This window comes from Neoarius graeffei, chromosome 20 (assembly GCF_027579695.1).
Source record: "Neoarius graeffei isolate fNeoGra1 chromosome 20, fNeoGra1.pri, whole genome shotgun sequence".
NCBI classification, from domain to species: domain Eukaryota; kingdom Metazoa; phylum Chordata; class Actinopteri; order Siluriformes; family Ariidae; genus Neoarius; species Neoarius graeffei.
In genome coordinates this window covers 63626026-63731705 of record NC_083588.1, presented here as the reverse complement: position 1 = coordinate 63731705, position 105680 = coordinate 63626026, and the positions used below count along the sequence as shown (strand labels likewise).

The window sequence follows — 105680 nt, the reverse complement described above, 5'->3', positions numbered from 1 at the left end:
ATGCAAACTCCGCACAGAAAGGCCCTCGCCGGCCACGGGGCTCGAACCCGGACCTTCTTGCTGTGAGACGACAGTGATAACCACTACACCACTGTTCAGAATTGCGGTGCCAGGTCTTAATTATTTTGACCTTTAAAAGTAGTAAACAGGCACCCTTGTCAGACATAGTGGCTCCCAACTCGTTAGTTGTCAGGGCATGTTACAACACGCCAACTTCAGACACCCTGGCGCCACTGTCCATCACACGCCAACTTCAGACACCCTGGCGCCACTGTCCATCACACGCCAACTTCAGACACCCTGGCGCCACTGTCCATCACACTGTGCTGCGTGGACTATATAAGATGCGCACAAACATAGAAGAAAACACAGCACACATCAGACGGGGACTCCATGCAACACCTGCTTCTCATCAGTGAATATTTGGATCCGTTTCTCTCTTTCTCTCTGTTTCATTTCTTTCTTGCTTTCTATCTTTCTATCGCGGACGTGTCAGGATCCAACGTCCATCATTTGTGCCGTGTGAGCATTCCGTGCGTCCTTGAATGTAAGTTGTTTATTGTTGCGTAGCTACTGTGTTATGTGTGTACTCGCTATCTGTAACTGTTACATGTGGCGGTAAGGCTAGCAAGTATTTCTTCTCTTTTTCTCTCATCCTGTGTCTGTCTATTTTCTTACGTGTTTGTTCTGTTCTGTTCAGTAGCCATGTAATGATAGCGCTTGTTTTCTCGACCACGGTTTGTTAAGGGAGCACATTTCATTATTAGCCATTGCCGTGTTGGGAGTGTAGTGGTGGTATGTACAGTTCATAACCGCGCCACATATTCTAACCTTCTATGCGCAATACAGCGCGGGGCAGCGCTTAAAGGAGCTACGCTCCCCTTCATTCAGCCGACACACTCTGTGTCTTCATGCGGGTGTGACTCGCTGTAAGCAGTTGCACCACGCACCTTGGTAATGATAGCTGCTGTAGGCAGCTATCCTCATCCTCCGTGTACGTTGTACACATTGTACATATTGGGTACATATCGTGTATATAGTCAGTATCTAGTGTGTTGTGTTATTTATTACGGGGTGTAAGTAGCATTCATTGGGCTTTACATTGTTTTACTTATATAGTATTCATTTGTGTGTTTTACATTTGTATTACATTGTATATAATTATTATTCATTTGCGTTAATATATATTTAATGCGATGTGTATTTGTATTTATATCATTGTTATTATTTACATTATTGCTTGTGTGTATATTATTGCTCATGTCTTGTTGTATTTGTATTTTATTCTGTTTTCTAGTAAAACCAGGGTTTACACTGTTGCTCATGAGTGGACATCCATTAATTCCTGTTCTAACCGGACAGCCTGTGTAGCTTGCTGTATACCTGATCCAGTGTCCCTCTTATACAGTCCTTTACCCTGTCCATCACCGGACACCCATTTTTATATGGTCCTTCGAGCCGGATACAGCATTCTACACAGTCAGGATGTCCACTCATGATGGCAGTGGCCGTCCTCGCCGTGAGCACCACCACCCCAGGCACCTGGATGACTACGTGGTGACCCAGGCTCAGCGACGGCTGCCACAGGACGGCGCACACACCCAGGATGATTCTTCCCACGTGGGAGACAGCAGGCCCCGGGAGACATCACACACTCCCCCTGCTGGGCAGACTCCCCTGGACACGTCAGCAGCTATCCTCCTCGCCCTTCAGCAGATACGGGAGGACAATCGGCAGCTGCAGCGGGATGTGCAGTACCTGTTGCAACAACACTATGCATCACCTCCACGCACTCCAGTGAGGGACATCCAGGTTCCAGCCGTCACGCCTGGAACCCCCCCAGCAGTCTTATCATCACCACTGCAGCATGACAGAACATACAGCCCTGCTGACTCAACCAGTGGACATCGCCGCGCCCCGGTGGCAGAGCAGTCGTCACCTCTACCTCGGCCACACATCGCAGGAGCTGAGGCAGCGACGTCCACACCGCCACACGGAGGAGCTCCCCATCTGCCAACACCACTGACGGCAGAGCTGACAGAGCACCTGAGGAGCATGAATCTGCCACGGGGTCACTCATTCACGTCATCCTCACCCTCTCCTGCCACCCCACAGTACTCAGCGCCATTCAGCCCACGGCGCCCTTCGTCTGCTCAGAGACAGCGGACGTCATCACCGGTGTCGGCCGGTCAGAGGGCAGTGGCACCAGATCATCACAGGCTGTCACCTGTCCCACAGCGACTGACATCTCTTCCCCCTCAGGAGCTGACCTACCGCGGGCCCAAGATGAGAATCCCAGCGTTCACCGAGGACAACCCACGGCAGTTCAACAGGCTGCAGCTGGCGCTCGACAACGTCCTACCACCCGACGCGACAGAGCGCTTCAAATATCAGATCCTGCTGGACCACCTGAAGCTAGAGGATGCTGTCCTGGTAGCGGATGCTTACTGCCACAGCAGCTATCCCTACAGTGATACGATGGCAGCCCTCACGAAGCTCTTTGGGCAGCCCCGCAAACTGGCACTCAGGCAGATCAACCAGGTCTTGGCTGAGCCCCCTGTCAGGAGCGGTGACCAGAGAGGCTTCAGGAACTTCGCCCTGAAGGTGCAGTCCTTGGTGGGGATGCTGGATAAGATGGGGACCCAGGAACAGCTTGAGCTACGGTGTGGTTCGCATGTGTCTCGGTTGCTGCCCAAGCTGCCTCACGAGCTGTGTACTGCCTTCAGGCGGTACATCGACCCAGACCGTGTGCCTGTCCCCACACTCCTGGACTTCGCCGCATGGTTACAGCACGAGGTTGGTGTGCAGCTGGACGAGACCAACGACCCGCCAAAGGCAACAGCGAGCCAGGCAGAGCGGCAGCGGAGCACCAGAGGCAAGCAGCCGGCAGCCACACGCTCCACCACGGTCCTGCTGGTAGACCCCCCAGCCAAGTCAGCTCAGCAGCCATCAAAGTCAGCTCCACGCACACCCGCCAAGGTGGAGCCTCCAAAGAAGTACTGCCCCTTCTGCAACAGCACGGAGCACTACTTCAACCAGTGCACTGCGTTCAAGAGTATGTCACTGGAACCGAGGCTCCAGTGGATCAAGACCGGGAAGAAGTGCTGGAGGTGTGGACGCGACCATCAAGCAGCTCAGTGCTACCTCAAGGCACGGTGCCCGAAGTGCAATCGCCGGCACCTCGAGGTACTGCATGAGGTGAATGCACAAAGCAGGCCGGAGACTGTGACACTGTCTTCACCCAGCCAGCCATCCACCTACTACCTCGACCCAGCACGGAGAGGTAGTTGTGTGCTGCTGAAGATGGTGAAGGTGCTCCTTCATCACGGGGGCAAGAAGATGGAGACCTACGCCATCCTCGATGACGGGTCAGAGCGCACCATGCTCCTCCCCCAAGCAGCGCAGCAGCTTGGCCTCAAAGGACAGAGTGAGAATCTGGCCCTCCGCACCATCCGTCATGACATCAGAACGGTGCCGGGGAGGTCAGTGTCCTTCTCTGTGTCATCCCTCAGTCAACCGCAGCAGCGGTACAAGATACAGCGGGCCTTCACATCACCCGAACTGGGACTGTCCCCTCATTCACACCCAGTTGAGGCTCTCCAAAGGACCTACCGCCACCTCAGAGGGCTGCCTCTTCACTCCTTTACTCAGGCCCGTCCGCTGCTCCTCATTGGGTCTGACTACCCAGACCTCCTCATCCCCATCGAGCCTGTGCACATAGGCCCACCAGGTGGACCCATTGCCCTGAAGACACGCCTTGGGTGGACACTTCAAGGCCCCGCCAAGGCTGTCAAGCATCGGTCTTCCACCTCAGCGTGCCTGTTCATCAGTGCACCGTCACCATCAGCGGAGCTGCTGCAGAACGTCACCAGGCTGTGGCAGATGGATGTGGTGCCGTACCGAAACGAGAAGATCATCACCCGGTCCAAGCAGGATGCTGCAGCTGTCAAGTTGCTGGAGGAGAAGACCGTCAGAGTGACAGTCGACGGTGTTCAGCGATACGCCACTCCTCTGCTGTGGAAAGCAGGGAGCCCACAGCTCAACGCACCGCTTGAGGCTGTACTGGGCCATCTACGCGGCACAGAGAAGCGGCTGTCACAAGACCCCCTCAAGGCCAAGTCGTACAGCCGTGAGGTGAAGAAGCTGGTGGACGCCGGCTATGTGAGCAGAATCACTCCTGAGGTGGTCCAGGCGGGAGACAGTGCGTGGTACATCCCTCACCACATGGTCACGCACAACGAGAAGGACCGCATCGTGTTCAACTGCTCTTACACATACCAGGGTGGCAACCTGAATGAGCAGCTCCATCCTGGGCCCACACTCGGATCCTCTCTGCTGGGTGTGCTACTCCGCTTCAGGCAACACCCGGTAGCAGTGTCAAGTGACATAAAGGGGATGTTCCACCAAGTCCGTCTCCTACCTGAGGACAAGCCCTTCCTCCGCTTCATCTGGAGAGACCTGGACTATAGCAGTGCCCCGACTGTCTACGAATGGCAAGTGCTGCCGTTCGGCACAACGTGCAGTCCCTGCTGCGCCACGTTCGCCCTCCAGAAGCACGTCCTGGATCACAGCAGCACAGAAGACACCCGGTACTCCATCGAGCACTGCTTCTATGTGGACAATCTGCTGCAAAGTTTCCCCTCCACATTAGAAGCCAGGCAGCTGATCAGTAACTTGCAGCATCTTCTCCCCTCTGGCGGGTTCGAGCTACGCCAGTGGGCCACCAACGTGCCACCACTCATTCGGCACATGCCACCTGACATGCGGTCCGAGAGCTGTGAACTCTGGCTCTCCCATGACACAGCTGACCCCCAGGAACGGGCTCTTGGCCTGTTGTGGCACTGCATGTCAGACAGTCTCAGCTACCGTCTTCGCTCCACAGACCATGCTGAGCCCACCATGCGGAGCATCTACCGAGTCCTTGCACGTCAGTATGACCCTCTAGGATTGCTCATCCCATACACCACTCGGGCCAAGATTCTTGTCCAGCGCCTGTGGGACAAGAAGAGGGACTGGGATGATCCACAGCTTCCAGAGGACATTCTACGGTCCTGGCGTGCCTGGGAGAGTGAACTCCAGCACCTCCCCTTCATCACCCTGCCACGATGCTACACCAGACCAGGGACACGGCCCACAACACAGACCATTCACGTGTTCTCAGACGCATCAGAGAGCGCGTATGGATCTGTGGCCTACCTGCGAACAGTGGACGAGTCTGGCGACATCCAAGTGGCCTTCTTGGCAGCCAGATCCCGGGCGGCCCCTGTCAGACAGCAGTCCATCCCCCGACTGGAACTCTGCGCCGCTCATACAGGTGCCCAGTTGGGCTCTGTCCTGCAAAGGGAACTGTCCCTGCCCATCACCAGCATCATCTACTGGACTGATTCATCCACAGTCCTAGATTGGCTTCAGTCCCAGTCCTGCCGCTACAAGGTGTTCATCGGGACCAGGATCGCGGACATCCAGGAGCTGACGGAGGACAGCACTTGGCGATACGTCCACTCATCAGACAACCCAGCTGATGATATCACCAAGGGGCTGACTCTGTCACAGCTCGTCCAGGAGCATCGCTGGAGTCGCGGACCTCCCTTCCTGTGGCAGGACGAGACAGCATGGCCGACTGGTCCAGGCCCCTCACCCACTATCGCTGCTGACGCCACCGAGCTGCGGAAGTCCCAGTTCTGCGGCCACATCACCGTGACCTCTGACCCTGCGTTGCCTGATGCAGGGACCTTCAGTCAATATCCAGAGCTGCTGGAGGCCACAGTCAGAGCGCGTCACGGGGCGGCCACATCCGCCATCACAGCTGAGGACTACAGGCAAGCGGAGATGGCACTCCTCAGGAAGGCACAGAGTGACTCCTTCCCCGAAGACCTCACCCTGCTCTCAGCGGGGAAGCCAGTCTCCACTGACAGCAGGATTCTCACATTGTCCCCGGAGTACGACGCTGAGACACAGCTGATCCGGGTCGGAGGTCGTCTGCGCAGGTGTGACACGGTTGAGGAGGAGACTCTACACCCCATCCTGCTTGACCCTCAGCACCCCATCACACAGCTCATCATCCGAGACTTCGACAGCCACCTGGCGCACCCAGGACCAGAGCGAGTGTTTGCTGAGCTGCGCCGGCGGTACTGGATCGTGCGTGGGAGAGCGGCTGTCAAGAAACATCAGCACAGCTGTCCAGAGTGTCAGAAGTGGCGAGGCGCACCAGTGATCCCCAGAATGGCTGACTTGCCACCATCAAGTTTGCGCTTGCACAAGCCAGCCTTCTATTCCACTGGAATGGATTGTTTCGGGCCGTACCTCATCAAGATCGGCCGACGCACTGAGAAACGGTGGGGCATCGTTTTCAAGTGCCTGACAATCCATGCAGTGCATCTAGACCTCCTCACCAGCATGGACACTGATGCTTTCTTGATGGCCCTGCGGCGCTTCATCGCACGCCGAGGGAAGCCACATGAGCTGCTCTCCGACCAAGGCACCAATTTCAGAGGGGGTCAGTCTGAACTGCAGGAGACGTTCAAAGCCCTCAGCCCAGAGCTACAGTCCCACTTAGCCAGTCAACAGATTGACTTCAAGTTCAATCCTCCACATGCTCCGCACTTCGGTGGTTCCTGGGAACGGGAGATCCGTTCCATCAAAGTTGCCCTACACACTACACTCGATGCACAGACAGTCACTGAGGAGGTGTTGAGGACAGTGCTGATCGAGGTGGAAAGCATCATCAACTCCAAGCCCTTGGGTTACACCTCGTCAGACATCGCAGATCCAGATCCCATCACTCCAAACATGCTGCTGATGGGGCGGCATGACCCCTCCATACCACAAGTGGTCTACACCGACTCCGACATCCTGAGCAGGCGCAGGTGGAGACAGTGCCAGGCCCTTGTGGACCAATTCTGGGCTAAGTTCATCAGGAACTACCTGCCCTCTCTTCAAACCCGCTCCAAGTGGCAACGAGACCGGGAGGACCTCATCGTTGACAGCATCGTGATGATTGTCGACCCTCAGCTCCCACGTGCCCTGTGGCCTGTGGGCAAGGTCACTGCTGTCACCCCTGGAGCAGATGGCAGGGTACGTACTGCACAGGTGCAGGTCAAGGACCGGACCTACACACGCCCAGTCTCACGCCTGGTGAGACTCCCTTCACTCCCTCAGGACACCTCTGCCTGACATCATGGACACAACTTTGTTCTACAAAGTTGGGGGCGGCTGTTCAGAATTGCGGTGCCAGGTCTTAATTATTTTGACCTTTAAAAGTAGTAAACAGGCACCCTTGTCAGACATAGTGGCTCCCAACTCGTTAGTTGTCAGGGCATGTTACAACACGCCAACTTCAGACACCCTGGCGCCACTGTCCATCACACGCCAACTTCAGACACCCTGGCGCCACTGTCCATCACACTGTGCTGCGTGGACTATATAAGATGCGCACAAACATAGAAGAAAACACAGCACACATCAGACGGGGACTCCATGCAACACCTGCTTCTCATCAGTGAATATTTGGATCCGTTTCTCTCTTTCTCTCTGTTTCATTTCTTTCTTGCTTTCTATCTTTCTATCGCGGACGTGTCAGGATCCAACGTCCATCATTTGTGCCGTGTGAGCATTCCGTGCATCCTTGAATGTAAGTTGTTTATTGTTGCGTAGCTACTGTGTTATGTGTGTACTCGCTATCTGTAACTGTTACATGTGGCGGTAAGGCTAGCAAGTATTTCTTCTCTTTTTCTCTCATCCTGTGTCTGTCTATTTTCTTACGTGTTTGTTCTGTTCTGTTCAGTAGCCATGTAATGATAGCGCTTGTTTTCTCGACCACGGTTTGTTAAGGGAGCACATTTCATTATTAGCCATTGCCGTGTTGGGAGTGTAGTGGTGGTATGTACAGTTCATAACCGCGCCACATATTCTAACCTTCTATGCGCAATACAGCGCGGGGCAGCGCTTAAAGGAGCCACGCTCCCCTTCATTCAGCCGACACACTCTGTGTCTTCATGCGGGTGTGACTCGCTGTAAGCAGTTGCACCACGCACCTTGGTAATGATAGCTGCTGTAGGCAGCTATCCTCATCCTCCGTGTACGTTGTACACATTGTACATATTGGGTACATATCGTGTATATAGTCAGTATCTAGTGTGTTGTGTTATTTATTACGGGGTGTAAGTAGCATTCATTGGGCTTTACATTGTTTTACTTATATAGTATTCATTTGTGTGTTTTACATTTGTATTACATTGTATATAATTATTATTCATTTGCGTTAATATATATTTAATGCGATGTGTATTTGTATTTATATCATTGTTATTATTTACATTATTGCTTGTGTGTATATTATTGCTCATGTCTTGTTGTATTTGTATTTTATTCTGTTTTCTAGTAAAACCAGGGTTTACACTGTTGCTCATGAGTGGACATCCATTAATTCCTGTTCTAACCGGACAGCCTGTGTAGCTTGCTGTATACCTGATCCAGTGTCCCTCTTATACAGTCCTTTACCCTGTCCATCACCGGACACCCATTTTTATAACCACCATGCCGCCCCAGTTTGCATTCAGGTATTTAAAATTAGTTTACCTCTTAAGAGGAAATTGTTTGTTGGAGCAGCATGCCCTGAAGAAGGCTGTCTGTGCCGCTACGCGTGGATTGCTGCTCAGCTCATATTTTCTGGATGAAATAGCCATGTAAAATAAAGGCTTTTTAAACAGTTGGATACGAAGAGTGCCTTGGATTCCTTCTTTTTTCATATATTAAACCATGCTTGTGCAGAATACAAAGTGATGCCAATACTGACAGGGCATGCCTACCTGGCAGAACCAGAACCCAATCTGGAGTCACAAATGGACAGGCATGACAATGGAATAATTGCCAATTGACCTAATGAGTTGCAATTTGGTCCTCCAGCTGTTCCTTTTTTGTACCTTTAACTTTTCCAGCCTCTTATTGCCCCTGTCCCAACTTTTTTGAGATGTGTTGCTGTCATGAAATTTCAACTGAGCCAATATTTGGCATGAAATTTCAAAATGTCTCATTTTTGACATTTGATATGTTGTCTATGTTCTATTGTGAATACAATATCAGTTTTTGAGATTTGTAAATTATTGCATTCCGTTTTTATTTACAATTTGTACTTTGTCCCAAATTTTTTGGAATTGGGGTTGTAATATCCTCTCTGAACTTACCCACAGTGATGGGAATGGAGCTGCTCCTGGATGATATGGAGTTACTTTCCCTGTATGAGTAGTCACAGGTGTACTGACCCTGATGTGAGGCATCTACAGTCAGCGAAAATGTTGCTGTGGACTCTGCAGTTTGCTTCTTTATTAATGTCCCTGTTTTATATAAACTGAAGTCTACAGAGATGCGCATTGGGCTGGGTGTGGTACATCTGAACTGAAGGACTTCTCCAGGTGAGACCACAGAGTTTGGGGAGATCCGAGTCAATGTGGGAGCCTGCAAGTCTGATCATAAAGAAATATATTAAACCATAAGATGAGAAAAAAATCCAAAGTGCTCAGGAATTGATGAAAAAAGAAATTATTTCAAGCTCTTATGAACTTAACCTAAGGGGTATTGCCATCTAGTGGCTTTTTCTTGAACTGCATACCTGTGAATTCATTACCAGTTTGCATTCATTCTCATCTCATTATCTGTAGCCGCTTTATCCTGTTCTACAGGGTCGCAGGCGAGCTGGAGCCTATCCCAGCTGACTACGGGCGAAAGGCGGGGTTCACCCTGGACAAGTCGCAGGTCATCACAGGGCTGACACATAGACACAGACAACCATTCACACTCACATTCACACCTACGCTCAATTTAGAGTCACCAGTTAACCTAACCTGCATGTCTTTGGACTGTGGGGGAAACCGGAGCACCCGGAGGAAACCCACGCGGACACGGGGAGAACATGCAAACTCCGCACAGAAAGGCCCTCGCCGGCCACGGGGCTCGAACCCGGACCTTCTTGCTGTGAGACGACAGTGATAACCACTACACCGCCATGTCGCCCCAGTTTGCATTCAGGTATTTAAAATTAGTTGACCTCTTAAGAGGAAATTGTTTGTTGGAGCAGCATGCCCTGAAGAAGGCTCTCTGTGCCGCTACGCGTGGATTGCTGCTCAGCTCATATTTTCTGGATGAAATAGCCATGTAAAATAAAGGCTTTTTATACAGTTGGATACGAAGAGTGCCTTGGATTCCTTCTTTTTTCATATATTAAACCATGCTTGTGCAGAATATGAAGTGATACAATACTGACAGGGCATGCCTACCTGGCAGAACCAGAACCCAATCTGGAGTCACAAATGGACAGGGATGACAATGGAATAAAGCCAGAGTAAAAGGAAAGTGCTTGGATGACTTAGATATGGCAAAACAGGAAGCTATGATACTAAAGCAGAAGCCACAGACAGAATAATCCCATGACTGCTGGAGGACAAGGAAGCTGTAGTGGCTGCATATGGAAGGCTCTTTAGGTTCAACAGGGAATTGTCAACTGAGTCACAGTCATCATCCACATCTCTGCCAAAAACCACAAGCAAAAAATCTCTAAATAAACTATATTATTAATATAAGCACAGGGCACTTTGTCCATGGAATAAAACATGTATTCTGTTCCCTTCTAGTGGATTTATTGATAGCATGCAATATTGTTAGCATATCGCTTATCCTCCATGTATTACTCCACTCTACCCAATGGCGAATGAGCGTGCAATATTCTTACATTACTGCACGTTGTCAAGACAACACGACGTCACACATCGGAGACGTACAACTTCTGCATTAGCGAGTGGCAGTGACGATTTGTAAACAAACATGGCCACCAGGTTGGCTTTGTTAAAAAGGAAAGATTTTGAGAGAATTTTGGTTGCCAGGTCACTCTGTTGTGTGTAGCTGTCAATGTTGATTTTAAAAGTAATTAAATAAATTACACAGGGAAAATAATAATAATAATAATAATAATAATAATAATAATAATCAGCTTGACTGTGCTAGCTTTGGCCTACACTACACTGGCTGGAAGGTAACTGGACTGCCACACTAACAGCACCAAGTCGCGGGTCAGCTAGCGTTAGCCTTCGAGAATGCTGATATGAAGAGAGTGTGAATGTATTATAATAATAATAATAATAATAATAATAATAATGGCTTTTTTCTAGGTCTATGAGATATATTCCATTCAGCTACTCGTCTTTGACTTGTTCAATATCATGCTAGCTGAATGGAATATATCTGATATACCACTCAATACCAGCCAATATTATTAAAATAGCTAATCTAAAGATGGCAGTAACCCATACAAATCAATGTCAGCTAGCTGGCCAGGTAGCTGATGAGCAATACAGTCAGTACCAGTCAAAAGTTTGGACACACCTTCTAATTCAATGCTTTTTCTTTATTTTTATTAATTTAAAGTCACGTCATGTCTTAAAGTAATGATGGATGTCACTTCTCTTTACTTAGATGAGCGGTTCGTGACATAATATGGATTACTACAGTTGTGTTATAGGGTGATTTATCTATGATTTACTGTTTGATCTTAAATGCATTAAGAAGGCAAGAAACTCGTCTACGAATTACCCATTGACGAGACACACCTGTTAACTGAAATGCATTCCAGGTGACTCCCTTATGAAGCTGGTTAAGAGAATGCCAATAATGTGCAAAGCATTATCAAGGTAAATGCTGGATACGGGGCGGCACGGTGGTGTAGTGGTTAGCACTGTCACCTCACAGCAAGAAGGTCCGGGTTCGAGCCCCGTGCCCGGCGAGGGCCTTTCTGTGCTGAGTTTGCATGTTCTCCCTGTGCCCGCGTGGGTTTCCTCCGGGTGCTCCGGTTTCCCCCACAGTCCAAAGATATGCAGGTTAGGTTAACTGGTGACTCTAAATTGAGCGTAGGTGTGAATGTGAGTGTGAATGGTTGTCTGTGTCTATGTGTCAGCCCTGTGATGACCTGGCGACTTGTCCAGGGTGAACCCCGCCTTTCGCCCGTAGTCAGCTGGGATAGGATCCAGCTTGCCTGCGACCATGTAGAACAGGATAAAGCGGCTACAGATAATGAGATGAGATGAGAGATGCTGGATACGCTGAAGAATCTAAAATAAACATTTTCAAACACTTTTTTTTGTTTACCACATAATTCCATCCATGTTCCAGATGTTATTTCATTGTTTTGATGTTTTCAGTTTTGTTCTACAATGAAGAAAATACAAAATACAGAAAAACCTATGAATGAGGAGGGGTGCCAAAACATTTGACTAGTACTGGAGGCACAGGTAGTTTATCTGATTGGCCTGCTTGGGCCATAAAAGAGCTACCTAGCTGATGTATGGTATTCTCTCTCTCTCTCTCTTTCTTTTCCAGCTTCCACTGTACGTTGTTCTTTGTTCTCTCACCCTTCCACTTACCCTGATGTTATTTCATCTCTGTGAGCACTCTTCTCATCTCATCTCATTATCTCTAGCCGCTTTATCCTTCTACAGGGTCGCAGGCAAGCTGGAGCCCATCCCATCTGACTACGGGCGAAAGGTGGGGTTCACCCTGGACAAGTCGCCAGGTCATCACAGGGCCGGCACATAGACACAGACAACCATCCACACTCACATTCACACCTACGCTCAATTTAGAGTCACCAGTTAACCTAACCTGCATGTCTTTGGACTGTGGGGGAAACCGGAGCACCCGGAGGAAACCCACGCGGACACGGGAAGAACATGCAAACTCCACACAGAAAGGCCCTCGCCGGCCCCGGGGCTCGAACCCAGGACCTTCTTGCTGTGAGGCGACAGCGCTAACCACTACACCACCGTGCCGCCCTGTGAGCACTCTTATTTCCTAAAAAAAAAATTAGTTTCTTGAAAGATGTCTATGCATGGTCTCCTGTTCATGTTGTCTCACCAAGCAAGCCTTGTGGGTGTAACAGTAGTCAATGGCAATTATTTGAACAGCATGAATAAATAATTAATGACTTAATGCTATTCAGTATAATATCCTCTCTGAACTTACCCACAGTGATGGGAATGGAGCTGCTCCTGGATGATATGGAGTTACTTTCCCTGTATGAGTAGTCACAGGTGTACTGACCCTGATGTGAGGCATCTACAGTCAGCGAAAATGTTGCTGCAGTTTGCTTCTTTATTAATGTCCCATTTTTATATAAACTGAAGTCTACAGAGGTGCACGTTGGGCTGGGTGTGGTACATCTGAACTGAAGGACTTCTCCAGGTGAGACCACAGAGTTTGGGGAGATCCGAGTCAATGTGGGAGCCTGCAAGTCTGATCATAAAGAAATATATTTCATAATTTTGCAGTTGTGTTCATTGTAAACAGGATACGGTTCCCAAAACAGTAACAACTTACTTGAGCATACGACTCCAGCATCTTCCCCATGTCCACAGTTTTCGTTTCCAAATCCACGGTGTGAGCAGTGATCTATGTAGCTCTCAGTTCCAGTACACTGAACATCATCCAGCCAGGTCGGTTCACTCCCCTGACCAAAGCGTGCACCATGAGGAGCGCTGATGGCTTTACCACATCCAAGCTGTCTACACACCACCTCTGCATCCTTTAAGTCCCAGTCATCATCACACACTGTTCCCCAAAGCCTACTGTGCTGGATCTCCACTCGACCACAACAGTTACTCGGTCCATTCGCCAACCTGATTGGATTACCTCCTGATTTGTTATACAAAAAGGTAGAAGGTTTTACTAATGATGTACTATCAGCCACTAATAATGACTGATCTTTTTTCTATCAATTTTACTCAGGAGCCATAAAAAGAAATAATATAAAAAAAAACACTTGAGGCTGAAGAAAAGCTTGAACTTTGAATTCTGAGAATTCTCAATTTGTTTTGACACCGAAAAGTCCATTTCATATCTGAAACACAAGAATCTCAGATGAACAAATATCAGAGTATTGAAATTTTACCCATTTTTCCTCAAAAAGATTGCCGTCAAATAAAGAGAAATAATATTAGAAATAAAATCAGTTGAGAAAACTTTGAAATACCCCGTTTTCAATCCTTATATGCTGAACAATATTGAATTTGTCCAGTCTTGTAAATAACCAATTTTTTTTTTTAAATCCAAACTATATTCAAAACTTTATATTTTGCATGCTTTTTTCCCCTTAAAATGATTGTGGTTAATACAAAATATTTAAGCTTGATACAGTAAATTCAGGCCACAAAAGGATTGATGGAAAAATGGCAGTTCATTTTGCCTTGACTAAAGGGTACATGCACAATGAGGCATTTACATTCATGAAATGAACAGACATTAATCTGAACAATCTGCTACCATCCATTGGATTAAACAGCAGCTCATCGGAAAAGACTAAAATATAGTAATGTGTCTGTTCTAATGTGATCATTTCTATAGTTGTGAACAACACCTGGACCGTTAGCAATGTGCCAAACAAACTGCACGATGGTGATGGAACCACTGTGTAAAGCTACTATAACATATAGCATGATAACAGAAGCTAATTTCACAGACATTTCACAACATTAAATAAATGCCACTATAAATAGATGAAATGTATGAGGTGTTTTTCTTTAATTAATCAAAAAATAATAATTGCGACTCTAAATTGAGCGTAGGTGTGAATGTGAGTGTGAATGGTTGTCTGTGTCTATGTGTCAGCCCTGTGATGACCTGGCGACTTGTCCAGGGTGAACCCCGCCTTTCGCCCGTAGTCAGCTGGGATAGGCTCCAGCTTGCCTGCGACACTGTAGAAGGATAAAGCGGCTAGAGATAATGAGATGAGATAATAATTGCTGCCAAATCATTATAGTAGAAAACAGGCCTGGCGCATTAAGGAGGCAAGAGAAGGGTTTTAGTTGAAGGACCTCAGTTGTTTTTTCTTCCCACCCCGACCCATTTAAGTTTTATGCAACCTTTAGAAAAAACAACAAAAATATTACCCGAGATGCAAGTAACCGTAATGAAACGCTGAGGAAAGATAAAACTGAATTTAGCTGGTTCTTTTACTTAATGATCCTGACATTGTTGCCTATTATTTTGTTGATTTTATGAGTCATGTCTCAGTGGTTAGAATCGTCCCCAAATTCTATTATTTTGCATCATGTAGACCTACATTCCAAGATGTCTGATTCTCTAAATTGTGCGAGAACGCTAAGGTTTAAAGCTAGACAGCCTTTCGATTTCATAAAATCGGTGAAATTTAGTTCCCTCTGAAATGTGGTCATTGTGATATGTCTCATCTCATCTCATCTCATTATCTGTAGCCGCTTTATCCTGTTCTACAGGGTCGCAGGCGAGCTGGAGCCTATCCCAGCTGACTACGGGCGAAAGGCGGGGTACACCCTGGACAAGTCGCCAGGTCATCACAGGGCTGACACATAGACACAGACAACCATTCACACTCACATTCACACCTACGCTCAATTTAGAGTCACCAGTTAACCTAACCTGCATGTCTTTGGACTGTGGGGGAAACCGGAGCACCCGGAGGAAACCCACGCGGACACGGGGAGAACATGCAAACTCCACACAGAAAGGCCCTCGCCGGTCATGGGGCTCGAACCCGGACCTTCTTGCTGTGAGACGACAGTGATAACCACTACACCACCATGCCGCCCCAGTTTGCATTCAGGTATTTAAAATTAGTTTACCTCTTAAGAGGAAATTGTTTGTTGGAGCAGCATGCCCTGAAGAAGGCTGTCTGTGCCGCTACGTGTGGATTGCTGCTCAGCTCATGTTTTCTGGATGAAATAGCCATGTAAAATAAAGGCTTTTTATACAGTTGGATACGAAGAGTGCCTTGGATTCCTTCTTTTTTCATATATTAAACCATGCTTGTGCAGAATACAAAGTGATGCCAATACTGACAGGGCATGCCTACCTGGCAGAACCAGAACCCAATCTGGAGTCACAAATGGACAGGGATGACAATGGAATAATTCCCAATTGACCTAATGAGTTGCAATTTGGTCCTCCAGCTGTTCCTTTTTTGTACCTTTAACTTTTCCAGCCTCTTATTGCCCCTGTCCCAACTTTTTTGAGATGTGTTGCTGTCATGAAATTTCAAATGAGCCAATATTTGGCATGAAATTTCAAAATGTCTCACTTTTGACATTTGATATGTTGTCTATGTTCTATTGTGAATACAATATCAGTTTTTGAGATTTGTAAATTATTGCATTCCGTTTTTATTTACAATTTGTACTTTGTCCCAACTTTTTTGGAATCAGGGTTGTAATATCCTCTCTGAACTTACCCACAGTGATGGGAATGGAGCTGCTCCTGGATGATATGGAGTTACTTTCCCTGTATGAGTAGTCACAGGTGTACTGACCCTGATGTGAGGCATCTACAGTCAGCGAAAATGTTGCTGTGGACTCTGCAGTTTGGTTCTTTATTAATGTCCCATTTTTATATAAACTGAAGTCTACAGAGATGCGCATTGGGCTGGGTGTGGTACATCTGAACTGAAGGACTTCTCCAGGTGAGACCACAGAGTTTGGGGAGATCCGAGTCAATGTGGGAGCCTGCAAGTCTGATCATAAAGAAATATATTAAACCATAAGATGAGAAAAAAAAATCCAAAGTGCTCAGGAATTGATGAAAAAATAAATTATTTCAAGCTCTTATGAACTTAACCTAAGGGGTATTGCCATCTAGTGGTTTTTTCTTGAACTGCATACCTGTGAATTCATTACCAGTTTGCATTCATTCTCATCTCATTATCTGTAGCCGCTTTATCCTGTTCTACAGGGTCGCAGGCGAGCTGGAGCCTATCCCAGCTGACTACGGGCGAAAGGCGGGGTTCACCCTGGACAAGTCGCCAGGTCATCACAGGGCTGACACATAGACACAGACAACCATTCACACTCACATTCACACCTACGCTCAATTTAGAGTCACCAGTTAACCTAACCTGCATGTCTTTGGACTGTGGGGGAAACCGGAGCACCCGGAGGAAACCCACGCGGACACGGGGAGAACATGCAAACTCCGCACAGAAAGGCCCTCGCCAGCCACGGGGCTCGAACCTGGACCTTCTTGCTGTGAGACGACAGTGATAACCACTACACCACCGTGCCGCCCCAGTTTGCATTCAGGTATTTAAAATTAGTTTACCTCTTAAGAGGAAATTGTTTCTTGGAGCAGCATGCCCTGAAGAAGGCTGTCTGTGCCGCTACGCGTGGATTGCTGCTCAGCTCATATTTTCTGGATGAAATAGCCATGTAAAATAAAGGCTTTTTATACAGTTGGATACGAAGAGTGCCTTAGATTCCTTCTTTTTTCATATATTAAACCATGCTTGTGCGGAATATAAAGTGATGCCAATACTGACAGGGCATGCCTACCTGGCAGAACCAGAACCCAATCTGGAGTCACAAATGGACAGGGATGACAATGGAATAAAGCCAGAGTAAAAGGAAAGTGCTTGGATGACTTAGATATGGCAAAACAGGAAGCTATGATACTAAAGCAGAAGCCACAGACAGAATAATCCCATGACTGCTGGAGGACAAGGAAGCTGTAGTGGCTGCATATGGAAGGATCTTTAGGTTCAACAGGGAATTGTCAACTGAGTCACAGTCATCATCCACATCTCTGCCAAAAACCACAAGCAAAAAATCTCTAAATAAACTATATTATTAATATAAGCACAGGGCACTTTGTCCATGGAATAAAACATGTATTCTGTTCCCTTCTAGTGGATTTATTGATAGCATGCAATATTGTTAGCATATCGCTTATCCTCCATGTATTACTCCACTCTACCCAATGGCGAATGAGCATGCAATATTCTTACATTACTGCACGTTGTCAAGACAACACGACGTCACACATCGGAGACGTACAACTTCTGCATTAGCGAGTGGCAGTGACAATTTGTAAACAAACATGGCCGCCAGGTTTGCTTTGTTAAAAAGGAAAGATTTTGAGAGAATTTTGGTTGCCAGGTCACTCTGTTGTGTGTAGCTGTCAATGTTGATTTTAAAAGTAATTAAATAAATTACACAGGGAAAATAATAATAATAATAATAATAATAATAATAATAATAATAATAATCTTGACTGTGCTAGCTTTGGCCTACACTACACTGGCTGGAAGGTAACTGGACTGCCACACTAACAGCACCAAGTCGCAGGTCAGCTAGCGTTAGCCTTCGAGAATGCTGATATGAAGAGAGTGTGAATGTATAATAATAATAATAATAATGGCTTTTTTCTAGGTCTATGAGATATATTCCATTCAGCTACTCGTCTTTGACTTGTTCAATGTCATGCTAGCTGAATGGAATATATCTGATATACCACTCAATACCAGCCAATATTATTCAATATTATTAAAATAGCTAATCTAAAGATGGCAGTAACCCATACAAATCAATGTCAGCTAGCTGGCCAGGTAGCTGATGAGCAATACAGTCAGTACCAGTCAAAAGTTTGGACACACCTTCTAATTCAATGCTTTTTCTTTATTTTTATTAATTTAAAGTCACGTCATGTCTTAAAGTAATGATGGATGTCATTTCTCTTTACTTAGCTGAGCGGTTCTTGACATAATATGGATTACTACAGTTGTGTTATAGGGTTATTTATCTATGATTTACTGTTTGATCTTAAAGGCATTAAGAAGGCAAGAAACTCGTCTACGAATTACCCGTTGACGAGACAAACCTGTTAACTGAAATGCATTCCAGGTGAGTCCCTCATGAAGCTGGTTAAGAGAATGCCAATAATGTGCAAAGCATTATCAAGGTAAATGCTGGATACGGGGCGGCACGGTGGTGTAGTGGTTAGCACTGTCACCTCACAGCAAGAAGGTCCGGGTTCGAGCCCCGTGGCCGGCGAGGGCCTTTCTGTGTGGAGTTTGCATGTTCTCCCTGTGTCCACGTGGGTTTCCTCCGGGTGCTCCGGTTTCCCCCACAGTCCAAAGACATGCAGGTTAGGTTAACTGGTGACTCTAAATTGAGCGTAGGTGTGAATGTGAGTGTGAATGGTTGTCTGTGTCTATGTGTCGGCCCTGTGATGACCTGGCGACTTGTCCAGGGTGAACCCCGCCTTTCACCCGTAGTCAGCTGGGATAGGCTCCAGCTCGCCTGCGACCCTGTAGAAGGATAAAGCGGCTAGAGATAATGAGATGAGATGAGAGATGCTGGATACGCTGAAGAATCTAAAATAAACATTTTCAAACACTTTTTTTTGTTTACCACATAATTCCATCCATGTTCCAGATGTTATTTCATTGTTTTGATGTTTTCAGTTTTGTTCTACAATGAAGAAAATACAAAATACAGAAAAACCTATGAATGAGTAGGGGTGCCAAAACGTTTGACTAGTACTGGAGGCACAGGTAGTTTATCTGATTGGCCTGCTTGGGCCATAAAAGAGCTACCTAGCTGATGTATGGTATTCTCTCTCTCTCTCTCTTTCTTTTCCAGCTTGCACTGTAAGTTGTTCTTTGTTCTCTCACCCTTCCACTTACCCTGATGTTATTTCATCTCTGTGAGCACTCTTCTCATCTCATCTCATTATTTCTAGCCGCTTTATCCTTCGACAGGGTCGCAGGCAAGCTGGAGCCTATCCCAGCTGACTACGGGCGAAAGGCGGGGTACACCCTGGACCAGTCGCCAGGTCATCACAGGGCTGACACATAGACACAGACAACCATTCACACCTACGGTCAATTTAGAGTCACCAGTTAACCTAACCTGCATGTCTTTGGACTGTGGGGGAAACCGGAGCACCCGGAGGAAACCCACGCGGACAACATGCAAACTCCACACAGAAAGGCCCTCGCCGGCCCCGGGGCTCAAACCCAGGACCTTCTTGCTGTGAGGCGACAGCGCTAACCACTACACCACCGTGCCGCCCTGTGAGCACTCTCATTTCCTAAAAAAAAAATTAGTTTCTTGAAAGATGTCTATGCATGGTCTCCTGTTCATGTTGTCTCACCAAGCAAGCCTTGTGGGTGTAACAGTAGTCAATGGCAATTATTTGAACAGCATGAATAAATAATTAATGACTTAATGCTATTCAGTATAATATCCTCTCTGAACTTACCCACAGTGATGGGAATGGAGCTGCTCCTGGGTGATATGGAGTTACTTTCCCTGTATGAGTAGTCACAGGTGTACTGACCCTGATGTGAGGCATCTACAGTCAGCGAAAATGTTGCTGTGGACTCTGCAGTTTGCTTCTTTATTAATGTCCCATTTTTATATAAACTGAAGTCTACAGAGGTGCACGTTGGGCTGGGTGTGGTACATCTGAACTGAAGGACTTCTCCAGGTGAGACCACAGAGTTTGGGGAGATCCGAGTCAATGTGGGAGCCTGCAAGTCTGATCATAAAGAAATATATTTCATAATTTTGCAGTTGTGTTCATTGTAAACAGGATATGGTTCCAAAAACAGTAACAACTTACTTGAGCATACGACTCCAGCATCTTCCCCATGTCCACAGTTCTCCTTTCCAAATCCACGGTGTGAGCAGCGATCTATGTAGCTCTCAGTTCCAGTACACTGAACATCATCCAGCCAGGTCGGTTCACTTCCCTGACCAAAGCGTGCACCATGAGGAGCGCTGACGGCTTTACCACATCCAAGCTGTCTACACACCACCTCTGCATCCTTTAAGTCCCAGTAATCATCACACACTGTTCCCCAAAGCCTACTGTGCTGGATCTCCACTCGACCACAACAGTTACTCGATCCATTCGCCAGCCTGATTGGATTACCTCCTGATTTGTTATACAAAAAGGTAGAAGGTTTTACTAATGATGTACTATCAGCCACTAATAATGACTGATCTTTTTTCTATCAATTTTACTCAGGAGCCATAAAAAGAAATAATATAAAAAAAAACACTTGAGGCTGAAGAAAAGCTTGAACTTTGAATACTGAGAATTCTCAATTTGTTTTGACACCGAAAAGTCCATTTCATATCTGAACCACAGAATCTCAGATGAACAAATATCAGAGTATTGAAGTTTTGCCCATTTTTCCTCAAAAAGATTGCTGTCAAATAAAGAGAAATAATATTAGAAATAAAATCAGTTGAGAAAACTTTGAAATACCCCGTTTTCAATCCTTATATGCTGAACAATATTGAATTTGTCCAGTCTTGTAAATAACCAATTTTTTTTTTAAATCCAAACTATATTCAAAACTTTATATTTTGCATGCTTTTTTCCCCTTAAAATGATTGTGGTTAATACAAAATATTTAAGCTTGATACAGTAAATGCAGGCCACAAAAGGATTGATGGAAAAATGGCAGTTCATTTTGCCTTGACTAAAGGGTACATGCACAATGAGGCATTTACATTCATGAAATGAACAGACATTAATCTGAACAATCTGCTACCATCCATTGGATTAAACAGCAGCTCATCGGAAAAGACTAAAATATAGTAATGTGTCTGTTCTAATGTGATCATTTCTATAGTTGTGAACAACACCTGGACCGTTAGCAATGTGCCAAACAAACTGCACGATGGTGATGGAACCACTGTGTAAAGCTACTATAACATATAGCATGATAACAGAAGCTAATTTCACAGACATTTCACAACATTAAATAAATGCCACTATAAATAGATGAAATGTATGAGGTGTTTTTCTTTAATTAATAAAAAAATAATAATTGCGACTCTAAATTGAGCGTAGGTATGAATGTGAGTGTGAATGGTTGTCTGTGTCTATGTGTCAGCCCTGTGATGACCTGGCGACTTGTCCAGGGTGAACCCCGCCTTTCGCCCGTAGTCAGCTGGGATAGGATCCAGCTCGCCTGCGACCCTGTAGAACAGGATAAAGCGGCTAGAGATAATGAGATGAGATAATAATTGCTGCCAAATCATTATAGTAGAAAACAGGCCTGGCGCATTAAGGAGGCAAGAGAAGGGTTTTAGTTGAAGGACCTCAGTTGTTTTTTCTTCCCACCCCGACCCATTTAAGTTTTATGCAACCTTTAGAAAAAACAACAAAAATATTACCCGAGATGCAAGTAACCGTAATGAAACGCTGAGGAAAGATAAAACTGAATTTAGCTGGTTCTTTTACTTAATGATCCTGACATTGTTGCCTATTATTTTGTTGATTTTATGAGTCATGTCTCAGTGGTTAGAATCGTCCCCAAATTCTATTATTTTGCATCATGTAGACCTACATTCCAAGATTTCTGATTCTCTAAATTGTGCGAGAACGCTAAGGTTTAAAGCTAGACAGCCTTTCGATTTCATAAAATCGGTGAAATTTAGTTCCCTCTGAAATGTGGTCATTGTGATATGTACTCATCTCATCTCATCTCATTATCTCTAGCCGCTTTATCCTGTTCTACAGGGTCGCAGGCGAGCTGGAGCCTATCCCAGCTGACTACGGGCGAAAGGCGGGGTACACCCTGGACAAGTCGCCAGGTCATCACAGGGCTTACACATAGACACAGACAACCATTCACACTCACATTCACACCTACGCTCAATTTAGAGTCACCAGTTAACCTAACCTGCATGTCTTTGGACTGTGGGGGAAACCGGAGCACCCGGAGGAAACCCACGCGGACACGGGGAGAACATGCAAACTCCACACAGAAAGGCCCTCGCCGGCCACGGGGCTCGAACCCGGACCTTCTTGCTGTGAGAGGACAGTGATAACCACTACACCGCCATGTCGCCCCAGTTTGCATTCAGGTATTTAAAATTAGTTTACCTCTTAAGAGGAAATTGTTTGTTGGAGCAGCATGCCCTGAAGAAGGCTGTCTGTGCCGCTACGCGTGGATTGCTGCTCAGCTCATGTTTTCTGGATGAAATAGCCATGTAAAATAAAGGCTTTTTATACAGTTGGATATGAAGAGTGCCTTGGATTCCTTCTTTTTTCATATATTAAACCATGCTTGTGCAGAATACAAAGTGATGCCAATACTGACAGGGCATGCCTACCTGGCAGAACCAGAACCCAATCTGGAGTCACAAATGGACAGGCATGACAATGGAATAATTGCCAGTTGACCTAATGAGTTGCAATTTGGTCCTCCAGCTGTTCCTTTTTTGTACCTTTAACTTTTCCAGCCTCTTATTGCCCCTGTCCCAACTTTTTTGAGATGTGTTGCTGTCATGAAATTTCAAATGAGCCAATATTTGGCATGAAATTTCAAAATGTCTCACTTTCGACATTTGATATGTTGTCTATGTTCTATTGTGAATACAATATCAGTTTTTGAGATTTGTAAATTATTGCATTCCGTTTTTATTTACAATTTGTACTTTGTCCCAACTTTTTTGGAATCAGGGTTGTAATATCCTCTCTGAACTTACCCACAGTGATGGGAATGGAGCTGCTCCTGGATGATATGGAGTTACTTTCCCTGTATGAGTAGTCACAGGTGTACTGACCCTGATGTGAGGCATCTACAGTCAGCGAAAATGTTACTGTGGACTCTGCAGTTTGGTTCTTTATTAATGTCCCATTTTTATATAAACTGAAGTCTACAGAGATGCGCATTGGGCTGGGTGTGGTACATCTGAACTGAAGGACTTCTCCAGGTGAGACCACAGAGTTTGGGGAGATCCGAGTCAATGTGGGAGCCTGCAAGTCTGATCATAAAGAAATATATTAAACCATAAGATGAGAAAAAAAAATCCAAAGTGCTCAGGAATTGATGAAAAAAGAAATTATTTCAAGCTCTTATGAACTTAACCTAAGGGGTATTGCCATCTAGTGGTTTTTTCTTGAACTGCATACCTGTGAATTCATTACCAGTTTGCATTCATTCTCATCTCATTATCTGTAGCCGCTTTATCCTGTTCTACAGGGTCGCAGGCAAGCTGGAGCCTATCCCAGCTGACTATGGGCGAAAGGCAGGGTTCACCCTGGACAAGTCGCCAGGTCATCACAGGGCTGACACATAGACACAGACAACCATTCACACTCACATTCACACCTACGGTCAATTTAGAGTCACCAGTTAACCTAACCTGCATGTCTTTGGACTGTGGGGGAAACCGGAGCACCCGGAGGAAACCCACGCGGACACGGGGAGAACATGCAAACTCCGCACAGAAAGGCCCTCGCCGGGCACGGGGCTCGAACCTGGACCTTCTTGCTGTGAGACGACAGTGATAACCACTACACCACCATGCCGCCCCAGTTTGCATTCAGGTATTTAAAATTAGTTTACCTCTTAAGAGGAAATTGTTTCTTGGAGCAGCATGCCCTGAAGAAGGCTGTCTGTGCCGCTACGCGTGGATTGCTGCTCAGCTCATATTTTCTGGATGAAATAGCCATGTAAAATAAAGGCTTTTTATACAGTTGGATACGAAGAGTGCCTTGGATTCCTTCTTTTTTCATATATTAAACCATGCTTGTGCGGAATATAAAGTGATGCCAATACTGACAGGGCATGCCTACCTGGCAGAACCAGAACCCAATCTGGAGTCACAAATGGACAGGGATGACAATGGAATAAAGCCAGAGTAAAAGGAAAGTGCTTGGATGACTTAGATATGGCAAAACAGGAAGCTATGATACTAAAGCAGAAGCCACAGACAGAATAATCCCATGACTGCTGGAGGACAAGGAAGCTGTAGTGGCTGCATATGGAAGGCTCTTTAGGTTCAACAGGGAATTGTCAATTGAGTCACAGTCATCATCCACATCTCTGCCAAAAACCACAAGCAAAAAATCTCTAAATAAACTATATTATTAATATAAGCACAGGGCACTTTGTCCATGGAATAAAACATGTATTCTGTTCCCTTCTAGTGGATTTATTGATAGCATGCAATATTGTTAGCATATCGCTTATCCTCCATGTATTACTCCACTCTACCCAATGGCGAATGAGCGTGCAATATTCTTACATTACTGCACGTTGTCAAGACAACACAACGTCACACATCGGAGACGTACAACTTCTGCATTAGCGAGTGGCAGTGACAATTTGTAAACAAACATGGCCGCCAGGTTTGCTTTGTTAAAAAGGAAACATTTTGAGAGAATTTTGGTTGCCAGGTCACTCTGTTGTGTGTAGCTGTCAATGTTGATTTTAAAAGTAATTAAATAAATTACACAGGGAAAATAATAATAATAATAATAATAATAATAATAATAATCAGCTTGACTGTGCTAGCTTTGGCCTACACTACACTGGCTGGAAGGTAACTGGACTGCCACACTAACAGCACCAAGTCGCGGGTCAGCTAGCGTTAGCCTTCGAGAATGCTGATATGAAGAGAGTGTGAATGTATTATAATAATAATAATAATAATAATAATAGCTTTTTTCTAGGTCTATGAGATATATTCCATTCAGCTACTCGTCTTTGACTTGTTCAATATCACAGTCAGGTACAGTCACACAGGTATATGTCCTCATCTCATCTCATCTCATTATCTCTAGCCGCTTTATCCTGTTCTACAGGGTCGCAGGCGAGCTGGAGCCTATCCCAGCTGACTACGGGCGAAAGGCGGGGTACACCCTGGACAAGTCGCCAGGTCATCACAGGGCTGACACATAGACACAGACAACCATTCACACTCACATTCACACCTACGGTCAATTTAGAGTCACCAGTTAACCTAACCTGCATGTCTTTGGACTGTGGGGGAAACTGGATCACCCGGAGGAAACCCACACGGACACGGGGAGAACATGCAAACTCCACACAGAAAGGCCCTTGCTGGCCACGGGGCTCGAACCCGGACCTTCTTGCTGTGAGGCGACAGTGATAACCACTACATCACCGTGCCGCCCCTGTGATATGTTTATTTCTGGAATATCTAAAAAAAAAATAGACTATTCTGTGGCTGGGAAGTTATTTAATTTGAGGGGATTAAAGCAAATAACGTGCATGAAATCACTCGCTTTGTGCAGTCAAGCAGACAGAGGAAGTCCGTGTGCGCATGCGCAGGTTTACCTTCTTCTTTTGGGTTTTACTGCAGCTGGCATCCACAGTGTTGCATTACTGCCATCTACAGGTTTCCCTTTGAGCGTGCACTGACAGTTCCATCATTCTGTCGCTAAACGAACAGCTGATCACACCGAGGTGCTCACTGAGCACCGATATTTATTAGTTTGTTCCTGTGTTTCCTTTCCTTTGTATATAACTGTGGCAGCGGGGGCGTGGTCAAGCGTCGGTCTGTGACCAGAGGGCGGAGTCAGGGAAGGTAAGTGGCAGAATCACTGCACCTGAGGTCAATTAATGTGTTTGTGTGTCTTCTCCAGTGACCGCGCCCTATTTAAGGAGAGACAGCGAGAGCAGAGGGAGCTCTCTCCCCCACCAGACGACTGGAGTGCGTGCGTGTGTGCGGCTGAGAGAGTGAAAGTTTACTGAAAAGTAATAATAAAAGTGTTTGTGAATCAGTTCTGGCCTGCCGTCCTTCTGGGCTCCACCCCCCCATACGAACTGCTCCAGTGGTGCCGAAACCTGGGACTTGGAGCGCAGGAGCCAAACAGCCCCATGGAGTCCTCCCCGTTCGCTGACCTGGTCCACGCCCTCGCCATGGCCCAGCAAAGCCAGCACCAGGCACTAGTTGCCCTCCGTAAGGAACAGGAACAGCGGTTTGAGGCCCTGGTGCTGGCTCAGCAGGAAGAGCAACAGGCGTTCCGGCACCTCCTCGCGTTGGTGGGGTCCACCGCCGCGGGCCCGTCCCCCTTCACCCTGACAAAGATGGGCCTGCAGGACGACCCCGAGGCCTTCCTCACACTCTTTGAGCAGTTAGCAGAGACCTCGGGGTGGCCGGTGGAACAGCGCGTGGCGCACCTCCTCCCCCTGCTAACAGGAGAGGTGCAGCTGGCCGCGCAACAGCTCCCCGCCGACTGCCGGCTGGCCTACGCGGACCTTTGCCAGGCCATCCTCCAGCGTGTGGGGTGCACTCCCAAGAAACAATGGCAGCGCTTCTGCCCTTTGCACTTGGAGGAAGTCGGCCGACCATTCGCGTTTGGCCAGCAACTCCGGGACACCTGCGGGCGGTGGTTGAGGGCCAACAACCGCGACGCCGAGGGGATCATCGACCAGGTGGTACTGGAGCAGTTCATCGCGTGCCTGCCAGCCGGAACTGCAAAGTGGGTCTAGTGCCACCGTCCGGTGTCACTGGATCAGGCAATCGAGCTGGCGGAGGACCATTTGGTGGCTGTCCCGACAGCAGGACAGCAGACAACCTCTTCTCTCCTCTCCTGTCTCCCTCTCTCTCCCTCTCCTCCTGTGTCTCATCCTCGCCCCGTTCCCCCACCACGGAGGCAGGGGCCGCCCCCCCCCCCTCAGGTGAGTGAGCATCAGAGCACCAGTGCGGAGAGGAAGCCCGGGCCGGTTTGCTGGCGCTGCGGGGAGCCGGGCCACCTCCAACAGCAGTGCTCAGTGATGGAGATGGGCATGCCAGGAGCCGCCCTCGATCGGGCCAGAGTGTATCGCATACCGGTGAGTGTCCAAGGGGATACATATCAGGCATTGGTGGATTCTGGTAGTAATCAGACCTCAATCCACCAAAACCTGGTGCAAGACGAGGCATTGGGGGGAGTACAATTGGTGAAGGTGTTGTGTGTGCACGGGGATGTTCACAACTACCCTTTAGTGTCAGTCCACATTTTTTTTGAGGGGAAAAATTTATAGTGAAGTCGGCGGTTAATCCTTGCCTTACCCACTCGATAATTTGGGGGATGGATTGGCCAGGATTTGGGGAATTAATGAGTCACCTAGTGAAGAGTGGGTCCTGCCGTAGTTTAATAAGGGGAGGTCCTGGGGTCGCGCTGGCGGGAGCAGCTGTCACAGAGCCGTCTATGTCATCTCCGCATCAGAGTGAGGAGCCGCCGGCTCCTCCTCTCTCTATTGGGGAATCCCTCGCGGATTTTCCATTAGAGCAGTCACGAGACGAGACTCTGCGGCATACATTTGACCAAGTGAGAGTAATCGATGGTCAAACGCTCCAGCCAAATGCCACCCCGTCCTTCCTCTACTTCGCAGTTATGAAGGATAGATTATACCGAGTGATGCAGGGCACTCAGACTAAAGAGCAAGTCACGCAGCTTTTGATTCCGAAGAGCTGCCGGGAATTGGTATTTCAGGCGGCTCACTTTAACCCCATGGCTGGACACTTAGGGCAGGATAAGACACTAGCCAGAATAATGGCCCGGTTCTATTGGCCAGGGATTCGCTGCGATGTCCGTAGGTGGTGTACGGCGTGCCGCGAATGCCAGTTAGTAAATCCAGCGGCCATTCCAAAAGCGCCTTTGAGCCCTCTCCCATTAATCGAGACCCTGTTCGAGAGAATTGGGATGGATCTCGTCGGGCCATTAGACCGGTCAACACGAGGGTACCGCTTTATTTTAGTTCTGGTGGACTATGCAACGCGATACCCGGAAGCAGTGCCTCTTCGCGATATCTCAGCACGCAGTATTGCGGAAGCACTCTTCTGCATTATCTCCCGAGTTGGAATCCTGAAAGAGATTCTGACTGACCAAGGCACCTTGTTTATGTCACGTACACTAAATGAACTGTATGGGTTGTTGGGTATTAAGCCGATCCGCACCAGTGTGTATCACCCACAAACCGACGGTTTAGTTGAACGGTTTAATCGCACCCTCAAGAATATAATTAAACAATTCGTAAGTGAGGACGCACATAATTGGGATAAATGGCTCGAACCATTGTTATTTCCAGTGCGAGAGGTCCCCCAAGCCTCCACGGGGTTCTCCCCGTTTGAATTATTATATGGGCGTAAGCCGTGCGGCATTCTAGATGTGCTGCAGGAAAATTGGGAGGAGGGACCTTCACCAAGTAAAAATGAAATCCAATACGTTATTGGCCTGCGTACAAAACTCCACACACTCACCCACCTAACCCAGAAGAATTTGCGGCAGGCCCAAGAACGACAAGCCCGCCTGTACGACAAGGGTACACGCCTCAGGGAGTTCGCACCGGGAGATAAAGTACTTGTACTGTTGCCCACATCGAGCTCCAAATTAGTCGGCAAGTGGCAAGGACCCTTTGAGGTCACATGGCGAGTCGGGGACATTGACTATGAGGCGAGGCGAGCGGACAGGGGTGGGGTGCTACAGATTTACCACCTCAATCTGCTCAAACTCTGGAACGAGGAGGTCCCTGTGGCATTGGTGGTTCCGGAGAAGGCGGAGCTGGGGCCGGAGGTTCAAAAGGGAACATTGGCATCACGTACCTCTCCGGTCCCCTGTGGAGACCACCTCTCCCCGACCCAAGTCGCGGAGGTTGCCCAGTTGCAGACCAAGTTTTCGGACGTGTTCTCGCCCCTACTCGGCCGCACCAACCTCACAGAGCAGCACATTGAGACGCCCCCAGGGGTGGTAGTGCGTAGCCGCCCTTACAGGCTACCTGAACACAAGAAAAAAGTGGTTCGGGAAGAACTCGAGGCCATGCTCGAAATGGGCATTGTTGAGGAATCCCACAGTGACTGGAGCAGCCCAGTCTTGGTGGTCTTGGTACCCAAGGCCGACGGGTCGGTCCAGTTCTGTGTAGACTATAGAAAAGTCAACGCGGTGTCTAAATCCGACGCGTACCCAATGCCTCGTATTGATGAGTTGCTCGATCAACTAGGCATGGCTCGCTTTTACTCGACACTGGATTTAACAAAGGGTTATTGGCAGATCCCCTTGACTCCATTATCCCGAGAAAAAACGGCCTTTTCCACACCGTTCGGCTTACACCAGTTTGTCACTGTAAGACTCCCTACGTGTGGGTGGAGCACTGAGGACGGCAGGACAGAGATCAGGTTTGGGAAAGGCTTTATTGCCACACTTTTCAGTGAACAATGGTATTTTGGCTAGACAGACACACACACACAGCCAGCGTCTAGTCCGGAGCTGATCTCCTCTGCTCTCACTCTCCCTCCTTAAATAGGGCGCGGTCACTGGGAAGACACACACAAACACAGGTTAATTGTTCTCAGGTGTCGTGATTCTGCCACTTACCTTCCCTGACTCCGCCCTCCTGTCACAGACCGGCGCTTGACCACGCCCCCGCTGCCACATACCCCCACCGCCCGACTCAGGCCGGGCGGCCGTCCGGCCTGCAGCCGACTCCCCCCCCCTTGACGGGAGAGGAAGTCCGCCACGACCATCTGCGCCCCCGGCCTGTGGACCACCTTGAAATTAAAGGGTTGGAGCGCCAGATACCAATGGGTGATCCGCGCGTTGGCATCTTTCATGCGGTGGAGCCACTGGAGGGGCGCGTGGTCCGAACAGAGGGTGAAAGGGCGCCCCAGTAGGTAGTACCGGAGGGCGAGAACCGCCCACTTGATGGCCAGACACTCTTTCTCGATGGTGCTGTAGCGCCCCTCACGCACCGACAGCTTCCTGCTGATATACAGGACAGGGCGGTCCTCCCCCTACACCTCCTGGGACAAAACCGCCCCCAGCCCCCTGTCCGACGCATCGGTCTGCAACATAAAGGGGAGAGAAAAGTCAGGGGAGTGTAGAAGTGGCCCCCCACACAGTGCAGCCTTTACCTCTGAGAAAGCCTGCTGGCACTGTTCTGTCCACTGGACCGGATCTGGTGCCCCCTTTTTAGTGAGATCAGTCAGCGGGCTGGTGACATCCGAATAATTAGGTATAAACCTACGATAATAGCCAGCCAGCCCCAGGAACTGTCTCACCCCCTTTTTGGTCTTGGGCCTCGGGCAGGCCGCAATTGCTGCCGTCTTATTAATTTGGGGACGCACCAGCCCGTTGCCCAAGTGGAAGCCCAGGTACCGTACTTCCACCCGCCCAATCGCACACTTCTTTGGGTTGGCTGTGAGCCCCGCTCGCCTCAGCGACCTAAGGACGGCCCTCAGATGTTCGAGGTGCCGCTGCCAGTCATTGCTATAGATGATGATGTCATCTAGATATGCTGCCGTATACATGGCGTGAGGGCGGAGGACTCTGTCCATCAGCCGCTGAAACGTCGCGGGCGCCCCAAACAGCCCAAATGGAAGGGTGACGAATTGGTGTAAACCAAACGGTGTGGAAAAGGCCGTTTTTTCTCGGGATAGTGGAGTCAAGGGGATCTGCCAATATCCCTTCGTCAAATCCAGTGTCGAATAAAATCGAGCAGTGCCGAGTCGATCGAGCAGCTCATCAATACGAGGCATTGGGTATGCGTCGAATTTAGACACCGCGTTGACTTTTCTATAGTACACACAGAACCGGACCGACCCGTCAGCCTTGGGGACCAAGACCACCGGGCTGCTCCAGTCACTGTGGGACTCCTCGACGATGCCCATTTCGAGCATGGTCTGAAGTTCTTCCCGAACCACCTTTTTTTTGTGTTCGGGTAGCCTGTAAGGGCGGCTACGCACTACCACCCCCGGGGGTGTCTCTATGTGGTGCTCTATGAGATTAGTGCGACCGGGCAGGGGCGAGAACACATCCGAAAACTCGATCTGCAACTGGGCGACCTCCGTGAGTTGGGTCGGGGAGAGGTGGTCTCCACAGGGGACCGGAGAGGTACGTGATGCCAATGTTCCTTTTTGAACCTACGGCCCCAGCTCCGCCTTCTCCGGAACTACCGACACCAACGCCACGGGGACCTCCTCGTTCCAGAGTTTAAGCAGATTGAGGTGGTAAATCTGTAGCGCCCCACCCCTGTCCGTTCGCCTCACCTCATAGTCGACATCCCCGACTCGCCGTGTGACCTCAAAGGGTCCTTGCCACTTGGCGATCAATTTGGAGCTCGACGTGGGCAACAGTACGAGTACCTTATCTCCCGGAGTGAACTCTCTAAGGCGCGTACCCTTGTTGTACAGGCGGCCTTGCCGTTCCTGGGCCTGCGGCAAATTCTCCTGAGTTAGGTGGGTGAGCGTGTGGAGTTTTGCGCGCAGGTCCATAACGTACTGAATTTCATTCTTACTTTGTGAAGGTCCCTCCTCCCAATTTTCCCGCAGCACGTCCAGGATGCCGCGCGGCTTACGCCCATATAATAATTCGAACGGGGAGAACCCCGTGGAGGCTTGGGGGACCTCTCGCACTGAGAACAGCAAGGGTTCGAGCCACTTATCCCAATTACGTGCGTCCTCACTTACGAATTTTTTAATAATATTTTTGAGGGTGCGGTTGAATCGTTCTACCAAACCGTCCGTTTGTGGGTGATACACGCTGGTGTGGATCGGCTTAATCCCCAATAACCCATACAGTTCGCGCAGTGTTCGTGACATAAACGTAGTGCCTTGATCAGTCAGAATCTCTTTCGGGATTCCAACTCGGGAGATGACGTGGAAGAGGGCCTCTGCAATACTGCGTGCTGAGATATTGCGCAGAGGCACGGCTTCCGGGTATCGCGTTGCATAGTCCACCAGAACTAATATAAAGCGGTACCCTCGTGCTGACCGATCTAATGGCCCGACGAGATCCATCCCGATTCTCTCAAACGGGGTCTCGATTAACGGTAGAGGGCGCAAAGGCGCTTTTGGAATGGCCGCTGGATTTACTTACTGGCATTCGCAGCATGCCGTACACCACCTACGGACATCGCCGCGAATCCCCGGCCAATAGAATCGGGCCATTATTCGGGCTAGTGTCTTATCCTGCCCCAAGTGTCCAGCCATGGGATTAAAGTGAGCCGCCTGGAATACCAATTCCCGGCGGCTTTTTGGAATTAAAAGCTGCGTGACTCGCTCTTTAGTTTGAGTGTCCTGCGTCACTCGGTATAATCTATCCTTCATAATCGCGAAGTAGGGGAAGGACGGGGTGGCGTTCGGCTGGAGCATTTGACCATCGATTACTCTCACTTGGTCAAACGCATGCCGCAGAGTCTCGTCTCGCGACTGCTCTAATGGGAAATCCATGATGGATTCCCCAATAGAGAGAGGAGGAGCCGGCGGCTCCTCACTCTGACGCGGAGATGACGTAGACGGCTCTGTGACAGCTGCTCCCGCCAAAGCGACACCGGGACCTCCCCCTGTCAAATGGCAGGACCCACTCTCGACTAGGCGTGTCATTAAACCCCAAAATCCCGGCCAATCAGTCCCCAAAATTAACGAGTGGGTAAGGCGAGGATTAACCGCCGCCTTCACTATAAATTTTTCCCCTCTGAAAATAATGTGGACCGACACCAAAGGGTAGCTGTGAACATCCCCGTGCACACACAACACCTTCACCCCTTGTGCTCCCCCCAATGCCTCGTTTTGAACCAGGCTTTGGCGAATTGAGGTCTGATTACAACCAGAATCCACCAACGCCTGATATGTAGCCCCTTGGATACTCACCGGTATGCGATATGCTCCGGCCCGATCGAGGGCGGCCTCTGGCGCGTCGGGGATCCGAACCACCACGCCCACTTCCATTGCTGTGCACTGCTGATGAAGGTGGCCCGGCTCCCCGCAGCGGCAGCAAACCGGCCCGGGCTTTCCCTCTGCACTGGTGATCTGGGGCTCACTCACCTGAGGTGGGGGAGAGACAGACACAGAAGGGAGAAACGGGAGGGCACCGCGGGTGTGGCGGGCCGGCTGGGGTGGAGCCGGCCCCCGCCTCCGCGGTGGGGGAATGGGGCGAGGACAGGACACAGGAGGAGAGGGAGAGAGAGAGAGAGAAGAGGAGAGAAGAGACGATGCCATCTGCTGTCCTGCCGCCGGGACAGCCGCCAGATGATCCTCCGCCAGCTCGACTGCCTGATCCAGCGACGCCGGGCGGTGGCACTGGACCCACTCCGTGGTTCCGGCTGGTAAGCGGGCGACGAACTGTTCCAGTACCACCTGGTCGACGATTCCCTCGGCGTCGCGATTGTTGGCCCTCAGCCACCACCAGCAGGCGTCCCGGAGCTGCTGGCCGAACGTGAACGGCCGGCCGACTTCCTCCAGTCGCAGCGCGCGGAAGCGCTGGCGCTGTTGCTCCGGTGTGCGCCCCACGCGCTGGAGGACGGCCCGGCGGAGGTCCGCGTAGGCCAGCCGGCGGTCGGCGGGGAGCTGTAGCGCGGCCAGCTGTGCCTCTCCCATGAGCAGGGGGAGGAGGCGCGCCGCACGCTGCTCGATCGGCCACTCCGAGGCTTCGGCGACCTGTTCGAACAACGTGATGAATGCCTCGGGGTCGTCCTGCGGGCCCATCTTGGTGACAATGAGGGGAGACGGGCCCGCGGCCGGAGCGCTGGTGGACCCCGCCGACGCAAGGAGATGCCGGAACGCCTCGCGATCTTCCTGCTGGGCCAGCACCAGGGCTTCGAAGCGCTGCTCCTGCTCCTTTCGGAGCGTGACGAGTGCCTGGTGCTGGCTTTGCTGAGCCGTGGCGAGGGCGTGGACCAGATCGGCGAACGGGGAGGATTCCATGGGGCTGCTGGTTTGGTGCTCCACTCCCGGGTTTCGGCACCACTGTAACACTCCCTACGTGTGGGTGGAGCACTTAGGACGGCAGGACAGAGATCAGGTTTGGGAAAGGCTTTATTGCCACACTTTTCAGTGAACAATGGTATTTTGGCTAGACAGACACACACACACAGCCAGCGTCTAGTCCGGAGCTGATCTCCTCTGCTCTCACTCTCCCTCCTTAAATAGGGCGCGGTCACTGGGAAGACACACACAAACACAGGTTAATTGTTCTCAGGTGTCGTGATTCTGCCACTTACCTTCCCTGACTCCGCCCTCCTGTCACAGACCGGCGCTTGACCACGCCCCCGCTGCCACAGTCACACTTCCTTTTGGGCTGCTTGGGGCGCCCGCTACGTTTCAGCGGCTGATAGATAGGGTCCTCCGCCCCCATGCCACCTATGCGGCCGCCTACCTCGACGACATCATTATCTATAGTAATGACTGGCCGAGGCACCTCCAACATCTGAGGGCCGTCCTTAGGTCGCTGAGGCGAGCGGGTCTCACAGCCAACCCGAAGAAGTGTGCGATTGGGCAGGTGGAAGTACGGTATCTGGGCTTCCACTTGGGCAATGGGCAGGTGCGTCCCCAAATTAACAAGACAGCAGCAATTGCGGCCTGCCCGAGGCCCAAGACCAAAAAGGGGGTGAGACAGTTCCTGGGGCTGGCTGGCTATTATCGTAGGTTTATACCTACAGTAATTATTCAGACGTCACCAGCCCGCTAACTGATCTGACTAAAAAGGGGGCACCAGATCCGGTCCAGTGGACGGAGCCATGCCAGCGGGCTTTTTCTGAGGTAAAGGCTGCACTGTGTGGGGGGCCACTTTTACACTCCCCTGACTTTTCTCTCCCCTTTATGTTACAGACGGATGCGTCGGACAGAGGGCTGGGGGCTGTTTTGTCCCAGGAGGTGGAGGGGGAGGACCGCCCAGTGTTGTATTGAGGTATTTCACCTGACGTCACAGGATGACGTGACACCCCGGTGTCCACCATTTTGGACGGCAAGCTAGCTAATGTCAACAACAGTAGCTAGTATGTTACTGTAGCAATATTTACGTTCAGTCATTTGGATGACTGTTAAAACCTTTCAGTCTCAAGTTTTTCCTTTACTGGATTTACTAGTTTACTGAGCTAGCGCGCGATGGCTCCCGGCTTGGCCGGCGAGCGCGCGATGGCTCCCGGCTTGGCCGGCGAGCGCGCGATGGCTCCCGGCTTGGCCGGCGAGCGCGCGATGGCTCCCGGCTTGGCCGGCGAGCGCGCGATGGCTCCCGGCATGGCCGGCGAGCGCGCGATGGCTCCCGGCATGGCCGGCGAGCGCGCGATGGCTCCCGGCATGGCCGGCGAGCGCGCGATGGCTCCCGGCATGGCCGGCGAGCGCGCGATGGCTCCCGGCATGGCCGGCGAGCGCGCGATGGCTCCCGGCTTGGCCGGCGAGCGCGCGATGGCTCCCGGCTTGCCCGAGCGCGCGATGGCTCCCCGCTTGCCCGAGCGCGCTAGCTCAGTAAACTAGTAAATCCAGTAAAGGAAAAACTTGAGACTGAAAGGTTTTAACAGTCATCCAAATGACTGAACGTAAACATTGCTACAGTAACATACCAGCTATGATGTTGTTGACATTAGCTAGTGCTAACAGCTAGTTGCTAATACACTGCTACAACTACACCGACCCTAATAATACAGTTCATGGTCATTGCCTGGTAACAGCAAATTTATAACGGGCCATGTCTCAACAGACTAAGAAGTTATTTCAATGACACTTAACATTTTGTTTATCCTGAGGATCGAAAGTAAATAAAAATGTGAACAAACCTTAGCTGTTGGCGACCACCGGCTCCAGGGACGACCCGCTGATGTAGGCATGTTACCCAGCCTGACACAAAATATTTGTAGGCATCCAAACTCTTATACGCTTTCAGATCAATACCTGTGTATGGCGATGGGTTTTTAACGACATAGGTATACAGATCATGTGGGCCGAAGTCAGGTAAAGACGAGGGCTTCGTGTACTTCCGTACGTCAGTGAACAATCCTGGTGGAAGCAGGTAAACGTCGTCCTCTAAGCCTGCTAACCTCAATTTCTGCAAATACCTCTCCCTCTGCTCGCCCTGTAAATGCCCTACGTCGCTGGATAGTGAAGGTGTTTTCTGCATCTCGCTCCTTTTTCTTTTATGTTTTTCGTTTGTCGCCTTCCTCGCATTCAAACTGATTCGAGCCATGCCGTCCAAAATGGCAGCATCACATGACTTGGTCACGTGAGTGAAATACCTCAATATCAGTAAGAAGCTGTCGGTGCATGAGGGGCGCTACAGCACCATCGAAAAGGAGTGCCTAGCGATCAAGTGGGCAGTCCTTGCCCTCCGTTACTACCTGCTGGGACGCCTTTTCACCCTCTGTTCGGATCACGCGCCCCTCCAGTGGCTCCACCACATGAAAGATGCCAACGTGCGGATCACCAGTTGGTATCTGGCACTCCAACCCTTCAACTTCAAGGTGATCCACAGGCCGGGGGCGCAGATGGTCGTGGCAGACTTCCTCTCCCGTCGGGGGGAGGGGGGTCAGCTGCAGGCCGGACGGCCGCCCGGCCTGAGTCGGGCGATGGGGGTATGTGGCAGCGGGGGCGTGGTCAAGCGTCGGTCTGTGACCGGAGGGCGGAGTCAGGGAAGGTAAGTGGCAGAATCACTGCACCTGAGGTTAATTAATGTTTGTGTGTCTTCCCCAGTGACCGCGCCCTATTTAAGGAGAGAGAGAGCAAGAGCAGAGGGAGCTCTCTCCCCAACCAGATGACTGGAGTGTGTGCATGCGTGTGTGTCTGAGAGAGTGAAAGTTTACTGAAAAGTAAAAATAAAAGCGTTCGTGAACTCAGTTCTGGCCTGCCGTCCTTCTGTGCTCCACCACCCCTCCATATGAACTGCTACAATAACAAAACATCTTTTCTTCTTGCTTTCTTTCTGTTACTGTAGTCGGTCTTTCATGTTTCATTCACACGCTCACATCCTCCATTTTTCTCTCCTGTTTCAAATTTGTATCCCACAATGCCATGCGTGAACGGGGAAAGCCCAAAATGTGATGCATGTCGTAGTATCTTGAATTGGGTCATGGTGAAGCAGGAAAGCATAGCGGAGAATTTATGACCATGTGGAGATAAATTCATTAATTGTTCTGTTTAAAAAAAAACCTAACAAAATTAGAAGTCTGTGATTCGAATTCAGTAGCTTTCGGTCACTAAACAAAAATAATTGGGTGTTGGGAAAATTCTTTTTATGACCTACACTTGAAAAATCTTAAAGGCAATACAGCTTTAATATCGGCTTCACCACTGCTGTGAAATAAATGTACAGTGTATTTTATTTTGAAACAGTTGTCTTGTGTTATTGTTACTGAGCCTTTCAGAGGCTACTGCATGGTTAAATCAATTAATTTTATTAAACCTACAACCAGAACAATTGTAAGTGTTGACCTGGCAAACTGCCCCAAATATTCTTATTTCAGATTATAGGCATGGTGCATAAATGAATTGAAAGGGAATTGTTCGCATCTTGTCAAAATGCTGCTATATTGCTGCCCACAGGATGAAAAAAAAAGCAGAAATAGGTATCGAAGGATGACAACGTACTGTTTTACTATGTAAAAAGATTCACCCTTCACATTTTCAACTGCCCAGTCAGTCACTTTATCCTGTTGCCTATCTACAGAGGTTGGCAAGCAAAACAAACCAGTGGGGTTTTTTTTTGGCATAACATATAAAATATATTAGCTCACGTAATCTATCCAGATGCCAAAATGATAGCCAGCGACTTCAACATGGTGGAATTTGTAGCTCTTGTTCCCCAGTTCTGAAACTCTGTATCCACTTAAGTTGATTGACATTTATTAAACTCTCTAAGGTGTCAACAGAATAATTGCACTAGACTTCTAAGGGTTTTTGTTTGTTTGTTTGTTTGTTTGTTTTACTAAGTGATAAAAGTTAATCAGTGCAAAAAGAAATATAATTCATAACACATTCATGACAAGGTGATGAGTTTTTCTGTACCTGAGCAAGTAACACCAGCATCTTCACCATGGCCACAGTTGTGTGATCCGAATCCATTATGAGGGCACTGTGTGATGCTGCTTTCACTTCCAGAACACTGAACATTATCCAGCCATATTGGGCCACTTCCCTGACCAAAGTGTGCACTTTGATGAGCAGTGACGGCATCACCACATCCAAACTGTCGACACACCACCCGTGCATCATTCATGTCCCAGTCGTCATCACACACTGTTCCCCACTGGCTATTATAATATACTTCCACTCTACCAGAGCAGGAGTGACTGCCACCAGCGAGTCGTGTGTTAGCGCCATCTAAGACAAACAACAAAACACGTTAGTGTTAATTAATCATGATGAATCTCATTACTATATTACAGCACTTGAACTACTATGTGTTAAGCTAACATTTCTGTCTTTCCTAATCGTTTCTAAAAAAAAAAAGTCAGGTCTTTTACAGAATGAACTAGAAAGGCACTCGGTAGAGTTCATACCTCCACCAAGCCACATATTTGGATTTGCATCAAAATCTGATCAATTGTTCCTTGGCCCATGGCTCACCTTTCTTCAAAATTTCATCAAAATCTGTTCACTACTTTGAGTTACATTGGGAAATGACAAACAAAACAGAGGCGAAAACGTAATCTCATCCAACAAAGTTGCCGTTGATAATAATGACTATTATTTGAATTAAGTAATTAAATGTTATACTGCATGTTAACACATTTTAAATCCAATTTCTTACTATTTTTAACCCACCACCTCCAGATTTGGATCAGGATTTTCTTAGCAATATATTATAAAAAAATTCATTTTTATGGACAATTAAAGCTACTTGAAAGAGGGAAAAGGAAAGTAAAGGGAGAGAAAGAAAGAAAAATATACAGATTAGAAAATTAATAAAAATTGCATTCAAAATAAAATACAAAAGAGAACTAAATAACAGCACAAATAAAAACAAAACAAAACAGGACAAAACATGAGAGACAAAAACTAAGAGGAGGAAGAATGGAATGAAATGAAAAGAATTAAAAACATTTTCAAAGAACAAAAACAAATCAGAAAACAGGTAAATCAGTGAATACAGTATAAACCTACCATTAAAGCAAAATGCAAAGTAAAATAAAAATTTCCAGCAGATTTTTACAAAAATATTTAGCTGCCTGTAAAGTTGATTTCATCTAGTCTGAAATATTACATTGAATATTCCAGCTTTTTATAACCTTTTTAAAAATTATTTTAGCTTCTGCTCACTCTTTTTTTCTACAGCTGGATGAGTCGACATCCCCATAGAGGAGATGAGTGAATAAATTAAATCAATAAGATTAGTCTATGCAAGACTTAAAGGTAGACTGCCTTTAAGATTTTAAGTGTGGGTCATAAAAATAATTTTCCCGACACCCAATTATTTTTGTTTAGTGGACTGAAAGTTCCTGAATTTGAATCACAGACTTCCAATTTTATTAGTTTTTTTTTAAACAGAACAATTAATGAATTTATCTCCACGTGGCCCTAAATTATCCACTATTTTTCCTGCTTCACCATGACCCAATTCAAGATACTACATCATGCATCACGTGGTGGGCTTTCCCCGTTCATGCAAGGCATTGTGGGATACAAATTTGAAACAGGAGAGAAAAATGGAGGACGTGAGTGTGCGAATGAAACGTGAAAGAGCAACTACAGTAACGGAAAGTGAGAAGAAAAGATGTTATATATGAAGGAAAGGAAACGCAGGACCAAACTAATAAATATGGGCGCTCAGCGAGCACCTCGGTGTGATCAGCTGTTCGTTTAGCGACAGAATGATGGAACTGTCAGTGCACGCTCAAAGGGAAACCTGTAGATGGCAGTAATGCAACACTGTGGATGCCAGCTGCTGTAAAACCCAAAAGAAGAAGAAGGTAAACCTGCGCATGTGCACACGGACTTCCTCTGTCTGCTTGACTGCGTGAAGCGAGCGATTTCATGCACATTATTTGCTTTAATCCCCTCAAATTAAATAACTTCCCAGCCACAGAATGGCCTGATATTTTTTTTAGATATTCCATAAATAAACATCTCACAATGACCACATTTCAGAGAGAACTAAATTTCACTGATTTTATGAAATCGAAAGGCCGCCTAGCTTTAATATGCATAAAAAATATAAAGTTGTAAAAAAAATATCAGTAAGCTGTTCCCCAAAGTATTGTAACCCCATTTAAAGAGTTCAGACAGTCAGGGTCTGTCACTAGTTGTAGATAAACTGTATATAAACAGACAGCTCTTTAAATATTCCAGCATTACTTCATGGCTTTTTGAAAGGGAAATTCAGCAGAGATGGATCAACTTGAATGAAATCCATGTCCATGTTTATGCCCAAGCCAATGCCAAGGTCAGAGTCTAAGTCAGAGTACAAACCCACATCCATGCCTGAGTCCATGCCCATGCTCAAGCCCATGTCTAGGCCTGAGTCCATGTCTGAGTCTATGCCTGAGCCCATGTTTAATGCCACACTCAAGCCCATATCTATGTCAGAGTCCACGCTCATGTCTATGCCTGAGCCCCTAGCCATCCTCTTGTCCATTTCCAAATTCAAGCCTGAAGCAAAGCCTCTACCTGTGTCCATGCTCCCATTCAAAGCCCGATCAGAACCCAAGCCTTCACCTAAGCCCAGTTTCCGGTGCCTCGTCCATCCCGAGCTAGAGTGGAGCTCTGAGGGAACCTCGTCCAGCACCAGGTCCTCATTCCCAGGGCCAACCAAGGACGATTTTAACTCTGGGAGGAAGCTCCTTGGGGGGAGGTTCTGTCACATCCACGTGCATTTGTGGTCTGAACTTGCAGAGTGCGCCTCAAGGACTAATTACTATGCACCTGTTCCTGATCAGAGCACAATCACAGCGTGCACTTATAAGGACTCTCTAAGCACACAGACTTTGTGAAGTATATGTGTTGTAACCGGCATCTCTTGGTTACCAAGCCTTGTATTGTTTTTACTTCTCTGGCTATCAGCTCTATTTTCCCTTTACCTCGAATCTGATTTATGATTGCCTCCATTACTCTGTTTGCACCTCAAAGGACCCTTGCTTGCTTCACAACCCTGCCCTTTTCTTATGGCTTTGTATTGTTTGCATGCCTATAAATAAACTCTTCTTCCACTTACATCTGTCTAACCACACCATTACTGACCAAAAAAAAACTCTTATGAATGAGTAGGTGTGATCAAACTTTTGACTGGTACTGTATACGCATCACTGAATTCAGATTATATTTCATTCTCTTCTTCACTGTGTAAAGATTTTCGAGCCATAACTGGTCACAGTTTTGGGATCTGCTGCATTCTACAGGTTTATACCACTTGTACTCCAGGCCTGGAGGATTACAAACGAAGATGATGACGATGATAGTGGTGAAGAACAGTCAGTCAATCTATTTGATATTTTTGTATTACTGTATTGCACAACATTTGTGTCTTGCTTTTTATTATACCATGTGCTTGCACAGTGTGTCAAAGTTAAAAATAGTTTTATCATAAAAGAAGATCTGAAAATGTCTTACTACAGTGTGATGTGCTTTGAGTACAGGAACTCATCTGTTTCCTGAAGGGAAGACCATTTATACACACTTTCATTCTGACTATTCTATTTGTATTCTCTAAACCAGGAGGTGTCTCCATCTGGTAAGAAGAGTTGAGACAAAGTGTGTCCAGATTTTCACTCTTTTCATGGGTTAAGAATTTTTTTTTCCTTGAATGAGGAGACATGGCCAAAACTATTGGTTCCCTTTCATTTTAAGTATTTGAAAAACATTTGAAATTATTCTGAAATGCTTTTCCATCCAAATAAAAAACTTGAATCAGTAGGGAAGAAGTTAGATGCTGCCCCTTACAGTAACCTCCTTCCTTTGGAGCCATGAAGCTGAACACTCCAGTAAGGTTTGTGTAGTTCAATATTTTATTCAACCAAAACTTGTATTTTCTCCTTCGCCTCCACCTCCATTTTATGGTGTAATGTACGCTGGGGAATTGGCGATTTGTTAGGAATTAAAGTCTGTAGGCTCAAGTTACCATATTGAATTATTTATTCAAATTAAATTCTGAAGAAAAAACATTTAAGGATTTTTTTTTTCCAAAATGTCCAGATGGGGAGAGTTGGGACAGTTCATCATGTTCTGGGTTTTTTCTTACGGTTTACAAATATAAAATAGTTTTAAAATGTTTGTTAAAAATGTGGGTGTGTCCCTGCATGAGGATGAATCTTCTTGAGGATGGAACTGTTTTGTGGAGTCAGGTTTCGGGTAAACTGACATTTTCTATTGCTGTACCAGCATTGTGTGTTCATACAGTTCATACGGGACAAGTTTACAAGATAATAAATAAAAATTAAACATGTAGAATCAAGCTAGGTATTTTATTTTTGTCCCATGTCTCCCCTCAATGTCTCAAAAATAATGAGAGAAAAAAATGAAGCCTGAAGGCCAATATATGTGACACTCTGAGAAACTATCTTGTGGTAAGAGGGTAGAGTAAATCCTGTCTAATGCAATATGAATGTGATGCAACCTGCAAAGAATTTCGCACAATCTACAAAAGCTGAAAACTCATCCCAAGTCTCCTCACCTGCCCTATAATAAATGTTAATCATTCCAGTGTACTGTTGAATAATTTCTCTATACAAATTCCTTTTCCTGGATTCATCCTATTTTAATTTCTTAATTTAAGCCTTGGTCATTGGTGTCAATTAACAGGATAAATAATAATACTTTAAAAAATTAAAGCTAGTCATGTTGAAGTAGCCGTTTAAGCCTTAGCCTAAGCACAAGTGTATTATATGGCTGAGAAAATCCATGTGTTATGGTCCAGAATGTCTGTTTGTGTTTACATGGAGCTCCTATCCGTCATTTAATACTTCCCAAAATCCCATTATCTGCCTGACAATAAAAACAACATGGCTGAATCCGGTAAGTGCCCAGCACAGCGAGATAATTCTCCTGTGAGCCAAAAACATAATGATAAGAAATGCAGTCAAGCTAGAATAAACAATGGCAGTGCCTTTCCAAGATGGAGTACTTTACTCCCTCCCGGTGAAGGAGATGAAGCTGGAAGTAGAACGAACAACATTTACAGATACATCCGTAAACACAATCTACGGTATATGAAGCTCTGAAGTGTTCAAATGACTTGCTTTACACATAGAATCAAGTAAATATGTTTTTATACCTTAGAGAGCCAGGTGAGACAATGCTTCATATGAACTACCTTCAATGACATGTATGTAATGCTACCTAACTCACATGCAGCTAATAATGTTCACACATAAGCATAAAAACACATTAGAGATCATTACAAAGAAAAACAACACAGCAGTGGCATTCTGATAAATCAGTATAAGATGAATTTATTGTATTTATAGTGTTGTAACGTGGTTTTTAAGCAGTTGCATGGCCAAGCGTACTTAATAAGGATGTCATGACTGGGATTGTTAATGCTAACTGTAGTTGAACTATGGAGGTTCTGGAGGTGTGGCTTTGCATGCACTTGCTTAAGGAGTGGAAAAAAAAAAGCATTTAAATGTTGCTGGACCCAACGACTTTACTGTTAGAGACCTAATCCTGAATAATTTTGAAGAATTTATTCAAATGCAAAAAAAAAAAAGAAAGAAAATGCACTTACCAGCCAGCAGTGAAGCGCTAAGAAGACTGACTATGGAGAGAAAACAAAGAGGAGGAATTTGATTAAACCAGTGATGCAAAATCTCAAAGCCGTCTTAAACTGAAATATAAATAAACCTCAGCTATATTTGAATATAATATATAGATTTAGGCACTGCCTAAAAGCAGAGCTCCCATCTGTTTCTGGGTTGTAGAATTTTCTTATATCATAGCCAGCCTCTTTTGTTTTATTTTTCTACCGTTATAGTTACTATACTGTTTCCTTATGTTGCACAAAATGTCGGGCGACAACAGTGACAAGTTACTCACTACTATACTGCCCCGACTACTACTCTACTTCACTAGTTGTTGGGTTTCCTGGGGTGGCAGGCACACACACACACACACACACACACACAGGACCGAAGCCATCAAAACACAACTCGATGGGTTACTCACTACTCAGCTGTTGGGTTTCCTGGGGTGGCAGGCGCACAGCCTCTTTTGTTTTATTTTTCTACCGTTATAGTTACTATACTGTTTCCTTATGTTGCACAAAATGTCGGGCGACAACAGTGACAAGTTACTCACTACTATACTGCCCTGACTACTACTCTACTTCACTAGTTGTTGGGTTTCCTGGGGTGGCAGGCACACACACACACACACACACACACACACACACACACACACACACAGGACCGAAACCATCAAAACACAACTCGATGGGTTACTCACTACTCAGCTGTTGGGTTTCCTGGGGTGGCAGGAGCACACACACACACACACACACAGGACCGAAACCATCAGAACACAACTCGATGGGTCAGTGCTTACAATAAGTCGCGGCCGATCGGCTCCGGCCACCATATCGGCCGCGACACCATATTGTCAGGGCCTTATAATCGGCCGTGACGATTTCAATGTCCAATTTTCAGAAAATCGGCAAGAATTTTAATATAAATAACTATCTATTTGGTGAAAAGGGCCATCATAACTATTTTCGTTCAATTCCGTATGTAATTTTATGAGTGATGATGTCATTTCCTCTGCCGGGCTAACCGGTGGTGCTCAAAAAAGAAAAACGACCGGCAGTTCGAGGTGCGCATTGATTTTGGGTAGATTTTGCGCAATTTCACGGGGTTTACGTATGTGTGATTCATCCTAAGACTGATACATTCCCCAAGAAGCATAAATCGAACAAAAGTTTGGAAATTCAGGAACAGTCGACCAGCAAATAGCCGGTCATTTTTTCTAGGCACCACTTGTACATAGCAGAAATGAAATCTCAGGTAACGAAAATGAAACTAAAATAAACATGTCCAAATTCGACAGTTCAAAGACAAGCACGCTCCCTACATTCAAAAAGTTCACGTTTTCTGACAACTTTGATGTTGATACGAGGGAAGTTGACGGCAAAGTGCTTCTGGAGAGAGTTTCCTGCAAGTTATGCAAGGCACATGCCGATTTTACGAAGAAATCTTTGCCAAGTGGAAAGGTGAAAGAGTCAGCAATGAGGTTCATAGATGGCATTACAGGAAGCATTAGCAAGCACCACAAGTTAGGACAGGGGCAATAAGAGGCTGGAAAAGTTAAAGGTACAAAAAAGGAACAGCTGGAGGACCAAATTGCAACTCATTAGGTCAATTGGCAATAGGTCATTAACATGACTGGGTATAAAAAGAGCATCTTGGAGTGGCAGCGGCTCTCAGAAGTAAAGATGGGAAGAGGATCACCAATCCCCCTAATTCTGCGCCGACAAATAGTGGAGCAATATCAGAAAGGAGTTCGACAGTGTAAAATTGCAAAGAGTTTGAACATATCATCATCTACAGTGCATAATATCATCAAAAGATTCAGAGAATCTGGAAGAATCTCTGTGCGTAAGGGTCAAGGCCGGAAAACCATACTGGGTGCCCGTGATCTTCGGGCCCTTAGACGGCACTACATCACATACAGGCATGCTTCTGTATTGGAAATCACAAAATGGGCTCAGGAATATTTCCAGAGAACATTATCTGGGAACACAATTCACCGTGCCATCCGCCGTTGCCAGCTAAAACTCTATAGTGATGCTTCACTCATTCCTAGACTGTAAAAGTAAGAAAAAGATGAGAATGGTTTCTTTTGTTTTAACTTCTTGAGCATGTTCTTCATGAAAATGTGGGGCTACCACTTCCTTTCAAGGGAGTCCAAAGTTTGAATGTTGGTGGAAAACTAACATGTATACATATCATGCATATTGTGTATATATTGAAGCCAATTATTTTGACTTATTCACTGAAGTGCTCAGGATGCATGAATTTCAACTTTTGATTACTCCAAAACAAAAAAGAATACATCTCCAATTTTTGGATATATTGTAGGTAACTTACTAGGGTACAAAATCAACCTTGTCTGGCCCGCTTGTCACGTGACCTTTTTTGTCAATTTCAAGGTCAAAATATAGGTCAAAGGGTCATCACCCCTAAAATGCTCCAAATGTTGCAAATAAGGGCATATTTGGATTCCTTTGGCTCTCAGCTTTCCAATGATACCTCATTTGTCTCAATCGGGCTGCTAGTTCAGGAGTTATGACCCCTGTTATTTTGGCAGCCACGCCCTTTTTTCGCAAAAATCGCGAAAAAACGGCGCCCCCTATCTCCAAAACCGTTGGTCGCATGGACCTAAAATTTTACATGTGGACTTTATGGGTCAAACCCGACATGTACCCCAAATTTCATGTAAATCTAGAGACTTGGGGTTTAGGTCATTGGGTGATTTGAAGCAGATTGACCCAACTTTGGTTGCCAACAATAAGGTTTTCTTCTCTAATCCAAAATAGTGCAAAAGTTACCAAACAAATTTTCCACATCTTAAAGAACACAAAAATACAATTCTAAATAACACTACTTCAAGTACACAGAACAGACTTTTATTTTGTTTTGTCTGTTGTGCAAAAGTGTCACTGACTAATTGAACAATATATTTTTAAGAGAGAAGCACTTACAGTACACTTAGCATCTTTTCAGTAAAAAACAACAATAACAAAAAGCAGCATATTTCAAATTAAAATCACAAGCTGCAACACTGAACTTTAGTGTTTACTCCAGTTCACTTGCTTCCCAAGTTCCCAAACTCTTTTATAGGTTGTTAGCCAGAAACACAAGCTTGTCCACAGTCTCTGGCTTTAATGCAGACCAGTGGCATGTGACAATGTTGCCACCAGTGCTAAATGCCCTCTCTGAAGGGGCACTGGTGGCAGGAATGCAAAGATATTTTTTGCGAGGTTTGCCACCCTTGGGAAATTAGCCTGGTGCAGCTTCCACCACTCTAGTGGGTTAGCTTCTCCGTCAACTTCCACTGACTGCAGGTAGCTTTTTATCTCCACTTCAATGGCATCTCTATCAGAGAGAGCAGCTGGGCCAGGCTGAGTGGATGCTTTTTTGAAAAAAACTGCCCAGACTTCGTTTCACCTTCTTTGCCTCTCTCTCCACAGCTCCACCAGCACCTCCACCAGTGCTTGTTTGTGGGGGTGACTCTGTGGCAGGTATAGCTTCAGCTTGCTTCTCAAGCAGTGCTTGAATTTCTGCTGCTGCTCTGGTCTTGATGTAGTGCTTTCTGTCATCAGCTATGTAGGAGTCTTTAAAGCGTGGATCAGCAAAGGACGCCATGTCCAACAGGACATTGGTAGCAGGGTCAGAGTATTTATCATTAAGATACTGGAGGATGGCCGTCTTCATTTGTTTTGTCAGGTCTGTGTCATCATCAGAGTGAGGAAGAACTGTATTGTTCAGTAGATGGAGCACAGGTTTGAGGTATGACACACTGACATACTCCTTCCCAGACAGTGCATCGGTGAACTCCATTAGAGGGCTGAGGGTCTTGTTCACAGATTCCCAAACATCAATGTCCTGCCAAGTAGGTACCAGATGTCTGGTCTTTTTATCTGTTTTCAGGACCTGTGATATGGCCTTCTCCTGTTCAAGAACCCGCTCTATCATTTGTTCTTGTGACCCCCACCTTGTTGGTGTTCCGGTGATGAGCCTGTGAGGAGGCAGGTGTAGGTCAGCCTGGGCAGCAGCCAATTCTCTCTTCCTTTTCCATGTATATGAAAAAGCACTCACGATCTTTTTACACACGCCAACAGCTCGCTCCACACGAGGATCTTTCACACTTTTCTCTGTTAACAAAGATAAAGGTTATTCATTTAGTTTCACCTACAGAGCATCAGACATCTCTTCAACAAAACATAAAAATACTATACAGTTATCTAATAACAGATTAAATTAATGAATCTGAATAATTTTACACCATGGAGGTGTGAAACTTAAAATTATCTTTATCAGTGTCCACATTGTGAATCACCGTAGGAGGCTGACTGACACACACACACACACACACACACACACACACACACACACACTATTGAAAATTGGAAATGCAAATTATAGTATATAATGTTACACTTTAACCTACCAATGGCGAGATGCAGCCTGTGGCCGAAGCATTGCAGTCTTCTCCAGTCATTTAGCGTCACTACCTTCACCACATTTGCGCCGTTGTCGGTGGTAATACAGACTTGGGATTCTTCCCTGAGGCCCCATGACTCCTCCAGCGCATCCTTTAATCCTTCTGCTATTGCCTCACCCGTATGGTCATTAGGGAAATACGAAGACTGCAAGCACCTGCTGGCCAGTTTCCACTCATCTGTTATGTAATGAATCGTGAGGCTGATATAAGGCTCCATTGTGCGACTCGACCACAGGTCGACAAAAGGTCTTTTGTCCTCATTGCTTGGGCCAGATCAAACCATTAAACAAGCTTAAATTATTCTTACTCTTGCCACATACAGGATTTTTTTTCAAAACTGACGATATTCAGTTCAAACACCATTAAAAGTAATTTCAGGAATAGATCTCTTGTGTGATGTGTAATTCACCCTCTCATTTAAATATGGCGGAAATGTTTCGGCGAGTGCTTTGCGCATCACGGACCTCGGTGATTTTAAAATGCTGCTCCGGCCCTGATCATCTCTGCCCTTTTTCCCCTGAGCAGCAGGGTTTGAAACTCCAGCTATATGCCACCACATAGTGCACTTGTCAGTCGTCAGCAACTTTGTTGCTTCGTTCATTAACCGCAGGTTACCGTATCACTGATTTTATCTGAGACGTTAAGGAACGTTCTAAACAATTCTAACATGTTGTCAGAATGTTTATGCAGGTGCTCATGGGAGTTGTAGGCGCGTAATATTACATTGAAATTAGGGCTGTGCGATATGGGAAAAAATGAACATCCCGATACATTTTCTCCATTTCACGATATACGATTGTGGCAGTGGGGGTGTGGTCAAGCGCCGGTCTGTGACAGGAGGGCGGAGTCAGGGAAGGTAAGTGGCAGAATCACTACACCTGAGAGCAATTAACCGTGGTGTTTGTGTGTCTTCCCAGTGACCGCGCCCGATTTAAAGAGGGAGAGCTGAGAGCAGAGGAGAGCTGATCCCTGAACGAGACGCTAGTGCGTGTGTGTCTCTCTGTGTATTGAAAGTATACAGATTGTTAGACTGAAAAGTTTGGCAATAAAGCCGCTATTTACCCCTGATCTCTGTCCTGCCGTCCTCTGTGCTCCACCCACACGTAGGGAACGTTACAGTGGTGCCGAAACCCGGGAACCAGAGTGGAGCACCAACCAACCAGCCCCATGGAATCCTCCCCGTTCGCCGACCTGGTCCACGCCCTCGCCACGGCCCAGCAAAGCCAGCACCAGGCGCTCGTCACACTCCGGAAGGAACAAGAGCGGCACTTCGAAGCCCTGGTGCTGGCCCAGCAGGAAGACCGCGAGGCGTTCCAGCACCTCCGCGCGTCGGCGGGGTCCACCAGCGCTCCGGCCGCGGGCCCGTCTCCCCTCACCATCACCAAGATGGGCCCGCAGGACGACCCCGAGGCGTTCATCACGCTGTTTAAACAGATTGCGGAAGCCTCGGGGTGGCCGATGGAGCAGCGCGTGGCGCGCCTCCTCCCCCTCCTACTGGGAGAGGCACAGCTGGCCGCGCTACAGCTCCCCGCCGACCGCCGGCTGGCCTACGCAGACCTCCGCCGGGCCGTCCTCCAGCGCGTGGGGTGCACGCCGGAGCAACAGCGCCAGCGTTTCCGCGCTCTACGATTGGAGGAAGTCGGCCGGCTGTTCGCGTTCGGCCAGCAGCTCCGGGACGCCTGCTGGCGGTGGTTGAGGGCCAACGACCGTAACGCCGAGGGGATCATCGACCAGGTGGTGCTGGAACAATTCATCACCCGCTTACCAGCAGGAACCACAGAGTGGGTCCAGTGCCACCGCCCGGCGTCGCTGGATCAGGCAGTCGAGCTGGCGGAGGATCATTTTGCGGCTGTTCCGGTGGCAGGACAGCAGACGACGTCGACCTTTCTCTCCTCTTCTCTCTCTCTCTCTCCCTCTCCTCCTGTGTCCCGTCCTCGCCCCATTCCCCCACCGCAGAGACGGGGGCCGGCTCCACCCCAGCCGGCCCGCCGCATCCGCAGTGCCCTCCCGTTTCTCCCTTCTGTGTCTGTCTCTCCCCCCCCTCAGGTGAGTGAGCCCCAGAACACCGGTGCAGAAGGAAAGCCCGGGCCGGTTTGCTGGCATTGCGGGGAGCCGGGCTACCTTCAACAACAGTGCATGGCAATGGAAGTGGGCGCGGTGGTTCGGATCCCCGACGCGCCAGAGGCCGCCCTCGATCGGGCCGGAGCGTATCGCATACCGGTGAGTATCCAAGAGGCTACATATCAGGTGTTGGTGGATTCGGGTTGTAATCAGACCTCAATTCGCCAAAGCCTGGTGCAAAACGAGGCATTGGGGGAAGCACAGGGGGTGAAGGTGTTGTGTGTGCACAGGGATGTTCACAGCTACCCTTTGGTGTCAGTCCACATTTTCTTCAGAGGGGAAAAATTTATAGTGAAGGCAGTGGTTAATCCTTGCCTTACCCACTCTTTGATTTTGGACTGATTGGCCGGGATTTCGGGGGTTAATGACCCGCTTAGTAAAGAGTGGGTCTTGCCATTTGACAGGGGGAGGTCCGGGGGTCGCTTTGGCGGGAGCAGCTGTCACAGAGCCGTCTATGTCATCTCCGCATCAGAGTGAGGAGCCGCTGGCTCCTCCTCTCTCTATTGGGGAATCCCTCGCGGATTTCCCATTAGAACAATCGCAAGACGAGACTCTGCAACATGCGTTTGACCAAGTGAGAGTAATCGATGGTCAAAGGCTCCCGCCGAATGCCACCCCGTCCTTCCCCTATTTCTCTATTATGAAGGATAGATTATACCGAGTGACGCAGGACACTCAGACGAAAGAGCGAGTCACACAGCTTTTAATTCCAAAAAGCCGCCGGGAATTGGTATTCCAGGCGGCTCACTTTAATCCCATGGCTGGACACCTAGGGCAGGATAAGACACTAGCCTGAATAATGGCCCGATTCTATTGGCCGGGGATTCGTGGCGATGTCCATAGGTGGTGTACGGCGTGCCGCGAATGCCAATTAGTAAATCCAGCGGCCATTCCAAAAGCGCCTTTGCGCCCTCTACCTTTAATCGAGACCCCGTTCGAAAGAATTGGGATGGTTCTCGTCGGGCCATTAGATCGGTCAGCACGAGGGTACCGCTTTATATTAGTCCTGGTGGACTATGCAACGCGATACCCGGAAGCAGTGCCTCTGCGCAATATCTCAGCACGCAGTATTGCCGAGGCACTCTTCCGCATCATCTCCCGAGTCGGAATCCTGAAAGAGATTCTGACTGATCAAGGCACTACATTTATGTCACGGACACTGCGCGAACTGTATGTGTTATTTGGAATTAAGCCGATCCGCACCAGCGTGTATCACCCACAAATGGATGGTTTAGTAGAACGGTTCAATCGCACCCTCAAAAATATCATTAAAAAATTCGTAAGTGAGGACGCACGTAATTGGGATAAGTGGCTCGAGCCCTTGTTGTTCTCAGTGCGAGAGGTCCCCCAAGCCTCCACGGGGTTCTCCCCGTTCGAATTATTGTATGGTCGTAAGCCGCGCGGCATTCTAGACGTGCTGCGGGAAAATTGGGAGGAGGGACCTTCACAAAGTAAGAACGAAATTCAATACATTATGGACCTGCGCGCAAAACTCCACACGCTCACCCACTTAACCCAGGAGAATTTGCGGCAGGCCCAAGAACGGCAAGCCCGCCTGTACAACAAGGGTACTCGCCTTAGGGAGTTCACACCGGGAGATAAGGTACTCGTACTGTTGCCCACGTCGAGCTCTAAATTGATCGCCAAGTGGCAAGGACCCTTTGAGGTCACACAGCGAGTCGGGGATGTCGACTATGAGGTGAGGCGAACGGACAGGGGTGGGGCGCTACAGATTTACCACCTCAACCTGCTTAAACTCTGGAATGAGGAGGTCCCCATGGCGTTGGTGTCAGTGGTTCCGGAGAAGGCGGAGCTGGGGCCAGAGGTTCAAAAAGGGACATTGGCATCACGTACCTCTCCGGTCCCCTGTGGAGACCACCTCTCCCCGACCCAACTCACAGAGGTCGCCCAGTTGCAGACCGAGTTTTCAGATGTGTTCTCGCCCCTGCCTGGTTGCACTAACCTCATAGAGCACCACATAGAGACGCCCCCGGGGGTGGTAGTGCGTAGCCACCCTTACAGGCTACCTGAACACAAAAAAAAGGTGGTTCGAGAAGAACTTCAGACCATGCTCGAAATGGGCATCGTCGAGGAGTCCCACAGTGACTGGAGCAGCCCGGTGGTCTTGGTACCCAAGGCCGACGGGTCGGTCTGGTTCTGTGTGGACTATAGAAAAGTCAACGTGGTGTCTAAATTCGACGCGTACCCAATGCCTCGTATTGATGAGTTGCTCGATCGACTAGGCACGGCTCGCTTTTATTCGACACTGGATTTGACGAAGGGATATTGGCAGATCCCCTTGACTCCACTATCCCGAGAAAAAAACGGCCTTTTCCACACCGTTTGGGTTACACCAATTCGTCACACTTCCGTTTGGGCTGTTTGGGGCGCCCGCTATGTTTCAGCGGCTGATGGACAGGGTCCTCCACCCCCACGCCACCTATGCGGCCGCCTATCTCAATGACATAATTATCTATAGTAATGACTGGCCGAGGCACCTTGAACACCTAAGGGCCGTCCTTAGGTCGCTGAGGCGAGCGGGGCTCACAGCCAACCCAAAGAAGTGTGCGATTGGGCGGGTGGAAGTACGGTATCTGGGCTTCCACTTGGGCAATGGGCAGGTGCGTCCCCAAATTAACAAGACCACAGCAATTGCGGCCTGCCCGAGGCCCAAGACCAAAAAGGGGGTGAGACAGTTCCTGGGGCTGGCTGGCTATTATTGTAGGTTTATACCTAATTATTCGGATGTCACCAGCCCGCTGACTGATCTCACTAAAAAGGGGGCACCAGATCCGATCCAGTGGACAGAGCAATGCCAGCGGGCTTTTTCTGAGGTAAAGGCTGCACTGTGTGGGGGGCCACTTCTACACTCCCCTGACTTTTCTCTCCCCTTTATATTGCAGACCGATGCGTTGGACAGAGGGCTGGGGGCTGTTTTGTCCCAGGAGGTGGAGGGGGAGGACCGCCCTGTCCTGTACATCAGCAGGAAGCTGTCGGTGCATGAGGGGCGCTACAGCACCATACAGAAAGAGTGTCTGGCCATCAAGTGGGCGGTCCTCGCCCCTCCGGTACTACCTGCTGGGGCGCCCTTTCACCCTCTGTTCGGACCACGCGCCCCTCCAGTGGCTCCACCGCATGAAAGATGCCAACGCGCAGATCACCCGTTGGTATCTGGCGCTCCAACCCTTTAATTTCAAGGTGGTCCACAGGCCGGGGGTGCAGATGGTCGTGGCGGACTTCCTCTCCCGTCAAGGGCGGGGGGGGGGGGGAGTCGGCTGCAGGCCGGATGGCCGCCCAGCCTGAGTCGGGCGGTGGGGGTATGTGGCAGCGGGGGCGTGGTCAAGCGCCGGTCTGTGACAGGAGGGCGGAGTCAGGGAAGGTAAGTGGCAGAATCACTACACCTGAGAGCAATTAACCTGTGTTTGTGTGTCTTCCCAGTGACCGCGCCCGATTTAAAGAGGGAGAGCTGAGAGCAGAGGAGAGCTGATCCCTGAACGAGACGCTAGTGCGTGTGTCTCTCTGTGTATTGAAAGTATACAGATTGTTAGACTGAAAAGTTTGGCAATAAAGCCGCTATTTACCCCTGATCTCTGTCCTGCCGCCCTCTGTGCTCCACCCACACATAGGGAACGTTACAACCATATATATCTCGATATATTGAAATCTCCTCTAAAGGACCCCATGAAATCTAACTTTTACTCTCTACTGTTTTCACTACAATCCCTGCAGATTAAATAACATTCTTGGTTAACTTTACAGGTGGTTTTCAACAACACATTTTAAATTTTCATGTTCGTGATTAATCACAATTGAATTGAAATAAGACTATTTTTATTCAACAAAGATGTGGCACAAACTGAAAAAACAATCTTGAAAATTGCAACAAAGGGGCAACACAATACAGAGCCGCTCAGAGCTCAAATCAATAAAGTGCAAGCTCAACACTGAGAAAGACATTTAGCCTAAATAAGAAAAGTGCTCATTCATTAAATTATTTTTAAAAAATAGATCTCCAAGCTATTAACCTGACTACTGAGAACCACTGGAACATTCACAATAGAGAGAGAGATTGAGAGAGAGAAGAGAGAGATCTGCAAAACATCATTTTTCTCTTTGCACACTTTTGAACTGAATGTTTTCTGGCTCTGCCTCTCAGATGTGTGTAATTCCGGTATTGCCTTCTCTGTAAAATGTCTGCGACCAGGCAACTCATATTTGGGATCGAGTGTGTTTAGTAATTTTTGGAAGCCTGGTTTTTCCACTATACTAATTGGGATCATGTCTTCGGCAATGACGTTAGTGATTGCATCCGTTATAGCTCTCCATCTCTGACTCGTTTTCTCAGATGGGGGGGCTTTGGAGAACGAGGCTGCTATGGTCATTTGTTTAGCTCGTGGGCAAATAGTTTGGAGTTTAAGAGACTCTGCATACTGTACTGGGTGAGTTTTCAGGTGATGGAACATATTTGTAGTGCTGCTGCCTTTCGTGATGACAGGTTTTTTTTGCACACTTTACAAATTGGAATTTGCTGTTCCACGTCCTCCTCACGATATCCAAAAAAAACGCCAGATGACTGACCCCTTACTAGTTCTTTTAGGAACCAATTCGTCCTCTTCCATTTTTAATTTGTTGCTGAAATTGACAGAGCGTACACGGTAGCCTATGCAACACCAGCGATTACACAGAGTCAGCGCTGTAAACCGAAACTAGAAAATCTTCCCGCAAGTTCCTTTCAGCACCGAGACGTTGCCTGGGATTGGTTGGCGAGTGCGTGACGTTATTGTTTTTTTACCCTTAGGCAGCCTCTCACGTTACTGCCTGAGGGACAGGGAGAAAACCACCAGAAAAGGTTTTAAACAAACGCAACAAACACGAAACAAACGCAAATCGGAAGATGACCATAAAATACTCGATAGTTACGATATAATAGTTTTATATATCTCACACAGAATTTTCGGAGATATATCGAGTATATTCGATATATCCCACAGCCCTAATTGCAATGCGTTTATTATATCAGATGCCTTCAGTGAAAACTACAATTAAAATATATTGTCATACCACAGAATAAACCACCCGCCAAAGTGGCTAGTGAGATTAAAGTTATTACCCACCAAAGCTGAATTTTACCCACATTTGGCGGGTGGGCGGGTACTAATGTAAAGCCCTGGTTCTCACACACACACAGGACCGAAACCATCAGAACACGACTCGATGGGTTTCTTTATGTCTCCCCACTCTGTGCCTATGGGGCTCCACTAATATGGAGATTTAAACTGTAATGACAGGCAGGAGTGTGGTTCAGTTAAAGGTTAAACTGGTTTCCGTGGTGAGTAAATACTGATAGAGCTAGCTTTGGTGTGGGGATGTTCTAAAGCAGCCTGCAAAGCAGCTCATCTAGAATGATGAATCCGCACGACTTGCAGTTGCTGCTCTGTAACAGCTCCAATACAGCGAGTCAGCCGTTTGGCCCAGAACACGACACATTGGGAGTTTGTCATTTTCATCTTCGGCTCTGCGGCCATCTTAGAAACTCACTGCGCTCGCGGGATCATTTGCTCTCTGACGTCATTTCCAGGGCTTAATTTGAGCTGGAACATGACGGAACAAGATCCGGAACCTCCGTCGTTGGATCCGGCAGCTATTTTCATTTCATTCGGTGTTCCGGCAGCTATTTAAATGGATCAGATCACCTCCGTGACCATCACAAAGGGAAAAAAAATCAAACAATAAATTAAATAAATAAGTAAATAAAAATTTGTTTAGTGTTCGGTTTTGATTTTGATATCTGTTGTTGATTTCTCTCCTATGACATCCACAAAATCTATGCGAAAGGGGAAGGGGGGGGGACATGGGGTATATACTTCCGCTCAATAGAACACCGGGTTTTTTGTAGCTGTTAGCTTGTGCTGTGGAAAAACTGGCAAAAAAACAAGAAAGCTTACTAAAATTTTTCAAAGTCCCAGGACAGCCGGATCCTAAACGACCTAAAATGGACGACGTTGGACACAGTGACACTGCACCAGCACCTGCTGCAAGTGTACCAGACCACACACGCACACCAACGACAGCTCCGGTGCATCCTGAACCTGCCGACCACCTGCAAACAATCCCAGTTACATAACAAATCCTTGACTATAAGGGTGTAGGCGGATCGCTGCCCTGAAGAAAAAAAAAAAAAACGTTACATGTCAACTCGTTATTACTTAAGAAAAGAATTAACCGTGTTACTTGAAAAAGAAAAAATGGTTCACGTCACTTTTTAAAAACCCGTTATTACTGACCCATTACTTGAATCGATTGCACTTATGGCTGCTACTTGAATCCTTGGAATATAGTAAAACCTGAATCCTTAAAATGAATTCTCCAACTTGTTTTGTAAACCCTTTATTTCTTAACTATTACTTGAATTGATTGCGCTTATGTTTGCTGGCACTGCTTTTAAACTTGAAATATGCTTGAAATCCGAGGCTATGCTTTAAATACCCTACTAAAATCCTTAAAATGAGTCATTTAACTCATGTCTTGTGTGATCTGATCTCCAATGGTGAAATAAACCGGTTGTGATATGAGTACAGTTTGTTATTTTAGAAGATACATTTAATATATAATTTAATCTCATCTCATCTCTCATTATCTCAAGCCGCTTTATCCTTCTACAGGGTCGCAGGCGAGCTGGAGCCTATCCCAGCTGACTACGGGCGAAAGGCGGGGTACACCCTGGACAAGTCGCCAGGTCATCACAGGGCTGACACATAGACACAGACAACCATTCATGCTCACTTTCACACCTACGCTCAATTTAGAGTCACCAGTTAACCTAACCTGCATGTCTTTGGACTGTGGGGGAAACCGGAGCACCCGGAGGAAACCCACGCGGACACGGGGAGAACATGCAAACTCCACACAGAAAGGCCCTCGCCGGCCCCGGGGCTCGAAACCAGGACCTTCTTGCTGTGAGGCGACAGCGCTAACCACTACACCACCGTGCCGCCATATAATTTAATATATAGCCTAATAAAAAATAATATTTTATAACATAATATCACAACATATTACTGTCTGTAACTGTTCGTCACTAAAGCGTTTTCTAAGATCATAATGTCTGATATTATTTTTTTTTTTTGCCAAGCAGGGCCACTGCCGGGTCAGTCGACACGTGGTAGGTCTATTGTTCAAATGCGTTCTACGGTCTATGGAGCTGCGTTGTGGGTGCAAGTGCCAGGACCATTTTATTTATTTACTTTCTTTATAATCTCAGTCAGACACACAAGCAAGACTAAGTCTTTACTCTGCTGTGTTTTATTATGGCCATCAATATATTGTAACCTGTGTTTCATTTGTTAATTGTTGATCCAGTTGTTGCCTTAACCCAGGGGTCTGCAATGGCTCGGGAGCCAGATGTGGCTCTTTTGGTAACTGCATCTGGCTGGAAGATTAATCAACTCACATTGAGATCAAGAAGTACACCTCCATTTAATGAAAAAGTCAGTTAGCTGTCCGCAAAGCAAAGCCTTTTGACAAAGAACATGGCGAAAAGGGAAAAAAGGTGACTGGTAGGCTACCGTACATTTCAACAGGAATGGACAGAGGAATTCGCCTTTGTGGGGTGAGAGGGTTCTGCTTTGTGTCCAATAGGCCTATACAATGACAAGATTGCATTGATGAAACAATGAAATAAAGCGGCACTTCGAAACACGCCAAGCTATGTTTGCGTCAAAATATTCAGCGGGGGACAGGAGGAAGACGGCATGTCAAGAGCCTCTTCATTATGAAAAAGAATATATTACACTCAAATTGTTGGTCATACGTAAAAATGCATTTTAGTTGTATTCAGCGTCACTTTTTATATATGGCTCTCACGAAAATGTATTTGAAAATATGTAGCTTTCATGGCTCTCTCAGCCAAAAAGGTTCCCGACCCCTGCCTTAACGTATGTGTGGAGAGCGAGAGTGAACTTGAGTGCCTGTTTGGAGAACATTCTGAGCGTTGTCCATTGTTGTCCAGGATTTGATAACTGGTGCTGTTGCAATACATGTCATGCAATAGGCATGTGTGCGTAAAGTTATAGTAAACCGCCCCCCCACCTTTTTTTTTTTTTTTGAGTCGCTGGACCCACCCACCTTCTGCGTTCCGGGACCTCCCACTTCACAAATTAAGCACTGGTCATTTCCGTGGATTGAGCGGGACAGAAACCGCCCCTCCCCCACCCAGTGTTTTCCTCTGCTCTACACCAAAATCATAGGGGACATACTTTCTTATTTTTAACACAGAATGGCAAATTTGGCTGAAAAGTGAGGGAAATATATAAAGTTTTCCAGGTGTTTGGTTGAAATGTTTCCCCTCGTGGGCCAAGCTGCAACAGGAGCCAAACCGTGCAGGCGATATTAAAGCTAAGCTAACGGAGCATGCGCAGTGGCAGGCAGCCTTTTGCCACCACTTTACCATCAGCTGCCCTGTTGCTAGTGTATTGCTGTTTGCTTTCCTTGTCCAGACTGTTTGAATTGATCAGTAGAACTGCTTTCATAAGCCATGCTCGGCATTAATCACTGTTTGCCATCACTTCATCTTCATGCATTTAACTGTGCTGTGGGGAGAGCGGGGAAAGGCCTACGGTAGCATTAACTGTGCTGTGGGGAGAGCGGGGAAAGGCCCAGCGCCATTTTTGGATCCCAAATGTTTGTCATGTCTCATTCAAAATGCTCATTTCATGCTCATTGTCATTTACATCTCTCATGTGCGTTCACTTTGGCTAATATCAAGAAATGCAAATGTACACACGGGCTGTGAAAAACACTCTCATTCATTGGGTAAAACTTTGTGATGACATTTCCGTATTCACTTTACTCACCGGCATTCAAACTCCGCTACTTCCAGGTTTAGGGGGAACCGAGGGACTGAACCACTTGGGTCAGATAGAGGGGTTTCGTGGGTTGAACCATTTTGACAGGGGTGGGATTTATAGCAAAATGTTTTGAAAACAAAAGACAGAGGATTCATGAAAACACTGAGTGGATTCAGGTCACCGTGTCAGATCCCCAAGGATTTCTCAGTGATTTCAAAATCAACATCACTATTTAGAATTAAATTCCTACAACTCATCATTTCTATTCATTAATTTTTTACTCGTTTTCTTTCTCTTTCAGTTTGTGGCTTTTCTTGTGAAAGATTTCTTCGCCTTTCTCTCACTCTTTCACCGCTTCTTTCCTTTTCTTCCTCTGTCAGAACTCTCTCTTCCTGGTTTTGACTTCATGTTTCTCTCCTTGGTTCACTTGTTCTGACATCTTTTTAAAGTTTGTAAAAATGATTGTGGGGCGGCACGGTGGTGTAGTGGTTAGCGCTGTCGCCTCACAGCAAGAAGGTCCGGGTTCGAGCCCCGTGGCCGGCGAGGGCCTTTCTGTGCGGAGTTTGCATGTTCTCCCCGTGTCCGCGTGGGTTTCCTCCGGGTGCTCCGGTTTCCCCCACAGTCCAAAGACATGCAGGTTAGGTTAACTGGTGACTCTAAATTGAGCGTAGGTGTGAATGTGAGTGTGAATGGTTGTCTGTGTCTATGTGTCAGCCCTGTGATGACCTGGCGACAGAGGTGGAAAAACTGGATTGACAAAGTAAAAGTCCTGCTTAGGTTTTCCTTCTGCCTGTGCTCTCAACACAGGTGATTTCACCAGTTAGCTCATCAACCTGGCTTAGGGGATGTGGTAATTAGGATCAGCTGGTTCATTGAATTGGCTGGAGCAAAAATGTGGCAGGGTTTTTACTTTCTGCACCCGGGTTTTTCCACCTCTGCCTGGTGACTTGTCCAGGGTGTACCCCGCCTTTCGCCCGTAGTCAGCTGGGATAGACTCTAGCTCGCCTGTGACCCTGTAGAACAGGATAAAGCGGCTACAGATGATGGATGGATGGATAGATTATTATGTTGTTGCACTGTTTGAGTTGTTCTCGGTGGAAAAACCTGATAAATATGAAATTACCTGCAGACAAAAATAAGTTATGTAGCTGCGCTCGCGCTTCTAGTTCCCGCCAAAATCAAACAGCTGATGAGAATCACGGGGACAGACGGGCAGACACGGCTGGCATCTCTGTGTGTCCATGAAAAATCAATTTGATGGGTTACCAGATTTTCTTAAGTATGGAGCTCCCCGCACACAAATTGCGCAAAGTGGAACCCTATGCTTAAGCTGATTTTTGATGGCTTTTGACCGAACGACAAACGTGTCTCACCACAAGGAACCCGATCCTAAGTGCAAAGCAACATATCTCATAAAACACTTGACCACCGGACAACCAAATTTGTATCTTTATTTCTATCCAGTGATGATTATTTTTAATTTGCTTTTTAAAAAGTAACGTCGGATTATTTACTCACACATTTTATGGAAAATATTCATGACAGTTTCATATAAAACAAATTAAAAAATTTTATTAGTCCACTAGTTTGTTGGACAGTTGACAGTTTGTGTCATGTAAGGGTGATAGACGGATGTAAGAGTTTTGGAGGAAGAGTTTTATTGAAAACATGCTATCAAACTGATCCAAAACGAGCTGAAAAACAGGCAATGATGGAGTGAGGCACAGACAGGATATCAGAGGGATCCAATACTCACAGTCTAAAAACACAAACAGGGTCAAAACCAGAAAAGCGACACAAAATACAAAGCTTTCGCAAAGTCTGTGTGTTACTCAGAGTCCTTATATAAATGTCTGCACTGTGATTGAGTTCTAATCAGGAACAGGTGCATGGGGATTAGTCTTAATGTTGCTGTGAGTGTGTCTATGTGAGAGATGTAAGCAGAAAACTGTTTGACGTATCGAGTGTGATATTGGATGGTAACTCTACAGTAATGCTGTAAAGTAAAAGTGACACCCCAGAGGGGCCCAAGACAACATTATCAATTTTCCAAAACATGGGATTAGTGCTAATCAGTGGTTGCGTTAGACTTTTTCATTGTCCGTCATTTTGACGGACAGGGTCGTAAAAATTCCGTCATTGTCTATTATCTGTCATTTTATTTTAACTTTTAAATGACAATGTATATAGGCTATAAATGCTATATATTTAATAACTTGTGTTTTCATGGACTCATTTTCATTTAAAAATTAATTCACAGAACAAGCTTGTATTATTTAATCATTTATTTTGTATTTATGATGCAAAAAGATGAACAGAGATTCTGACGTTCGGTCACTTGTGAACCCATTTTCCCTCCGCTAAAAACATTGCGGCTGTTGTGCCTTAACGGGCATATGAACAATGTTATTTTACAACGTAGCAAGACAATTGCAGTTCAAATATGAACAGTCCACTACAACGATTTAAGTGACAATCTAATCTGACCTGTTTGCTTGAGCTCAAACCTTCCTTCTGGCCCGCATGGATTTAAATTGGGAGCTCGCTTGTGCATAATCAAAGTCGTCAATGGAGACTGCTGCCGAGGCAATTGTCATTAAATTTTGCGTCTTTGCCTCGGACAGACGACTTCTCATTGACGTTTTAATTTTATTCTGAAGGCTGAACCCGCGCTCTGCTGCGACACTGGAGACTGGAATAACCAGCGCCACTTCAGCCAAAGTTCTGAAGTCGGGAAACATTTCTCCCAGGGAAGTGATCAGAAGCACCAGTGGTGCAGCTGCACCCCGCGGAGCCTGGAACCTGACACTGAAGGTCTTAAATAAAACGAAGTTATGTTTAAATGTTAGTTTGTCTACCCGTGCTCTCATTAAAATGATAGTTTAGCAGATATTTGAGCAGTGATGTTCCTAAGCTTCCTAAGCTTGCTGGGGAAGAATACAATAAATCGACATTTGTTTCATTTTAAAAACAAGAAAACAACTAGCCTAAATGAGCGCTATTGTACAGGCAGGGAAACGACACAAACAACCCAATGCATCTCTTTTTTTAATATCAAAAATGACGCGTCTTCTGCAGAGAAGGGAAACATTAATCCATCTCACTGTGCTAGTGGTTAGAAAAGTCAGAGCGCGGTCAGGAGCGCGATGGGCGGAACAGCCTTGCGCAGTGGCTACAGTGTATACATGAGCAGCCGATGCACTGAACATCAAGACTGCCGCAACGTCGGCTCAGATTGAAAGTGACGGCAGTGAAGACTATGTATACTGTATGTAAGAAAACTCTGCCACAACTTGCCAATCATTTCAATTGTGTGTTTCATTATGTTTTATTATTGTTATTATTAGGCTATTATTGTTATTGGTAATGGTAACGGTAAACATCCGTCAAAATGACCGACGGCCTTCAGATTTTTCCGTCATAGCTAAAAAAAATCCGTCAATGACGGACAATTGTCGGTTAACGCGACCTATGGTGCTAATCCAACACACGATTCCTTTCCTGTAGGCTACATGCTCACACTAACACACTGCACACAGCCTCTGTGGAGAATCCCCTCCCCCACTCGCCTGAGAGTTTTGATTTTATGGGACCTCGCAACCTGGAGACTTCGGCTAGGGCCGAGTCTACGTCACTGAGGACATGCCGGGAGCGATTTACGTCATTTTGACATAACACAGTGAAAACATACAACCCCGATTCCAAAACACTTGGGACAAAGTACAAATTGTAAATAAAAACGGAATGCAATAATTTACAAATCTCAAAAACTGATATTGTATTCACAATAGAACATAGACAACATATCAAAAGTCGAAAGTGAGACATTTTGAAATTTCATGCCAAATATTGGCTCATTTGAAATTTCATGACAGCAACACATCTCAAAAAAGTTGGGACAGGGGCAATAAGAGGCTGGAAAAGTTAAAGGTACAAAAAAGGAACAGCTGGAGGACCAAATTGCAACTCATTAGGTCAATTGGCAATAGGTCATTAACATGACTGGGCATAAAAAGAGCATCTTGGAGTGGCAGCGGCTCTCAGAAGTAAAGATAGGAAGAGGATCACCAATCCCCCTAATTCTGCGCCGACAAATAGTGGAGCAATATCAGAAAGGAGTTCGACAGTGTAAAATTGCAAAGAGTTTGAACATATCATCATCTACAGTGCATAATATCATCAAAAGATTCAGAGAATCTGGAAGAATCTCTGTGCGTAAGGGTCAAGGCCGGAAAACCATACTGGGTGGCCGTGATCTTCGGGCCCTTAGATAGCACTGCATCACATACAGGCATGCTTCTGTATTGGAAATCACAAAATGGGCTCAGGAATATTTCCAGAGAACATTATCTGTGAATACAATTCACCGTGCCATCCGCCGTTGCCAGCTAAAACTCTATTGTTCAAAGAAGAAGCCGTATCTAAACATGATCCAGAAGCGCAGACGTCTTCTCTGGGCCAAGGCTCATTTAAAATGGACTGTGGCAAAGTGGAAAACTGTTCTGTGGTCAGACGAATCAAAATTTGAAGTTCTTTATGGAAATCAGGGACGCCGTGTCATTCGGACTAAAGAGGAGAAGGACGACTCGAGTTGTTATCAGCGCTCAGTTCAGAAGCCTGCATCTCTGATGGTATGGGGTTGCATTAGTGCGTGTGGCATGGGCAGCTTACACATCTGGAAAGACACCATCAATGCTGAAAGGTATATCCAGGTTCTAGAGCAACATATGCTCCCATCCAGACGACGTCTCTTTCAGGGAAGACCTTGCATTTTCCAACATGACAATGCCAAACCACATACTGCATCAATTACAGCATCATGGCTGCGTAGAAGAAGGGCCCGGGTACTGAACTGGCCAGCCTGCAGTCCAGATCTTTCACCCATAGAAAACATTTGGCGCATCATAAAACGGAAGATACGACAAAAAAGACCTAAGACAGTTGAGCAACTAGAATCCTACATTAGACAAGAATGGGTTAACATTCCTATCCCTAAACTTGAGCAACTTTGTCTCCTCAGTCCCCAGACGTTTACAGACTGTTGTAAAGAGAAAAGGGGATGTCTCACAGTGGGAAACATGGCCTTGTCCCAACTTTTTTGAGATGTGTTGTCATGAAATTTAAAATCACCTAATTTTTCTCTTTAAATGATACACTTTCTCAGTTTAAACATTTGATATGTCATCTATGTTCTATTCTGAATAAAATATGGAATTTTGAAAGTTCCACATCGTTGCATTCCGTTTTTTTTTTACAATTGGTACTTTGTCCCAACTTTTTTGGAATTGGGGTTGTATACCAGGGGTTGGCAACCCTAGGCATGCATGCCACAACTGGCACGCCAAGGAATTTCCAGTGGCACACTGACGATGATACACAAACCTAATTATTCAACACAGTAAAAATGTTCAAACGTCATCTTGAACTGTCTTTGGCTGTTGCATGACGAGACTGCTCTTTTAGCATGACTATGCAACAATATAGCTCCCCCCTCCCAGTGTTGCCAGATACTGCTGACGTTTTCCAGCCCAAAATATGTTCAAAACCCGCCAAAATGCACTTACAACCGTCCAATCTGGCAACACTTTCCCCTCCCCATATTTCTCTCGAGATGGGCCCACTTGATGCAGCAGTTGCACTAAGATGGCAAAGAAGCCGACAGTCTGGGCTTTCCTCTCCTCATGTACCAAAGAATATGGGTTCGTTTCTCAGAGGGACCGTGCTGTGTGCACGTTGTGTTTTGAAAGTGTTGTGTGTCGAACATCCAGTATTTAAACGTCATTTCGAGGCAATGCACGAAAAGACTTTCAAAGATCAGGCAGATAGGGGCGAATCAATCTCACGCGCAGTGTGCGGATATGGGAAGCAAGCCCACACTTTAAAAGTCTTTGCCTCAGCTAAAAACAATGCCACTGAAGCTAGCTATATAATTTCTCACTGCATAGCTAAACATGGAAAGCCATTCACAGACGGTGAATACATTAAGGAGGCCTTTCTCTCCGGCTCGGATAGTCTTTTTGAGGGGCTGCCAAATAAAGAGACAATAAAATCAAGAATAAAAGACATGCCCATATCAGACAGAACTGTTGAGCGACGAATTGATGAAATGGCAGAAAACCTAAGGGTGCAGCAAACAACTGGCATAAAAGATGCAGCGGTATTTAGCATTGCGCTTGACGAAAGCGTAGATGTGAATGATGTGGCACGTTTGGCAGTGATGGCAAGATATTGTGATGTGACTGTGAGAGAGGAGCTCTGCTGTTTAAAGCCAATGAACCCTGCTGGGCATCTTTACCCGAAAAGTTCAACTGTCTTCGCAATATCGCACTGGCTTTATTGTTAGTGTTCGGATCAACATATCCATGTGAACAGATATTTTCGCACATGAAGAATGCACTTTGCCCTTCCCGAAGTTGTCTGACAACGGGCCATTCGGAAGCATGCGTCCAACTCAAAGTGACCAATTGCCATCCCCACATCTCGGAGCTAAGTAAGGGGAAGCAGGGCCAGGGATCACACTGACTGATAGGCAAAACATTTATTTTGTAACAAGGCTACTTCAAATTTGCAGTTTATTGTTAAGCCGCTTTATGTAGGCTACTTGTCAGTGTTCTCTGACACTCATTATTTAATTTTTTTCTGCAGTTTTATTATTCATCAGTTCCATTTCCATTAGGCTGCTACATCTTTATTGTGAATAACTTGGGCCTGTTACCTACTGAAAGATTTTGGATGTTATTTTGTGAATTTGTATAAGCTGCTTGCAATGTTGTTATCCAATGTGTGTGTGTGTGTGTGGGGGGGGGGGGGGGGGGGGGTGTTCTTAAACCTTGTGTGTGAGGTTAATGGCATAAAACAAGTGAAATGGTGTTTTACATTTGCTCAATGCATTAAATATCCATATCCGTCTAAAACGTGTGGTGTCTAATTACACATACTTAACAACACCTATTTGAATGGCACACTAACTAACAAGAAAATTTCTAATTGGCACTACATGGCAAAAAGGTTGCCGACCCCTGACATATACAGTGGTGCTTGAAAGTTTGTGAACCCTTTAGAATTTTCTATATTTCTGCATAAATATGATCTAAAACATCATCAGATTTTCACACAAGTCCTAAAAGTAGATAAAGAGAACCCAGTTAAACAAATGAGACAAAAATATTATACTTGGTCATTTATTTATTGCGGAAAATGATCCAATATTACATATCTGTGAGTGGCAAAAGTATGTGAACCTCTAGGAGTAGCAGTTCATTTGAAGATGAAATTAGAGTCAGGTGTTTTCAATCAATGGGATGACAATCAGGTGTGAGTGGGCACCCTGTTTTATTTAAAGAACAGGGATCTATCAAAGTCTGATCTTCACAACACATGTTTGTGGAAGTGTATCAGAGCACAAACAAAGGAGATTTCTGAGGACCTCAGAAAAAGTGTTGGTGATGCTCATCAGGCTGGAAAAGGTTACAAAACCATCTCTAAAGAGTTTGGACTCCACCAATCCACAGTCAGACAGATTGTGTACAAATGGAGGAAATTCAAGACCATTGTTACCCTCCCCAGGAGTGGTGGACCAACAAAGATCACTCCAAGAGCAAGGCATGTAATAGTTGGCGAGGTCACAAAGGATCCCAGGGTAACTTCTAAGCAATTGAAGGCCTCTCTCACATTGGCTAATGTTAGTGTTTATGAGTCCACCATCAGGAGAACACTGAACAACAATGGTGTGCATGGTAGGGTTGCAAGGAGAAAGCCACTGCTCTCCAAAAAGAACATTGCTGCTCATCTGCAGTTTGCTAAAGATCACGTGTACAAGCCAGAAGGCTATTGGAAAAATGTTTTGTGGACGGATGAGACCAAAATACAACTTTTTGGTTTAAATGAGAAGCGTTATGTTTGGAGAAAGGAAAACACTGCATTCCAGTACAAGAACCTTATCCCATCTCTGAAACATGGTGGTGGTAGTATCATGGTTTGGGTCTGTTTTGCTGCATCTGGGCCAGGACGGCTTGCCGTCAGTGATGGAACAATGAATTCTGAATTATACCAGCGAATTCTAAAGGAAAATGTCAGGACATCTGTCCATGAACTGAATCTCAAGAGAAGGCGGGTCATGCAGCAAGACAACGACCCTAAGCACACAAGTCGTTCTACCAAAGAATGGTTAAAGAAGAATAAAGTTAATGTTTTGGAATGGCCAAGTCAAAGTCCTGACCTTAATCCAATGGAAATGTTGTGGAAGGACCTGAAGCGAGCAGTTCATGTGAGGAAACCCACCAACATCCCAGAGTTGAAGCTGTTCTGTAAGGAGGAACGGGCTCAAATTCCTCCAAGCTGGTGTGCAGGACTGATCAATAGTTACCGCAAACATTTAGTTGCAGTTATTGCTGCACAAGGGGGGCACACCAGATACTGAAAGCAAAGGGTCACATACTTTTGCCACTCACAGATATGTAATATTGGATCATTTTCCGCAATAAATAAATGACCAAATATAATATTTTTGTCTCATTTGTTTAACTGGGTTCTCTTTATCTACTTTTAGGACTTGTGTGAAAATCTGATGATGTTTCAGGTTATATTTATGCAGAAATATAGAAAATTCTAAAGGGTTCACAAACTTTCAAGCACCACTGTATATCACATATATACACATATACTCAACTCTCCACTGAGCCATTCAGACGAAATCAGGTTCACGGGTGATAACTACTAGTTGTTTCTGTAGTAATAGCTCTATGTCAAAGTCTGAACCTAATACCAAAGACAAACCACCGTCTCCCTGTGTGGAACATTTCTTTCTTTCTTTCTTTCTTTCTTTCTTTCTTTCTTTCTTTCTTTCTTTCTTTCTTTCTTTAAATTTTGTCAGATTTGGCATGTTTTTCATTTCAATTCAATTCAATCTTTATTTCAGACTCACAAGAGGGTCCATAACATAGAAAAATAAAATCATTTAATGATAAAAATAATACATAATATATTTGTGGCAGCAGGGGCGTGGTCAAGCATCGGTCTGTGACCAGAGGGCGGAGTCAGGGAAGGTAAGTGGCAGAATCACTGCACCTGATGTTGGTTAATCTGTGTTTGTGTGTCTTCCCCAGTGACCGCGCCCTATACAGAGATGCCTACCCCAAATTTTGAATTTCAGTATTCTTGAAAACATTTTTCAGTATTTTGGAATGACTTTCAGTAACATTAATTTATGCGCATTTCCATTATAAAGAGGTATATATACCAATATGTTTAACATTTAAATTATTAAAAAGTACTGTTTTGTGTGAATTGAATAAACAAAACACGAGCAGCCATCTCAACTGAATTTCCACTCAACAAATTTCTAGAGCATACAATTTCTCACATTTTTATAAATACAATAGTGTTCCCTGTTTGCAGACATTACGGTTGACTACCAATCATTGGTATTGAATGTAACTCCTCAAAAGTCTCATCTCATCTCATTATCTCTAGCCACTTTATCCTTCTACAGGGTCGCAGGCAAGCTGGAGCCTATCCCAGCTGACTACGGGCGAAAGGCGGGGTTCACCCTGGACAAGTCGCCAGGTCATCACAGGGCTGACACATAGACACAGACAACCATTCACACTCACATTCACACCTACGCTCAATTTAGAGTCACCAGTTAACCTAACCTGCATGTCTTTGGACTGTGGGGGAAACCGGAGCACCCGGAGGAAACCCACGCGGACACGGGGAGAACATGCAAACTCCCCTTTTAAGATTCAATCCATTACTATTTTTTAATCCACGTTGTTAGGGACTGTCATCAATAATTATTCATGTGTATTAATGACACTTCTAACATAGGGAGGGAAAAAAGTAAAGGAAGAGAAAGAAAAAATAGAAATAAAACTTATGTAGCTCCTACTTGCACCTGTTACTTTAAGACAGTGTAATATCAAACAAGAAAATTAGGGCTAACTTTAATTCTAGATCCGATGAGGAGACTGCTGAGACTCACCTGACCCATTATTGGATCAGACCTGCAATATCTACCCCAATGACACACGGAACAACAGACTGAAGTTTTAAAGGAGTTATATTGAAAGCAATAAAGACCTTTCGCAGCACAGTATCTCAAAAAAAAGTAAGTAACTTAAAGTGAGTACTGTGGAAGGAAAAAAAAAAACAGTACCTAGTACATCATCAGTCAAAGTTGGATTCGAGGTATACAGTTGTTTGATTTGAACAAAAAAAAAAAACATGAAAATAGAAATAACAAAAAAACCTCTGAGATCTCAGGTAGTAAAAAGTAAATTGTCCCAAAAGTTCAAACAGTTGAAATTTACTAAAAGTTACTAAAGTGTCAGAAAAATAATTGTGCTCCACTTGTGGACTTTTTGTACAAACCAATAAAGGTTAATCAATGCAATACAAATATAACCACATGGATGACGAGATCATCATAAGAGCTTTTCTGTACCTGAGCAAGTAACACCAGCATCTTCACCATGGCCACAGTTGTGTGATCCGAATCCATTATGAGGGCACTGTGTGATGCTGCTTTCATTTCCGGAACACTGAACATCATCCAGCCATATTGGGTCACTTCCCTGACCAAAGTGTGCACTTTGATTAGCAGTGACGGCATCACCACATCCAAGCTGTCGACACACCACCCGTGCATCATTCATGTCCCAGTCGTCATCACACACTGTTCCCCACTGGCTATTATAATATACTTCCACTCTACCAGAGCAGGAGTGATTGCCACCAGCGAGTCGTATGTTAGTGCCATCTAAGACAAACAACAAAACACGTTAGTGTTAATTAACCATAATACAATGAAGTAATGGAAGTCAATCCTATTCATTTTTCAAAAATGCTTTTTTTTAACATAATGAACAATGAACTTTCCATAATTTGCAATGGGTAATGAATATTATATGATACGCTAACACCTTTTAACATTCATTCATTCATTCATTCATTCATTATCTCTAGCCGCTTTATCCTTCTACAGGGTCGCAGGCAAGCTGGAGCCTATCCCAGCTGACTATGGGCGAAAGGCGGGGTACACCCTGGACAAGTCGCCAGGTCATCACAGGGCTGACACATAGACACAGACAACCATTCACACTCACATTCACACCTACGCTCAATTTAGAGTCACCAGTTAACCTAACCTGCATGTCTTTGGACTGTGGGGGAAACCGGAGCACCCGGAGGAATCCCACGCGGACACGGGGAGAACATGCAAACTCCCCTTTTAACATTCAATCCATTACTATTTTTTAATCCATGTTGTTAGGGACTGTCATCAATAATTATTCATGTGTATTAATGACACTTCTAACAGAGGGAGGGAAAAAAGTAAAGGAAGAGAAAGAAAAAATAGAAATAAAACTTATGTAGCTCCTACTTGCACCTGTTACTTTAAGACAGTGTAATATCAAACAAGAAAATTAGGGCTAACTTTAATTCTAGATCCGATGAGGAGACTGCTGAGACTCACCTGACCCATTATTGGATCAGACCTGCAACATCTACCCCAATGACACACGGAACAACAGACTGAAGTTTTAAAGGAGTTATATTGAAAGCAATAAAGACCTTTCGCAGCACAGTATCTCAAAAAAAAGGAAGTAACTTAAAGTGAGTACTGTGGAAGGAAAAAAAAAACAGTACCTAGTACATCATCAGTCAAAGTTGGATTCGAGGTATACAGTTGTTTGATTTGAACAAAAAAAAAAAACCATGAAAATAGAAATAACAAAAAAACCTCTGAGATCTCAGGTAGTAAAAAGTAAATTGTCCCAAAAGTTCAAACAGTTGAAATTTACTAAAAGTTACTAAAGTGTCAGAAAAATAATTGTGCTCCACTTGTGGACTTTTTGTACAAACCAATAAAGGTTAATCAATGCAATACAAATATAACCACATGGATGACGAGATCATCATAAGAGCTTTTCTGTACCTGAGCAAGTAACACCAGCATCTTCACCATGGCCACAGTTGTGTGATCCGAATCCATTATGAGGGCACTGTGTGATGCTGCTTTCATTTCCGGAACACCGAACATTATCCAGCCATATTGGGCCACTTCCCTGACCAAAGTGTGCACTTTGATGAGCAGTGACGGCATCACCACATCCAAACTGTCGACACACCACCCGCGCATCATTCATGTCCCAGTCGTCATCACACACTGTTCCCCACTGGCTATTATAATATACTTCCACTCTACCAGAGCAGGAGTGATTGCCACCAGCGAGTCGTGTGTTAGCGCCATCTAAGACAAACAACAAAACACGTTAGTGTTAATTAACCATAATACAATGAAGTAATGGAAGTCAATCCTATTCATTTTTCAAAAATGCTTTTTTTTAACATAATGAACAATGAACTTTCCATAATTTGCATTGGGTAATGAATATTATACGATACGCTAACACCTTTTAACATTCAATCCATTACTATTTTTTAATCCACGTTGTTCGGGACTGTCATCAATAATTATTCATGTGTATTAATGACACTTCTAACAGAGGGAGAGAAAAAAGTAAAAAAAAAAAAAGAAAAAAAATAGAAATAAAACTTCCCCTCCTAGAACTGCCACCTTATTGTGGTGGAGGGGTTTGTGTGCTTGAATGATCCTAGGAGCTATGTTGTCGGGGGCATTATGCCCCTGTTAGGGTTTCCCAAGGCAGACAGGTCCTAGGTGACAGGCCAGACCAAGAGCAGTTCACCAAAAAACCCCTATGGAGAAAAAATCCAGGACCGTGACGTCGCCCGGTAGGACGCAGCCGGGGCCCCACCCTGGAGCCAGGCCCGGGGTTGGGGCTCGTATGCGAGCGCTTGGTGGCCGGGCCTTTGCCCATGGGGCCCGGCCGGGCTCAGCCCGAAGAGGTGACGTGGGCCCGACCTCCTGTGGGTTCACCACTCACAGAGGTAGCAGTAGGGGTTTGGTGCAGTGTGGATTGGGTGGCAGTTGAAGGCAGGGGCCTCGACGACCTGATCCCCGGACACAGTGGCTGGCTGTTGGGACATGGAATGTCACTTCGCTGGGGGGGAAGGAGCCTGAGCTTGTGCGGGAGGTTGAGAGGTACTGGCTAGAGATAGTCGGGCTCACCTCCATGCACAGCTTGGGCTCTGGAACCCAGCTCCTCGAGAGGGGCTGGACTTTCCACTTCTCTGGAGTCGCCCGTGGTGAGCGGCGGCGGGCTGGTGTGGGCTTCCTTATAGCTCCCCAGCTCAGCCGCCATGTGTTGGAGTTTACCCCAGTGAACGAGAGGGTCGCCTCTCTGCGCCTTCGGATTGGGGAGAGGGCTCTTGCTGTTGTTTGTGCCTACGGGCCAAATAGCAGTATAGAGTATCCGGCCTTCTTGGAGTCCCTGGGAGAGGTACTGAGGGGTGCTCAGACTGGGGACTCCATTGTGCTACTGGGGGACTTCAATGCTCACGTGGGCGATGACAGTGACACCTGGAGGGGCGTGGTTGGGAGGAACGGCCTCCCCGATCTGAACCCGAGTGGTGTTTTGTTATTGGACTTCTGTGCTAGTCACAGTTTGTCCATAACGAACACCATGTTCGAGCATAGGGGTGTCCATAAGTGCACGTGGCACCAGGACACCTTAGGTCGGAGGTTGATGATCGACTTTGTAGTCGTGTCATCTGATCTCCGACCCTATGTCTTGGACACTCGGGTGAAGAGAGGGGCTGAGTTGTCAACTGATCACCACCTGGTGGTGAGTTGGATCCGCTGGCGGAGGAGGAAGCTGGACAGACCTGGCAGGCCCAAACGTATGGTGAGGGTCTGCTGGGAACGTCTGGCCGAGCACTCTGTTGGGGAGGTCTTTAACTCCCACCTCCGGGAGAGCTTTTCCCAGCTTCCGAGGGAGGCGGGGGACATTGAGTCTGAGTGGACCATGTTCTCTACCTCCATTGTGGACGCAGCTGTTCGGAGCTGTGGCCGCAAGGTCTCCGGTGCCTGTCGTGGCGGCAATCCCCGAACCCGGTGGTGGACACCGGAAGTAAGGGATGCCGTCAAGCTGAAGAAGGAGTCCTATCGGGCCATGTTGACCTTCGGGACTCCTGAGGCAGCCGACGGGTATCGGCAGGCCAGGCGTGCTGCAGCTCGGGCAGTTGCAGAGGCAAAAACTCGGAACTGGGAGGAGTTCGGGGAGGCCATGGAGAAGGACTATCGGTCGGCCTCGAAGAAATTCTGGCAAACCGTCCGGCGCCTCAGGAGGGGGAAGCAGTACTCTGCCAACACTGTTTACAGTGCGGGTGGGGAGCTGTTGACCTCGACTGGGGACATTGTCGGGCGGTGGAAGGAATACTTTGAGGATCTCCTCAATCCCACCGTCATGTCTTCCACTGAGGAGACTGAGGCTGATGACTCAGAGGTGGACTCGTCCATTACCCAAGCCGAAGTCACTGAGGTGGTTTGCAAGCTCCTCGGTGGCAAGGCACCGGGGGTGGATGAGATCCGCCCTGAGTATCTCAATTCTCTGGATGTTGTGGGGCTGTCTTGGTTGACACGCCTCTGCAACATCGCGTGGCGGTCTGGGACAGTGCCTCTGGAGTGGCAGACTGGGGTGGTGGTCCCTCTTTTTAAGAAAGGGGACCGGAGAGTGTGCTCCAATTATAGGGGAATCACACTTCTCAGCCTCCCAGGGAAAGTTTACTCCAGGGTACTGGAGAGGAGAATTCAACCAATAGTCGAACCTCGGATCCAGGAGGAACAATGCGGTTTTCGTCCTGGTCGCGGAACACTGGACCAGCTCTATACCCTTCATAGGGTGCTCGAGGGTTCATGGGAGTTTGCCCAACCAGTCCACATGTGCTTTGTGGATCTGGAGAAGGCATTCGACCGTGTCCCCCGTGGTATTCTGTGGGGGGTGCTTCGGGAATATGGGGTTCGGGGCTCTTTGCTAAGGGCTGTCCGGTCCCTGTACGAACGGAGCAGGAGTCTGGTTCACATTGCCGGCAGTAAGTCAGACCTGTTCCCAGTGCATGTTGGACTCCGTCAGGGCTGCCCTTTGTCACCGGTTCTGTTCATAATTTTTATGGACAGAATTTCTAGGCGCAGCCAGGGGCCGGAAGGAATCCTGTTTGGGAACCACAGGATTTCATCTCTGCTTTTTGCGGATGATGTTGTCCTGTTGGCTTCTTCAAACCAGGACCTTCAGCATGCACTGGGGCGGTTTGCAGTCGAGTGTGAAGCGGCTGGGATGAGAATCAGCACCTCCAAGTCCGAGGCCATGGTTCTCGACCGGAAAAGGGTGGCTTGCCCTCTCCAGGTTGGTGGAGAAGTCCTGCCTCAAGTGGAGGAGTTTAAGTATCTCAGGATCTTGTTCACGAGTGAGGGAAGGATGGAGCGTGAGATCGACAGGCGGATCGGTGCAGCCTCCGCAGTGATGCGGTCGCTTTACCGGTCCGTCGTGGTGAAGAAGGAGCTGAGCCAAAAGGCGAAGCTCTCAATTTACCGGTCGATCTACGTTCCGACTCTCACCTATGGTCATGAGCTTTGGGTAATGACAGAAAGAACAAGATCGCGGATACAAGCGGCTGAAATGAGTTTCCTTCGCAGGGTGGCTGGGCGCTCCCTTAGAGATAGGGTGAGAAGCACAGTCACTCGGGAGGAGCTCGGAGTAGAGCCGCTGCTCCTCCACATCGAGAGGAACCAGCTGAGGTGGCTCGGGCATCTTTTTCGGATGCCTCCTGGACGCCTCCCTGGGGAGGTGTTCCAGGCATGTCCCCCCGGGAGGAGGCCCCGGGGAAGACCCAGGACACGCTGGAGGGACTATGTCTCTCGGCTGGCCTGGGAACGCCTCGGTGTTCTTCCCGAGGAGCTGGCCGAGGTGTCTGGGGAAAGGGAAGTTTGGGCTTACATGCTTAGACTGCTGCCTCCGCGACCCGGTCCTGGATAAGCGGAAGAAGACGAGACGAGACGAGAGACGAGAAATAAAACTTATAGTAGCTTTAAAAAATTTGAAAAATAATCAACAAAATATTAAAAGAGAAAAAATATGAAACAAAAAAACCCTAAAAAAAACCAGGAACAGTACAAGGTAGTAAAAAAACTAAGAAGAGGAAATTTTAACTGCTAATTTGTAAGAACAGTTATCAGAACCTAACCACAAAACAGGCCAAAATGAGGAAAAATTAAAAGAATAGAGATCTCTTGTCACGTCCACGCGCATATGCGTTCTGTACATGCAGCGCGTGCGAAAGACTACCACACGTAGTGCGCACAAAAGACTACCACACGCAGCGCACACTGCAAGGACTAATTACCATGCACCTGTTCCAGATCAGAGTGCAATCACAGCGCATGCTTTAAAGGACTCCAAACGCACACAGTTTTCTGTGAAGTATACGTGTTGTACTTAATACTCCAAGTTATTGAGCCTTAAATTGTTTTGTGCTTCTCTGGTTCTCGACTCTGTGTTCTGTTTCCTCGACTCTGATTTGCATGTTCTCTGACATCCTAATTGATCCTCAAATTACCCTTGCCTGTTTCACAACCCCGCCTCTGTCTCATGGTTTTGTATTGTTTGCCTGTAAATAAACTCATCTTGTACATCCATCATTATGGCAAAGTTTTCTGTCAGTAATGGTCAGTTGGACAGATGTAAGTGGGCTGCTAAGTACAATGCATATACTTTGCCCAAAACTGTGTGTGTTCGGAGTCCTTATAAGCGTGTGCTGTGATTGCGTTCTGATCTGGAACAGGTGCATGGTAATTAGTCCTTGCAGCGTGCGGTACATGTACAGAGCACAAATGTGCGTGGACGTGACATCGATCTGCTGTGTCTGATGCAGACAGACCTGCATCTAAAAAGACTCAGAAATGTGTTGCATGTTCTCCTCTAGTGTGATTCAGTCTAAAATCTGGACTGTAGCACCCAGTGGAGAGACTGACAAATATGTCTCATCTCATCTCATTATCTCTAGCTGCTTTATCCTGTTCTACAGGGTCGCAGGCAAGCTGGATCCTATCCCAGCTGACTACGGGCGAAAGGCGGGGTTCACCCTGGACAAGTCGCCAGGTCATCACAGGGCTGACACATAGACACAGACAACCATTCACACTCACATTCACACCTACGCTCAATTTAGAGTCACCAGTTAACCTAACCTGCATGTCTTTGGACTGTGGGGGAAACCGGAGCACCCGGAGGAAACCCACGCGGACACGGGGATAACATGCAAACTCCACACAGAAAGGCCCTCGCTGGCCACGGGACTCGAACCCGGAACTTCTTGCTGTGAGGCGACAGCGCTAACCACTACACCACCGTGCCGCCCTGACAAATATGTTTTAACAAAAAAAGAAAAGTTGATGTAGCGCTGAGATAAGAGAGTGACCAAGGACCAAAACGGCTGATTATCATCATACACACTTGCACCATTCTGTCAGGGGTTCTCATTTATATTATATATGGAATTGTGTGGTAAATAAGAAAGTGCTTGATATTTAGATTCTTCAAAGTATCCAGCGTTTACCTTCATGATGCTTTGCAGACTATTGGCATTTTCTTAACCAGCTTCATGAGGGAGTCACCTGGAATGCTTTTCAATTAACAGGTGTGCCTCGTCAAAAGTTAATTAGTGGATGAGTTTCTTACCTTCTTAATGCATTTGAGATCTAAGAGTAAATAGTAAATTATAAAAATAATAATTAACGGTTATTCCACAAAATCGAGTCGTACGTGAGCTGATAGCCGATGAGGTGCGTAGCACTGAGTTGTCTATAATCCATATACGACATTGAGTGGAATAACTGTTTTATTCTATTCACATTCAGTGGATTTTGAGAAAACAGAGCATTTTTATATTTTTTTTTTTGCAAATTTGATAAATAAAAACTTTATACAAAACCTCTGACAAAATCAGTTCCACTTAGAATGTAAACAAACCGGCGAAATGAAGACAGCAATATGTGAAAAATTTGATAATTCTTGAAAAATAAAAAAAGAAATGTTCTTACCATCAAATACTTTTATTCCATATTTTGTTGCGTAAGCCTGGCGACTTGTCCAGGGTGTACCCCGCCTCTCACCCATAGTCAGCTGGGATAGGCTCCAGCTCGCCCATGTCCATGTACAGGATAAGCAGCTACAGATTATGGATGGAGGGATGGATTTTGTTGCTTTTTTGTGGTTTTTTTGTGTTTTGTTTTTGAGTAGAGTTTTTATTTCATCCTCGGTTGGTTCAGCAACACACGCTGCCATTTTCCTCTTCTTCTGTAGGGTTTTTTGGTGGTTGGCAAGCCAACTTTAAGATGCATTACCACCACCAGCTGGGCTGGAGTGTGGAACAGGAGTTTTTTTTCGGGGGGGGGCTATATTGTAGCTATTTCTGTTTCTTTTAAATACTTGATAACAAAGTGATATGTCTGACTTGATGCACTCTGCCATGTTGTTTTTCTCTCCTCATGATATATGAGCTGATAGCCCAGTCATAGAGCAGCCAATCAGAACACGTGATTGCTCATATCCAGTGAATGTGGATAGAATAAAAGTAAATAGCCCCAAAACACAACTGTAGTAATCCATGTTATGTCAAGAATCGCTCAACCAAGTAAAGAGAAACGACATCCATGATTACTTTAAGACATGAAGTGACTTTTAATTCGAGGGAATGGATGCAGGCTGAAGGAGTTAAAAAAATCATTAAACCCACCAACTTTACTGTTAAAGACTTACAATTATCAACACCTTAATGATCTTTTGGCCGTTGCAAAAGTAAAAAAGACTTTCAATACATAAATTGTGCACAAATAATTACTCAAACTTCCACTGGAAAAAGAATGAGTTGATTCCCGACGTGACACCATTCCACAATTATTGACACCCAGACGATTATTTATTAAAAAAAATAATAAAATAATAATAATAATAATAATAATAATCATCATCATCATCATCATCATCAATATGTGGTAAGTTAACAAAACATAGTTTTTATTTAAAATTTGTTTTTCATAGACTTATATTTAGTACAAAATATCTTTTATATAAATATATGGATGTCGGCGTTTATGTAAATGAGGAAGTAATTCTAATGTTTGGAAACAAATGAACTGATAATGTTTAACCTGCATCAGAAAATCTTTTTGTTCCACTTTCTACCCACTTTCGAAGTATTTTCATAGATCGCATTTTGTTAATCATTCGTTGTTGTTTGTATTAATTTCTAGTTTTGTAGTTTACCAATAATTCAAACAATGCTCTCATTTGTTGCAATTAGATTCAGATTGGTGAAGCTTCAGTATTTTCAAACAAGTGATTTTATTAAATGAGATTTTAAATTTACAACTAAAAATATAAAATGTCTACTGATATTGTAATATGTAGTAGATATTTGTAACAAATTGCAAAAAAATATTTTCTGAATGGAATAGAAAAATCTGAATATTTCAAGCATGTAATTTTTTATATGCTCGGAATTTAATTCTGGTCTAATTCTATTTATTGCAATCAGATTCCAAATCCTCTATAAACATTCCATTCTGTTATCAATCAGAAAAAAAATTATTATAAATCACAGCACTTTTATTTTTTTAAAGTACTTCATCTACTTCAACAATGTTACACAAAGATCGATCCATAACAGTTGTAAATGTCCCTTAATCCCACAGGGTGTCGATAATGGTGGACACCGGTGAAAGTGATCACTATTATCGACACCTCACGTGATTCTCAAACGTCCGTTTAGATACAAAATGGCGACTGTCAAATGAAAGAGTAAGAAACAAAGTAGGTTTTGATGAGGAGATCATGAAATACCAGTGAATTTGATCAGTAAAAACATGTCCATGATCTTTCCACCGTGCTTACCTGCGATGAAAACATCCGGGTTTTCCTAAAAATTGCTGATCGTGTTAAAAAAATTCCATCTCAGGTAACGAGCTGTGTCATCAGATGACAAGATCAAAGGGCGGGGGGGGGTCTTCAGGTTGATTAATTAACCAATAATAACTCTTGTAACTGAAACACACCTTTGTAAAATAGGTTTTTATTGGTAAATGTGAAAAGCTGTCGATAATCATGGACTGTTGATAATTCTAGCCGCTGCTCTATTGACTTCTCTTTTATAAAGTACCTTTAATAGCTGTAGTTTATTGGAACTCAGAGGTTCACAAAAATTGCTGGTGCGGCCTGGTCACAATTTGAGTTTGATGCCCCTGATCTAGAGAGTAAACCAAATGTATTCAAATGAAAAGTTCACTTACCAGCCAGCAGAGAAACTCCAAGAACGCTGACTATGGAGAGAAAATAAAGAGGAGGAATTTCATTAAACCATGTGGTGATGTAAAAACCCTCAGATGTTTGTCGAATACTCTTAGTAACAATAAATTAAACTGAAACATAAATAAACCTCAGCTATATTTGAATATACTACAGTATGCTGTGCTGCAATTCATTTGTTTCTAGAGTAACAGCTCATTCACAGGGACTTGTTTCTCAGACACGCCGTAGAAATTAAGACTAATTAAGAAGGAGTTTCATAAGTGTTCGACAACATCACATGTAACTATAAATGGATAAAAAGTATCATGTGTTATGTTTTAATAATAAAAAATGGAATTGTCCCTTACAGAAAAACCACATGAACTTCACATGTGATTTCTCAGATAGGGGCGAATCAATCTCACGCGCAGTGTGCGGATATGGGAAGCAAGCCCACACTTTAAAAGTCTTTGCCTCAGCTAAAAACAATGCCACTGAAGCTAGCTATATAATTTCTCACTGCATAGCTAAACATGGAAAGCCATTCACAGACGGTGAATACATTAAGGAGGCCTTTCTCTCTGGCTCGGATAGTCTTTTTGAGGGGCTGCCAAATAAAGAGACAATAAAATCAAGAATAAAAGACATGCCCATATCAGACAGAACTGTTGAGCGACGAATTGATGAAATGGCAGAAAACCTAAGGGTGCAGCAAACAACTGGCATAAAAGATGCAGCGGTATTTAGCATTGCGCTTGACGAAAGCGTAGATGTGAATGATGTGGCACGTTTGGCAGTGATGGCAAGATATTGTGATGTGACTGTGAGAGAGGAGCTCTGCTGTTTAAAGCCAATGAACCCTGCTGGGCATCTTTACCCGAAAAGTTCAACTGTCTTCGCAATATCGCACTGGCTTTATTGTTAGTGTTCGGATCAACATATCCGTGTGAACAGATATTTTCGCACATGAAGAATGCACTTTGCCCTTCCCGAAGTTGTCTGACAACGGGCCATTCGGAAGCATGCGTCCAACTCAAAGTGACCAATTACCATCCCCACATCTCGGAGCTAAGTAAGGGGAAGCAGGGCCAGGGATCACACTGACTGATAGGCAAAACATTTATTTTGTAACAAGGCTACTTCAAATTTGCAGTTTATTGTTAAGCCGCTTTATGTAGGCTACTTGTCAATGTTCTCTGACACTCATTATTTAATTTTTTTTCTGCAGTTTTATTATTCATCAGTTCCATTTCCATTAGGCTGCTACATCTTTATTGTGAATAACTTGGGCCTGTTACCTACTGAAAGATTTTGGATGTTATTTTGTGAATTTGTATAAGCTGCTTGCAATGTTGTTATCCAATGTGTGTGTGTGGGGGGGAGTGTTTTTAAACCTTGTGTGTGAGGTTAATGGCATAAAACAAGTGAAATGGTGTTTTACATTTGCTCAATGCATTAAATATCCATATCCGTCTAAAACGTGTGGTGTCTAATTACACATACTTAACAACACCTATTTGAATGGCACACTAACTAACAAGAAAATTTCTAATTGGCACTACATGGCAAAAAGGTTGCCGACCCCTGACATATACAGTGGTGCTTGAAAGTTTGTGAACCCTTTAGAATTTTCTATATTTCTGCATAAATATGACCTAAAACATCATCAGATTTTCACACAAGTCCTAAAAGTAGATAAAGAGAACCCAGTTAAACAAATGAGACAAAAATATTATACTTGGTCATTTATTTATTGAGGAAAATGATCCAATATTACATATCTGTGAGTGGCAAAAGTATGTGAACCTCTAGGATTAGCAGTTCATTTGAAGGTGAAATTAGAGTCAGGTGTTTTCAATCAATGGGATGACAATCAGGTGTGAGTGGGCACCCTGTTTTATTTAAAGAACAGGGATCTATCAAAGTCTGATCTTCACAACACATGTTTGTGGAAGTGTATCATGGCACAAACAAAGGAGATTTCTGAGGACCTCAGAAAAGGTGTTGTTGATGCTCATCAGGCTGGAAAAGGTTACAAAACCATCTCTAAAGAGTTTGGACTCCACCAATCCACAGTCAGACAGATTGTGTACAAATGGAGGAAATTCAAGACCATTGTTACCCTCCCCAGGAGTGGTCGACCAACAAAGATCACTCCAAGAACAAGGCGTGTAATAGTTGGCGAGGTCACAAAGGACCCCAGGGTAACTTCTAAGCAGCTGAAGGCCTCTCTCAAATTGGCTAATGTTAATGTTCATGAGTCCACCATCAGAAGAACACTGAACAACAATGGTGTGCATGGTAGGGTTCCAAGGAGAAAGCCACTGCTCTCCAAAAAGAACATTGCTGCTCATCTGCAGTTTGCTAAAGATCATGTGTACAAGCCAGAAGGCTATTGGAAAAATGTTTTGTGGACGGATGAGACCAAAATACAACTTTTTGGTTTAAATGAGAAGCGTTATGTTTGGAGAAAGGAAAACACTGCATTCCAGTACAAGAACCTTATCCCGTCTGTGAAACATGGTGGTGGTAGTATCATGGTTTGGGTCTGTTTTGCTGCATCTGGGCCAGGACGGCTTGCCGTCATTGATGGAACAATGAATTCTGAATTATAGCAGTGAATTCTAAAGGAAAATGTCAGGACATCTGTCCATGAACTGAATCTCAAGAGAAGGTGGGTCATGCAGCAAGACAACGACCCTAAGCACACAAGTCGTTCTACCAAAGAATGGTTAAAGAAGAATAAAGTTAATGTTTTGGAATGGCCAAGTCAAAGTCCTGACCTTAATCCAATGGAAATGTTGTGGAAGGACCTGAAGTGAGCAGTTCATGTGAGGAAACCCACCAACATCCCAGAGTTGAAGCTGTTCTGTACGGAGGAACGGGCTAAAATTCCTCCAAGCCGGTGTGCAGGACTGATCAACAGTTACCGCAAACGTTTAGTTGCAGTTATTGCTGCACAAGGGGGGCACACCAGATACTGAAAGCAAAGGGTCACATACTTTTGCCAATCACAGATATGTAATATTGGATCATTTTCCACAATAAATAAATGACCAAATATAATATTTTTGTCTCATTTGTTTAACTGGGTTCTCTTGATCTACTTTTAGGACTTGTGTGAAAATCTGATGATGTTTCAGGTTATATTTGTGCAGAAATATAGAAAATTCTAAAGGGTTCACAAACTTTCAAGCACCACTGTATATCACATATATACACATATACTCAACTCTCCACTGAGCCATTCAGACGAAATCAGGTTCACGGGTGATAACTACTAGTTGTTTCTGTAGTAACAGCTCTATGTCAAAGTCTGAACCTAATACCAAAGACAAACCACCGTCTCCCTGTGTGGAACATTTCTTTCTTTCTTTCTTTCTTTCTTTCTTTCTTTCTTTCTTTCTTTCTTTCTTTCTTTCTTTCTTTAAATTTTGTCAGATTTGGCATGTTTTTCATTTCAATTCAATTCAATCTTTATTTCAGACTCACAAGAGGGTCCATAACATAGAAAAATAAAATCATTTAATGATAAAAATAATACATAATATATTTGTGGCAGCAGGGGCGTGGTCAAGCATCGGTCTGTGACCAGAGGGCGGAGTCAGGGAAGGTAAGTGGCAGAATCACTGCACCTGATGTTGGTTAATCTGTGTTTGTGTCTCTTCCCCAGTGACCGCGCCCTATACAGAGATGCCTACCCCAAATTTTGAATTTCAGTATTCTTGAAAACATTTTTCAGTATTTTGGAATGACTTTCAGTAACATTAATTTATGCGCATTTCCATTATAAAGAGGTGTATATACCAATATGTTTAACATTTAAATTATTAAAAAGTACTGTTTTGTGTGAATTGAATAAACAAAACACGAGCAGCCATCTCAACTGAATTTCCACTCGACAAATTTCTAGATCATACAATTTCTCACATTTTTATAAATGCAATAGTGTTCCCTGTTTGCAGACATTACGGTTGACTACCAATCATTGGTATTGAATATAACTCCTCAAAAGTATTATATTATATTGCCTGGCAAAATGTTCTACCTGTTTACGGATTCTAATAAAATTTAAAAAAAATTTCTTATTTCATGCCAAAGAGAGTCCGACATTGTTATCTTAATGTCCCAATATATAAATACTTCAGCATAATGCTTCAGAAGAGACATTGAATAAAATGACATTTATAATTGTATTTAAAACAGTGGAATGATCCATTTTTTGCCACAATCCCAACAGCACTAATCATAAAATTCTGTTTTTGATCATACTACATGTACATTTACACTTGCAACACTGAAAAGACTTTGAATTAAAGAAGTACAGCCAGTGTTTGATATTTCAGTGAATAAAAATCAGACATGTAAAAAGAAACTGAATAAGTTTAACTCACATTTCATGGCACTAATCGGCAAGTTCAACTCCAAGCACAGGACAACCATCACCGCTTCAGCACGGGTCACGTTCCGTGTCTTTTCATCCACAGATTTCGTAAAAAACTGCTGGATACCCCCAGATTTACTTTCCGCCTGACTCGCCATTTCAGCATACTCCATATGGTTTTTTTTGTAGTTGACATGCCGAGTGCAGTCATCGCGACCACCATGAGTGATGTTAATGTCAGTTCTACACAGTTTGCAGTGCGCGTATCCATTGCCCTTTTGACTGGGTGTAATGCACGGCCATTCTACCGTATATCGTGGGAGGAACACCTGAGACCTGTGCTTCACTTGTCCCGATACTGAGCGTTTCAGTTCCACTATTGAGAAGCAGCACCATGCGTGTGTGATGTCGAGTGAAAATAGCGTGAACAAATGTGCGGAATCTGCGCATGTCACACACAGCATGTGCGGTTGTCGTAAAAATAAATAGCCATGAATCGCGCATGGATTGAAAAAGTCGCTTGGACATTTAAAAACAACTCACTGGAATTTTTTAAGACTTTATAATAATTCCGTACAGAATAACACTGTTTGCCGTAACATCGTATTTACGTAACTTTTCCGTACAAAATACGGCCAATCTGTACTAGTAGGCATCTCTGCCTATATAAGGAGAGAGAGAGCAGAGGAAGGGGGTTCCCTCCCAACCACAACGCATGTGTATGTAGAGTGTGTGATAGTGTGAGTGAGTAAAAGCTGAAAAGCAAAAATAAGTGGAATAAAAGAGTTTCGTTGTGGAACTTAGCCCTGGCCTGCCGTCTTTCTGTGCTCCACCCATATGAACTGCTACAATATTATTAAAAAATAATCATGTGTTTGTTTGTTTTTATGAGGAACAGCAGAAATTCTGGAGACCACTGTATATTTGCGATATCCTTACCTGTACCTTCTGGTGAAAAGAGTTTCCTCTCAAATACCACAATAAATTAAAGAAGAAAAAAACTCTGACAACCGTTAACGATTACGGCCCAAACACAACTTTTGTCTTCAGTCCTGACCGCATTTTACTGAAATCAGCAATTCCTCAAACAAGAAGTGAAACACTTTGATGCATTTCACACATCTTAAAGTAAGATTATATTTTGTCTTTATCAACTTTATCAACCACACCAGCTAGAGTGGAAACACATGAAGCTCCATCGATTTTTCAAACCATTTTTCTCAACATCAGTTTTTCTAGATTCAGGAACTCAGTTTCAGAGTTGAGACTTCTCAGTTTCTAGGTTCATGAGAAACTTATTTATATTCCTGTTTAGAAAGATATTACATCAGCGTTTCCCAAAATGTTAATCTTTTATTGTATTAGAATCATGTTCGATTTCTAAATTCTAACATCATCCAAAGACTAGTTAATAATAAATACTTGTAAAAATATCTTCTATCAGTAATTACCGTATATAATAACATTAAGAACAAACCAGATGTATTGATAATGTTGAATTTACCAAGTGTTAAAGTGAGACGATCTCTCAGCATCCTGCTCCTTGAGGTGTTGTTCGGTTTGGCGCTAATTCCAGTGTCCACTGCTGCCGTCTTCTCATAACAAACCGTTTTTCTCAAACATCTCAAGAGGCGGAGTTTCTTTTTTGGCCAGTTTCAGTTCATAAAAGGCAGAAATTTAAAAAAAAAAATTTCTGTTGCACGTACTTAACATTCGAAGAAGAACCCAAAGCACCCTTGTAAGCAAAATTTCTTCAAACCCCCAGAGTACATGAAGTGTCAACAATATTCACTTCTTCTTGTTATTTCCCTTCATCTTGTGTCCTAACAGATGGGTTACAAATAAAACAAAAGACGCAAAAAGCAATATAAAGGGTCCTAGTAAGGTGTCGGGCCATGCCAAGATGCCAGAACTGCTTCTCTGGAACTGGAATGAAGGGATGAACGCCATTCTTCCAAAAAATGTTCCCTTACTTGTTGTTTTGATGATGATCATGACCATGGTGATGGGGGTGGAGAGCTCGTTCTCATATGTTGCTCTAAAATTTCCCGTAAGTGTCAAATTAGGTTAAGATGTGTTGTGTTTAAAGGATATAGCATACAGTGTGTGAGTGTGTGTGTGTGTGGGGGGGGGGAAATAAGTATTCCACATGTCAACTATTCTTCTTTTAAACATATTTCCAGTGCAGCTATTCACATGAAATGTTGAACAGGCGTTGGTATTGACACACACACAAAATAACTGCATAAAAAAAGAAATACTAATATTTCAATTCATTAAAAAAATTATGTGTAATAAAGTGGAATGAGGGCGGCACGGTGGTGTAGTGGTTAGCGCTGTCACCTCACAGCAAGAAGGTCCTGGGTTAGAGCCCCGTGGCCGGCGAGGGCCTTTCTGTGCGGAGTTTGCATGTTCTCCCCGTGTCCGCGTGGGTTTCCTCCGGGTGCTCCGGTTTCCCCCACAGTCCAAAGACATGCAGGTTAGGTTAACTGGTGACTCTAAATTGAGTGTAGGTGTGAATGTGAGTGTGAATGGTTGTCTGTGTCTATGTGTCAGCCCTGTGATGACCTGGCGACTTGTCCAGGGTGTACCCCGCCTTTCGCCCGTAGTCAGCTGGGATAGGCTCCAGCTTGCCTGCGACCCTGTAGAACAGGATAAAGCGGCTACAGATAATGAGATGAGATGAGATGAGATGAGATAAAGTGGAATGACATTGATTGCACTAATTAGTTCTCCTACTTGTGCTAATTAGAATCAGCCGAGTAGATTTTATATTCAGAATTCAAAACAACAGACTTTTTTTTTTGATTATACTTTTTATTTGCACTGTCAGAAGAATATGCACAAGCAAGATGTCTTAATAGTGCACCCAAGAGTAAACAAAAACAAAAACAAAAAAGGCAGATCAAATAATAATAATATAAAAAAACAAAAATCACAAACACATAGCAGGGACATCATATCAGTAGGCCTCAACTGGTTAGAATGTCCTTAATTCTTGAGCAAAGTTCTTTCCATGCATTTACTGTAGATAAACTGGCGTTGTTCAGTTGGGCTGTGGTTTCCTCTAATGATGCAATGTCCAGTAAGGATCTGATCCAGTAGCATTTAGCACTGATATCAGGTTTAAACCACAGCTGAAGAATTGTCTTTTTGGCAGCTGTGGAGCCAGCAAACGCCAGACGTTTGTCACGCAGAGAGATCTCAAGTGAGGAATCATCATTCAGTAAACAGAAGCAGGGGTCTAACACAAGAGTAGTGTCAAGAAACTTGGATAACATCTCAATAACATATTTCCAAAATATACTTATAATGGGACATTCCCAAAACATATGAAGAAATGTACCTGTGGCATTCTGGCAAAGCATGCATTGTGGACTTTGAGAGATATTCATCTTGAAACATATATATGGGGTTGTGTATGCTTTGTGGATAATCTTATAATGAATTAATCGATGAGCCAAGCATTTAGACGTTAGAGGTAGATTATCCCATATCTCCTCCCATTCAGGTTTAACACCCACTGCCCTGAGCTCCCTTTCCCATATTGACATAACAGAAAGAGGTTTCATGGAGTTCCTTATCAGAAGGTTATACAATTTTGTTACCAGGCCTCGTGAAGAGCTACTGAGATAGATATGAATAGACAATGGATGTGAACGTATTGGGTGCCAGGGCACTCCATACGCCTTCATCGCAGATCTGAGTTGGAGATAAAGGAAATAAGATGAACCTGGGAGATCATAATGGTGTTGGAGGTCTTGGAATGTGCGCAGGGTCCCATTATTGTAAATGTCATCAACTATGTGGATGCCTTTGGATGACCATATAGGGGATGTAAAATGTTGTTTGCCTGATATTAAACAAGGGTTGTTCCATAAAAGAGAGGACAAAGTCAGTTTAAATGGCCTACCCAGTGTCTTTTCAGCATCACGCCAGGCTTTCAGAGTAGAGGAGATAATAATACCATATCTTAATGTACTTTTCCGTCCTGTCTGTATGAAAGGTATATCTGTGAGATGGTTGGGACAGGTCAACCTAGCTTCTATTGGTCGCCATGGAATCTTTGATTCTGGATCCATCCAAACATGTATAGATCGGATCTGAAAGGCCAGAAAGTAAAGTTTTAAATCGGGGACAGCTAGTCCACCCTCTTCTTTAGGCCGTTGTAATGTTGAGAGACGAATCCTGGCCCGTTTGCCCGCCCAAATAAACTTAGAAAATTGTGAGTGCGTAATTTAAAAAAAAGTTGGAGGTGGTTGCATAGGCAACATAAAAAATAGGAAATTAAAACGTGGTAAAATGTTCATTTTGAGAATAGTGACTCTTGCTTGCATTGAGATTTTTAAAGAGCTCCATCTTAGGAGATCTGCAGTTATTTTTTGTGTGAGTTCAGAGTAGTTCTCTCGCAGGATGGTTGACAAGGAACCACTTATTTTAACGCCTAGGTACACAAACGAAGTCACATTTGAAATAAATGAAGGTAAAGAAAGCTTGTCTTTTGAAGGACCAATTGGCATTAATGCAAATTTTGCCCAGTTTATCTTTATAGCCAGACAAATCATGAAATTTATCAAATAATTGTAATACATGAGGGACTGTTTTATTCACATCTGAGAGATAAAGAAGGATGTCGTCAGCAAATAATGAGATGTGGTGAGATGTGCCTAACAATGAGATTGGGGAGATGGACTGGCTTTGCCTGACAGCCTGTGCGAGGGGTTCTAAAGAGAGCGCAAACAGTAAGGGAGAGAGCGGGCACCCCTGCCTCGTACCTCGCTGAAGCTCAAAAGGCTGGGATTTGCAAAAACCTGTCAACACAGAGGCAGTCGGCGAGCAATAGAGAGCTTTAACCATCCCAATGAATGATGCTCCAAAGCCATAGTGCTCCAAAAGTAGCCATAAGTAGTCCCAGCCGAGTCGATCAAATGCCTTGAACGCATCTAGTGAAAACACCGCAGTGGGCTCCTGGGAAGAATCAGCTAGATCAATTACATGCAGTAACCTTCTTAAGTTATCTGATGCCATTCTCCCTTTAATAAAGCCCGTTTGGTCATGATGAACAAGTTTGTTTACTAGGGGTTCGATTCTCGTGACCAATACCTTTGCAAAAATTTTAACATCAGCGCAAATTAGTGAGATGGGCCTGAAGCTGGAGCAATCCAGGGGATCTTTGTTGTTTTTTAATAATAATATGATAATAGCTGATTTCTGGTCTCTGTGAAAAGATCCTTTTTCAATAGCAAAGTTAATGGAGTCAAGTATTAATGGACCAACAATATCCCAGACAGCTAGATATAACTCAGGCGGAATGCCATCCATGCCTGGTGACTTACCCCTCTGAAGTGATCTTGCTGCTTCATGCAGCTCATGTAAAGTAATCGATTTGTCCAAGCATGCTCTATCTGAGTCATTTAATACAGGTAGATGAAGACCATTCAAAAAAGTCTTGCACAAGGTTTTATCTAGTGTAGACTCTGATGAGTACAGTTTGGCATAGAAAGACTTAAATGTGTTGCTGATTGCTATGGGATCTGTAGTTATATTGCCATCTGCTGTTCGGATTATGTCAATGCAGGATTTGGATTCGATTTCTTTTAGTCTCAGTGCAAGAAAGTGGCTAGGCCTGTCCCCCTGATAATAATATTTTTGTCTGGTCCTATGTACAATAAAAGATGCTTTGGATGAGGAATGTCTATTATATTCACCACGTAAAGCAGACAGAGAAATATCTACATTCTCACTAAAAGATTCAGATTGAGGTTTTTCTAGTGTTTTAATTTCTGATTCTAATTGTGACATCCTTTCAGCATTCTGTGATTTTAATCTAGAAGAGTATGCAATGCAAAAACCTCTTAAGAAACATTTCGTGGTTTCCCACAGCACTTGTGCATTGCAGCACTCAGTCTGATTTATACTGACAAATTCTTGTAATTGTGTTTGAAGGTTCTCAATAAATTCACTATTGAATAATAAAGAGTGGTTAAAACGCCAACGGCGGAATTTGGGAGGTGACGTTGATGGCTTGATACGACATTGGAGTGGGGAATGATCAGATATTAATCTTGGTAATATGTCCGCTTCACATATCTGATCTAACAAACTAGAGCTAACTAGTATGTAGTCAATACGAGACAGTGATGTATGGCGAGCCGAATAAAAACTATAGGCTTTGGTGGTGGTGTTTTTTATTCGCCAGACATCTGTCAAATTTAACTCTGTGATAAATTGATTTAGGGTGACAGTGGAGGGAGGGAAACAGTCAGAAGCTGGTGATCCATCTAGTAAAGGGTTAACCGTAGCATTAAAATCCCCCCCTATAAACAAACTACAATCACCAAAAGAGAGCAGCGTGTTTGATATACCATTGAGAAAATTAGCATCAAAGTCATTTGGGGAGTAAACTGAGGCTAAAAGAATTTTCTTACTACTGACGCTGACGATAGCATAGGCAAAGCGTCCAATTGTGTCCTTCCCAGTTAGATGTACTGTTAGCTGGACAGATCTTTTAACCAGTATTACAACGCCCTTGGATCTATTATTTGCGCAGGAAGATACTATTATTTTAAATCGCCTATTTTGAAAGCGATGAACGTCCTCTCGTTTTAAATGAGATTCTTGAATTAGAGCAATATCGACGTTATTATGGTGCATAAACTGAAGACACCGCGTTCGCTTAATGGGGCTGTTTAGGCCGCGCACGTTCCAACTAAAGACATTCAGATCAACCATAGCGAAGACCCATGTAAAAAGATCGGGTTATGCAATGCCACAAAACCAGGTACTTCCATGCCAGAAAAACCCAAAATGATTTAACAACCCATGATGTCCTGCACACAAAACTAAAAAAAAAACAATACATACGATCTGCCATAAAACATAAAAATACAACCAACAAAGAAACTATATACACAAAATGAAAAAACCGCAAGGGAATACAGATCCCTTTGGTTTGGTGATAGCAAGAGACGTGACTCTCACATAGCGATGCGCTGTCCACCTGTGCTTAAGATAACAAACAGCAAACGTATTAAAATAGAGTGGTTGCCTAAAATGAGAACTGGTGGATGAAAAGTCCATAACTTAAAATGTTAAAGAGGTAGGCTAGGAACACAACCATATAGGCATACGCAGGGGCGTGTTTAGCCTATTTTTGGGGGTGCTCAAGCACCCCCAAAAACGAGCTCAGCACCCCCTAGCTCAGCATCCTCAAAAACACTGCTTTTGGACGTAATTTTCAGAAATAAGTGCCCTTGCGCACTGTGCAATGAATGTGTGCGCGGGCGTGTGTGTTCTTGAATTCACCTGTTACGTGAAAGTTCTATGAGCAGTAAAATGCCTCTCTTCCTTGCGTCCCCTCTGACTGGGTTGCCTGTCCGCGCGAGTGCTTGCTACGACATGGTGGTTTTTTTTAACTGGATTCCACGCCGATGAGGAACTCGAAGTAGCACCTGAGTATTACTGGCATAGCGAGATGTGAAGGTACGGACTGGAGTTACAATTGTTAAACACAACACAATAATATGCATAATGCAATATTGATGTTCCCTGGGGGGCGGCACGGTGGTGTAGTGGTTAGCGCTGTCACCTCACAGCAAGAAGGTCCGGGTTCGAGCCCCGTGGCCGGCGAGGGCCTTTCTGTGTGGAGTTTGCATGTTCTCCCCGTGTCCGTGTGGGTTTCCTCCGGGTGCTCCGGTTTCCCCCACAGTCCAAAGACATGCAGGTTAGGTTAACTGGTGACTCTAAATTGACCGTAGGTGTGAATGTGAGTGTGAATGGTTGTCTGTGTCTATGTGTCAGCCCTGTGATGACCTGGCGACTTGTCCAGGGTGAACCCCGCCTTTCGCCCGTAGTCAGCTGGGATAGGCTCCAGCTCGCCTGCGACCCTGTAGAACAGGATAAAGCAGCTAGATGAGATGAATGAGATGAGATCTTCCCTGGTCTATGAACAGAATGATAAAAACGACATTTATCATCCGTATCGAGATACTTTTGTGCAGAGCTGTACAAGTGCTACGGTGCTAGACCACCATGTGTTAGTCAATTTTATTTAATGTAACATAGCGTTTACGTTTGCTTATCATTCACAAATCCAAACCCTGGGGGCTAAGCACCCCCAAAGATCAAATGCTAGAATCGCCCCTGGGCCTACGCTGTTTAATTTTCTCAAACATTCTCTGCGTTGATAAGCATTGCTGCGGCTTTGGCATACCTGAATGTCCGTTTACGTCAAGGCAGGAGGGAAAGAGTACGTTTAGGCAGAGGCGATTTTTCTCACCAGGCAAGCCAATCAGCTGCTTGGGGCCCCCACCAGGTGGCGACAGAGAGTCGAAATTTGCACAGCAGTTGATAGAGAAATTTGAGAGTCGAGAGTGAAGAAGAATCGAAATTTGCGTTTTGAAAAGTCATTTGCTGAGTCTGACTCTCACGGCTTTCCCGTTTACAATAAGCTGTTGGGAGGAACAAAATGCTAAGCAGCCAATTGTGTGACCACATTTTTGAGTGACAAAAGTCTTCAAGCAATCAGCGCTTGCAGTCTGCAGAGGGATCCCTTCCTGCGCGTGCAACCACATGTTTGCACAAATCGGAAACCCTGTAGGCTATTAACATGCACATATTGCGTGTTGGTAGACCTCCATGGCTAAATTATTATGAAGAGAAACTATCCATCCGGGAGTGAAAAAAGAAAGAAGAAAAAAGAAGACGAGGGGAGAAGAAAGCAAGATGGTGGTAAGTCAGTAGCAATAATAATGAACAGAGACAATAGTATTTTTCCCTACCGTTGATAATGAATGATGTAGTGCAAATGGTGCTAGTCTTGTTTCACTCGCGCTAGCATGACCATACTTTATTTATGTTGTTTTTTTTTAACGTCAAAAGCTATTGCTATGTTATTAAGTAGCCTAGTCCCTACTTTTAATAAAAAGCCTGTTAAGGTAATACAGGATTACACATAGAATGTTGTGGCTTTACGATTGCCATTTAGAACCAATAATATCTTCGAACCAGAAAATGTAGGCCCTAATTATTGTTTTTAAATGTGGCATATATTAGACACAGTAGTTGTTTGGAAAGGTGAAAGCTGTCATCAGCCAATCTGTGACACTGAGGCCTAGTCTGTATTTATTTATTTACAGCTGCAACTGCATTTCAAGCTGTGCATCTGTTCATAAATCAACCTGTGCAGATTTTGCAACGTCAAATCATTTGTGTAAACTTAACTATACAATTGGTTTAGTCTACATAAACAATGAACTGTGTTTTTGAGGACTTGTTATTGTTTATGTAATATTTCTAACTTGTGAAATAAAACAAAACTATACTTGCTACAATTTGTTGGTTATTTATTAAAATTACAAAGGTCCAGAGTTTGTCCTAGTGAAATTCTGTTGTGTGTGTCCGTGTGTGGTGGTCGGGCGGGCGGTGGTGGGGCCCTCCAATGAATTTCTGATTGGGGCCCCACTAGACCCTAGAATCGCCACTGCGTTTAGGAGGAAAGATCTGGTGAGGTTGGTCGCGAGGATGAAACATCCATAGTGTCTACCAGTGTAGGGCCGTCATCCTGGTCAGGTAAGTCATGCAAGGTGTTGCTGGTGGCGTCTGATGGTCCAATCGATTGAAGGAACCGTTCAGCCTCCTCTGGGGAGTGGAATTCTAGCTCTCGGCGGCGGTGGGTCATTTTGAGTATGGCTGGAAAGCATAGGAAACACTGTATTCCCTTATTAATTATTTTCTTCTTAACGTCGGAGAATGCCTTTCTTTTCTTTGAAGTTTCCAGACTGTAGTCAGGGTAAAAGCTGATCTTGCTTTCGCCGTGTTTGATAGATTCAGCTTCTCGCGCACCTTGTAGGATTAGCTGCCTGTCCCGGTAGTCCAGGAGTTTGAAGATCAGTGTGCGAGGCTTATCGCTTTTGCCATTGCGTGAGTACACCCGATGTGCCCTCTCTATCCTAATTGACGACTGACTTAGAGATGGGAGCCACTTCGGAATGTTAGTCTCTAGAAAAGAGATGGCATCTCCTCCTTCTGCGCCCTCTGCCAAACCAATGAGCACTGTAAAAAATGATTTTGTGGGGTTGTATATTTTACTGATAAAAAATGATTATTTTTTCCATAAAAAAATAGGTAAGCAAAGGTAATCGATTGCAAGGGGTAGGTCATACAGGCGCTACCTATTAATATAGAGTATAAACTTCTAATGGTGAGAAATGAGTAAACTACACCCAATTGAAGTGATGAAAATGGATTAAATAATAATCAGAAATATTAGGCAGGAAATAATGTAACGCAATAGGTAGGGTATAACTACCTAAAATGACTAAAATATAGCCTACTCGATTCTACACGCAAGGATTCATGGGAGCATGCTCGAACCGTGCTCATGATTAAGCAGGAAACAGCACTCGTGCATGCAGTGCTCCCAGAAGAAGAGACTGGAGCGAGTCTGCGTCTCGAAGGGAATTGCGAATTAACATTTACAAGGACGCAAACAGTTGAGCAGGATTTATTTTGTTTTTTTGTTGTGTGTGTGTCAGTTGACCTGAATGTCTGGCAGAACAGAGAACCATTTAAGAGATATGAACACATGGAGCATCACTCCACATTCTAAGTTATTCTGATTTATGTGAATACTGTCTAAACTTGTCTTGGGGGGGGGGGGGGGGGGAAGAGTGCTAAATATGTGCAAGAATAACCTTTTCTTAAACTTTTATCTTGGCACTAACTGTTTTTGGAAGGTTTTTACCTTTGGCACAGCAGAGAGAGAGTGAACTGCTTTTACTCAGGTTAAGCTACACACAAACAGATTTCTCTTGTCTTTTTTGAACACACACACACACACACACACACACAGAGAGCTTGTGTTGTGTTGTGTCAGTGGCTTAATCTGAATAATTGGTAAAACGCACTGTTGGGTGAGTGCTGCAGGTGTTCATATTTTTCTTAAATTGTTCTTAGTTATTCTCATTTGTATGAATACATGTGCAAACTTCTCTAAGGGGAAAAACAGTTGTGTAGTGTATTTTTTTCTATTTTTGTAACAGCTTTTATTGTTTTATATCTACACTGTGCCCTCCACTCTTGACCATTTCTACATGCCCAAATGCATCGAGTTGCTGCCATGTGTTTAGCTGACTAGAAATTTGTGTCAGCGAGCAGTTGTACACATGTATCTAATAAAGTGGCCGGTGAGTGTATATATGTGTGCATTGTGTTTTACATTGTTTAAATACAGTAAATTGGATATGTTGCATGTTAAGACTTGAGTGACTGATTAAACAAGTTGACTTTAATACTGTCTGGCGTCTGCTGTGTCTGAAAATGGCGTCAAGTAAATCTAACCTTCCTGGAATAGGTAATAGTTAATTTGTCATAGTAGCTAATAATTATTAATAATTATTAATTACATAAATAATGGCTAAACATTTAGTGTTATTACTACTCAATAATTTTGAGTAATTTTTATTGAAAATCGTAGGCAATATTTACCTTATTTCTTTGAGTAATTTATAGCTGTTGAATGTAGGTGGTATTTACTCAAAATAATGGTTGAAATTTACCCAAATAAAGTCTATGCAAATTGTTACCTTAGATAAATTGGGTAAATTCTATAGGTTGTTTTTTACAGTGAGGCGGAGATTCGATCGGCGACTTCGGTCCTCCATGTCAGCTAGCTTGGAGGAAAGTTTGGCTACGGCTGCCTTTAGAGCCCGCACAGTTGCTTTGTCAGAGCGAGCTGAGGCTTGAATGTTGTCACATCTAGACTCCAGTTGTTTTATGGATTGTTCTTGCTGACCAATCTGACGGCCAATGGATGAGATTTTGTCACTGGTCGTCTGGAGTTGAGTTTGCAGTTCAGTTATTTGCGGCGTTAAGATGCTTTCAATAGCTTCTCCAACCGAAGTCTTGACTAGCTCATGTAGTTCTAGCCTCTGCTCATGAAGGGCTAGCTTAGCTGCAGCCAACACAGCCTCGTCGAGTTCTGCCTTCGATATCATCAAGGATTGTTCGAATTTCTTTTTAGTTGGTGAGCGATCTTCCTCCCGCGAATGAAATAATTTCCTCTGCTTCGACATTACAGACAGACTGGCATCATTAATTATTGTTTGCTATCGTAAAAATATGAAATTAGGCGGATTGCAAGCGGAGCTCAGGTTTTAGCCATGTGTCGCCATCTGTAGGTCACGTGCACTCAAAACAACAGACTTTTTACAGATTTAAAAGATATTTATCCGTTCTTGAAGTATTACTTGTACAAATCATCGATTGAAAAAACAGATTCATTTTTCGAAAACTGCCGTAATATTCTGTATGAGGATCACATGGTCCAAAATGGGCCTCATTAACCAATGAGATCAAATGTTTTTTCTTAATAACTTTTCTATATATCAAGATATTTACATGGAAATTGGCAGCACATAGGTGGTTGTGTACTGAATACAAAGTTTAAAAAATTAGTAAAAATAAATTATGCGAATTAATATTTAATTAGTATTGATTATGTCAATTAGGTAAAACCATTCAATCAGTACACTCTCTTCTTCAAAGTTTCACCAAATGGCTTTATTTGTGCAATAGAAAGCTGATCTTAACTCTCATTTATACATCACAAAGAAGGAGAAATCAATGTTAATTATAAAATACGCACAAATAAGCATTGAATGTCTCACATCTACCATTCTCTATCAAAATAAAAAAGTAATAAAAGATTATTTCTAATCCCCTCTTTGTGCTCTGTAGGCCTTTGTGTTTCTCAGTAGGGCCGACTAGTGTTTATATTAAAGAATATAAATTATTGTTTCGATTAATATTTGCAGCTTTCAAGGCGAACCTCAAAAAACTGTCTGATCCACATCCAATAACCAATTCACGTTAACTCAACTGAAATTGACACTCGCGTTTCTGTCTTCTGTTTTTTTTTTAATATCATTCAGACTACTAAGATCTCAATATTTTTCATCAAAACAACTCCAGTTATATTCTAAAATAGTGATTTATTTACAGGAATCAGTTTGATATGAAAAAAAATAAGTAGGTAAAGCTATGAAAACTCACTTCAAAGTCTCCTGTGAATCAGAACATCAAAACTAGCAGAGAGAAAATTTTGCTGAACCCTTCATCAGAAACAGTGAGAGTGAGAGAACATCCCTATAAAAGTTATCTGATTGATATTCACAAATAATCCAGTGGGAAAACAATCAGAAGAGACTCAAAAAGAAAAGCACTGGCAGTTTCCTGATGTCACACGAGCAGAGTTTTTACTCTGTTGTACCGACTTCAACCTGCCATTACTCCCAAAGTACTGAACAGATCTTAACCAGATACATTTCTGTGGAAAGCAGAAAGCTGGAGCCTATCCCAGCTGACTATGGGCAAGAGGCAGGGTACACCCTGGACAAGTCGCCAGATCATCACAGGGCTGACACACAGAGACAAACAACCATTCAAACTCACATTCACACCTACAGTCAATTTAGAGCCACCAATTAGCCTAAGCTGCATGTCTTTGGACTGTGGGGGAAACAGGAACACCCGGAGGAAACCCACGCGGACACGGGGAGAACATGCAAACTCCACACAGAAAGGCCCCCGTCGGCCACTAGGCTTGAACCCAGAACCTTCTTGCTGTGAGGTGACACTGCTAACCACTACACCACTGTGCTGCCTCCAATAATACCAGATTACATAAAACAAATATCAGGAAACATTTATTTCATTAGCAATGCCTGGCCCTTGTCTTGGCATTGAGACCTTGGTTGAATGAGGAAAAGGAAGACTGCACACCCTGAACTGAATGAAAGACAACTGCCAGTTTGCATAGCGCACCATTAATTGAACTTTGACTGGCGTCTATGCTGACTAACATGCTACAGATGAACTGGCAGAACTGCTGTTGGTGCTCCTTTTCTTCTCACCCATCTGCCAGTCTCTTCTCTCTCCTCTCAGTTTCTATCAGGCACCGATATTCTGTTGCTGGATTGTCTAGGGCTACGTTTACACTAGACCGTATCTGTCTCATTTTCTTCGCGGATGCACTGTCTGTTTACATTAACCCCCCTGGAAAAGCGGGGAAACGGGAATCCGCCAGCGTCCACGTATTCAATCCAGATCGTGTCAGCTCCGGTGCTGTGTAAACATTCAGAATACGCAGATACGCTGTGCTGAGCTCTAGCTGGCATCTCATTGGACAACGTCACTGTGACATCCACCTTCCTGATTCGCTGGCGTTGGTCATGTGACGCGACTGCTGAAAAACGGCGCGGACTTCCGCCTTGTATCACCTTTCATTAAAGAGTATAAAAGTATGAAAATACTGCAAATACTGATGCAAATACTGCCCATTTTGTAGTTATGATTGTCTTTAGGCTTGCCATCCTTCCACTTGCAAGTAATAAGTGATGTGCGCTGAGATCACACACACAGCGGCTCAGTCCCGAATCGTGGCTCGTGCACTTCACTCGCGCGCTGTGTGAGCTGCGCAGGGCCGGAGTGCGCACCCTCCAGAGGGCACTCGCTGTTCAGGGCAGAGTGATTTGGAGCGCAGGATGCCTGCGGAGCCGAGCGTATCCGCGTACTGGTGTTGCTATGTGCACGGCTAACGGTTTTAGTGTAATTGCGAATCGTTTTAAGAACATTAATCTGATGATCCGCTGATTCGACGTAATGTAAACGTAGCCTAGGTATTACTGTGCATTCTCATACTCCACAGACTCCACAGCAGGCATACTCCCATCCCCAGTCATTCCAGTCTCCTGAGTAGACCCCGAAGCCGTTTGTTTTCAGGATAATGGCTGGCTGATGAAATTATTGGCTGGCTAGCTGACTCAGCCAAAACCTTAATGGCTGCTGCAGCCACCAAAATGTTTATGGCTACAAATGGCTGATACTGGACGTCACTGTGTGGTATATATCCGGGCGAACGGATCAAACAAATGGGGGGAATAAATAGCAAATTACCACAGGTCCCCTGGTCTCTTACTTCATTGTAAATATAAATCTAGCAAGATTGTAGTTCAGTGCTAATAATAAGCTAATCTGGATTGTTCGAGAAAGGCATCTAGCTATCTACTCTCACTAGCAATGACCAGTGAAGGACTGGCAGCTATCTTACTATGATGAAAGTAGAGTGGTGGAGTACTTTTTTTTTATCAATCTCGAAGTATGTGAAACAACAAAAAAAAAAATACCTTTACACTTTCCCTCAGCAGCGGCAAAGAATGCAGCCATCTCGTCGATATCGTAGTCGATTGATGCTCTGGGTGGGTTCCCGGATTCCCCAGTGTATCGTGGTAACGGTGTGAGGGGCGGGAAGCCAGACAGGTAGTCACAACGGCAAGCTTGTGGTGGCTCTCTGTGCTGTGATATCAGTTCTAAATCTCTACAGTGTATGCCTATACGTCTCTATTGTGTTACTACTAGTGTGTACAGTTGATCATGTTTGTGTCACTTTTCTTGTAGCTCATGATGTGGATAAACCCATTATTTGATGTACACAATTCTTAGCAGCTCAGCCAAATTTTATTAGATAGCGGCTCAAATTGGCTTACAAAATTATTGGCTGGCGGCGGCTCAGATTCTAAATGGCGGTTTTAGCGGCGCCTGGCGGCGGCTTCAGGGTCTACTCCTGAGGCTACGTTTACATTACGTCGAATCAGCGGATCATCAGATTAATGTTCTTAAAACGATTCGCGTTTATACTAAAACCGTACGCGGATACGCTCGGCTCCGCAGGCATCCTGCGCTCCAAATCACTCCGCCCTGAACAGCGAGTGCCCTCTGGAGGGTGCGCACTCCGGCCCTGCGCAGCTCACAGAGCGCGCGAGTGAAGTGCACAAGCCACGATTCGGGACTGAGCCGCTGTGTGTGTGATCCCAGCGCAGATCACTTACCACTTGCAAGTGGAAGGATGGCAAGCCTAAAGCCAATCATAACTACACAATGGGCAGTATTTGCATCAGTATTTGCAGTATTTTCATACTTTTATACTCTTTAATGAAAGGTGATACAAGGCGGAAGTCCGCGCCGTTTTTCAGCAGTCGCGTCACATGACCAACGCCAGCGAATCAGGAAGGTGGATGTCACAGTGACGTTGTCCAATGACGACGCCAGCTAGAGCTCAGCACAGCGTATCCGCGTATCTCAATGTTTACACAGCACCGGAGCTGATACGATCTGGATTGAATACGTGGACCCTGGCGGATTCCCGTTTCCCCGCTTTTCCAGGGGGGTTAATGTAAACGGACAGTGCATCCGCGAAGAAAACGAGACAGATACGGTCTAGTGTAAACGTAGCCTACATGTCTAGGGGTTCCAAGTAATTTGTAAAACAATTCCTGTTCTCTGCATTCACCCTTCACAGATGGATCACTCCAAATGGCAATGTATGGTCTACCCACCTGTTGTCTGCTCTGGATATGAGAACAGCACATTACATTACAGGCATTTAGCAAATGCTCTTATCCAGAGTGACGTACAACATACCCAGAGCAGCCTGGGGAGCAGTTTGGGGTTAGGTGCCTTGTTCAAGGGCACTTCAGCCATTCCTGCTGGTCCAGGGAATCAAACCAGCGACCTTTTACTCCCAAAGCTGTTCCTCTAACCATTAGGCCATGGCTTCCCCCTGCCACATCACACATGGCTTGATCCTGCCACTGCATACAATGGCATATTTTGCTTCCATTATTTATGACATGAATGATTTAGGATACTGTTCAATTTTCAAACAAATTAATTAGGAATTGTTATTCACTAGGTATTACCTTAAGTGTATCCGAAAAATCCTGGGCATCAGATGCAGTGACTTAATCACAAACGAGGAAGTCAGATCTCGGCCCAACCAGCAGCCAGTGTCCACAATCATCTGTAAACAACGACTGAGCTGCCTGGGACATGTTGTTAGACTCCCACCAACAAGACTTGCCAACCAAGTTCTACGATGGAATCCCCAGGAACAACATCGGAGGGGATGTCCAAAAATGAACTGGTGCCAAACAATTGACAGAAACTTGCAACTCATTGGTAGAGGATGGAAAGATGCAATAACACTGGCTGCAGACCGAAAGTGCTGGACAAGCTTAACTGCCTCACGCGTCACAAGACACAGGAGCATCTAAGTCTAAGTCTAAGTAAGGTATTACCTTGATCAGCATCGACTCCACTTGCCTCTCCAAGCACATGGACAGTGAAGAGAGTGAACGCCACTTGCTTTTCCAGTGACGTCAGATTCACAGGTGATGATGGTGGTCCACCACCTGTAACAGTTGTATATCTCCGGCTTCTGGAGAACCTTGCCTTCACAGAGGTGCACAGATCTCTCCATTTATGTTTAAGGTCAGAGATGCGGTGTTTACATCCCTCCACTGAACCCACCTCTTGGGTGATTTGGGACCAAATAGGATTCTTTTGCCACAGCTCAGCCTTCAGTGCTCCTGTACCATACAGCAAGGCATGGTGTTTTGTCACTGACCAAGCTAGAACCTCCAGGTCTTCTTCACTGAAGTCAGGTTTATGCGTTCTACCCAAAATTGTCATCATTACCATTATTTTCCACTCACAAATGTGAGTCATTTATACATGAACTTGAGCCCAACAGCAACCAACAGTTGAGTGGCACCCATTCATTAATCAACTCAGCTAACAGAGAGTAGTTTGGAAGAGTCATGATGAGTGATTACTAACAACAAGGGCGGCTGGTGCATAAGGGCGATTGGGCGACGCACTGCCAAAACGAAAAAAAAAAGGTTTTTTTTCTTTTTTTAAATCAAACTTTCACCAGCGCTGCTCTAGGCCGTTTTAATCTGTCTCTGGGTATCATTGTCCAATCAGGGTGGTCTTGCTTCCCTTTTGGGGCGATTTCAGTCATGTTGAAAATCGCCCAAGAGTTCACTGATAGAGTCCCATGTTAATATATTTTTTTTCTTCTGACTGACACTCCAATGCAATCTCTATGGGTTCCGGGGGGGGGCTTGCCCTAACGTGCTTACATCACTGCGCAGCGCGGCAAAGTTGCGTTCGATCCCATAGACATATAAACATAGATGCCGCATTCTGCGTAGAATCATACGTCATCCTCACCACCATATTGGATGTGGCAAAGTGGAGATTCTTCAACCGTCTCTGGTATAGTGTCTAGACAGTAGCCGAGAATAAAGATGCCTCATTCATGTGCTGCGTTTAACTGTACCAACAGGTTTACCGTCCAAACGAGATCACATGGGATTACCTTTCACAGGTGAGACTGGAAAAATACTTTTCAATACTGTTCCTTCAGTCTTCAGTTTCCCAGCTCATCTCCACCGGGGAGGTGTAGAGTTATAAGCAGTGAGAATTAGATAATACAGTGCCACACTATGATGAACGTTTTTGAACGTATGATGAATGTTTTTAACCTTTCTGAATGTGAAGGAATCAGTGATGTATTTTGTTTTGGTATGACGTTAGAACCTGGCTGAACTCAATTTGGCGGTCATTCAGCTCACTTTATTCAGCGAGAGCAGGTCTGTGTGGTGACTCAATAAATAAAACAGTACATTTTTATTTTCATTCACTATTTCCAGTTTTTCCACTATTTCCATCATTTATCATATTCAGTCTTGTAGGTTGGTTATTGTGGCCTCAGGTTTTGGTAGCTTGCTACGGTATACTGACTGATTAGCTTACCTGAGCTATCCATTGCGTATCTGTCGCTAGTTTGCAGTGTACAGGGTATTTCGCACACTATTTATAACCATCACATTAAAAGTTATATATGTTGTTTTGATGCCGGTTTGTTTCCCAAATATATACGTGTGTGTCTTAATGGGTGAATAAAAGGCATCGAGTTAAATATTATTGTAGAAAGGGGCTTTATGAAGTTCAGTCCATTTACTTGCATTGGTTTACGGGGAAGATTTGCCACATCAAATATGGCGGACACTCTGACGTATCCCAGCAACGGGGCCACCAGCTCAATGCGGCGTCTATGTTTATATGTCTACGGTTCGATCCGCTCAGTTTCTGAGGTGAGATGGATGTGGAAGGCAATTCAGTGCGGTCCTTAAAAGAAGTTCCATTTAGTCAGCGATCAAATCGAGCTAAATTGGCAACAAAACAAGCTGGACCCCCCTCAACCAAATCTAAACATAAAACAAATTTCGACAAGGGGGGGGGAAATCACATACTCGAGGTTTTACTTCAACATGGTCCAGCGCAAATCCTGGCGAGCTGGCTGCAAGGATGCCTCAGCGGTTTTCTGATCCCTCTGCTTACTTTCCCACCCTGGAGGTGGCTCCATGGACAACACTGCTTGGACGGTCACTGGAGCTTCGGACATGCATCATTTGTTGGAGAAAATAAAAAAAAAACATGAGTCATCAAAGATTCACATGGGCAGCTGTCTGAAATTTTCGGCTTTTGGGAGAGTGAACATCGCTACACAACCGGATGAGGGCTACAGGCTAGCAGTTCACTGCCACAACGATGAGGTGAGCAAGAACAGGCACATATTAAACCGGCTCATCCAACGCGTGAAATTTTGTGGAGTGTTCGAGTTAGCTCTACGAGGCAAAGATGAAACTGAGGGCTCCAGTCACCGTGGTGTTTTTCTGGGTTTGGTTGACTATTGACTTGCTACCTAGGTCAATTTACTTCAGTCCTGTGGACATTTATGGTCCGTGTAGACATAACGGGGGAAAATTGCCCCCCCCCCCCCCCCCCCCCCCCGAAAAAAAATTCAGGAGCCGCCACTGACTAACAATAGCGGCTCATCAGAGGAAGCAAGGGAGGTGATTTGAGATTTGAAAAGAACAAAAAAGGAGCTATATTTGATGACAATAAAACACAGTTTAGTTTGAGACAATCTGAGTATTTATTTAACAATGATATTAAATTTCGTCGGGTGTTGTGTGGCTGACACTGCTGTGTGAGATCTAATTAGCCTTCATGTAAGGAATAAATGATGAAAACTGCTTTGCTTCCTGTGGCAGCGGGGGCGTGGTCAGCGCTCGAAACTAACGGTGTCCCGATGTCCCGGTGACCATAAAAAATGTCATCGGGACACAAAATTATCATATCTGGGACAATCCCGGGACAATGGAAAAAAATAGATCTAGAAAAAAAGTTCTACATTAATATTATTTACAAAGCCGTAACACATACGTAGACATTCACCTAATTTGTTAATTTTAATTTTAAAACGTTAACAGCGAAAAATACATAGTAGCTACACTTCCGATGCACCTGCATCAGTAGGCTACAGAGCAGCGCATTCTGTTCTAGAATCTTCGGCCAGAGTCCGCATTATATGGACTTGGAATGGAATTGCTACCGCACACGCTGCGCCGACTCTTGCCAGAACAAAAATGCTGAAGTGGTTGAAGCGGACCGACCGCGGGGAAGAAACTGAAAGCCCAGACATAACGTCTCCGGGACCTTCAGGATCCAAAGTGTCATCGCCTGGTCTGCAGGCAACGCTAGCAACTGAATGAACTTAATGAACACTGTTAGACACGTTATAAAATACAACAGGAATGATGTGGATGATATTGACGGAAGATACCGTTCAACAGAATAAGTGAGTTTTCTTGGTGTCTTTCTAGTTCAGAAAGTTTAGTCAGTCAGCAGCACAACTAGGCTCGGACCTGCTGGCACTATGCTGATGTTGCTAACATTTGCACCCGGCAGCGAAAGTTCATAAAAATGGATAACGGTAATGGATAACGGAAAGTTCATAAAAATGGATAACGGTAATGGTGAAAATTATAAGTTGGCCTTATAAGTGCCAACAGATATTCAAGGTATAAGTAGATGAAATGAACATAAAAGGGGTCTTATTTTCAACTAAAGTGTACTGCAGATGTAGTGAGTTGAAACATTTTCTGAATGAGCTAGTTGGCCCCTTTAAATAAACGGGTATCTATTCATACAGCGAGATCGCCAAAGTTTAATAAACTGAAAATGCAATAACTGTAATTTTGAAGTAGATGATGTATAGGACATGTGTCGCTTGTGTCTTGTGACTTATTGTAAAAATGATATAAAGGGTTCAAAATCGCATAGTTACAAATATAATAGTAACTTCATATGATAATATTAACCACTGGTTATTTCAGAGAGGAAAAAAATGGGGACACTATTGCTTCCATTCGGGACAATACAACACAGAATTCGGGACCACTGGGGGACACAAAGAAAAAAAGTTAATTTCGAGCCCTGGGCGTGGTCAAGCGCCGCTCTGTGACAGGAGGGCGGAGTCGGGGAAGGTAAGTGGCAGAATCGCGACACCTGAGGGTAATTAACCTGTGTTTTGTGTGTGTTTTCCCCAGTAAACCGCGCCCTACTTAAGGAGGGAAAGGGAGAGCGGAAGGGAGCTTCTTCCCGAGCAGAGACGACGGTGTGTGTGCGCGTGCGTGTCTCTGACTGTCGGTTGATATTGTTAGACTGAAAAGTTCGGCAATAAAGCCTTCTGTAAACCTTGATCTCTGTCCTGCCGTCCTCTGTGCTCCACCCACACGCTATTCACTCTACAGTGGTGCCGAAACCCGGGAAGGTGGAGCATCAGTCCTGCAGCCCCATGGAATCCTCCCCGTTCGCGGACTTGGTCCACGCCCTCGCCACGGCTCAGCAGAGCCAGCACCAGGCACTCGTCACGCTCCGGAAGGAGCAGGAGCGCCGCTTCGAAGCCCTGGTGCTGGCTCAG

The 105680-nt window shown here is 45.1% G+C and overlaps 1 protein-coding gene across 1 annotated transcript; it reads right to left on the bottom strand.

Moving 5' to 3' along the window:
* Nucleotides 1-12884: 12884 nt before the first annotated feature.
* Nucleotides 12885-101536, bottom strand: LOC132869092 (deleted in malignant brain tumors 1 protein-like). Its single transcript, XM_060902444.1, has 14 exons — nt 101143-101536; nt 87034-87251; nt 85512-85599; nt 79626-79655; nt 71358-71672; nt 69864-70178; nt 43963-43992; nt 38310-38624; nt 23295-23573; nt 20410-20724; nt 20047-20325; nt 16244-16522; nt 13360-13674; nt 12885-13275 (listed from the first exon to the last, which is right to left on the bottom strand). Exons 1-14 carry the CDS (start codon nt 101534-101536, stop codon nt 12926-12928), a joined length of 3522 nt encoding a protein of 1173 aa, XP_060758427.1. The 3' UTR covers nt 12885-12925.
* Nucleotides 101537-105680: the final 4144 nt, after the last annotated feature.

What these genes read in the sequence shown, in the direction of transcription:
- LOC132869092 (XM_060902444.1), bottom strand. Translation starts at nt 101,536, where the DNA reads ATGACAATTTTGGGTAGAACGCATAAACCTGACTTCAGTGAAGAAGAC. An exon ending in TGCTGGTGTTACTTGCTCAG is followed by an intron (nt 23,574 to 38,309) that starts GTACAGAAAAAC and finishes CTTTATGATCAG; the next exon opens with ACTTGCAGGCTCCCACATTG. An exon ending in TGCTGGAGTCGTATGCTCAA is followed by an intron (nt 13,276 to 13,359) that starts GTAAGTTGTTAC and finishes CTTTATGATCAG; the next exon opens with ACTTGCAGGCTCCCACATTG.